Below are 138,051 nucleotides of genomic sequence, written 5' to 3' on the forward strand. Positions count from 1 at the left end.
AGCGGGGACGCGGTTAAGGGAGGCTCTGGGGGAGGCGCCCCGAACCCTGGAGGCCTTGTCAGCAGAGGGACGTGGGGCAGAGCGGGGGGGCCTGTGCGCGGACGCGGGAGACGGGCCGTTGGTGGGGCTGGTGTGCTGTGTGCGGCGGGGGCCGGAGGACCACGTCCGGGACGGCGGGGCCGGGCCACAGCGCGGAGGGCACGGCAGAAAACAGACAGGGAGGCTTGGAGCAAGGCGATCACTGGGTTTATTTTTGGCGTTTCAGTCATTGCTTCCCAAACCCGGTGGATCTTTAAAGTCGCCCTGGGGGGCTTATTTCAGACACAAGTGCACAGGCTGCACTCCTGGAGGGCCTGATTGTTCATCCTGGTTGTGTGCGGGGGGGGGGGGGCAGCAGCAGATCCCCCAGGGCCCCCCCCCACCCCGTGGCAGAGCCTGGGCCCACGCCCAGTGCATTCAGAGGGGACGGAGAGGCCCCACCCAAGCCGGCGTGACCTCGGCAGTGGGCCCGGCTGCTCGACCGCCTTGGTTCACACCCCTCTTCTGAGCCCGGTTGGTTCTTCAGGTTTCCTGGTGATGAATTTCTACCCCGCTTCATCACCCCAAATCTTTACTGTTTGCAACCACGTCTTCTGACCAGCCCAGAAGCCAGGAGGAGTTTTCGGGGATGTGCAGCCCCTGCTCGTGTCCCCGATCCGCCTCTCACAGAGAGGAGGACACTCGCGTTGTCCCTTTGTCCCCTGAGAGCCCACCCTGGCCGCGAGCGTGCTGCCAGGCCTTTGGGGTGGGAGTGGCAGCCACCACAGGCACCGTCGCCCTGGTGACACGTGTATTCGCTGTGCATCACTCACCTTGTCATCAAAATTCCTCTCGACACCCTAATGCTTTGGTGAGCCCCCTCTGCAGCCCTCTCCTTCCCCTCTTGAATTTAATTCCTCAGATTTCAAAAATGGTGCGCCTGTGCGGGCGGCCAAGCTACTTCGGGAGGCAGGCAGCTGTCTGCTACAGGTGTGAGTTCTGTTCGGCACTGGAGGTAGCTCGTGTGTCTCCCTAAAACTCCCTGTTTGCCTTACATAGACTTTGGGAAGAAATGGCATCCCTCAGCTTAGCTTTGCGCCTTCACGCCCGGAGAGGGAGGGGTGATGATGTGGAGGCCAGAGCTGGCTCTGACAGGGACTTTCTTCCTGTCCTTTGCCATCTGCAGGATCAGGCCCTGTAAGGGCGTACGTTTTATTTTAAAATCAGCTCACTTGTGCTTTTCAAAAGATGCTCATTTTGACCCTAAGACTCTGAAAGCCATGCTTGTATGTCCAGATGGAACTAAGTGGGTCGCCAGCCTGGAGAGGCGGCACCCCGGGGAGGCAGGGGGCTGGGGTCCGCTCCCAGGGCAGGCGTGACCTGTGAGACAGGGCGTTTAACTTGCCAGATGCGTGTGCAGCAAAGCTCAAGGACCTCTCTGTCCTACCATTGACACCGACGGTCACGGACAGGTGACCTTGGAACATTAATGTGGAATGACGGGGAATGAATGATACCAAGTTTCACCTAAACTAGGGGCTGAGTGCATTTCAGAATTACGTGATGTTAGAAATACGGGTTTCGGGCAGGGCAGCAGACCTGCAGACGCGGAGTGTTGAATTCTAGGTAAATGTGCACATGTGTTCTCGTGTGTGGGGGGGCCATGGGCTTGGATATTTTTTTAATTAGCAAAATGAATTTAAAAAGGGTGTCACAGGTTAGTGAAAATAATGAATGATCATATTGGTAAATTATATTAATATTGAACAGTTGTGAAATACCAACATTTTATTTATTGAACTAAACTTCTGATTTTGCAATAACTATACATAATTCATTTTTTCAGACTTATTGAATGTGTCTAAGTGTTTTATTGGTTTCCTAAAAATTCCAAGTGGTATTAGATTTTTCCATTTGAGTGTCTATATGTTTATTGCTCGACACAGAAATACTATTGATCTTTGTCTGGATTTCGTACAACCTGAGACCGTGATGGACTCGCTCACGTTCGTTCCAGAAGATCTTCGCGTCCATTCCTCGGGGTTTCCATGTGGACAAGCAAGCCATGGGGGCAGATCTCTCTGGACGCCGGCTGGAACTTTCAGCCCTGTGCTGGATGGGAGCTGACAGCGCACCCTCCGCCCCGACCGCCCCCCACGAGCTTAGGGACAGCGCGCTCCGCCTGTCACCCCCAAGTCCCGGGCAGCTGCAGGATTTCCTGCGGAATCTTCGGCTCTGGGACTGGGGGCACCAGAGCGCCCCTAGAGGCCGGCACTGGTAGTGCCGGCAGCTCTCCCGCCGGCCTGCGCAGCCGAAACCGCCCGCAGGTGCGCGCTGAGCGGGGCTGGCCGGCCTTCCCGCGGGGAGATGCACGCCCCGAGGGCAGAGCAGAGCCCGCTGGCAACCAGAACAGCCCGCCGATGAGTCTGGCAAGGGATGCCAGGGGGCAGACAAGTCTTCTGCCCCAGCTCCGCCCGTGAGAACCCAGATGAACCCAGGCGCAGGGTTCAGACCAAAAATGAAAGCGAAAAGGAAGATGAAAGGGGTCTGTAGTCGTCCAGGTGCAGCAGAGAGAGCCCTGCCGAACCCGCGGCTAGGAGTCAGCAGCAACCACACCCCTGCGTTCCCTCTAACTCGGGAATAGTGCCGGTGCTCCAAGCCCTCGCTGAGTGCGGGGGAGGGGGGGAGGGGTGGGGGTGGACAGGGTGGGTGGCGGGTGCAGGGGAGCTGCCTGTGTGCTCCGCTGCTAGTTTCTGTGTGACAGGAAGCATGCGTCGTACACCCGTGCATTTTTGCCCGGGCGGGCCCCTGGGGTCAGGTCCATTCCAGAGCCACCCGGCACACAGACAGGTCCGTCCAGGGCGGCTGGCAGGCGGGCACACCTCCGTCGAGGGCTCGGCCCTGCAGCCCCGCCCCAGCGAACAAGGAGGCTGGAACGAGGAGGGGGCGGGGAACAGCTGAAATCCACACCTTCTGTCTCCAGGAGACTCGGAGGGAAAGACGGAGCTTCCTTCTCCTTGCTCCTCAGGGCCGACACTTGGGACAGGCTGACGAACGGCCAGTGGCCGTCAGGAATGCCCAAGGACCCAAAGAGTGCAGCAGGCCTGGTGACCCCTCCCCTGGGCCTGTTCCTGGGCTGGGCTCTTCCACCTGCCTGGGCAAGGAGGGGGTGCAGGAGGAGCCAGGACAGTCTCATCCTCTCCCCTCTGGTGGCCCCTTGGGGCCTCTTCCCGGCCAAATACGGTGGACGCGGGCAAGCCACTGAGCCTCAGGAGGAGTCTACAGGAGTCCACCCCGGGGCAGAGAGCTGGGCGGAGGAGACAAAGGAGACAGGTGGGGCGCCTGCCCACCTCCGTCACCTCTCCGCACAGTCCTCCTATCACACTCTCTCTCTCTCTCACACACTCTCACACACACACACACACACACACACACACACCCAGGTAAGACTGGCAGATCTAACTACTTAGCTCATCGACCCGCACAGGCCAGGGGCCCTGAGTCAGTTTCTCAGAACAGCCGGGCGAGAAGGGTCTGTTGCCCGGCCTTTGCTTTGCTCCCATCAGATGCTCGCGCTGTAGAGGCTGCGCTTTAGTGCCTCGGATCTGGCCGCGGAGCTGCGACGCGACAGAATTTATTGCCCTGGCGGCTCCGGGGAGTGCATGTGTCCGCATGATGAAGGGTCCGACCGTCCGATTTCTGCAGAAACCATTACTGGTATCCACTTCAGCAATTATATTTATCACTCCCCACCTGGGGATTCGAGCTCACTCCTCCGCTCGCTTGGAAGTGCAGCAACTTATGGATCTGCTGTGCCTGACGCCGCGGCTCCTGCAGAAACCATTAGCGGCGTCGGCCTCGGCAGCGAGGCCCCTTCTCGGGCTCCGGGAGGAAGTCGGAGGAGAGAGGAGCGGGCGGGGGGGATGATCTCATGTCAGGAAGGAGCCGTCTCTGGAGGAAGGGAGAGGAGGTGTCTCGCACTTGGTTGGAGGAAGCGCTAGACCGAGACACGGCCGAGGTGCAGGGGATCGACAGGCAGGCGTTCGAGGGGGCGGCTCCCACAGCCCAGGCACCGAGTTCAGCCCAACGGTCCACGAGGCATCGCAGCCGCCCAGAGAGCTACTCCCAGTGTACGGGTCAGGAAGCTGACGGTCAGAGAGGTTACGCACTGCTCCCCGGTTATCCAGAAAGGGGCCGAGCCGGGGCCCAGAGCCTGCGGTCTTTCTGCGGCCAGCAGCCCTTACGGCACGTGGCCCTTCCACGTCTAGGGCAGGTGCGAAGCATCACCCACGTGCTCCTCACTCATTCACACACACGAGTGTCCACGGAGCGTCCGCCTCGTGCCCAGCGCCGTGCTGAGTGCCGGGGCTGTCAGAGCGAAGGAGGCAGGTCCGCGGCCCCAGGGTCACACGAGTCATTGGGGTCCTACAACGTCAGAATTTCCGGGAGGGGCCTCCAGGCCTGTGTCTTTGAGGAGCTCCGTCTGGACCCGGGGCCCGCCAGGGCTGGGCTCGCTGACGCCTGCTGGTGCTGGGCCTCCTTCAGGGAACCTGCTTCCGGGAGTGAGGACGACGGGGGGGGCCCCCCCGAGTCCTGCACGGGGCACACCCCCTGCTCGCCACACGGCCACTTCTCAGGCTGCTCCGGCTCCTGATGGGGCCTTTCTCAGTTAGAGCTGCCTGGCGGCCTGAGACCCTTCCCATGCCACCTCCTTCCCTTCCCTTCCCCTCTCCTGCCAGGGTCCGATGACGTCGTGACCTGGCTGTGTCCCCACCTACCTCTGCTCCCGCCCTTTGTCTGTCACTGAGGTCCCCCCTGATAAATCTCCTGCACATCAAGTCCCATCTTGGTGGGCGCAGCTACACTGTGGACAGTCACTACAGCCACAGAGGTGGCGGAGACTGTGCGGGGAGAAGAGAGGGGGCCCCACCGGAGCCCTGGGGGTCCCCTACCCCCACAGGGCGGGCGGAGCGAAAGGTGCCTGGAGAAGAAGACTGAGGAGGAACGGCCGAGGCGGCAGGTGGAGACAAGAAGGACGTGACCTCCCAGGAGCCCGGGAAGGCGGCTTCCAGAGGAAGCACCTGGTTGGGTGGCTGGACCAGGGCCCGAAGGGGCCTCTGGACTCAGCGACGCGCATGGAGAGCCCATGGGAGACCCTCGGGGGGCCGGGAAGGCAAGGCTGCAGGAGTGAGGCCCTAAGGAGGGGGAGGAGGAGGAGGAGGAAGAGCTGCTCGGTGCACACACCTCGCCCTGAGCCCTGCCCGTGGGAGGGGCGTGGAGCTGAGAGTGCAGTTACTTTTCGGGTGGGGACCCCTAGGGCCTGGGGGAGACTTCAGGAAGGAGGCACCCTGAGGGCAGCAGGGCAGATGCGACACGGAGCAATGGCAGAACCCGAAGGGCTGGGCCCCAAGGGGAGAGACTGGACGCAGACCAGGGGCCGCCGTCCTCCCCGGGTGCACAGTGGAGGGAAGACGCAGGCGGGGTGTCGGGGGGAAACCTGGGCAGCGGCAGTGCCAGGCTGCGGGGGTTCCCAGGGGACGGCTCCTGCTCCCCTGGAGGGGATGCCCCCTGCAGAGAGTGAGGATTGCAGGTGAGGACAGCCGGCTGGGGGGGGTGGTGGTCGCACGTGACTTCTGCGGAGAGTGGGAGTGATGCTGCCCGGACAGCGGAAGGGTGTCCAGGCAGCCACTGGGGACCCGGTCAGGGCCCAGGCGTCCCGGGAGTCCGAGTCGTGGGCTTTGTCTCACTGCAGCCCCGCAGACGGCACAGGGAGGGGGCCTGGAGGCAGGCTCCTCCGAGCCCGGAGCTCTGCCGGGTGCGTGGGGGGAGGGGCACGGAGACGGTGCACAGTGGTGGGGACTGGGCCCAGCGAGCGCGAAGCCAGGGCCACGGGGTCTGCCCGAGGTAGAATCGGGGGTGCAGAGAGGGCAAAGAAGGAGTCGAGGACAGACCGTGGGGAGTTCGGGAACAAGAAACACGGGCAGGAGCCTGGGGCCCAGCTCGTGGGGTGTTTGGAGGTTTTAGAGGTGGACTCATCCCAGGTGCTGCTGTGAGGCCCAAGGAGTGCTTGTGGGAGCAGGGGGCACTGGCAATGGTGTTCGGGGCTGGGTGGGTGCAGGAACAAGACCCCGGGTGCTCGGGGGTCTTCTGGAAGGTCGCTGAAGCAGCCGAGAGCCCTGGTCCCGGTCGGAGCCCACCGCGCGTGTGAGCACCCAGGGACTCAGCGAGCAAGGTGTCGAGAGAGAGCCACCGGGGCGGAGTCGGGGAGAGCAGGTGGGCGTCCCGTGGGGGGAGGTCAGCAAGGGCTTCCTGACACAGACCCCGCCCACGAGGCTCCTCTGCCTTACCCACGACACCGGGCCGATGCAAAATCTCCGTGTCCCCTCTTGAGGGACGGACTCCACAGCAGAGTGGATTTTCATTCTTTTGAAGTACATGTCCTGGCCGTGGGCCAGAATCTTGATAATCTCTCAGCTTCTCTCCCAAAGTGACTGCTTGCCGTGTTTCTTCTGTAATGACTGGTTTTGTCTTTGTCCAGCCAGGGTAGGCCCTGGCTCGTGCCTCGGGGGGCAAAGCTCCGCGTGAATGGGGCTCCGTTCACTCTTCCTCCGGCACCTCCTTCTCAAACCCTGAAAGGAGAAGCTGGCCCGGGACACTGCCTGAGTTTCCCTCCACCCTGTTCGCGCACTGAAATGAGCCCTCCCGCTGGAGAGACTTGTGCGCTGGGAGCAAGCCCAGCCCCCACTTGGTTAGTTCACTCAAATGCCCAACTCCGGGAGAGACGGGCTCTCCGTACACCTCGATTCAAATAACCGCTTCGGTTCTCGAAAGCTCTTTATGAAATTACCATGTGCAGCCCAAATTGCTGCAGCTGAATTAAGTAAATATCAGCGCTAACGTGCTTAATCGCAAACCTTCAATTTAACCAGCCATTTATTATCATCAAAAAGCAATCAATATGTTGATTGTGGTGACATGCGGAATGGAGGTGGAATTATTGGTAATTACGCTGCGTTTGCGGTCCGACGCGGCGAGGAGAGAACTGGAGGGGAACTCTCGAGCACGCCGCAGTCCCCGGGCCGGCGGCGGCGGCGTCTCGGAGTCGCAGGCGGCGCTGATTGTAGTCTTTAAGGAAATTGGCCGACACGGGCTGCTGTCAAACGTGTGAATTATTCACGAGGCCGAGTGCAGGGGGGAACTGTGAGCCCCTGTTTATGAATATTCAGACGGGCGAGTGCGTCGGCCAGCGTCCCGGACACGGCGTGGGAGTAGACGCTCTCCTGCGAACCGCGGGCCGGCCGGGGGGAGGGACGCAGGGTGGGGCCTGAGCCCCACATCAGAGGGGCCTCCATGCCAGGAAGGAGGGGTGGCCGAGGGCCCCAAGTCTTTCCTGCAGGCTCCAGGGAGCTCGGAGCCTTGGCGACGTCTCAGGCGCGGCCCTCGGACCCCTTCTGACCAGTGCTGGGAGCCAGGTGCCGACACGCTCTGGGCCTCCTCGTTCGGTTTAGTTATGGAAGGAGGCGACGGAGCATCCCGTTTTTGAACGATCCTGGCGATGTTCTTTTCTCTAAAGCATGCCCCACCGTGGCCAGTAATATTTATGAGCCTCCATTAGAAACAAAATCCTTATGTCCTGAAAACTCTGGACATCACTGAGTCTGGGAATGACAGAGCTTAGTTAAGAGTGAAACAGAGGGTTCGTCCGAGGCTGCCACGCAGAGCTCGCCCTGAGGAGGCAGCCCTCCGTGGCCAGCGAGGGCACCCGGCCAACACAGACAGCGTGTCTGGGGCTCCCAGGGTGTGGGACCTTCCATTTTAAAGCATGGGACAGGCTCAGGAACCCCGGGGGAGTCGGTCACCCTACCGATGACACCGGTTTGAAAAGAGGCATCTTCCAGGATGGGACACTTTCACTGGTCGTGTTACAGCGCAGACCCAGTGCAGGGGGACAATTAGCGAATAGACCCACCCTTGTGCTCCAGGGGTCCCCCACCCCGTACTAGGTTCACCTTGCCCGCCACCAGGGAAAGACATCTCTCAATGCCAGAGATTGGTGAGAAGAAAAGGGATTATTTAAAGAGTTACACAAACTTAAGAGTAATGACTTAATGTCTTCATTGAGAATCCAAAGTCCTATAGAATACCCACAAATGCACAGTCCTTCCTTCCCCCTCTGCCTAGTCCGTGGTACTGTATCTCAGGAAAAGAAATAGAAGTCCGTGGTTCTTCTCTGCCCAAGCTGCATGGTCCCAAAAAGACACTGCATGGCTGCGCGCCTGGGTTTAAATCCCAGCACCAATCCTCCTCTGCAGCCCCATTTCCGACTCCTCCCACAATCAGTTACACCTGCCAGCACCCCCGTATTCTTCCAGCTTCCCTGGGCTGCCCCCGTGAGTCCAGGCAGGTGTGGCCCATGGTGTGAAGCCAGTCATCTCCAAGGCCTCACGCAGGCGCCCTAAGTAGGGGGAGTTGCCTCCCAGTTGCATCATGAGTTGAAGTCACTCCCATCCCCTCTGGCTCAAAGCAGGGCCACAGCTGTTTAGCATATCCATGAAACCAGTTAAAGGTTATAGATGTGTTAAATGACCGTCCTAGAGGTTAGCTGCAAAACCGTTTCTATTCAAAACAGCTCTCAATGGCCCTGCTCCATGCGTCCCATCCCCCAGCTCAGACTGGTGGGGGTGAGGACATCCTATATATATATATTTTTCCTAATGTTTCCTGAACACCTAGTTCTGGACCCCATTACAAATCCCCATTTGGGCCCCCCCCTTGACTGCACCTTGTTACAGTTGGAGCAGAGAGGCCCTGGGCCAGCCAGGCCTGGTGGTCGCCCCACGCAAACCCAGGGGCAATGAGCAGGCTGGCGAGGGGGGCGGTGATCCACTCGTGTTGATCAACTCTCTGCAAGACTAACCTACGGACCTGAGAGCTAGCCCTTCCGCTCACACAGGTGCACACATTTCCTGTGAGTGGAATCACATGCGTGTCGGCCACCCTGTGTCCCACCATCAAGGTGGCTGAGTCTGTAACCAGAACCTTGTCGTGTGCAAGTCAGAGCCCGGAAGGGGCGTCTGGGGCAGGAATTCCCAGACGTCGCTGTGCATCAGCACCGCCGAAGCAGCTCTGCAGAGACGGGCCCTCAAACACCCTGTGCTGGAGGAGAGACGACTGTTCGCCGGGGCCCGGGGGATGGCACCGGCCAAGGGGAGGGACGGTCGGCTGGGGAAGCACTTCACCCCGGCCACGGTGGGGCACGATGCGCGGGCCCTGCCCTGCCACAGGCTCCGGTGGCTCCGGTGTCCTGTCGCACGTGACGTGTGTGTGGCGGGGGGGTGCACACCGAGTCTCAGCTGATGGTGTCGGACCCCTGGAGCATCCCTGGCTCGGACACCTACAGACCCAAACGGGAGCAGGTCCCGCACGCTCCCTGACCACCTGCTTCCTCCTCCGACGGACGACGGAGCAACAAGCTCTCCCAGAGCCGTCATGGAATTAGGTGACGCGAGGCCGGTGGAATGTTGAGAAGCCCGAGAGCCACGGAGTGTGATGAATATTCACTGAGACTGTGATTTAATGCCTCTCCCCGAACGGCGATGCATAAACTGTCAAATTCCTATTCTTAGCTCCTCCTTTTACTGACTTTTTCTGAACATCACCTTTCCCTACGGACGCACCCTTTCTTCCCGCCGTGAGGCTTCCTCTGACCTCACTCGTGTTTGACCCCGTTCCGCCTCCGCTAGCCCAACCCTGGCCCCGAGTCAGCCAGCGCACGCTGGCGCTGTGTGAGCTGCGGGCGTCGGCACCCAACCCCCGGTCGGGTCGAGGCGTGGGTAGCTCGGAGCCACGTGCTATCCACGTTCCTGCCACGTGCCATTGAGTTGGCTGGCTGAAAAAAGCCAGACCTGGAGTATAGGGCCCAGGTGAGCACGCCCTCCCTTGCAACATCCACCTAGTTCTCTCCCTCGCACTGCGCAGGTGGGCGGGAGTCGGCACCTTGCACGCGTTTGGGTGCAGGCCAGCTGGGTTAGTTTGCGTTTCCTCGTTTCCTGGCTCTGGTGAAGATGCCCCGCCCCCTCCCGGGCTCCAGGCGGGGTCACCACGTGGGAGTGGTCCTCGCATTGCTTGTGTCAGTGTGGCTGCACCTGGCTGGCTGGCTACCAAACGAATTACTTCCCCTTCCCTCCTGGCCCCCTGAGTAGATGTTTCTCAGTCTCCCTTGCAGTTAGTCATGGTAATACGACGGGCTCTGGTCCATGGAACGGGGCGATACTGTGAGTCACGCCTGCATTTGTCTGAGGAAACTTCCTTGAGGAGTTTTGGGAGATGACACGGAGCCTGTCTGGGGCGGGGAGGCGCCTCGCCGGTCGGGCGTAGGGGCCCATGGAGACGCACACTGAGCTAAGCGCCACATGAAGCGTTCTGTAGACATCCTTCTGATACAGACGCTTTTTACTCCCAAAGCTCCACGAGTAATTGCTTGGTTAAAATAACTTCCTTAAAGTTTATCTCAGGATGGCCCTGACTGGTGTGGCTCAGGGGCTGGGGAGTCGTCCCACAAAGTGTGCCAGGTCGCCAGTTCGATTCCCAGTCAGGGCACCTGCCTGGGTTGCCGGTTCAGTTCCCGACTGGAGTCCTATTTTCTGCCTTTCTTTCTCCCTCCCTTCCCCTCTAAAAATAAATGAGTTAATTTTTAAAAATTTACCAAAAAGATTTGTCTCAGGGTTAACGCACAGAATACCGTACGCACTGGAGGGCTTGCTGCCTGCCGGTTCGCAGTCTCAGTCGGCCGACGGGCTCGGCCCATCGTCCTGCTGGGGCGCAGGAGGCCATGACGTGCTTTTTCACTTTCGGAAACACGCCCCTCCTCTCCTGGAGACACCTCTGGTCTCAGGGATGTGGTGCGGCCACGCAGGCCACACGCAGCTCCGGAGACTTCCCTCCTGCGTGACTCCCGTGCTGTCGTCTGGCGGCCCTCTGCGGAGGCCTCTGCAGGTGGCTCCGAAGACGGGGGGCTGACAGCAGACCACACCGGCCGTGGGCGCGGTGGTGGTGGCGGCGGTGGCCTCGCGCAAGAGTTTTGGAAACACAGTGGCTGAGAACCTGCTGCCTTAAGCATTTTTATCAAGATTACAGACCTATTTTTAAGACGTTGTATATGGAAACACTTGATTTTCACTTAAGTCGTTCGGGTGGGTGGAGGGAGTCTGAAGACAGATGATGATGTAAGTTCTCCGCGGAGCCCCGATTCCCGGGAGGACGCCCTTCCTGCCGAAACGGCGACAGTGCGTCTGGGCCGCTCGCTCGTCCAGGGTGCGCCGTCAGTCACCCAGCCCGGTTACCGTGCCCCCTCGTGTCTCCGGGAGGTGCCTTAGGGGCACACGGGAAGTGTCGCTCTGGGTGGGGTGTTGTGTTTGCTTAAAATAACAACCTGCTTTCTAGCAACTGGGAGCCACACAGCTCTCAGCGTGGATCCTTGGCGTGCGCAGCCTCGGGAAGGACCGCGTCCAAGCCGCGGCCGTGGTTCCCACTCGGCCCCGGGCCAGGGCGCGAGCAGGGGCCGTGTGTGAGTGTTGAATGAGCTCCTGGCTCCCGACAGCGGGAACGAGGGGCCTGAGCCGGCAGCAACGCTCCAGACGCTTGGCTGTCGCTTCGGGCCCAGGTCTGCCCAACAGAGAGCATGTGTCTTGAGGTGGGGTGTCACTCAATTGTTCCTGGTCAATGAACGCCGCTCCCAGAATCCTCACCGGAGCCGAGAATTGGCGTTCGGTTCTGGTGCCTTTCCTGCGGCTACAGTGCGGCCAGCGCGGGGTCCCTGGTGAGCCGGCCCCTCCTGCACTTGGCCGGCTGGCGTGAAGCGAAGGCCTTGTTGGCAGCAGGCTTTTCAGACTGGGTGGGGGGCAGGTCCGTGGGCTGGACACCCCGCATCGAGCTCCCGGAGTGACTTTTCTTTCTCTCCATCACAGCATCTGACCGGTTCTCTGAAACTGGCGCCTGGCCGTTAGCAGAAAGCCACGATGTCAACCGATTCATTTAAAACTGGTGTTCTGCCCTTTGCAAAAAAACAATTATGTTTACTGATTAATTTACATCATTATACTGACCACTCTGAATTCTCCTACAATTTTAACAGCCGTGCTGAGCCATTAGATGTGTGATATTGGACAAATCACTTCACCACTCTGGGCCCAAATAATTTCTGTCCTTAAATAATTGGTTGAGCTCTAAGGTTCCTTTGAGCTCCAAATTGTATGATTATAAAGACACCTAAGTTTGCCCTGGCTGGTGTGGCTCAGTGGACTGAGCGCCGGCCTGCGAACCAAAGGGTTGCTGGTTTAATTCCCAGCGAGGGCACGTGCCTGGGCTGGGAGCCAGGTCTCTCGTAGGGTGCGCATGAGAGGCAATCACATATTCATGTTTCTCTCCTCTTTCTCCTTCCCTTCCTCTCTGTCAAAAAGTAAAAATAAATGATATCTAAAAAAAATCTAAATTCATTTATTCATCCATTTATTCAGGAAATGCCTGCTCAGACCGAGCTCCTCGGTAGGTGCCAAGTGGGGTGTCAGACACGCAGGCAGCTCCGGCTCCAGCTCCGGCGTCTCGGGCAGGGGCACCAGACCCGCTGGGACCCCGGGGCACCGGCATCTGACGAGGTGCCCGGAGGCCTGCGAGCTCACCCCCTCCATCCGTATGGAGCCCGACATTCCCTCTGCGAAGGTCAGGCACAGCAGGCCATTAGGGCACGGAGTCCCCCGCTGCGGACTGGAGGTGAGCCCGGGCTGGAGGCCGCCCCGCTCCCACAGTCCTCCCCCCGCCCGCCCCCGGCACGTGGGAAGCTCCTGTCCAGCCGTCCAGCCGTCCAGCCGGGCGGGGGGAGCTCGGGGCTGGGTTTGTGCTGAGGCCTCAGCTGCTCGGGCTGTGAGCGCCTCTGCCTCCGGGCACCGCCAGTGGGTGCACACGGGGCGGTCGGAGGGGCTGCGGGAGCCCTTCGCCGGGGCCCTCTCCATCCAACGGCCTCGGCTTGTCGGGGGGGAGGGGGAGGGGGCAGGAACATGACAGCTGCCGGCTCCGTGGGCGCAGCTGCCGCCCAGGGGTGGTGGCTTCTGGGGCGCTTCAGGGCCTGGGCCCCCCTTCAGTCTGTCACCAGCCACGGCCTCTGCGCACCCGGCACGCCCGTCCCCACGTCGACCCCATTCCTCCCTCTCACACCCGCCCGACGTGGCTGCCTGTGGCACTATCCCCGTCACCCATTCATCCCTCCATCTGCTGACGCGTCGGCTCCCTCCCCGGCCAGGGCATTCGGCCCTCCCTCCGCTGGTTTCCTCCTCCCCGCTCAGCTGTGAAGGGGTCCTCGCTCGGCGCGGCTCCGCCCCACGGAAACGCTTCGGGGAGACGCCGCCCGCGGTCCCCAGCCCTCCCTCTCTCTGCTCTGCCACCCACACCGCAGCCAGAGCGGGCACCCTCCTCTCGCATGTAGGCACCTCCGAGGGGCCTCACGTTGTCTCAGTGACGGTCGGCGGACGATAGTACATTAACTTAGGTGCAGAGCTCCGTAACCGGACGCCGTGTCACTTACACATTCCGCGGCCCCCAGCACCCTCCCTCGCTCTCACACCACTGGCTCCGAACCCTCGGGCGCTGAGCTCCACACCCCGCAACTGCTCTGTGACTGCCGGTCTGCACCTCCGCATCCCTCCCCCTTTCCCGCCAGCCCCCCAACCTCTCCCCTCTAGCAACTGAGCCTCGGAATGCCCCGCCAGGCTGTGGCCACCGAGGGGACTCACAGGGTCGCGGCGGGCTGGCCACTGCGAGAGAGGGCTGTGGCTAGGGCGGCCGCACGCTGGCCCCAGAGAGCCGTGGGCATCCGCGGACCATCAGTTGCAGAAACTACTGTAAATGTTCAACACCTGAACCCAGGGAGTGGCCACGTTCTCCTTTGTCTCTTTAACAATAGCGAACTGTGAGGCCCCCCGGGGGGCAGCGAGGGGACGGCAAGGCCCCAGGCTGAGTGCAGAGTCCCCAGTGTGCCTGGGCGTGTGCCCACTCGGGGCAGCAGCCCGGGTCCTGGGGCCCCGCCCCTGCCCCCACCTGACAGTGTGACCTGTGTGGTGTTGGTCCGGCCCAAACCGGCCCCTCTCTCCTCCTGCCACAGAGCAGCCTTGCTGCCCCAGCTCAGCGACGACAACGGACTCACACCGAGGCCCCCGAGCGGCCCCTGCTTTGTTCTGGAACGCTCCATCCCCCTCACAGGCCCTGCCTTGGATCCCAGCTGCTGTCTCAGCCCGCTCTCTGCAGCAGGGCTGGTGACCCCTGTCGGCTCCAGGACAGGAGCCGCTCCCGGGGACCCAAGTCACCCATCTCCCCAGTGCCGGCAGACTCCTGGCTCAGAGCCCTGGACGTTAAGGGGGTCCCACCCTGGATGACCCCTTCCCGTGTGGCCCCGCCCCGGCTGGGGTCCTCTCCCCTCTCCACCGCTGGCTCAGACTGTCTGCGTTTGTGCCCCACCCCCACCCCGGGGCCGTGCTCGCTGCTGGGCCCTCGACTGGCCCTGGCTGACCCCTTGGGACACAGGTGCATCCAAGCCCTGCTGCCTCCCCCCATCTCCGTCCACCTCTGTCCTTTGTCCGTCGTGAGTGCTGCAGGCCCGGCCGCCTCCCACAGCGGCGCGACCGAAGCCACATGTGAGGGGAAGTGTCTCCATCAGCTGCTCCTCGGACCCAGGCCGGGGAAGCGGAGCCCAGAGCAGACCAGGCCCAAAGCGGAGCGAGCAGAGGGGTTTAGGGCCTCGCGGAAAAAAGTCTCTCAGAGAGCCCCGGCTGGTGTGGCTCAGTGGACTGAGTGCCGGCCTGCAAACCAAAGGGTGGCCGGTTCGATTCCCAGTCAGGGCACAGGCCTGGGCTGTGGGCCAGGTCCCCAGTGGGGGCGTGCCAGAGGCAACCACACATTGGTGTGTCTCTCCTTCTCTTCTCTCTCCCTTCCCTCTGAAGATAAATAAATAAAATCTTTAAAAAATCTCTCAGAGTCGAGTGAAAGCATGCACATGCATGCACACGCACAGCACATGCATGCATACACATGCATACACACATGCATGCGCGCACACATGCCTATGTACACACAGCACACACATGCATACACACATATGTACACACAGCACGTGCACACACATGCATATGTGCATACACCGCACATGCACACGCACACAGCACGTGCATGCACACATGCATACACACATGCATATGCACACACACGCACAGAAGCAGCAGGCTGTGGAGGGTGGCTGCTTCGCTGGGTCACACTCAGGAGAACGACTATGACGTGTCCTCGGAGCGGCCTCTCCTGCCAGCGGCCTTGGAGTGCGAGGACTTACTGTCAATCAATTCACCAAAATCACTTCCGGCGCCCCCACGGGGCCTGCCACGCAGCAGGCTCCCCGGCTGAAAGAGCAGTGGGCTGCGTGTGTCCTGGGCCCCCCTCTCCGGAACGCTGGGGCTGCGCGACCTGGGATTCAGCTGCAGGGACAGGGACGCCGGGGTGGCCACTGCGGGCACTAGGCGGGGGCAGACGTCACTTGCCCTGTCTCCTCGTCTTGGCGAAGGCGAAGACCGGGGGGAAGGGCCTTGGCCGCAGCGATAGTAAAAGCCGCTGCTCCTCGAGCAGCTACACAACCGACGATGCCAGCCGTTCCTCCCACGGCCGACCGCTCCCTCCCGGCCTCGGCTTCTTCAGAAACAATCATCGGCGTTTGCAGCGTTTCCACTTGTTGCGGGCGGAGGAGCCCCGTGCGCGCGGGAGAGTCTGGTGGGAGGTTATCGCGGCCGAGGGACAAAGGCTGCCACAGCGGGAGGAGATAACCCCGTTGTTCCCAGGCCGGGCTCACCCCCCTCCCCCGCAGGCCCCCTCCCCCGCAGAACTGGCCGGGACTCGGGTTTCCCAGCGACTTGGGCTTCCACCGGGACCGACCCGAGGCTCCGTGCGCGCGCACGTGCGTTCCCGCAGCCGCCCTTGTGCGCCCGCCGTCCAGCGGGTGTGCTTTAGGACCTGGGTTCCCAACCTAACCCAGTTTTGCAGAGGTCGGGTACAAACTTCTAAATTGTGACTCTCTTGCGGTGAAGTTCACCTACATTTAAGGGCACCTGTTCCACGGTGGTGACCAAGGAGAGGAGCCTCCTGTTCCACCAGGGTCGGGGGGACACGGGACGCTCGCGCCCCCTCTCCCCGGCCCCACCCACGTTCCCAGCCCCGCCCCCCTTTCCCGCAAAGCGCCGGTTCACTTTCTGGCGCTGGATTAGATTCCGTGAACGTAATATAAATGGAATCAAAGCGTTTTTGAGGTGTATCCGTGTCGTGGCATGTACTGCAGTTCATCCCTTCTCCTGCTCAACGACAGCCCCGTCGCACGGAGTTAGCGCAGCGACGACGCTGTTCCCAGGAAGGAAAGGCGGGTCAGACGCTGGAAGTCACCACAGCCCCAGAATGAAGGTGAGCAACCACGTGGTCACTCATCTCAGTAAAGGAGGGAAAGGGGCCTGACAGAACTCGACAGGCGTCCGCGGTGACGCTCTCCGCAAGCTGGTGACAGGGGGAAGTCCCCACGACGGAGCCACATGCCCAGGACCCCCGGCCGCCCGGGCCATCTGTGCCCCATCTCTGCAGGGTGAGAGTCACCCCAGACGTCTGCAGCTTAAGTCAGAAGCACTTCTCGTCTCGCTGCCCCGGAGCCCAGCTGCGGGCCCCCCGGGGCGAGACCCTCTGGTGAGGCCGCTGGGAGACGCCGGCTGAGGCTCAGTCGTGTGCGGCCGAGACCCGGGCTGAGTACGAGCGCCCAGGAGGGTGGGTGCACCAGCCGCTGGCGAGGCTTCGGGCCCGGCCCGCACCCCGTGGCCCTCCCCCTGAGGCTTCTCGGGTGTTCCCGAGGCTTGGCCAGCACCTGCCCCCAGAGCGGGGGTCCCTGAGGAGGAGGAAGCGCAAGGCCGCTGTGGCCCGGGCCTGGGGGTCACATGCGGTAGCTCCCACCAGAGCCCGCCTCGGGAGCTCGTCACTGACTCCCGGCTCCTTCCCGGGCAGGGCAGTGGGAGCAGCTTCCTCCAGGGGGGCTGTGAGTGTGGGCAACTCTGAGCCACCACAGGGAAGGGAGACGGGTGCGCTCCCAGGAACCTCAGCAGCGAGGGGGGCGAGTGCTCCCCATGCTTGTGCCCGGAGGTGCGGCAGCGAGAAAACGGCAGGCACAGGGGCCTGTGCCTGCAGACAGCGTCTGTGAGCAGGAAAGTCCCACGGACTCGACAGAGAGCTCCTGAAACAGTAAAGGTCAGCGGAGTTCTAGGATGCAAGGTCAATGCCCAAAATTTAATGGCATTTCTACGTACTATTCTATATACGAGCAACGGTCCACTGTGAATTTTAAAAAGTACACGCTATTTAAAGCAGTATCAGAAATACATGAAATACTTACGGATGAATTTAACAACAGGTGTGCAAGACCGGTACCTGCAGACTGCGAAACGTCACTGAAATAAATAAGATCTAAACACACGGAGAAATATGCCGTGTCCACGGACCAGCAGGCTCACCGTGGTTCCCGTGTCAGTTTTCTCCAGTTTGACCTACAGATTCAGCACCATCTCCACCACAATATTAGCAGGCGCTTGGAGTGTTCGTGGCAATATCAAAGCATGCAGAAGAGCCGGAATAATTTTGAAAACATTCCTTCTGGACAGACCCCTGTGGTCCGTACGATGGGCACACACCTCGGCTGACTCGGCCGAGCGTCTGTGCAGAGGGTGCACGCACACACGCACTCGGGTGGCCGTCAGCCGAGCCGGTGCGGGGGAGCTTCCGAGCACGCAGTGCGGGGACGACGGGAGATCCGGACGGGAAGTAACGAGCCTTGACCCTCAAGTCACACTGTACAGAAAAGTTCGCTCAAAACAGATCGTAGACCTAAAGATTAAGGCTATCACTATAACCTATTTTTTTTAAAAAAAGGATATCAGAGAAAAGCTTTGACAGCTTGGAAAAGGAAAGTATCATATACAAAGGCTACAAAAACCACCAGCCATAAAAAACATTGAGACTCTGGACTAAATTCATCAAAACTAAAATCCTGTCTTCAAGAATGAACGTCACCAAGAGTGTGGCAGGCTGTGTGGGGGCCAGGCGGCGGTCCGCTGGCCGGGAGGTGGCAACGGCAGGCAGCGAGGGCCGGACACAGGAGCGCCAGGGGTCTCAGAGGGCGGAGCATCCTGGCACTCAGCCGCCACGACCCTCTGGGGACGCAGGGGGTGGGCAGGTGTCCACTGGGGCAGCTGGTGCAGGGGACGCCAGGGGAGAGCCTCCGGGTGGGAGGCATGTGGTGACAGAGGGTGACCTCGGGGGCTCGGTGGGGACTCTGGGCAGGAGCAGAGGATGAGAGAGACTTATGCTGGGCCACGGCGGGGCGGGCAAGGACAGGCCACCGGGAGGGCCCGGTCCTCTGTCTGCGACTGCCGCGTCTTTGCGCTTTTCGCTGCGATGCTCTCACACAAGAATTTTGAAAAAACCTCTTGCCTAGATTTTGCTTTTTAAAAAAGATAACTTCTAAAAGGCCCAGTAAGTGCGTCGCTCAGTGAGCTTGTACACACTCCCACCCCGACCGCCCAGACCACCCCCCAGGTGGGGCGTCTCGGCCCAGCGGGCTCCCTCCTGGTGGACGCCGGCCTCGCTGCCCACGGGCCGCCCCTCCTGTCTCAGTCAGCAGGCGGGTTTTTCGATCATCAGGCCAAACGACAGCAAAGGTGTCCCCGCGGGGCTGAGTGTCTGACACAGACTCGCACTGGCCAGCCTCTCCCCGCGGCCCGCCGGGCAGCCAGGCCGGGGTTTCCGGCCAGGAAAAGCCTGGCCTGGGGCGGCGGCTCCCACCGACGTGCCTCGGGGCCTCCCCGTGCCCCGAATGCCCGTCTTCCGGACTCTGGCTCGAAGACGCGGCGGGCGCTCGGAGCTCGGAGCCGGCCAGCGCTCTGCCACCTGCCCCGGCAGAGGCTCTGCACCCGCACATCTTGCTGGAACGCTTGCCCGTGCTCACAGACGCCCCACGCTCCTCGCAGGAGGGAGCCGCCCCCTGCCGCCTGCCGGGGCCGGGGCAGCCTTCGCCCCGGGGACGGGGACAGGAGTTTGGGGCTGGGAGCCGGGCCCCTGGAGCCAGAGGCGGGAAGGAGAACCCGCAGACGGAGGTGGAGGCTCTCCCGGGGCTGGCCTACAGCCCCGCACTGCTGACTGCGGGCAGCCACTCACTCACGTGTCGAGGGCTGTCCCCCGCACGCAGGACAGCTAGCGGCACCCTTGACCTCTGCCTCCTGGAGGCCAGTAACGAGCCCCAACCACAGTGACGACCCAATGCCTCCAGACTCCGCCAAAGGTCCCCGAGGGGGTGAAGCCGCTGGTGGAGAACCAGCACCCCAGGGCTCTCCAGTCCGGCACTGCTGCTGGGGGCAGGGGCACAGCTGCTCCGCAGAGCTGCCCGGCAACCTGCGGAGGGGCCAGCGTGCCCCCCCGTGCGGCCGTCTTCCTCCTCCGCTCCGTGTGAAGGAGCGGGCACGGCCTCAGGTCCCAACCTCGGGGTGGCAGCCGAGGGAGGGGCAGGCGGGGGGGGGCAGAGGCGGGGGCTTCCTTCACCCTGGCTCCTGGCCTCCAGCCCTGAGGACAGACGGGGTGAGGGCTGGCTGTCCACGTGGGCTGACGGCGTCATCAGAGACGTCCCTCAGAGCCCCCACGGGAGGCCTCGGGAGACATGGGAGGGCTGGGGATCTTTGCGCGCAGAGAAGAGCAAGTGCTAAGAACATTCCTTTACATTGTCAACATGAGCCTCCTTTTCAAGTGTGGGGTAGGGCGGTACTCGCTCTGAGTGTGAGTACTCACGATCGTCCCTGGTCCCCGCCTAGACGGGAAGCTTGTGCCTGAAGGCCACCCAGCGCACTGCGCCCTCCGTCGAGGACACCTCGGTGTGAAGACGCGCTGGCCGAGTCCAGCGCTGGGCCTGGGCGCACGGTGACAGTTCACTCGCCCCCGGCTGCAGGCCCGGCACTGGGCACAGCACGGCCAGCACATGGGCAGCAAGCGAGGGCCGGACATCCGGCACCCAGACCCGGGCCTGGGAGCAGATACGGTTCCTCTGTTACTTTTCCGCAGCCTGGGGCACCCTGACGCGGCAGCCCCAGCGCACGAACGCAGCACCTGCTTCTGACGCAACCCCTTCCGAAAGCCCCTCCCCACCGAGAGTTCTCCCGGGGGACAGGCCGGCTCCCGGGCCACGTCCGCAAGGTGACCGGGGAGGCCGGTCCGCTGAGCGGCGGGCACACTCCTGTGTGTGTGAACACCAGCGTAGGGGTGTGCTTCAGGACCTGAAATGCACGCGCGAGGGCGCGAGGCCCCTTTTCACCGTCTCTCCCCCAGGAAGCGGCGGCCGCTGCGTGCAGTCCCGAGTCACTCATTCAGAGCACACTCACCGAGGACGCGAGGGCCAGGGGTCAGCGGGCGCGCGGCCGGCACGCGCCCAGAAACCCAGCCAGTCCGGGCTTCCCGAGGTCACGTGCTGAGGGCCTCAACCACCTTTCTGGACGTGTTTTCGTGGCGGTAAGTTGATCTGAGGCCTCTGTTTTCTTCTACCCAGTTTCACGGGCTACTCCAGAGGCTGGTCCTCTGGGTTAGCACATTCCCCCCCAAGAGGCTCTGGTTGGTGTCGCTCACAATGATCAGCGTCTCACTGGAACCATTTCTCTGTTACTCAGCGGGTCTCGGTTTGCGCGTCAACACCTTAATGCGCCAGGACCCCGGGCTTCAAGGTGAGGGGGACCTCGCGGGGGCCGGCAGCGTCACATTAAGTAACGTGCGTGTCCCAGACGCTCAGTGAACGCTTCCGGCGCGCGGTCACACTGCGTCCACCTTCCGTTGTGCAAACCCGGGGACAAGGCAGAAGCAGCTGAAGAGGCATGCTCTCTGATGTCCCTGGACATTTCACAGTAACAGTGATTCTAAAAGAAGGTGGGGTGACAGTGGACGCCCAGCCTCTCAGAAAGTCCCCTGGGCCGTGGCCGGGTGGCTCAGTTGGTCGGGCATCGCCCCGGGCACCGCAGGGGCGCAGGTTCAATCCCCAGTCGCGGCGGGTACAGGAGACGGCTACTCAATGTTTCTCTCTCTCTCTTTCTCCTCCCCTTCCCCTCTAAAACTGAATGAATGAATGAATGAATGAATGAAATCCCTTTAAAAAAATTGAAAATGGAACTGCCTTATGACTGAGTGATCCTACTTCTGGGAATATATCCAGAGAAACCTGAAACGCTAATTCGGAAGAGCACATGCACCACTCTGTTCGTCGCAGCGTTATTGACAATCTCCAGGATTAGCAAGCAGCCCAAGCGCCCATCCGTAGGTGAGTGGCTGGGAAGCTGAGCTGGGGGACTTGTACGCAGTGGAATACCACGCAGCCATAAAAAGAAGGAACTCTTACCTCTTGGGACAGCGTGGGTGGACCTGGAGAACATTCAGCTGAGTGAAATGAGCCGGTCAGAGAAAGACAAGCACCACGTGATCTCACTCACGTGTGGAGTCCAGGGAACAACCTGAACTGGCCGAGTGGAGACGGACTCAGGGATCCGGAGGACAGACCGACAGCTGCCAGGAACGGGGAAGGGACCATGCAAAGAGAAAGGACGACTGGTCAACACGGAGGGCTCGCGGGGACCGCCAGGGGCCACGGGGCGGGAGGAGGTCGGAGAGGGGAAAGGGGGTGCGTGGTGAGGAAAGGGGGTGCGTGGTGAGGAAAGGGGGTGCGTGGTGAGGACGGAGGCGCGGCTCGGGTGGGGAGCACACAAGACAGTGTACAGATGCCGGGTTGTGCCGCTGTACACCCGCAACCTATATAATTGTATTAACCAACGCCACCCTAATAAATGCAGTGAAAATACTATGTTGGCAAGAAGGTATTGAAATGAAGAATGCTTTCATTCCCCTCCCTTTCCCGAGTGTGTTGGAGTAAACAGGTGCTTGTCAGTAAAAAATAATAACTGGTACGGTTAGCAGTCATATTGTAAGTCTTGTCAAAGACTCTTTTTGGTGTTTTTCATAAAAATGTAAGTGATTATAATGAAAGGCGGTAAGGGCTGGATAACAAATCCTTTTGCCAGTCAGCTAGCTTTTAATTCGTTGCTTACAACGAAATGGGAGGCAGTCAAAGTGCCAACGCAGGAACATTGAAAACAGCACTCGATGGCAGACCACAGCATGACCCCCTGCTGGGCTGAGAGAACGGAGTGATGGCTGGACAGTAAAACCTTCCGCTCCCGGAAACGCAGCGGAGCGTCCACTGGGCCGGGGGGGCCTGCCGAGGCCGAGGGCCGGACAGTGGTGCGCTGCCGTGGCCTGTGCACGCTGCCTCCGGGAGGCCTCCCGTTCCTGGATGGCCACGGACACACTTGCCGGGGTCGGGGGGGTGGAGGTCCTGGGGGAGGACTTGCCCTCTGCGGTTTGGTTCCTGGGGCGCTCAGGTGACACGGGTCTTTTTAAGTGTCCCGGAAAGCTTTGCTTCCACTGCAGAACCCACTGAAACATCCACTGATGTTTCTCCCCACAGAGCAGGAGAACCAAGCAACTGATAGTGGCGACCGTCTTGTTTGTGCTCCAAACAGCTCAAAGCCAAGTGCAGGGCCACCTCTCGTCTTGTCCCCGGTCGTGACCTGCATGTCCTCGTTCCAGCGTTCTCTGTGGCACTGCCCTCCGAGCCTCATTAGTTCCGCTGGTCCTCACTTTCCACCTGTACACGTCCCTGTTTTATTGTACGTGTTTGTTGTAAGGCATCTCAAATCACGTATCCATCCTCCTTTCTGGATTCGCTTCATTTCCAAGGGCGGCTGGAGGATCTGCCACGTTTTGGTTCTCCCGGGGCGCTACCACAGCTCCCCCTGCTCGTGAGTTCCTCCCGTCAACCAGGAGAGAGGTTGCTCAACTACACAGGGAGCCCTTAGGGGCCAGGACTTTCACGGTGAGTCCACGGCACTCAGTGTCCAGCACGGGGCCTGCTCTCTACAGAGTGTCCCCTGCCCTGTAGGGACGGGACAGTAACACCCGCGGTGAAAGTGGTTTGTTACTTCAACTCCCTGGGATAGGGATGGGGGTAGGGATAGGAGCTGCTTCTTTCTCTCTGCTGCACAGGATTCCATCGTGTGAATGTACCACAGTGTTTTGATCCACTCAGTTACTGATGGGCACCGAGGTTGCTTCCAGCACCTGGATGGAGCTGGAGAGCATTATGCTAAGCAAAACAAGCCAGGTGGTGAAAGACAAACACCATATGATCTCACCTTTAACAGGAACCTAAACAACAAAACAAACAAACAAGCAAAATATAACCAAAGACACTGAAATAGAGGACAGGCTGACAGTGACCAGAGGGGAGAGAAGGGGGAATTTCAGGAGAAAAGGGGAAGGGTTTACAGGAACAATGGTAAAGGACACATGGACAGAAACTAGGGGGAGGGTGGTGATGGGAGGGAAGTGGGGAGGGTTGGGTGGGTGGGCTGGAATGGGAGTAAAAGGGAGAAAACTGTACTTGAACAATGATTAAAATAAAATAAAATAAAATAGAGGAATAGGAACAGGGGGCTTTGTATCCGCACCAGTTCCTGGAACTCTCGTCACCCAGGAGAACGAAAGACCCACGCACGAACAGAAGACGTCACGCACGTCACAGAAGAGAGCATGCTGGGTGGCACTGCGTGCTGAGGGAGTTCTCTGGTGACCAGGGCTGGGGAGGTGGCTCTGCTCCACACACTGTGGGTTACCTCAGCGTCACCTGTCTTTCCGTGAACCCTGATTTAATGCCCCGGACACAGACCTCGCACGCTGTGCACTGTGATGGAGAGCCTAGAAGCCGTCAAAATTACAAATGTCTACGCAAAATCTTTAGTTTACTAAAAGGGGCGTCCGTAGAAACTGCACCATCTCATGCAGGTGCGTGAGTCTGTCTGTGTATTTCTCAAGCGCAGCGGAGAGGGACCTCAGGCCGGGGCATCGTTTGGACTGGCCATACTGCGAGGTAAGGACCGGGCGGGGGTCGGACACGCTCTGTCTGCGGCGCAGGCGCTGTGGTCAAGCCCCAGGCACTGTCGTTGGCTCGGTCCACGGGGTGAGCTCACAGCCACGTTTCTCGGGCTCATCGCTTGCACTTAGTTTCAAGCCACTTTTTTCACTCTGAAAACTCTAAATGCCTCACTGAGGACAGCACGTACAACCCTCCTGGCCATGTACAACACCAAGCCTCTGGCTCCAAAGTTCAGCTGTTTTTGAGTTATTTGGACAAAAGGTCGAAAGATATCTTTCTCAGCAGGAAAAGTGTAATTTTCCATGTCTCTCTGATGTTCGGAAACGGTTGAAGTGATTTCCCCCTAAAATTTCCACAAACAAATAACTTGTACCCGTGGAGTAACTAATCATGAGATAGACGCCTTGGCAGAAATGTGGATAGTGACCCTCTCCCCTCCTGTCCGTAACCCTGTCTGCCTGAGCATCCTGAGGGTGCACCCTTGGGGGGAGCCAGAGATCACCCCCAGTTAAAACTCAGACCTTTCAAGTTGGTACTTCGGGCATGGAAAGCACTTCTAAAAAGGCTCTGGACCTGGGGGGCTACAGCAAAGCCCTCCCGTCTGTCAGGTGCTCGTCTGGGATTCAGCTACAGCTGGGAGGAGAGCCCTGGTATCTGAGACCACCCAGCACCCCGTCTGGGCAGGCGGGGCCCCGCCTCGCTGTCTGCCTGTGCGGCACCATCTCGCTCGTCCACGGGCTTCCCAGCGCACTTGTCTTTCCGTGTGGAGCTCGCTCTGGCCTCCCGTGCCAAGGTGACTCGGCTCTCCGAGCTGGACTTGCAGGATTCACCTCTGGGGGCCCCAGGCGTTTTCAGTATTTTTGTGTACTTTGCTCGACGTTGCTCAGTATGAGGTTGAACCTGCCAGGAGTTAGACTTGGGGCTCCCAAGACAGGGCCACGGGCCACCGGCACGCGTAGGAGCAGGTCCGCGTGGGGAGCCTCTCTCCCCCGTCCGCCCACTGTCCCCTCGCCTGCAGGGCTGGCTTCCATTTCGACCAGCCGACCGTAAACAAGTGTTTGGCCTTTGGGGAGGGAGGTGGGCGGTGGAGTTTCTGAGGCTCAGTCCGGGCCTTTGAGGGGCCTCCCATGCCTGCCCCCACCAGGTGTCTCGGGTGTGCCCCTCTGAGTCACCCCTGGGCTGCCCGGTGACCGACAGCCCCCAGGATTATCCTAGCTCCTCTCCTTCGCGCACCGCTCGCATCTCGCGAGTGTCTTCCTCCGGCTGCGCGAGTCCGGCCGTCGCCCGGTCTTTGCCCCGTCGATGTCGCGGTCCTCCGGAGCCCCCGCGCCGCCGCGCGCCGAGGTCGGGCGGGCGGGCCCGGGGAAGGTCCAGGTGCCAGGACGCTCCGTCGTCGCGGGCCGAGCCTGGGTCCCCGCGCCCGGGCCGGGTCTCCCGCCAGTCCACGGCGCGAGTCCGTCTCCCGGGCTGGAAGACGTCGGCGCCGCGGCCCCTGCACGCGCCCCGCCCGCGCCCCGCGCCCGCCGCGACGTCGGGGGTCCCGGCCGTGCCCCTCTGGACGCGTGTCCGTCGGGCGCGCGAGCGTCCGTGCGCGCCCCGCGCGCCCCCGGCCGGGCTGGAACTTTTCTGCCGCGGGCGGGGGGGGCGGGGGGCGCCGGGGCGGGGGGCGGGGGGCGCGCGGGGCGGGGGGCGCGGGGGGCGGGGCGGGGGGCGGGGCGGGGGCGCGGCGCGGGCGGGGGGCGCGGGGCGGGCGGCGGCGGCGGCGGCGGCGATTGGCTGGGGCGCCATCCGGGGCCTGCTCGGCGCCGCTCGCTCGCTCGCCCTGAAGGCAGCAACATGGCGGAGGTGAGCGCGGCCCGGCGGGAGGCGGCCGAGCGGCCCGGCGTCCCCGCGTCCCGGCCGGCCTGGCTGTCCCGGGCCTCCCACGTTCCCCGGCGGCGGCGGCGGCGGCGGGCGGGCGCGGGCTGCCGGGGGGCTAGGCCGCGGCGGGCGGGCGGGCGGAGGCGGCGGGCGGCGGGCGGCGAGCCCCGGGCCGGGGACGGCGCCGAGTCGGGGCCGCGGGCGGACGCGGAGCCGGGGCGCTGCCTGCGGGCGGACTGCGGGGCGGCGGCGGCGGGGCGGCGACAGCGCCGGCGGGAGGAGCGGCTCCCCGCCGCGGGGTCCCGGCTGCGGGCGCGCAGGGCAGCGGAGGGCGGGATGCGGGGTCCGAGGTGCGGGGCCGGCGGACACCCTGCGCGATGCACTCCGGGGCCCTCGGCGGCCCTGTCCCCGGCCGGCTGCCGGCCGCGTCCCCCGGGGCCGGTGAGCCGAGGTTGGGGGGTGGGTGGCGGGGAGGCCGGGGGACAGGACCCCCGGGAGGGATCGGCGTCTCCGCGCTCTGCACGGAGGATGCAGTCGCGCTCCTCTCTGGGGAGGCTGTCTGGTTGCGCTCCGATCTGCGCCCGGCCCGGACGGGGGTCGCGGGCGCGGGGTGCGCAGGTGCGGGGGGACGAGGACGGGCCCGGGAGCCGGGGGTTTCGGGGACCTGAGATGCGGGCCGGCGCGGGGCTGCGGACCCGTGCTCTGCTGGTAACTCGCCGAGCGCCCAGGCGGGCAGCACCCGCCTGTTACTCCGGAGTCGGCGCCCGGGGCTCGGGAGGGGCCGGGGGGGCCCGGGGCGAGCGCGGCCGGAGCGGCGGGTGGGTCTTTTTCGCGCTGGGGCGGGCCGCCTCCTGGGCAGCTGTCCGGGCCGCCCCGGCTGCCCGCCTAACCGTAAGCTCTCTCTTCTCTCCTAGGCTTCTTTCGGGAGTTCCAGCCCAGGTGCGTCCTATTTTCTCACCTCTCCTGTGGGTCCCCGGCGTGATGATGGGGCTCAGAGATCAGCCGCTGAAGGTTCTCCCACAAAAGATTGTCCGCCAGGCCTTTTTTCGTGGTTTGTTTTCAAGAGTTTCGGTGCCCATGTTGGTAATTAAGTTGTGATCAGCCCAGGATAACAGAACTTTTTGGCAACACTATTGAATCATAATAACCATCTTTTCCGATTTCATGCCTCTGTACTATTCTCTTTCTCTTTTGTTGCCTGTTGAGAAAATACCGTGTTGCAAAACCGATAACAGACAACTGCTCTAACTCGAACACGTCGTGTTCTTTTTTCCAAGCCGGAGACGGTTAACGTGACGCCAGCTTCCCACACCTTCGGAGATTTGGGGTCGGTGTTACTTTTGACTCTGTTGGTCAGGGCGCCGGGGGTGCTGTTGGTCGTTAAGCACGACGCCCACCCTCCCTGATTGTGTCTTGCACATTTTCCATAGTTGAGAAGTGTCTGCGGATTGTGTTGAAGTTGGAATTTGAGAGTTAGGTAAAGCTGCCTCCATCCAAAGAAACGCCGGATGTCGGAGTCTGGCGTGAGAAGCAGTGGCAGGCCTGAGGTGAGCCCGCTGGGCAGCACTGCCCAGCACTGTGCTTCTTAGCCTTTTGTGGCCGCAAAGCCCTGCGAGGATGTGAGGAGGCCCGGGGACTCGCCCAGAGCTCCCCACGTTGGCACCTCGCCACCCTTCGGAGCCTGGGGGACCCCTGCAGCCGTCCCCAGTGAGGCCCTGGCCTGTGCTGCCCAGAACCTGGGGGTAACGTCCCTCACCCTCCCAGCCCCTTGGGGCTGCCGCCTCCCACTCTGGGTCTGCAGGCCACCTGCCTCTGACCCCTCGCAGCTCCCTGGTTGACACTGGAGGACGTGGCCGGCTGTGCAGAGGCACCTGGTTTGCAGGGGCCCAGGGTGTCCAGGCCCATCGCGCAGCGGCCCCCCCCCCAGCCCCCCGCCGCAGGTGGCTGCACGTTGGGTCCACTTTTGAGGTCTCCCTTAATTCCCACTTAGGGTATTGTGAAGTAGTTGACACTGTGGACAAGGAACGTGCGGTCATTTAAGAATAGCTGCACACGTCTTCGTGTTTAAAAACCACTTTAGGATGTTTCTGTACTTTGGAGACAGACGTTTCTTTGTTGTAACTGGTTTTAGGAAAAGAACATTTACATGCAGGGTGCCAAACATCTGGATGACAATGGGGTTTTCCCGTCTCGAACCACCGCTGTTCAGACGCCGCAGTCTGAACAGCAAGCGAAATGATGTGTGGTTTCGGGGTCTAAACAAATTGATACTCTGTTTTCAATCGATTAGTCAATTTTAAAGAGAATTTCAGAGCTAGAAGAGACTCTCGAGGCCCCGTAAACCAGCCCTGCGTGTTTTACAAAGGAAGAGCTGGACCGAGGCCCGGAGAGTTGGAATGGCTTGCCTCAGGTTCCAGAGACCCAGGGACAGAGCCAAGAGGAGACCCTGAGGCCCCTCGCCGCTGGCCGTCATCGAACACCTCCCACTTTAACGGGGAGCCTGCTGGGGGCACCCAGTGGTATGGGGGCCGCCGAGAGGGCGGGGCTCTGCTGAGAGGGCGGGGCTCTGCCTGGAGCCGTGCTGACGGACACGTCCAGGAATGCCTCAGAGAAATTGTGTAAGGCTAGATGTTCTGCTTTTCAGCTCTGTAATATTTTTTGTTTAAAGTTAAACTGATCCTATACTTCCCCAGGTTTTAAAGTAAGCAGGTAATATTTTCAACATTGAAAAAGGAAGGTGGTGGTGCAAACCTAAAGAATAACGTCCCATAGAAAGTCTGTGTATGTATTTTTTGGAGCAAATGATCAGAGTTATCCAAACTGAGAGTCAAGAACATTGAATTATGTCTGGTTTTTTTTTTTCCATCGTGAAAAATCTTAGGTCTAGATCAGCATTTTATTAATGATCTCACGCCGTCCTTAAGTGTTTCAAATTTCAGAATATTACGTAGCTTGGCTACAAAGAGATCAAACTCTTTATGTCGAATGTGCGTCTGCCCTTCACCTCGGGGTTCCGACGCTCGTTTCCTCCCCGGCCCTGAGAGGCACTGGTCCGACCGGCTTAGACTCCGGAGCAAACACGTGGAGAGAGTCCCCCTTTCCATCGTTTGATTTTATTCCCTTGGGATTATGGGTCTTTCTTACTTTTCCACTTTGTTTTCAGAGTATCTTGTAACTTGGTATTTGTCACTGAAATGTGTTACAATCGCACGAGCAGCTCACGATGGGCCATGTCCTCCCAAACCCACGGTTCTCTGCTCCCTCTCCCTTCGTGTGAGCTTCGGACGGTCTGAGTCACCCAGGGAGAGCACGCTCATGCGGTGTGACGCCGCCGGGCTCGCGCCGGGAGCCCGCAAGGCTGCCAAGGCCCAGGTCGCCGGGCAGCGGCCTCACGGAGACTCACGCTGGTTCAGAAACCAGGTTTCTGCTGTATTTTGTGCGCCTTTAGTTGGGGTTTGGAATTTGGGTAACATACTCTCTTCTCCCAAAGTGTTTAGCCTTAGTGCATAACAGATTCTCCCGGGATCTTTGATCCATTGGTTTCGTATAAACGTATTTAACTAACTTCACAAGCAAGTTTGACTTCTCTCTGAGAACGTTTAGTTAGGACCGCTGCGCCTAGAACTCACCTTGCTGCTGTTGTCAGTCTCATTCTTATGGACTGGAGTCCTGAGGAAAGTGTCATTGAATTTCCCCCGGCGGCGGCGGCGGCGGCTGCTGCTGCTGCTGCTGGGGTCGAGGTCTTGGCAGACCGGGTGGTCGTGCCCTGCAGCCCCCAATGTGCAGGGCAGACATGTCTGCGAGTGCGTAGGCGCTGGCGGAGGAGCTGTGCAGGCTTGCCACACCGCTGAGCCCCTCTCGTCCCGCAGGGTCCCTGTCTTCCGAGGACCACGACTTTGACCCCGCCGCGGAGACGCTGGCGCAGGGCTACGATGAGGACCGGGCCCTGGAGGAGGAGGAGGAGGTGATGGATGGCAGCAAGGACTTCAGCTCGGAGATCGAAGACCTGGAGAAGGTACAGGGTGTGGCTTTAACTTCCAGCGACGGGTTTTGGAATTCTGTTGTACGTTACCTTCCACTCTGCTGGTTTTGACCTTTTACGGAGTGTTGCTGATTTTGTCGTCATTTGGGAAGATAGCCTACTGAGTACACTTTTATTTAATCTTTAAGGCTTATTCTGTTACCCTGACTTATAAGCGTGCGCCGGCGCAGCAAAGGAGGCACACCTGACGACGGGTGGGGGCAGGCTGTGAGGGCATGGCCCCGGGCCGCCCTGGCCCTGAGCCCCTGCCCAGCGCCCCCGGCTGCCGCCCGCGGGCCGGGCCGGAGTTCACTGCAGGGGTGCAGGGAGGGGGGCGTTCGCACAGCTCACGAGCGGTCTGGTAGACAAGGCTCCTCTGAGAGCGCTGAAGAGACAAGGTTTCGCTCTGTTTTGAAATCTAAGTCAGTAACATCTAATTCCCCCCGACTCCTGACCCCTGTCATCTTCTTAAAAGTTGGCAGGAACAGGTGTGATGATTCGACTTTCCGGTCACAATCAGTATAAATTCAGGTGAGCTGGGCTGACACTCGCGTCTGCCCCAGCACCGCGAGGAGAGGCCTGCACGGGGGCTGTGCTTCCCTGCCCACACTGACCGAGTCCGCACGTTCGTGGGCAGCCCGGAACCACAGACACTCTCAGGAACACCACGGGGTGGTCATCGGCATCTTCCGAGTCCTCACGCCCCTTCCCTCAAACACGACGCAGCACATTCTCACAGCGGTGCTCTCCTCTGCCGGACCCGCCCGGCCGGTGGGCTGGGGGTCCCGCCGCCGCACACGGGACGGGGGGCGGAGGCTCCTGGGCTGGGCTTGCTCTGCTGGGACTGGCATTTTCCAGACAGAGTCGCTCTCTGGCAGATGAGTCCAGTGCAAGTGCAGTTAGATTCAGTCATTTAAGAAATACATACATCTCCTGTGAGAGCCAAACGTATGTGACAGAACAGAGATAAGATTGATAGGAAACACTCAGGAGGAAAAGTCGTGCTTGTTTCAGGGGTGACGGCAAAATACCAGCTGTGGGTGAGAAGGGTGCCCGAGTCTGGACCCCTGCCCCTGGAGCTCCTGGAGCCCAGAGCGCAGCTGGCAGCATCCCCGAGCCGGGGGTCGGGGGGCAGTGTGACCGTGCCCCTGAGACCCAGGAGCTTGCGCTGTGTGTGGGGGCAGGTGGGCACGCAGATTGTGGTGTGGTGCGCTGGGAAGCGTGAGAGCTGTCCGCAGTGCGAGCTCTGGGGGGTGGGGGGCAGGGGGCCTACGTAGCCGGGGCGGGGGGGGTCTGTGGATGTCTCCTTAGAGGGGGTGCTGCTCCTTGTGGTGCACAGGGCCGGGACACCGCCAGGGTGCGGGCACAGGGCCCAGGTGTGCCCGGGAGCCCACCTGCCTCCCCGGGTTTGTTGCTGAGGGCGGGAGGTGGCAGCCTCGTCACAGCGTGAGGTGGGAGGGGGAGAGACAGCAGCACGGGGGCCACACGGGCAGCTGTTTGTCACAGGCCGGCCGGGCCTGGACCCTTCTTGCCGAGTGTGAGCGACCGCTGGGGGGCGCGTGGTCTGGCAGGTTCCGCTGTGCTTCTCCCAGGGGGGAGGAGAGCTGCTTCGGTCTGTGTGTTTGGTGGGTGTTAGAGGAAATGGGGAAGACTTGGGGCAGTCACTAGGAGCCGAGCTCCTCGCTCACCTTCACAGGGGACACTGAGTCCGCACTCGGCGACTTGCGCTCCGTCTGGTGAGCGCTGGTGGTTAAAGCCTCCGGCTCCTTGCGGGCGGGGCGGTGTCGGTGACTCGGCCTCCAGCAGGCGGCGTAGGACGGCGATGGCAGGAGGGGCACCGTCTCTCGAACGCCGACAGTCAGTGGCGTTGGTGTCCGTGAGTGCTGGGCAGGGGTCCGTCTGACCAGGGGGCTCCTGGTCACCGTGCGGGGTAGACACGCCGAGCAGCGAGCTGTGCGTCGCGAGGAGGCGAGCTGCAGGTCACAGGAGGTCACTGAGTGCGGGGAAGCGCCTTCGAGGTGAACCTGGCAGAGGCAGCCCCGGGAGATGGGGCCCAGAGGCCGGCTGTGGGGCGGCCGCGCTCGTGTGAACGGCGGCTCCAGGGGCTCGAGCCTGGCGTCCGGCGGGGGCACGGAAAGGGCTCTGGAGCACGGCCCTGCCGTGACGCCCCCATGCTCCGCGCCGTGTGCTCACGTGTGCCCGGCCCCGCAGGAGGGAAGCATGCCGCTGGAGGACCTGCTGGCCTTCTATGGCTGCGAGCCGGCGCTGCCCGCCACCGCGGACTCCAGCGCGGACAGCTCCCCGAGTGGCCTTGCGGACGAGCTGCCGGACATGACCCTGGACAAGGTGAGCATGGGCGTGGGAAGGAGGGGTTTCGGGGCCACGGCCACTGGCTGGTCCGGGTGGCGTTTTCCTTCCGCGAGAGGGCGTGGCAGCTCTGAGACGTTAACTTCCTCCCGGTCCATCGCTCTTCCCGCTCCGGTGGCTGGTTTAAGTGTCGTCCGGCTCTCGTCGCACCGCGTTACCCACCGTGGCGGCTTCCTGACGTTTTGCATGTTTGCGGATTCTCCCACGATGCCCCATCCTCCCTGCGCAGACGTGGTTTCCCCGAACATAGACTTTGCTGTAACCCCTTTGACCCCGTGAACGCCCGGAGGCACGGGTCAGCGGACCCCCAGGAGCCTTGCACGGAGCCGGCTCCGGCGGGGGCGTTGGAGTCGGGTTCCGGGCCCGGGGCCCTGCAGGGGCCGCCGACAGGCCGCGCGTGGGGAAGGCCCGGTCGCTGCGGAGGAGCATTCACACCGCGCTGTCTCTGCTAACAGATCCCCGGGGAGCCTCCCTCGCCTTTCCACTCTCGGGCAGGGAGAGGAATCCACATCTTGGAACCTCTTCCTGTGAGTTTCCTTCCCGCTTCTCTGTCGAATGTCATGTGAATGTGCCGCCCAGGGCCCAGCTCCGGGCGGCCGCCGCCCGCACGGCCCCGAGTGCAGGCCTGTCTCCACTGAGGTGGCGTCGCCGCTGGTCAGGGTGCTCACTGGTGGGCTTTCCTCGCGGCCGGAGGGGGGCTTGCCAGGCGTCCCCCAGCGTCTGTGGAGGTGGGCGGGTCGGCCCCAGGACCCCCGGGAACCCCTGTGTCCGAGGGGATCAGGCCCCGGCCATGGGATGGCGAGCATGTGTGCCCGCGTGCAGAGGTCCCCCCCCACCCCCGGGTGGTTCCGGCCCCTGACACCGCAGTGCCTCGCAGGTGACACGCAGGGGGAGCCTGGGTGTCGGGGCCACGCCAGCGACGGGGGGCGCTCTCCCAGATGGTTCAGGTCCCCAGTGGGCTGACCGTGGGCAGGGAACCCTCAGAAGCTGGGGCTGGCGATATTCTGGTGGGAAGTGAGTTTAACTGTTACCCACTTGGTGGGGTTGCTTTTGCTCAGAAGTCACTGAAGGTCAGCCCACAGCCTCAGATCAGCTCTCTGCAGACCCACAAATGAGGCAAATTGCTGTAAACCTGTAATAGTGTAGTTATCAGATGCAGCTAAGTTTTGAGTGTTTGTAAATAGTTACATGACGTAAGTTGTAGAATCTCAGATTTTCTCAGAACTAAAGCAGCTTCAGCTAGTTCCTAGTCGCACCGCCACGAGCGCGTCTGTGGACAATGTCGCGCAAAGACGTCTGGGGAACCCGAGGAGGTGCTGGTGTCTGACCCCCACGCCCCCTGCCTGCCCCCACAGGAGGAGATAGCCAAGGACCTCCTGTCCGGGGACGACGACGAGGAGACGCAGTCCTCCGCCGACGACCTGACCCCGTCCGTGACCTCCCACGAGACGTCCGACTTCTTCCCTCGGCCTCTGCGATGTAAGGCGCGGCGCCGGCCCCGGCCGTGTCGCTGTTCTGGCTCCACCGCCTCGTCCCGCGTTCAGTAGGCGGTCGGGGTAGTCTCGGGTTTTTACGTAGCTGGGACGAAATGCCGTTGTGACCTGAGTAAGAACTCAAGCTTTTTCGCTGGGATCGAGGGCAGCTGGAGCCGTGTCCGGGGACCGGCAGCCCAGGCGGCTCTGCGTGGCTGCTGGTCTCGCTCTGCGTGGTTGCTGGCCTCCAGGACCGCCTGCCCCTGCGAGGGCCGGTCCTGTTCCAGCCGTGGGGCCGCGTAGACTTTTCCGGACCGATGGTGGAAGGCCCCTCCTCTCCTGTTTTGAAAACCATCCGTTGCTCAAAATATATTTTTTATTTTTAGTGATTTATTTAATCGTTTTTTCCTTTTTGTTCTTGGTGTCGTCCCTTAGTGCGTATCAGTAATACTTAGAAGGTCTCTGCACGGAAATAATTTCTCATGTGCCACTTATTTCGCAGGCGTTTTTGTGGTACAGCTGTTCAGCTCACTAGTGCAAATACACACACGTGTGCACAGAGGCTTAGCGTGCGGCCCAGGCTGACGAGCAGAACCGGGCCTCGGTGCCCGAGCTCCCCTGCCAGGCGACTCCCCAAACTCAGGGACGCAACCGAGTGATCGTGAGGACGCCCTCTGGGGGTGTCCAGCCTGCGGCCCAGCCCAGAACGTGAATCCACTCACTCCGAGCCCGAGGTTCTTGGTGGTTCCCTGTCACAGCGTGTGTTTAGCGTGGGGCCCGAGACAGCTCTTCCTCGTGTGGCGCAGAGACGCCGGAGGCGGGGCACGCCTGCACACTCTCTCTCCGTGGCTCCCCTGCCTCGCTCGGGGTCAGAGACGAGGGGACAGTGCGAGAGGGTCAGCATGTCCGCCCCGATCTCGTTGGGTCGGCCCATTTCAGTAGACGCCCGGTGCCAGGGGCTCCTCCGCGTGCCTCAAAGATGAGGCACCTGAGATTGAACCTCCTCCCCCCAGCGAACACGGCCTGCGACGGGGACAAGGAGCCCGAGGTGGAGGGCGTCGAGGCGGACGGCGGGGACTCGCCTGAAGACCTGAGGAAGGTAAGTGGGGCGGCCGCCGACCCGCGGTGACCGTTCGGACGGAAGCATCGAGGTGGCTTTGTAAACGATTTGAGAAACTCGGCCGCCACACGGTGCCACCTCTTTTGACCTGCGGTGGCTGACCTGGGAGCGGGAACCTCTCTGGTGCCTGTCCTCAGAGTGGTGAGTTGTCCCCGCGCTGCGTCCCCCTGCAGGAGATCATGATCGGCCTGCAGTACCAGGCGGAGATCCCCCCTTACCTCGGAGCCTACGCCGGGCAGGAGAGAGGTAAGGGGGCGTTGGTCTCCATGGAGACATCTCGGTGGGCAGGGCTGCCTCCTAAGACCGCTACCTCCGTGCCTTGACGGTGGGTGGGAGGGCCCGGGGCTCCGGGGGGCGCGGCGGGGCGTGGGGCGGCTCAGGAGCACGGCCTCTTCCTCGGGAGGGACGTGGAGCCCGCACTGCCTGCCCCTCGGCCTGCGTCCCGCTCCGGCAGGAGGGGTGGAGCCGTGCCCCCGGAGGGAACGGGGAACGGGAATGCTGGGACCGGTCCTCTTGGGGAGAAAACTCCTGAGCGACAGGGAGGCCGCGGGAAACCCCTGCCCGGCCGGCCCCCGAAGAGCGGGAGGTGGGGCGTGAGGGCTCGGCTCTCGCTCGCTCACGCCCCACCGACGTGTGGTTGGTCTCTCCTCGCGCGGCCGGCAGACCCCCGCTCTGGCTGGTTCTGAAAACGGGGCGGGGGCGGGAACCAGGGACACAGTTCTCCCTCCCAGGGTGAGCCTGGGCCGGCGGGGGCGGCCAAGCAGGTTTGGCCTCTTCCCTAACGAGGGGCTCGGTGGAGGCCGTGGCGGCAGCACAGCGGAGGCCGCTGGGCCTGGAGGGCAGGCGCCCTGTGATGGGGGGTGAGCCCAGCCGCCAGAGGAGCCCCCCGCTTCAGCCGCCGGAATGCCTGGCTCTTGATAAAGTCGAGAAACTGTTCCGAGCTCTGCCGAGGAGAGGCGCGCCGTGCCCGAGAGTCGGGCGGCCCCAGGGCTCACCGCGCCGTGTCCCCAGGGCCCGACCAGGAGGACCAGCTGCTGTGGCGGCCCGGCGCGGTGCTGGAGAGCAGAGTGACGGAGTACCTGGCGGAGGCCGCGCTGAGGACCGGCGGCGAGAAGGCGGCCGCCCGGGGCGCGGCGGGCGCGCTCACGCGGGACAACGAGCAGGTGGGCCCGCCCCCACGCGCGCGCGCGGCCGCAGGGGTCGCGTCTTCTCCGCCGTTTCCCTTCGGTCTGGGTGCTTCTGTCTCTGGTGCGTTGCCACGACCTGGAAAACGCCGGCCTGAAGAACAGCCGCGAGACTCTCTGCCACGTCTCTCCCTCCGGTCTCCCGTTCTCCGCGCACGCCCTGCTCCGGCCGGCTCCTGCCCTGTGCCCTCTCGTCACCGGGTCCTGTCCTCCTCCTCGTTTGCCACCGGGAGTTCTTGAACGCCTCGTCCTTGGTGACCGTGCGCGCCGCTGCGGGGCCGCGACGCCGCTCCTTCCGGCGCTCTCCCGGGGACTTCCGGGTCGTGGTGCAGGCCCTTCCGGGTGGCTCTCGCACTCCCCTCTCCCAGGCGTGGGGGGGGCGGGGGGGAGCGGCTTGTCGCCTGCGGGGCTTTCCGGGTACAGTAGCCCCCGTTCCGCCCCCAGTGGATGTCTCCGTGCCCCTCCGGCCCCGGGTGTCGCCGGCCCGGGTGGGTCCGGCTGACGGGACGGTGTGGCTCCGGCCTGCTCACGCGGAGGGGTCACGCTGCCGACCCGCAGGGGGCGTCACCGGCCGCCGGCAGGGTCCCGCGGCTCGGGGCTGCTGCCTCCGACCGCCGCGCGGCAGCTCTGGAAGGGCCGGCGCCCCCCGTGCGAGCCCTTGCCCGTCGGGGCCGCGGTCTCCGGCTCCCGGCTGTCCGCCTCAGGGTTCCCGGCGGGACGCGGCGCACGCCTGGCCGACGCAGCGCCCTCACGCCCCTGCAGCGTGTGCGTGTGCCCGCGCCCGTCCCGGACGGGGCCTCTGTCACGCCGGGTCCGGGTGTCGCGGGCCCAGGGGGTGTCGGCGGTGTCCACGCGGTTTCTCGAGCTGCGGAGACGCCGACGCAGCGACTTCCTGGTGCTTCTCCCCGGGTCCCAGCCCCGCAGTCCCTGCCAGGCCTCGCGTCTCCCGAGGGTGCTGCCTCCCTGCGGCAGGGCGCCAGCCCCGGGCCCGCGCAGCTGCTGGGGCCGTCGGGCGGGAACTGCCGGCCCGCGGCCACCGTGGTTCTGCTCTCTCAACCCCGGGAGTGGGGGCCGGCTTTGCAGATGCTGTGTTAGCGGCTGTCGAGGTGGTTCTTGAGCGAGGGACTGTTCATGCATCGATCGTCAGCTCACTGACACTAATACGTCGGCAGGCTAAGTTAATGTATTAAATTAGCCAAGGTTTGCCAGTACCGAGCCCTCCTCGCCTGTCTCGAAACTTAGTCGGGGAGGTGGGTCGTTACCTAGCTTTCCGCTGATTTCCGTCCACTTCCATTCAGTACACTCGTGACTTCAAACCGACTCCGTAGGAAGAAACCTGAAGTAAAAAAAACAGACCCTTCCTGGGGGTGGAGGGGACCGAGGCCACGGCCAACCGGTCACTGCGGCACCCGCACTTGCAGCCCAGCTGCCGCCGCCCTCGGTCACTAAACCCCGAGAGGCGGGCCCGGGCGGGGGGGTTCTGGAGAGAGCACTGCAGTTCCGAGTCCTCCCGGCTCGGAGAGGCAGCCGGGAGCGGGCGTCCCCCTGGGTCCGAGGACCCCGCGCTAAGACGTCAGGAACGACTCTGGGCTCCGTCCGAGCAGTGGGCGCTGGCTGGGCCCCGGAGCCCGTCCTCAGGGCGTCGTGCAGACCGCACGTCCCGGCACTCGTGTTCCCCCGGGGTCCGGGGGGTCCTGAGGTCAAGGGCATTTCAGCCAGTAGTCGCTGAGACACTCAGATACGCCGGGCTGGTGGGCTGGGGGGGTTTTAATGCCGTTGAGTAAGCACCGGTGGTTGGTTTTATCGGCTGGTTTCTTCCTCTCTCTCAGGCGTTGTATGAACTTCTCAAGTGTAACCACAACGTCAAGGAGGCCATCGAGAGGTACTGCTGCAACGGAAAGGCGTCTCAAGGTGAGGAGCGCCTGGACCGGGAGGGGGCCTGCTCCGGGTCAGACTGAGCAAGGGCAGCGAGGGCGGTGGGCCCTGCAGCACGGCTGGCCGCACGGTCTCGGCCCTTCTGCGGGTGCCCGGCCGCCTCTCCCCACCTTGCCCTCTGTCGGTGGGCGGCCCAGAGGTCGGTCCAGCAGAGTCGGCCGTGCCGCCTCCGCCTTCTGGAGGAACCAGGCGCAGAGCAGGGAGGAGCCCAGGGAGGACAGTGTGCCCAAAGTAATTGAACAACTTTACGGTATCATTGGGGGGAAAGTTGTTCTTTTTCTGGGAGGGGGATGGACAGGAAATGGAAGGACAATAAAGATTTAAAAAAGCAACCCGTAGTTAGTATGTGCTGTTGAACTTATTGCAAGAAGTGTATTTTTAGTAATTCTGTAACGGCGTTTTCCCGATGCTTGGGTTTTGTTTTGTGTGTGTCGAGGAGAAAGGTCCCCTTTAACTGCAGTGTTTCCGTCGTCGCGGAGACAGGTGCACGGCCCCGGGCGCTCACTGAGCGTGGTGTGGTGGGGGAGATAATGCCCAGGAGCACTGCCGACGCAGCCTGGAGAAACACAGGCCGAGAGCAGGACACTGAAGCCGTAGCTTGAGATAGTCTGTTGAAATGTTTCCTTGTAAAAGTTGCTGCTTTGAGAAAACATTGTTTTAAGCTCTCGTGAGTGTCAAAAACTGAGCTACCAGCTTCCTCCCTATTTCAGACTGCTCTTCCCCTATCTCGTGGGCTCCCATGCACGGCCTTGGGGGCCGCCCCCGCGTCCCTAAGCGCACCCTGTCCGCGCCCCCCCCCCCCCCACCGCCTGGGAGAAGGGGCTGGGGCTCCGGCGCCTGGGCTGCCGAGGGCACAGGCCCTTCCCGTTCCCTCCACGTCCCAGAGCGCAGCACTCCGGGCGCCGGCTTCAGATGGCAGGCACCAGCGGTTGCGGTCTCCATTTCCAGACTCGCGGTTTCGATGTAAAGCCAAAGTAACATGTCTTTTTGAGTAAAAAACTTGTTAATTTAAAAAATACACATATATGTGCTAATAGTATTAAAAAAACAGAACAGCAATGAGCATAAATTATAGAAAAACATTACATTCTTATCCCACCAGGCAGGAAAAAAATCCCAGTGTCTGTATTTTGGTGTTGTCGGCTCTTTGATAAGATTTCTAGTATTCGTCCTCTTGGCAGTTCTCACAGAAGCCTCCAGCACAGGGAACGTGTGTGTGAGTGTGTGTGTCTGTGTGTGTGTGTGTGAGTGTGAAAGAGAGAGAGTTAGTTCGTGGCCTTTTCCATGGCAGACACTCTTTGAGCGTAGACCACCAGCGTGTGTGGAAGCGTCCTGAGGCCGGTGAATTTTGTTTTGGAATCTCCGCAGACGGGATGACCGCGTGGACGGAAGAAGAATGCCGCAGCTTCGAGCACGCGCTCATGCTTTTTGGGAAGGACTTTTACCTGATACAGAAGAACAAGGTAAGCCAGGCAGGTCTGTACCGAGGGACCGCTGAGTGGTCACTGCGAACACCAGGAGCTACTTCCCAGGGCCCCCGGGTCGAGACGCGGGCGGCGGCTCCCGACCCGTGAGCGTGGCCGCCAGCGCTGGGGAGCCTGTCTGTTCCGCCTGTTCCCTTGGCTTCCACGTTGTCCTGACCTGTGTGGGGCCGTGCGGCCTCAGAAACGTTTTCCTTGCTGGACTTTCCAGCGTGATGTCAAATAGTTTCACGCTTTTTGTGTGAAAACTTAATGGTTTCTCAAAGATGAGATATGACCTGTGTAACTTGGTGAGTAATAGATAAGAGATTTTGAAGGAGTCTGGGTTGCCCCCAAAGACCAGATTTGCAATGACTTACGAAGCCTGCCCATCTCACAAATAACGGGGTCCTGTCGCTGACCGCGTGTCGGTGTCGCGCTCTCAGAAACGCACTGGTGGGTGAGACGGGGAGGGTCTCGCCCCCCAGGAGCCTGTGTTCTCTGCGGAGACTGGGGGTCAGCGAGGCTGCCCGGGAGCTGCGCTTCGTCTGTTGGTTCACGGGGCTCGTGCCCGTGCCGTTCCCTTCTGTCCGGTCACGCTCACCACCGGCCGGGGCGGAGCCACTGAGCCGCCGACCGGGGCCCGCGGAGCAGTGGAGGACATGGGTCTGGGCGCCCGGGCTCCCCGGGGTGGAGTGGGGGTGGACTCAGTGCAGCCGGGACGCCGAGGCCCCCGTGCTGTCGCGGTCGTCCTCTCCTCGCTCTGTGGGCGCCGGGCGCCGGCTGGCGGGGAAGCCAGCTTCCAGGTCGGGAGTCATCCTGCTTTCCCGGGGCAGGGGGGTGCTGGCCCCTTCCCCAGGGGATCCCGGCAGCCCCTCCTCCCCGGAAGGCGTGCCTGCGTCCGGCTTTAGGGGTTGGTGGGCTCCGTGGAGCCCGTCTGGGACAGAGCCCTCGGGGTCAGGAAGGGCTCTGCCACGGTCAGGGCCCCCGGGAGAGGCCAGTGTTGTAGGGTTCTCCATCAAGGTGTGAGGTAATGTCTAGATGCACGCTGATTTTGTGAACAGATACATTATGGCTCAAATAAATAAACATGGGGCTTTTGAGGGTAACTTCATAAAATGTTCAGAATTTCAAAATTCTGAAAATGGCCCACAGATTTAAGTTACAGCATTGTAAAGAAAAAAGAAAGTCAACCATTAAACACGTACAGGGTCTGTTTGTAAAAGCCCACTCGTCCCGTCAGGTGAAAACGCGGACGGTGGCCGAGTGCGTGGCCTTCTACTACATGTGGAAGAAGTCCGAGCGCTACGACTACTTCGCGCAGCAGACCAGGTTCGGGAAGAAGCGGTACAACCACCACCCGGGCGTCACGTAAGTGCTGCGGGCTGGGCCCTGGGGCTCCGCGCCGGCGCCGGGCGCGCGCGCGGCCCCAGAGTCACGGGTGTGTCTCCAGGGACTACATGGACCGCCTGGTGGACGAGACCGAAGCTCTGGGCGGGGCGGTCAACTCGCCGGCCTTGACCTCCAGCCGCGCGGAGCCGGTGCCCGAGGCGCCGCTGAACCTCCTCAGCTCCTTCACCGCGGGGGACCTGACAGGTAAGGCGGGCGCAGGGCGCGCGGTGGCCCGGGCGAGGCCCGCCCCCCGCCCCTCCCGCCGCAGCGCAGGCCGCGGGCTCAGAGCTCTTTCCGCCCCCTCCAGCTCTGGCGGGCGGCGCGGCGCCCGGCTGCGGCCCCGCCGACGGGAACTGCCTGGACGACGGCTTCCCGGCGCTGGGCAGCGCGCCCCGCGCGCAGGCGAACCACGTGCCGGTGGGCACCGAGGAGCTGCTCGCCCTGCCCAGCAGCGGCGAGGGCGACTGCTTCAACCTGTTCGAGACGGGCTTTTACCCGCCGGAGCTCAACCCCTTGAACCTGTGCGGCGAGGAGTCGGAGCGGCCTGCCAAGCGGTTGAAGGTGGGCATCGCCGTCCCCGAGCCCTTCCTCAACGAGGTGGCTGTCAGCAACCTGGGCGTGGACTTCGAAAACCACACGCACCACATCGCCAGCGCCAAGATGGCCGTGTCCGTGGCCGACTTCGGCAGCCTGGCCGCCGGCGAGACCAACGGCTTCATCAGCGCGCACGCCCTGCACCCGCACGCCGCCCTGCACTCGGAGTGAGCGGCGCGGGCCGGCGCGCGGACAGGCCGGGTGTGCGTAGTCTTTCACTGGAAGCGTGAGCGCCTTCTCTATGACATCAGTGATGTCAGTTTGCGTACGGACTATGTCTTGATTTGTCAAGAGTATTTCCCCGCTCCGGCCCGCGGATGGGGACGGGACGCACCGTGATGGGCGGAGTCGGAGGGGGGCCCCCCCAACTCCGTGGTGCGGCTCTAAGCTCCGCCCCTGCCTCCCCCGGCCCGTCTCCCCGCGCGGTGAGACCTGCGGGCGGGCCGCCGGCCCGGAACCAGCACCGGCGTCTGGACCGCGTGGAGCCGCGCCGGCGTGCCGGCGCCTTTGCCGTAGCGGATGCAGTGGGGTCACAGTGTTTACAGGGACCGGTCCTGAGCCCCGCTAAATGTAGCATTTTTTGGTTTTCTTAATTCAGCAAAAGCAGGGGTAGGTTTCTCTAAACTGCACAAACATGCAAGGACTTTTTAAACGGAAACTTCTCTCATGTTACTCAACTGGAGCGCTTCGGTTTACAGAGCAGCGGGGCCCTCGGGACGCCGCCCGGGCCCGGGGCCGGGGCTGGAGCCCTGGCCCGGCCGCCTCCGCGGAGCTGTCGCCGGGAGAGTGGGACGTGACTTTGTCGGCTGCACAGGTGGCGCTGGAAGGCGCGGTGTCTGAGTGGGGTTTTGTCCACCGGCGTCGAGACTGGAACTGTGGAAGCCGTGCCGGCCGCCGGCCGCCGGTAGTCGAGCCCCTCCGGAGGCCGACGGGCGCCCCTGACACCGCGGCGCGGAGCGTCACCGCCGGGAGGGGCCCCGGGTCTCACGTGTGACCCGGGAGGACCTCGGAGTGAGTTCTGGCGCTTCGTTTGCTGGAACAGTGCGCGAGAAAACGCGAGATCCTCTCGGAAGGAGGTGCGTCTCCAGCTCGCGTTCCCTCTCCTGCGAGAGCGCCGCCGCCCGAGCCCGGCCGCCCTGCCCGCCGCACGCGCGTCCTCCCGACCCGGGGGAAGTCGGGCCGCGCGTGGTGCAGTGTGGGGATGCAGTAAGCTTTGCTTTCCCGTTTCACTTCCAACAGAATCTTCCTTCTTTTAAATTTTCGCCACTTTAATTAAAGTTTTCAGTTTCTACTGGTGGTTTTGCTTTCCAGACAGCTTCCGTGCCTGGCTGCCCCGCCGGTCTCCGGCGGCGGCGGCGGCGGGCGGGTGTCTGTTCCAGACTCGGAGCCCAGCGCTGCCCTCCGTGGGGTGACGCGGGCGCGCGCGCTTCTCTGTGCAGCGTCTCAGCGGAGGTGGCTTCGCGGTGTTCACGCAGCCCGGCACGCGCACGGTCAAACGCAGTCAGCGCGGTGGACCCCGCCGGGAAGGAGTGACCCGGCGTCAGGCCGGCTGGTAACACACCCGTCCGCGCCCGCCGCCCGCTCCTCGGGGCTGTGGGCGGTGCGCGACGCGGGCCTCGCCGCCTCCGGTCGAAACCAGAGGGACCTCCGTCACTCAGCAGGCCACCGGCTGTCGCCGCCCACTGCCAGGCCCTTCACCGCCGCTCCGGGCTTGCGGCGGCTGCTCTGCGCCAAGTGGCACCCGCGCCCCCGCGCCCCGGAGCCGCCCCCGTGCCCCGGAGCCGCCGCCGGGTCGGCTCCGGGGCGTCTGCGTCGCTGGGGTCTGGGTACAAGATGGAAACAGTGTTTCTTACCTCCAGTTTTGATTGTCAGCAAGTTGAATGGACACTTTAGTTACTGTTTGAATAAAGGTTTTTGACCAAATCCAGAACATGATACGAGAGAGAGAAATTCCAGCTCCTTTCCTAGATCTTTAAATGCCGGTCTGGTTCGGCCTCTCAGAGAGTGCTGGCTGGCCGGCGACGTTTACCTTTGATTCCTTGTTAAAATAAGGCAATAATTTGCAAGGTTTTTGTACATACGTGTAAATTCTTCCTATCTTTTTAGATCTCACTATTTTCTGACTGCTTCTGCCGCGTACGAGGCCATGTCCGTGCATGCTCGATGTGACGTGTGTGAACTGCCACTATGACTTCACCCATGTAAAGTAGCTATTTATTGAGTTGCCTTTTGAAAGTTGGGTTTACTGTTTTTCCGCCTCTCCATTTAAGCGTCTTAACACAGAATTTGTTACTGTTTATTAGAAGAATTGCGTTTGAGAGCACGAAAACGACCGGTTTGTAGTCATGTGAAGAAATAATGATGCCTTTGTTATCAAGTGTTAAGCACAATTCTTATAACAAACTGTGATAAATTCTTTTTGGGTTTTGTTGTTTTTTGTTGTTGGTTTTTTTTTGTTTTGTTTTGTTTTTGCTGCATTATTTTCACACGAACAAACCAAAAATCCACGAAGAGCAGTTGCAGCGTCGGCCGGCGCGTCTTCAGTGCGCAGAGCCACGGAGGGGCCGCGGGCGCGGCCGGTGCTGGGACCGTAGCAATACTCCGCCCGCCCTGCGGGCGGCGCTGTCTCCCCAAGCGGGCTTCCCCCACGTCCGGGCTTCCTCTTGTCATGGTCAGCTGCTGGGTTTACTTGAAGGATGTACAATACTCTCTAAACAATACTAAAGTGGACACAATTAGGTCAAAGCATCGTGCAGTTGTTTCCTTTTAACTTGTGAAATTGAGGGGCGTAAATACTCGAGAACGTCCGCTCGGACGGAGCACGGTGATGCCATCAATTTAACCAAAGTCTCTAGCGAGTCTTTCAGCTTTGAATGTAAACTGATGAAGAAACCTGACCGACCACCAAGGAGACTGTTTGCCCAGAGTTTCAAAGCACATTGTCTGCAAGTGGGAATCGAGATAATTTACGAGAATATTGACATGACTATGTTTTTTAAAAAGTTCTTAATTTTTTTCACGGAAAGGAGGAAACTTAGTTTTACTGCTAAATGTGGTAGATACTAAAATTCTTAGATGAAAACAGTGATTCCAGTGGTCCCAGTGGGAACGAGCGCCCTGAGTGTGAGACTAATCAGCGACAATCAGAACAAGCTTCAGTGTCAGGTGTTCAAGAGGAAGCTGCTCTTGCCGCGTTGGTTTTAATATTTGTACATACACACCGATGTTTTTGAGCATTACTTTGTATTTGTTGTACTTTAATACCTGTACAGCGCCAGAAATAAAAACCTGGGGGTCTTTCTTTGCTTGGTTTGTGTGAGTGTTTGCCACAGATTGTGACCCAATGACGCGTCGGCTGCAGCACGTAGGTAGGTATTTACTGCTGAATCGGTTTTAGATGTAGTAAATAAGATACTTCTTTTTAAAGATTTTATTTATTTGTTTATTTTTAGCGAGGGGAAGGGAAGGAGAAAGGGAGAGAAACATCAGTGTGTGGTTGCCTCTCACATGGCCCCCCACTGGGGGCCTGGCCTGCAACCCAGGCACGTGCCCTGACTGGGAATTGAACCTGCGACCCTTTGGTTCGAAGCCTGTGCTCAATCCACTGAGCCACACCAGCCAGGGCAGATGTCGTAAATAAGATACTTGATAGGCAAGTAATAAAGCTGGTAGATACAGCGTTTCCTGTAAGTTTATTGTAACTTTCCACTCATGGAAACATTGTAGGAATCCCAGAGTGGGGACCATCTGTCGGTTTAATCCAGGAAGTGTTTAGCGAACGTCCCGTGTTTCCCACGCCGCTGTAGGCAACTGTGTCCTTCAGGAAGGCGTGACACCAAAATCGGGTCACATTATTTGACGACGTGTTTATGATAAATTAGTCGTCTCTATACTGTTCACAGTTCAGTAGACTCCGGAGGTATCTTCCCCAAGTCTCCGTCTTCCAGACTGAAGTTCCTCCAGCCTAAGCTCACGAGTCTGTGCCCGCAGTTCACTCGCTCGGACCAGAGCTTTCTCCGCAGCTCGCTCCTAATGGGATCTGGCCGGAGCGCGCATAACGTGCAGACTCTGTGTCGGACAGAGCAGGGGAGGAGGAACTCGAGACCCGACCCCTCTGTTTTCATTCCTTGTCTGAAACCACGTTCCTCCCCGGGCAGACCCCCCCAGGAGCCCGGGTGTGTGTGCAGGGCTCCGGGGGTGCCTTCGGCAGGGTGGGAGCGGGGGTGGGTTTCCGGAGGCGGCCGAGAGCCAGGGAGGGCTGCACAGGCCTTAGGCTTCCCCGGGAAGGCGCAGAGCGGCCTGGTGACGTCAGGACCTCACCCACTTGGGCCTGCTGCTGCTGCTGCGACAACGTCGCCAAGGCCGGGCGGCACTTGTGAGCGGGATGTTTTCATCACATACACTTTTCATTAAACTAGTCCCTCGGGCAGGGCACAGCTCACACTTAATACCATCCAAGCAAGTGCCCCCTGGGCCTCCCCCCATTTCTGTGTCTGTTGGGTCCTCAGGGCACTGAACTCATGGTCCTGGGCAGCAGTGCGTACGTTTTTCTGGGTGGGACTTGCGGGCCGACACTGGAGAGGCACGGCTGCCCCGCGCTGCTTGGCCTTGACGGGCCTGGCCGTGCGGACGGGGAGGAGCCAAGACGGCCTTGGGGGTCCCGGGTGCAGGAGTCCTCCACGAGCATTTCACAAGCACGTTGGCAGTGAGACTGGCCGTTTATCACCTAAAACATTGTTTTCGTGAAAAAAGATGTGGTTCTGCTTTTAAAAATAATTGTCTTAGCCCTCACCTGAGGATATGCTTGCTGATTTTAGGGAAAAGAAGACAGAAAAACGCTGATGTGAGAGCGAAACGTCACTCAGCTGCCTGCCATACACGCCCCAACGGGGGACGGAACCCGAAACTTCCTGGTGTACGGGACGGTGCTCCCCCCAAATGAGCCACCCACCCGGCCAGGGCAGGGCAAAGGGCTGATCTTCTTTAAGTGCCAGTAACGCCAAGCTCTCGGGCAGAGTCGCTGCCCTGCGTAAGCTTTTCACGCCCTGTGCCCTGTGCGCGTCTTCCGAGCAGGACCTGCATTTCAGTCTCAGCCTCCCCGGCGCCTCTCAGAGGGCGGGGACGTCTTCAGTGAGCGAGTGATGACACAGTGCTGCCCCTAAGTCCGTGGTGACTTTTCCCGGCTTCTTTCAAGTAAAACTTTTAAAAGTTAAGAGAACAGTATAAAGAGCCCAGACAGAAAATGAACATTTACCATCTTTGACCTCTGTGATATGCATGTTTTCTGGACCATAGCTAAAGTCGTCGGCATGGTAACGCTTCACTCCCACACACTAAGCCCGCCCACTCACGGTGCCCACGGGAGCCCGTGTCCGGGTTCTGGCCCAGATCCGGGTACGAAGCTCGGCTCCGCAAGGGGACGGGCTTTTTCACGGGGTGGGTGCCCCTGGTGTCACAGGGACTCGGTGGCACACGAGTCTGAGGAGGAGGAGGAGGAGGAGGAGGGCGTCTCGTGGCTGTGTGCATGCGTGTCAGCGCCCCGGGAGAAAGGAGGAGGCGGGACAGGGACGCTCCGGTGGGTGGCCGCCGGGAACTCGCGTCTCAGCAGGGGTGGCAGGCGAGGTGACGGGGGCATGAGCCCCATGGCGACCGGGAGAACGGCGGGCAAGGGGCTGTGCACGTGTGTCCTGGGGCAGTGGGGCTGGGTGGGGCACACCACGTGTGTGTGTGTGTGTGTGTGTGTGTGCGCACACACGTGGGAAGGGTGCAGCACCTACCCAGCACCGGAGGGGAAAGCAGGACCTCCAGCAGAGGCAGGGCAAGAGCGGACTTCGTGCCTCTGCGAGAACTGCACCTAGTGACCTGCTCTGGAGGGAGCAGGAGGTGACCAAAACCACAACAGGCTAAGGGGCGCTGCCGGGGGAGCAGGGGAGGGTGCGCGTCTGGCCACGCGGGCTCCGTGCTGGGTGTGAGGGCCCGGGAAGGAGCAGTGAGCCCGGCCTGGTCCGCGCTGGGGACAGAGTTGGATGCGGGGAGTCTGGCTGATGGAGAGCAAAGCAGTGATTACTGACAGAACCCTCTGGAAAAGGTGGCCTCGGGCCCAAGGGGGCTCACTCATCCTCTGTCACCGGTGGGCCTGGCCACAGATTGCCCCAGGACTTGCTGAGTCCACGGAGGAGGGCCTGGGGGAGGGGGCCTGGGGGGCCCCGTTCCCCAGGGACCACCACCGAAAGCCAGCCCTCCTCTGCGGGTGCAGAGAGGGTGCAGACATCCCCGACAGAGCCTCCCACGGGGTGGCACGGGGAAGGGGGCTGGGTGTCCCCGCCACTGCTGGCTGCGCATGACATCCCTGCCGAGCCACCTCCCACGTGCGGCTGTAAACTCGGGGTGTGTGACAAATGTCCGAGTGACGCAGAGAAAGGAGTGTGACGGCCCCTCCCCCAGTTCCTCCCTCAGCCAGCTCAAGCAGTCTTTAGTTTTCAGACACACGCCTACACAGGCAAACTCCAGCTAATTCATGGCAACACACACGTTTGGCTTTATTCTGTACAAATAAAGTTTTTATAGGAGTTCACGCACATCAACAGTAAAAGAATCGCTGGAGACATGGCTGAAATTTTATAAAGCGCCACAGATATATTAAATAAATGAGAGAAACATTGAAACTATAAGTTCGGGCAGTAGGCTTTCATTTAATAAGCTGTGGTGTATTTAGGTGAGAATGAGATAAAACTGGAATTGCACTGGAAATTTGACACCGTAATGCAGCAAACAGCTTTTATCGTGGACTTGAAACATAAACAAAATATCAATAGAAATAAAAAGTCCCCACTCCGATTGGCTCTCAGCACTGCGCTCTGCAGGTGGGGCTCAGGGAGAACTACCAAAAACGCCGACACCAACTCAGGGGCTGAGCGGGAGACCCACTCGGCCTCCCCTCCGGAGAGTCAGCCGACGACCGTGTAGTAGTTGGAGAGAAGCTCCTCTCCCTGTCCGATGTCCCTCAGCGCGACCAGCACCACACACCGCAGGGGGCTGCCGACAAGAGCACGCGAACGTTACCGGGATGAGCACGCACCAGCACGTGTGTTCACTCAGCCGCTGCGGGCTTCGTCCATGTCACGCTAGTCACGTCCCTCACTGCCCCCTTCGCTCCCGCACGACACGTCCCCACGAGGAAGTCGCTCTTGGCCCCGAGAGAGCATTCAGAAGTGGACCGTGTCACGTAGAAAGACCGCAGATGGGCAGGCGCACAGCCGACCACGTTCTGTGTGCGGGTCCTGAGGCTGGCGTCTCGGAAAGCACGTTAAAGCAACACCCACTGCAGTCCAGCACTCACAACTACCGGGTGTCTTGGAATTCTGCAGCATCGCTCAGAATTAACTGGGTCAGAAGGACTGTCCCTGGACACGACAAGACGTGGTGTTGTCCTCCACGTGCCCACTCACTCAGCATCTCCCGGGCCCGCGGGACGGCACTGCCACCGCGCCCCAGCGTCCACGGCAGAAAGCCTGGCCGTCGCGTGCACACACACAGAGAACAGCCACCCGGGCTCACTGCAGGGAGCAGCCTGTTTTAAACAGCCTGGCGTCTAAAGGACAGCTAACGAGGGCCCCCTCGCACCTCCCAACGGAGTCTGCTGGCAAGCGGCCGCTCGGTGAGACGGTGTAAAGAGGGTGCCCCCGACAGCACCGTGGACACAGAACTCCACGGACCACCCGTCAAAGGTTGTTAACTGAGTACTCTCGGCACGCTACACCGAAAATCAGCGTTACAGTAAAAACGTTAATCTCGAATATTTCTTTTTTCCCTGTTTTTTAAATTGCATCTTATTCCGTGATTTAAGTATGTCCGGCAGACTCTTGTTCCTCACGAGTCTCGGGCCTCACGGTGGAGCGGTGGCGGCGGCCACGTGGGGATCGGATGTGCTCGCATCGGGTGGGGTGCGTGGCCCGTGCAGTGACTGGGGGTGGGGGGTTCTGAAGAACTCGTAGGTAGGAAAGGCCAACATAGAAACCTAACTTGTAATTTCCCCCTAAAAAACCTCACCCCGAATCGTACCTAGCTTCTTTTAGACAGAAGCTTGTGTTTCAAGCGCACCCCGAGACGAGCCGGGCCGGGCTCTCCCAGGAGACACACCTTGGCTGGTCGCAGCCGTAGGCGACGTTCGGGAGGTACTGCTTCAGCTCCACCGGGAACGCCGTGGGCACGTCCAGCTCCTGGTAGCAGACGTTGGCGGGCCTTTCTGGGGACGAGCACAGCGCGTGTGGAAGCCGAGCACGCACTGTGCAGGCGCACGGAGAGCAGTGCCGAGTCGTGGCACTGGACACACGGATTTCCCCGAGATCAGAGCGTGCTCAGAGTAGGCTTTGCACATACAAAACATTACGTGTGTGTGTGTGTATGCTTTTTAAAAAAAGATTCACTCATTTTTAGATAGAGGGGAAGGGAAGGAGAAAGAGGGGGAGACACACATCAATATGTGGTTGCCTCTCAGAGGCCCCCAACTCGGGGCCTGGCCACAACCCAGGCACGTGCCCCAACCAGAAATGAACCAGCGACCCTTTTGGTTTGCAGGCCAGCGCTCAGTCCACTGAGCCACACCAGACAGGGCTATCTGTGCTTTTAAATCCACTTTTTGAAGATCAGGAAACAGGCTCAAAAGGTTAGAGGGTAAGTAGAAAAGTCAGGTGCTCGAGTTTCTGCCTCCCAAACGCCCAAGCCTGCACCACGCACAGCCAGACAGACGGTCGAACTCACACCCCCGGGGAGTGCAGCCCCAGGAAGGTAAGCGGCTCACAGGCTGAGTGGCAGGGAGGGGCAGCCGGCCCCGTGGCTCGGCTACGAGGCCATATTGAGGTACAGACCACAGCACGTGGGTTCTGAGGGAACCATGAAAACACGATGACATCAGAGATTGCAAGGGCAGTTACCAACTGCACGCATTTACTGCAAAACCAGACCAGTGAACTGAGTAACCCCAATGAGTGCTATCCGTTTCCCCCCTTTCTGTCTTTGCTTTTTGCCCCAAAGGGTTACAGTTCCAAACTGCTGAGATGTCCAACTCTGTATTCCAGACACGAGGCGCCCAGGACAGACAGATCTACAGAGCGGAAAGCAGATTAGTGGTTGCCTAAGACTGGGAGGTTCAGGAAGAAGTGGGAATCGGCTTCTATAACATAACGAGGATTGCGGTGATGGTTGAACAACTCTGTGAATTATACACTTTACATGGGTGAGGTGTCTGCTATGTGCATTATATCAATACAGCTGTAAAAAAGCAAAGTTAGGATCGAAGAGCTATGATTTGTAACAGGAGACGCAGATGGGAAAGGGAACAGAACAAAAACAAGCCGTGGAGGTGAAGGGTCAGATGGCGCCCCGTCACGCGGCCCCAGGAGGCGACTCACCGTTGGAACAGTTGTTGACGTACTGCCCCACCGCCAGCGGGTTCTGCGCGTCCGCCGTCAGCCAGGTGCAGTCGCTCGTCTGCAGCGGGCCGAGGCGGTCCCTTCCCGTGCAAGATCTGAAACAGGTGGAAGCACTGGCCAGGGGAGTCTTCCTCTGGGCCTTGAAGTTCAGCAACACAAAATCAGGCTACACCTGGAAGGGGGCTGTTTCTCCCGAAGAGACTTCAGTCTCATCCACGGGGCAGCTAGGGCCACGGTCACAGTCACCGTGCCGCGGGTGTGCCTCCTGTGATTAAACCTGAGCACGGGCACCGACTCACCTGTACACGACTCTTGATATTCCTCTGTTATTCCCATCAATGAGTATGCCATCCAAGCATCTGAAAATGAATGGGTTTCCAATAGACTGGAAGAAGATTGGCTCGTATTTCTGATACACTGTACCTATTATACAACAAGATAAAGACATAACAGCAGCACGTAAAAATCATAAACATTGTAAGGACCTTTCTCTGGAACGTAAACGCAACATGTACGAATTTAACTTCTCGGCTTTTTTTTAATCTCTTGCATCCAATCTAGACCATCACACTGTCTTTGGCTCTTTCCTTCCTTTAAAGGTGCCCAAGAGCAGACGGAGCCCAGGGCCCACGTGCCCGCACGGCCGAAGAAATCGACTTGGTTGGCAGAAATGCGAACACATTTCAGGCTTGGTTCTACAGAGTTATGGGGTGTGTGTCAGTGTGTTTGAGTGAAGTGTGACCTGGCATCCGTCAGAGTGTCACTCGGGACATGTTTGTGCGAGCGGCTGGTTGAACACTGCAGGCGTGTGTGGGAAGACAGGAGTCTGCACTCGGCCGTGGCCACTCTCATGGGCCGCAGCGGGAGGGGATGGCTACACACGCAGTGTGCCTCTTAGGTTCCAGGCGTGTTATCTGTCCTGTGCATTTTAATGTGAATTTTTTGCTGGCTTGTTCTATGTAGTCCTTACAGAGTTAACTGTACAGGAAGAAGCTGAGATGCCCTTGCTTAGGGATGAGAATTAGAAAATCTTGGAAGGACTTTTTGGAAACATAGTTCTATTTGACTTAAACATACACATATATTTTCCATTATACCAAATGATATGTTGGTTTAACAAGTGACATATTTGAGCATTCTAGTTAATGATTTTGTGCAAAGAAGCTGCTTTACTTTCCAAGTGCAGCAATGGCAGGAATGTCTTTACTCGGTGCCTCATGGGATAAAATTCTACCTCTCCTGTTTTAACCCATATCATTTTTAGCTTTAGCGATCAATTATCTAAGCCAAACTGATTTATTCTCTAGTGCTTTCTGAGTATTGAGTCTGATCCAAGAGGGCCGTACCTTGTTTTCCTAAATTTAAGCATCCACTAGAAACATTTCCTTAAAAGAAAAACATGCATTTATCCCAACAAATACTTATGAGTACTTTCTAACACATAAGATAATGTACAAACAGTTAGTGTCCAAATCAGGATTTAAAAATCCGTGGACGTCTGAGTTTCCAGTTCGACTCCTTACTCTGTGGATCACAAGGCCAGGTGTTTTGTTTTTGTTGTTTTGAACTTATATTTATATAACAAACTCTTGGCAAAGTACTAATTGGGCCATTACCAGGGTACATGGATACAACTGTGCCTTTTGGTGCTGATCCTCTGGAAACGAAGACCCCTCTTCCGGCAGAGACCAAGGAGCTGGTTGCGCAGGAAACACTGAAACCCAGTGTCTTGTACAGAATTTCTTCTGGTTTAACGATGTGACTCCCGTGATGTCTGTATTCAGGCGGGTTCCCCCTCGGATGCCGGACTGACAGCAGGTCGTGGTATTGTGATTGAACAGGCTCTGGCAGCACAGTCAAGACATCCGATTGTTTATAGAAATCATTGATGAACAGAGCCCGGAAGAGTCTCAGTAATGTTTCTAGGACGTGTTCATCTGAGACAATTTTGTCTTTCAGTTCCACTGGAACATATCGGAGGGTCCTAAAAATGGGAAAGATTTCTATTCACTACCCTTCAGTGTTAAAAAGCCAGCCTGTCTTGATGCCTTCTGGGCTACTGGCCTGCAGGAAGGTTATTCTCACGTGTCTGAAGGGCGGAAAACTTGCAGAGTAGTTTGGGGGCAGCGTTACCCAACTTCCAGTAATGCCTACCCACGTGTACAACGGCCAGGATTTAGGCAAAGGCCCAGTGTGTGCCAAACGTGGTTGGGGCCTTACGTTCCTTGTATCTCCCCTTTCCAGGCGGGAAACGGAAGCAGGAAGATGTTAGACACTTGCCCCAGGTCCTAACGTTAGTAAGGGGTGCGGGGGGGGGGGAGGGGCGGAGGCAGCAGCGCCCACGGACACCCGTGAGTGTCGCCGTGAGAACCCGCACATGCGCTGGGCTCTTTCTAGGCGTGTAGTTTCAAACACAGATGGATTTGAGGGAACGTCCTACAGGTTGTCACATTCTCCTCCGGGAGTACTTCCGTAATGACTGCATCAATTTCATTTCCGTGGAAGAAAGTTAACGGCGCGTCTGCACGCTCTTTGGTTGTCGACTGCTTTCGTGCACATCGCCTGGCGGTGCCCAGCACCAGCTCGTCCCTTGCGGCAGCCGGCGTCGCCAGGGCCCAGGCCACCGGCTCTCCAGGCGCCGACTCCGTACTCTGCATCCCGCACTCCCACCGTTTCACGGTCCTCTTCCTCCGAGCGGTTGCCCGCCCCGCCGGGCTGGGAGGCTTCCACCGTGAAGACCAAACCCGCTTCGGCTTTTCCAAGGAATTCCAGGCTCCTAACGCTGCGTCGGCGGAGAGATGGCTGCGCGCCCTCTGCTTTCTCCAACGTGGCTCTGGTTCACTCGGACAGGCAGCCTGCCAGCGCGGAGGGCCAAAGGGACCCCACGCGCGCTCCCCGCGGGCGACCCCGCAGGGGACTCCGGCCTGTCAGCGCGGGGTACGACGGGAAAAAGGCCCCAGGCCCCGCCCACCTAAAAGCTCCACGCCCCGGTCGGGCCCCCGACCCTCCTCCGACACCCGCAGCCTCCGCCGCGGCCCCGCCCACCTCCAGCCCCACCCACAACACGCGTGCGGCGCCGGGCCCTTCGGCCGCAGGAAGCCCCGCCCACTTCAGGCTGGGCCCGCGTTGCCCCGCCCACCCAGGCCCCGCCCGTCCAGGGCTCCACCCACCACGACCTTGCGGCGTCCGGCCCCTGGGCCGCCGGAAGCTCCGCCCGCACGAGGCTCCTGCCCCGCCGCGGGCCCGCCTGCGTCGTGTCCCGCGGCCGCAGTGGCGTTCCCCTTCGGCCGAAGGAAGGAGCCCGGAGCAGCCGCCTCGTCCCCTCACCTGGGGTTGCGGCTTAAGTTCAGCGCGATCCAAGGTACGAAGCGGTACTTGTAACGGCGCCACCACTTCCCCAGGCCCTGCAGCAGAGGGCCCGGCATGGCGGCCCGGCCGCGCCGGGAAGACGGCCCGCCCCGGCGGGGAGGGGCGGAGGCGCGTCCCGCCCCGCCCTCGGCTCTGCGCGCCACCCGCGCGGGGCCCCGGTGGCCGGCGCTGTGGCCACGACCAGCTCACCAGGGATGCGGAGCGGAAGGAGCCCGAGCCCGGTTCCCGCTCTCGTCTGGCCTCCCTACCCCGCCCCCCACCCGCCCACTCTCAGCCCCGTGGGAGCCGCGGGCCCGCCTGGCCTCCGCGCGGAGTCGGCCCCCCCGCAGCCAAGTCCAAGGGGGCCAGCCACACCCGGTGCCATGCAGGCAGGGCAGGTGGCCGTGGCGCGTGTATTCCGTTCCAGACTGGAAGGAAGGAAAACACGCCGCCGAAGTCCACTCATTGTGACGCCACGGAGCGTGCTGGCTGGCGCCAGGGGCCGGCAGCAGTTGCTGTGGGGCCCGGCTGCAGGCTACCTGGTTTCCCGGGTGGGGTCTTCAGTGCCCGCGGAAGAAGGGACTTTACGGTCTCTTCATCCAAGGGGAACCGGAAGGCACGAGTTGAAGCCTTACCATAGTTATATACTACCCCTAAAAATAAAAAAGCAATGTTTGTGTACACAGCAGTGCTGTTTTATTTTTAATATGTATCATGCAGTGTAATCCAGGACAAAGAACTTTTTGCCTAGACCATATTTCTTTATTTCCTGAGCTATAATTGACATGTGATATGATATTCTTTCAGATATAAAACATCGCATTCAAAATGACTGAGCGAGTGGAGCAACGAGTCTGCATCAAATTTTGCGTTAAGCTTGAACATTCGTCCGCGGAGACTGTTCGGATCATTCAGAAGGTTTTTGGGGACGACGCGATGAGCGCAGCGCAAATAAAAGTGTGGCACAAACGCTTCAAAGACGGTCGAGAATCTGTGGAGAGCGACCCGCGTTCTGGAAGGCCTGCCACAAGCAGAACCCCTGAGAACGTGGAGCGTGTGCGGGCTGCCGTCAGCCAAGGTCGGCGACGGACGGTGCGCGAACTGGAAGCTGACCTGGGGATCCCAAAAACTACCGTGTCCCAGATTTTGACACAGGATCTTGGCCTGAAACGTGTCACAGGGAAACTCATTCCACAGCTTCTGCTACCAGAGCAGAAAGAACACCGTGCCGCAGTTGCTAGTGACTTGATTCAAACCACTAGCAAGAAGGAGCCCGATTTCCTCAAGAAGGTCGTCACCGGAGGTGAACCCTCGGTCTGCACCTGTGACCCAGCAACAAAGACCCCGCCATCCCAATGGAAGTCCCCTGGTTCCCCACGCCCGAAGAAGGCGAGGCAAGGCCGCAAGATCAAGAGCATGTTAACTGTTTTTTGATTGGGAAGGTGTTGCCCATCACGACTGTGCCCCTCCAGGCCAAACAGTTGATAAGGAGCGCTACCTCAACGTTCTTCCTTGGTGGGGAGATGCAACATGGCGAAAACAGCCGCAGCTGTGGGCGACTGCTGATTGGCAGCTTCACCGTGACCACACGCCCACTCATGCATCACGTCTGGTGCAGAGGTTCTTGGGGAAACATCAAATCACCCAGGTGACTCAGGCCCCTACAGCCCAGATTTGGCGCCCTGAGACGTCTGGCTTTTCCCAAAATTTAAATGACTTTTGAAAAGGAAGAGACTTCAGACCATCGATGAGATTCAGGAAAATACAACAGGGCAGCTGATGGCGACTAGGAGAACTGTGGGAGGTCCCGAGGTGCCTGCTTGGAAGGGGACTGAGGTGTCATTGTCTTCTGCACAGCATTTCTCGTGTCTTGTATCTTCTTCAGGAAATTTAAGTCTAGTTACCACCTGTCATCACGTAGCTGCACGTTTCCTTGTCTTGAGGATGTTAAAAGATTGATTCTCTTTTAGCAACTTTAAAATGTGCAGTCCAGCATTGTTGACTACAGAGACTGGTGCAGACCTGTGGGTGATTTCCAGAATGGAGGCCCAGGGCGCGGTGGGCGCTGAGCCAGCCTGCCGGTGGGAGGCGGCCCATGGCAGGCGGGGTGCATCCAGCCGTGGCCTGGCGGGAGGACAGAGAACCCAGCCCCAGAAGAACGGGGGCTACATTCCTCAGCTTCTGGGTGTGAGACAGGTAGGATAAAGCGGTCCCCGAAATTGCTCCATCGGATTCAGCGTGTCAGGCCTACGGAACTATGGCGGCGTCCACAGGCAGCTAGGAAACCGCGGCCAGGAGCTGCCCCGACTTCTTTTCAGTTCAGTCTTCCGCTCTCAAGCCCGGCCGCCAACCGAGACGAGCCCGGGACCTGGTGGGGAAAGTCCCCTCCATCAGCCCATAATGAGCACCGCACGTCCCCAGACTGCTTTGCTCACCCGTCCATCCTGGAACAGCGGTGCACCAGCAAAGGAGAAGCCTGCTAACCGACCTCCCGATTGGCTAGCCCGGGCAGCTCCCAGGTTCCCGAGCCATAGAGCCCCTCAGCCCCACCCCCAGGGCACAGGCCCCGGGGCCCTCTCAGCGTTCCTGCCCTGTGCAGAGTCCCAGTATATCCGCCTGTACTTTCGCCGTCATCCCGGGTCCAAATTATTTTGTATCAGGAGACAAGAACCCAAACTCGTTGTGACAGCTTCTCAGTGATCTCCGAGGAGACTTTCATCTGAGCAGAGTTTGGGGGGAGTGGCGGGGGTTGGAGGAGGCAAGCTGTGCAACAGCCCGGAGTGCACCCCGGCCGGCAGCTCAGTTGCTTGGAGCATGGTCCCGAACACCAAAAAGTTGCGGGTTCAATCCCTGGTCGGGGTGTGTGTGGGGGGCAGCCAATCAATGTTTCTCTCAAATCAATAAACATGTTTGTTTTTTAGTAAATGAAACAGCCCCGAGTGGGTCAGCCACCTTGTAGGGAAAGTGGGGGCATTGCTGAGGAGTGAGGCCCAGTGTCTACCCGGGCTAGAAGAAGGGGTCCTCTTCCCGCCCGCCTGCGGGAGGAGAGGGCGAGGGGTGGGGTGGGTGCAGGGAGACTGGCTGCTGTGCGGACAGGCGATGGAACCCGGCCTCACGTGTGCCCCCGACGCGCCTTTATGGGGACAGTCAGTAGACGACGTGGAGCTTTGGCGCTCTCTGTCCAAGAGAGAAGTTCTTCCGACTGGAAGCGGGGGGACAGGCTCACTTTGCGTGGGTCAGGGATAGATTTGCAGCCCCTCTTCCGTGTTCCCAGAGAGGATTCACGTGTGTGTGCATGCCTGTAGGGGAGGGTCGGGTAGGAAGGAGGGGCATTTGAATAGTACATTGTCTAGTGTGGGCAAGATAACTGACAAATCTTCATTCACTGGTAACTGTACAGCTTCAAAAGATTCTAGTGGAGTTGAGAAAACAACTGAGGAACATTCAGTAGCAGTTACCCCAGAATTTCAGAGTGAGTTGCCGGAGCTAAGGAGCGGGTCGGAGGACCAGGAGGGAGAGAGGTGGAAGGAAGGGGCAGAGCATGGAGCCAGCAGTTCCACCCGGAGCCGGGACCCCAGAGGTCGGAGCTGGTTGCACGCCGGAGCCCAGGCGCCCTTTGTCTGCACCTGCTCCTGTTCCCTCTTGGGGTACAGTGGCGTTTCCTTGGGGTGCCACGGCCCGTGACGGAACAGCTGAACATGGCAGCAGAGAGGAAAATCCAGCTGTCTTGCATTAGCTGGAAATAAAATAGATTTGCAAAAATATTAAAAAATGCCGTTTTTCTCACTGTTGGGGAGACTTAGCTACTTTTCATAAGATATCCCTGCCAACGTGTACAAGACTTTTAAATTGTTATTTCAATACATTAATAAGCATGCACGTAAAGCCAATCTGTTTTACGACGACACGGTAGATGTCGGAGCCGTGCCCACAGACACACAAGGCCCCGGGGTGCTCAGATACCATCACAGGTGTCGCGAGTGCAGCGGCACGCCTGCTGAGCGAGGCACCCGTGCCGTGAGGCGCTGCTCTGAGAAGGACAGTGTGTGGCAAAGCCCCTGACCGGGCGTTGCGGTGAGTCCAGCTCCACGGACCAGTGGGAGGATGCTGAGGACGGCAGACACCACGTGTTTCGGGTGGTTTTGTGCTGCAGGGCAGACGGTGTTGCGTGGAAGGAAGCCAACGGTGGTTTCTGCTGGCCTCCCTCGGAAGGGGCCAAGGCCGTGTCCTCCAGCCACGTGACGTCTGTACTGTGGGAGACGTTTGCGGTGACCACGCAAGTCCGGCGGGACTGTGACGGGAACTGGGCCGTCCAGCTGCTGCGTGGTGGTACGTAGGCCCGTGGCGGCTGTGGGCGTCAGCCGGCAGTTCCCCTGCCATCGGCTCTCGGCTGCTTCTCCGACCGAACCCGGGCCCGGACGTCTGCAAGCCACTGGCGCCGGCCGAGGTGTGGGGGCCAGAGGACGGGCGGTCCGATCAGCGCGGACCCGGCGTTGGAGACCACGGGGACTCAAGTGCCTAGGCAGAGCAAGGCCGGGTCCCTGGGAAATGATGGAATTTGAGGGAAACTTGGGACAGGTAGTCACGGAATGTTCTTCAGCAGAGTGGGAGCGTGTAGAAATCGTTGGGCAAGCTCAGAGGAACAGCGGTTGGCAGGATGGGTGGAGGGGGGCGGGTGGGCGGGCAGGTGGGTGTGGTCTTGAGAGCAGGAGACAGGGAAGGAGCTGTCACCTGTGCTGACGCAGCCTGTCCTGGGCTGGGACCCTCGGAGGTGGGAGAACAGAAATGTCCCGTGTGAATGCACACGTCACGTCTAGGTTTTAACTTGGGAAAACAGAAGTCCCTGACTGCCCTGAGACTTGTCACTTTCCTGAGAGGGGCAGAGGTGACCACTTTGATTCTGAGAAGGGAGGAGGTCAAGTCTGCCTTTCAGGTGCTTGGCCGAGGGGACAGGCTGCCGAGACCCACCCTTAACGAGGGAACAGTCTCCCTCTGCTGCCCTCTGCTGGACGTTGTCACAGCCTCCGTCCCTGCCCGGCGAGGTCAGCGTCCAGACACACGCAGGCAGGGAAAGCAAAACAAAACAAAAAAGGAAATCAAGCTAAGATGCAAAGAGAAATTAAGCCAAACCAAAATAGATACAAACTTAGACATATTTTCCCAACTTTTTACTTGGAAAATTTCTGGCCAACAGAAAAATGCAGCGAACAACCATTCTCTTTCATGGAGGGCCACCGATTGTTACCATTTTCCGCGTGTGTCTTCTTCCCATTCCTTCGGACAAGTGCCCAGGAGTGCACTTGCGGGGTTGCACGGCAGTCCTGTTTCTGACCCCGAGGGCCCCCCAGACTGGTTCCCACGGCGGCTGCCTAGCCCGCACTCCCGCCGCCAGGGCGCGGGTCCCCTTCCTCGGCACCCTCGCCAGCACTGTGCCGTGTTGGCTTTGTGACGACGGCCGTTCTGAGGGGTGGGAGGTGGTGTCTCACTGGGGTTTCAGGTTGCATGTTCCTGATGATGAGTGAGTGACGTTGAGCATCGTTTCATGTGTTGTTTGGCCATCTGTTTATCGTTGTGGAAATGCCTATTCAAGTCTTCTGCCCATTTCTGAATAGGATTGTTTGGGGGTTGGGTTTTTTTTTTTTTTTGAGCATTTCTTATACATTTTAGATATTAACCTTTTATCAGTTATGTCTTCACCCATTCAGTTGGTTGTCTTTTTTATTTTATTGGTGGGTTGTGTTTTGTTTTGTGTTTTTTGCTATTCAGGAGCTTCTTAGTTTGATGTAGTCCCATTTGGTTATTTTTTCCTTTTGTTGCCCTTGCCTGAGGAGACATATCCAAAAAGGTATTGCTAAGACCAATCTCAAAGGTTTATGTCTACCAACAGATTGGACTATCTAGATGAAATGGATACATTCCTAGAAATGTACAATCTTCCCAAACTGAATCAGGACAAATAAGGAAATCTGAATAGACCGATTACACATAATGAAATTGAAGCAGTAATCAAAAAACTTCCAACAAGCAAAAGTCCTGGATTGGATGGCTTCACAGGTGAATTTTATCAAACATTCGAAGAACTAACACCTATGCTGCTCAAACTATTCCAAAAAATTCAAGAGAAGGGAAGACTCCCAAGTTCTTATGAGGCCAGCATTCTAATTCAAAACCAGATAAGGACAGTACAAAAAAGGAAATTATAGGCCAGTATCCCTGATGAACATAGATGCTAAAATCCTCAATGAAATATTGCGAAACCAAATCCAACAGTACATTGAAAAGATCATACGTAGCCCTGGCTGGTGTGGCTCAGTGGATTGAGTGCCAGCCTATAAACCAAGCGGTTGCATGTTCAATTCCCAGTCAGGGCGCATGCCTGGGTTGTGGGTCAGGTCCCCAGTTAGGGGCATACACATTGTGTTTCTCTCCCTCTCCCTTCCCCTTTCTCCAAAAGTAAATAAATACAATCCTTAAAAAAATTAAAAATAAAAAGATCATACACCATGATCAAGTGGGCATTATTCCGGGGGTGCAAGCTTGGTACACCATCTGCATATCAATGAAGGTAATATACCACATAAACAAAATGAAGGATAAAATCCACGTGAGCATATCAGAAGATGTAGAAAAAGCATTTGATAAGATCCAGCACCCATTTAAGATAAAAACTCTCATCAAAGTGGGAACAGAGGGAACATACGCAAACATAACAAAGGCCACATGTGACAGGCCCACAGTGAACATCAAACTCAATGGGCAAGAACTACAAGGTTCCCCTTAAGATCAGGAACAAGACAGGGATGTCACTTCCACCTCCCCCATTCATGTAGCGCTGGGGTCCTGGCCACAGCAATTAGACAAGAAGAAATAAAGGACATCCAAACTGGAAAGGAGGAAGTAAAACTGTCACTATTTGCAGATGAGAGCCCTAAAGATCTCACAAAAAACCCCTACTAGAACTGATAAATGAATTCAGTAAAGTCGCAAGATACAAAACAAAAATCCAGAAATCAGTTGCATTTTTATGTGCTAATAATGCACTAACAGAAAGCAAAACTAAGAAAAGGATCCCATTTACAGCTACATGAAAATAACTAACTAACCTACTGCGCCCTGACCGTTGTGGCGCAGCTGGCTGGGGCACGGTGTCACAAAGGGAAGGGTCGCTGATGTGATGCCCTGTCAGGGCACGCGTCTGGGTTCCAGGTTCCATCCTCGGTCAGGGCACATCCGAGAGGCAACGGATCAACATCTCTCTCTCACACTGATGTTTCTTCCCCTCTCTTCCTCCCACCCTTCTCCTCTCTCTATAAATAAATCTCTTAAAAGTTAAAATAGGAATACATTTAATTAAGAAGGTAAAAAAGGCCTGTACTCAGAAAATTGTAAGACACTAAAGAAACTGAAAATACAAATAAGTGGAAGTATATTCCACATTCATGGGAGAATTAACACCATTAAAGTGTCCATACTACCCTAAGCAATCCATAGAATGACACAATTCCTGCCAGGATACCAATGGTGTATTTCACAGAACTAGAATGTCCAAAAATTTATATGGAACCACAAAAGACCACAAATATCCACAGCAATCTTGAGAAAGAACAAAGTTGGAGGAATCACACTACCTGATATCAAAAAACAATAAGGCCATAGTAGTAAAAACAAACAAACAAACAAACAAAAAACCCCAGTACAATACTGGCATAAAAACAGACATTTGTATCAATGGGACAGAATAGAGAGCCCAGAAATAAACCCACAACTTTATGGCCAACTACTGTTTTACGGAGGAGACGTGAACATAACACAGGGTGAAGGAGTCTCATCGATACATGGTGTTGGGAAAACTGGACAGATACATGCAAAAAGGTGAAACTAGACACGTCCTTACACCACACACAAGAATAAACTCAAAACACATTAAAGACTTAACTGTTAGACTCAAAAATGTAAAAATCTTGGAAGAAAACATAGGCAGTAAAAGCTCAGATGTCTCTCATGTCCATATTTTTCCTGGTGTGTCTCCTTGGGCCAGGGAAATAGAAGAAAAAATAAACAACTGGGACCATAACAAACAAACAAGTCTTTCATACAGCAAAGGAAACCATCAACAAAATAAAAAGTCAATCCAGTGTATGAGAAAACATATTTGCCAATGATACATCTGATAAGGGATTAACATCCAAAATTTATAAAACACACCACTCAACACCAAAAAAAACCCCCCCAAAAATTAACTGAATAATGGACAAAGGATCTGAATAGACACTTCTCCAAAAAGGACATACAGACAGCAAATGGACATATGAAAAGATGCTCAACGTCACTAACCATCAGAGAAATGCAATTAAAACCACAATGAGATACCACCTCACACCTGTCAGAATGGCCGCCATCAACAAATGAACAAACAGCAGCTGGGGAGGCTGTGGGGAAAGGGGACCCTCGTGCACTGGTGGTGGGAACGCAGACTGGTGCAGCCGCTGTGGAAAGCAGCATGGAGGGTCCTCAGAAAATTAAAATGGACCTGCCTTTCGACCAGCGATTGCTCTGCTGGGGACCTGTCTGAGGGAACCTGACACGCTGATTCTAAGGGACACAGGCAGCCCTGTGTTCAGAGCCACCTGCCCAGGGCCAATCCCTCCCCTGCACCTGGCGCGGCCCGGGCGGCCTCCGGGACCACCTGCTCAACTCACACTTCGCGCCGCCGCCGGGGGCTTCCACTCTGTCCCCAGCCTCAGTGTTTCTCCTCCGTCCCGCGTCACCCTGGTTACAACCCGCACCCTCCCGGTGGGTCTACGCAGGTGCTGAGAAACCTCATTAAGCAAGTTGACTTTGAGGGAAAATACTACTTGTCATCTCAGAAACAGACGCAAGTGGGAATTTCCGGCCTGTGTGGACTGACCTTGGGTCACCAGGGCTTTGCTGCCTCTCACCGCCTGCCTGGCCTGGTTTTCTCGCTCCAGGTCGGGCAGGGCCACGGACCGAGGCCGCGGGGCGCGGGCCTTGGGGCCGGCTTGGCTGGGAGCCTGGCAATGGGCGAGGACGGAGGCCGTGCGGCCGAGGGTCTCGCAGCGTCAGCTGGCCCGCCGTGACGCCGAGTGGTCCCCTGGGCGCAGGCCGCATCAACTCTGTCTCCGCGGCTGGCTCCCTGGCACCTGCCAGCCGCGGCTCCACCGTCCCTCCCTCCGCCTCACGTCCCCGGGCCCCGGCCTCCCCAGGCTGGCACTCCCTTCCTGCGACTGTCTGTCTTCTACTTGCGTTTGACAAGTGGGGACCCAGGCCAGAGGGCCGAGAGCAGCCCCGTGCGGCGTTTGGGTTTTGCTTAGCGCCATAGTTCCTGATGAAAAGTTTGAGTATGTTTACATGTCAGGAAAAAGCACATAAAATCTACATTTCCAGCTCGTTTTGAAAATTTAGAGGCTTTGGCAACACCGGGCTTTTCCCCCTTTCATCCCCATGTGGCGGCCACTTGCCCCCCTCATACACGAATCTGGCCCCGGGGCTCAGGTCGGCCCCAGCTTTGCTGGGGACACTCCTGGCTGCAGAGGCGTTGGGGTCTGTGGCCTCTGGATCCCTCGTCCGTCCCACGAACACAGACTGCACCCCGAGGGCTGCGGGCACAGGCGCTCCTACTTCTCACAGTGCTGCCGCTCTCACTCGGTGGGAGCGGAGACGGGGCCACACCTCGGGCTCTGGGTCACAGTCCACCATCACCTCCCTTGCGTCAGCTCATCGCTCACGACAACTCAACCAGCCCCCCGAACGGTCAGGACGCAGGACGCAGGGAGGTGGTGATGTTCGGGGGTGCCTGTCGTCCGGCCACGGTTCTCCCCGAGGATGGCAGTTCCGTGTGTTCAAGTTTGGAATTCGTGAATCACAACGTCCGCTCACAGATGCGCACGTCGGCGTTTTCGTGTGAGCGTGAACGGAAGTGTATATTCGCACGGACACTTCACACAAAATGGTTTTCGACCCAGCGCTACTGAGGGAGGGGCCCTTCCTGTCCCCCCGGGCCGGACGGCACGTTCCTGACAGAGTCCGACCGCGTGAGGAGCACCTGCGGAGCGGGACGCGCGGGGGGAACGCGGAAAACCGATCCCGCCGCAGGTCCCACCTGGGACGGAGCCACCGGGCACTGTGGGCAGGCGGGGCGGGGGGGGGGGGGCTCCGGGGCCGCAGGGTCAGGTGGGCCACAGCCAGGATGCCCCCGGGGTGCCCGGCAGAGAGCAGGGAGCAGACCCCCACCCTCCTCCCCACGAGCGTGGCAGACATAACAGGATGACGGCCTTCGTGCTTGCCGAAAGCACCCCGTCGCAGCAAAGGAGCCGCGTGAGCAGAACCTGCTGAACTTGGCCGTGGCCCAGGGTATGTTTGTGTGCGAGGGGATGGCACGGTCGGTCAGAAGGGCTGAGGGACGGCTCGGGACTGACCGGGGCCGGCACACAGGACGTGACAGGCAGCAGCGCAGGACCTCGGCTTGGGTCCTTTTGCTGAGGGACCCGCCTGGGTGGCGGGCGGACCCCCGGGGGAGCCCTGGGTGGAGGGTCGAGGGAGCGCGTGGTGGGGTTCGGACAGCCTTTGGTGAGTACGGCGGTATTTCAAAGTACGTGAAAGGGGCAGCCTTTGTTCAAAAACTTTTATTTACTATAAAGACAAAACACCAAAATAGGTACAAATACTATAAAATTCGTTCAATGGGGTAAAAATTTTAATTAAAATATCTTGATATATTTAAAATAACAAAGGATACACTTAAGCCAAATTTTCTTAACCCAGAGATTTTTTTTTTTGTAACATTTGCTTACATAGTAAGGTGCTAGTAGAAGTCAGCCCTTAAGCCCTGGAAGTCTTAGGAATCATAGTCACACGGCAAATAGGGTTCAGTGAGAGAGTGAGCTTTGGTAGAAGAGAACTCTATAGGTACACCTGAGGTAGCAGAGACTGGGACACACAGCAGTAGACGTGATTTACAACTCGAGTACCAAATAACATTAAGAACGCAAAAATAATTACACAATATAATTTTCAGTCCAGCTTTGATCCAAAGAAAATAAGAATATTACATCACACTTGCATTGAAAATAAAACGAACGAACGAACGAACAAACAAACGCCACCATTACCAGCCAGCTGAGGGAACCGCAAACCGACCGCAGCCCCGGACACCGACCCCCAGTGCCCGGTCTGGATGGCGGAGGGCACGGAGCCCTGCAGCGAACACTGACGGCCGAGCTTGCTCCGTCGGCGAGCTCTGCGCCTCCCCCTCCCCCTCCCCAGGGCCCACCTGCCCGGAGACCCTCCAGGACGTACAATGGCAAGAATGTATCCGGGAAGCCTGCACAGGAGAGACTTGGAAACGATCGTAATTAGAGCCGTGAAAATTCTAAGCAGCCCAAAAGAGGAGAGAAAATTATAAAGTCAAGTACAACACGTTTAGACCTACCAAACTTCACATTTCAGCACAATTTTTAACTCTTCAAATATTGCCAATCTTCCAAAACCAAGGAATGTAAAATTTCACTAAGAAACACATTCACATTTAAAAACTGCCTTTTAAAAATCATATGCAACGCATCCCTGTAAACTCATCTGGTAACTTGTTTTACTTCCAATTTGTGTCGTGCATTGTACATGCACTCTATGTAGCTTATTTAGTTTATCCTGAGTCTTTGAGAACAACCAATTCTGTTTCATCCTGCCACGACGCAACTGGCTTCTGAAGAGTTAAAACTTAACATCTCAAAAAGGTGTATTAAATACTTAATCAGTACTTGATTTAAAGAGTCACACACACAAAAAAACCCCAACAGGAAAGGACACAAGAGCTGCCATTTTCCTTCCGGATTCCACGTGTCCGAACTCAGCAGCACGGGAACCGTCAGGTGTCCGTCTAAAATCCAGTGAATCGGCATGTAAATGAGATTCAATTTCACTTTTCTTTATGCACACGTTTTCCGAGTTCAAAGCAAACCCTTCGTTTGAAAACATCACTACCCGCTGGTGGCTGAGCAGTGAGGTTCGTTTTCTGTCGTGACCTATCGGCGGCCTCCCGGCCAGAAGGAGAGCAGCAGCCCCACGACCCCCCGCCCCGTGCCCCCCGGCGCCCACGGGCTGGGACCCGGGGAGACTAACTGCTGGGGCGCGGCCTACAAGCCAGACCAGCGCACCCCAGACACCCCCAGGCTTCACGGTGACCTTGATCTCGGCTGTGAGCTGCATCGAGAGAACAGTCGCTTTTCACTTACATGTAACCTGCATGAGGAGAGCAGTGACGGACTCAAATGAAGGTAGTGGAAATCCCAATTTTAAAAGCAAATGAAATTCCGTATTAAAAAACTCTTGCCACAGCAAGATATTCAGTAAATGCTAGTTCACACCTAGTTCTATTTTTTTCTGGCTTGAAAAGATCACCTTTCCCTGAATATTAAACAAAAATGAAGGTGAAGTGAAAATACAGAACCATAACTTCCAAAAGTGAAATAACTGGGCCAACAGTAAAATGCACAAGAACCACAACTACCCAGGCTTTAAAAAAAAATAAAGGTCAACTGTGGCTCATGAAGAAGTTACAACTTTAAAAAATGTGGCTTTTCACGGCTACTCACAGCATATGCTGACCTAAGAGAGGCAGACACCGATTGGTTTCGCCGGGGACGGGAACGGGAACGGAGCGGGCGTCAGAACCCCGCGGCGGCACCGCGGGGCACGGGAGAGAAACGGAAACCGGAGGACGGACCCCGAGACCCCCCTCGGCCAGCGCTGCGGGAAAGCGCTCCGACACGTGGCGGGACGACGGCGTCCACCAGGCACGCGCACGGCCGCGCGCTCCCGTCCGCCCGGGGCCGGTTCTCCCGGAAAGGCACAGTTCGCGGTCCTGCGCAGGCGCAGGGTGTGGGCGCTGCGGGCGGAGCGCAGGCGCAGACCATGATTTGTCGATCACGTGCTTAGGTACGGGCACCCCGCCAGGCCGCTCGCAGCAGTTCAGCGGCCGCGAGGCCAGCAGGCTGCCCACGTGGCTGCCCGCGTGGCTGCCCACGGAGGTTGTCTCGTCGAGCGTCCCGACTCCATCGCAGCTCTCGGCCGGCTACCAGGCCGTGCGGAAGACCGGGTGCTTCAGCAGCTCCCTCGACGGAGGTCTGTCCTGAGGCTGGAGCTCTAGACAGCGCAGAGCCACGTCCCGCAGCCCGGGAGACAGGTGGGGCGGGATGGAGGGCGCCGTGGTCGCGCTCGCGATCTGCGGGAGGAAGAGCAGAGCTGCACGAGGCTGCGTGAGGCTGCGCGAGGCCGCCGCGCCCGGGGCCGGGCGGGCTGCCGCCCGGTGGGGGCCGCGGGGCGAACAGGGGGCCGCGAGGCGGGTTTCCGCTCAGAAGCCCGCGGAGTTCAGGCTGTCAGAACTTGGTCGGACACACCCTGACCGCTGGACCCGCGCGGGCCCTCCTGCCTCCAGTGAGCCGAGCTGCGTGCACCCCAACGCCAGAGCAGTTCGGTTGCCCCGCGGGTGACCTCTGCGCCCTCCCGCCCCCTCCCCAGCACGCGCGGCCCCGCGGCTGCTCCGCACCTTCCGGCTCTGCAGCACAGAGGCAGCGGGAGAAAGGCTGGCCCCTGCCGGTCGGCTGAGCGGCCGGGAAGCAAAGCGCGCGGCCCTGGGGGCCTGAATGGGCTCCCTGGGCGGGAAGGACCGGCAGAGGCGGGGCGGGGGCTGGCCCAGAGCTCCCGACTGTCCTCAGAGCCAGCCCGGGAAGTGGGTGCTGTGTGACGGCCGCTTTGCAGACGGGGCTAGTGCCTTTCCGGGTCACGCGGCCGCGAGAGGGCGGGCCCGGCGCACCCCGGTCTGCCCGACCCCGGCCCTCACCCAGCACGTCTCGCAGCCCGAGCACCGCCTCAGGCGGGAGGGAGAGAACGCGACCGGCGTTGTCAGGGAGAGCAACCAGAACCCGGCAGCTCACGGGGGCGCGCTTTTAAAATACAGAAGATAGTAAACTAGACTTTAAAAACGAGCTTCGGTGTTTAAATTCGGGAGTTTGCTGTGTGTATTTATGTACACATTTCAGCCAGGAGCAGGGCTTCGGCGCTTGCTAATTGCATGGTCACAGCAGCTGGACGGAGCCGGTGCTGGGAAGAACGGACCTACTGCACCCGCCGGCCCCGCCCTGCCACACGGCGTCCCGGCAGCGTGTCTGCGCGCACGCGTGTGCACTCGTTTATTTCCAGAGCACACGCCTCCCTGTGAGATCGGCAGTCACGGAGGCCCCCTGCCGGCCGCCCCTCCGTTACCTTGAAGATCAGCGCCAGGTGGTTGGAGTGCTTCTCCGCGTTCCACGGGGGCTTGGCGCAGGCCATCTCGATGATGGCGCAGCCCACGCTCCACACGTCGCAGCTCCGCCCGTACTGCTGGCCTCGCAGCACCTGGGGGAAGCAGGTGTCAACGGGAGGAGGGGCCCTGGGAAAGGTGGCGCGCTGCTCTGTGGCACAAAGGTGCGACCACGATCCCGTGGACTGCCAGTGTCTTGTTCACTTCATGGACGAGCTTAACCCACACGCGGCACAAAACTGTCTGGGCGAGTGGTGAGGTGCTGCAGAGTCGCCTGAAACCACAGAGCTTCACAGCCGCCCCAGAGCACTCCACCAGCGATGGGGGAGGAAGAAGCGGGAATCGCGGTGTTGCAGCAAGGAGCTCAGACCAGCAACACCTGACCTTCGACCCTGACCCCAAGAGACCTGCTTCTGTTTTGTGTGTTGTGGGTTCACTGCAACACGACCACTGCCAATAGCCGGACAGCACTTTGCTGAAACAGCCTGTGAGCACCTCCACTGAGACCCGTCTTTAAGAATCGTGTTAAGATGCAGAGGGAAAAGCAGGGCACACTGGGCAGCGCTGCTAGTGACCTGGGTGCGACACTGTCCCCGGAACTCCCGGCACACGCAAAGCCGCTCCTCACCTCTGGTGCCATGAAGGCAATGGTCCCCAGCAGCTGCCCCTGGAACTCCCCCGCGCCAGTCCCCTTCGACGCCAGCCTGGCCGCAGCCCCGAAATCGGCGATCCTCAGCCTCTGACCCGTGCTGTCGATCAGCAAGTTGGCACCTGCCGGCAAGCACATGGGACGGATCACAGACTGGGCAGGACGCTCCGAGTGACACAGAACAAGGACCAACGAAGGAAGAGGACCACGAGGTCCAGAGAATTCACTCTCTCAGGTCCCTGCGCCGCTGCTGCAGGCGCCGGGGCTCTGCAGTGCGACGTGAACGCAGCCCAGAGCCCCTGGGGGAGACCTGGCCACGGGTCCGGCACGAGAAGATCCAGGCGGAGATTCAGGGGAACGCTGAGTAAGTGTTAAAATCCTTTAACAGAGTGATTCCCAGCGAAAATCTTCCTTCAAAATCCAAATTTTAGTGTGGTTTACGTTTTAAGTTCAAGTTCTGTTGAAACGTACTGACATAGACCAAGTCAAATTACTGTAATTTCACAATTATAGCTTAATAAAAAATTAACAGTTTTAAAAAAGATTTTATTTAGTCAGTTTTTAGAGAGGGGGAAAGGGAGAGACAAAGAGTGGGAGAGAAACATGAATTGGTGGCCTCTTGCACATGCCCGACCTGGGAGTGGGACCATAACCCAGGCAGGTGCCCTGACCGGGAATAGAACCAGGGACCTTCAGCTTTGTGGCACAACACTCAACCCACTGAGCAACACTGCTCAAGCGAAAACCAAATCAAAACCAAAAGTTGTTAAAGTACTTGAACCTATTATGCCAAATACTAGATAAAGACACTCGTCAGAAAATCGAAGCTGTGATCTATGGAGACTCCCAGCCGAGATGGAGGCGTAGGCAGAAACACTGCTTCCCCGTACAACCAAAGGAGGACAACAACCAACTAAAAAACAAGAAATAACCGGAACTGCCAAAAAAATCAAACTGCATGGAACTCAGACAACTCGGGAGTTAAAGAAGCGTTCGTCCAGACCAGCAGGAGGGGTGGAGACGGGCAGCCGGGCAGGCAGAGAGGACCTGCAGCTGGCAAGGCGGGCTGGCAGGCCGGCAAACTAAAGACTCGAAGCCTCTGGCTGTGAAACACGGTGGGGTGCGGAAAGGGGAGAAACGCCCAGTCTCACAGGAGAGTTCAGTCGGAAGTGGGGCTCCAGGGGAGCGAGCCACACTGTTCCTGCCCTGACCCCTTCCCCACAGATGGGGGCGGGGGGCGAGAGAGGCCACCCATCGATGTTTCTCTCTCTTTCTTTCTTCTTCCTTTCCCCTCTCTCTAAAAATGAATAAATAGAATCTTAGAAAAGAACTCCTACCTTTAACATCTCTGTGAATGATCTGGTTTTCGTGGAGATACGAGAGGCCACGGAGTAACTGTTCAGTGTAGTTAATCACTACTGACTCCTTGAAGGCTCCGTATTTACTGAGCAAATGAGCCACAGACCCCCCTGCAAGACAAACACAGAACAGGAGTAATCATCATACACTGAAGCCAGAACGGGAATTATGTATCACACTTGAACGACACCAAGCTGCACTTGTGAGCTCACATCCACACCTGCATTTGAGATGTGCACTCACACTCTGCGTCAGAAGGGAAACTGAGCTAGAAACTAGCACAGCTGAGTCATCTCGAAACCTATCAATTAGGAGACTTTCATGGAACCCTCATGGACTAGTTTTTTGGAAGGTCAAGATTTCAGAAAGTTTCAAAAGTTAACAATTTTGCATGGAACTATTTCTTACATGCACAATTCGCTTGTCTTTTCGACCGAGATGCACCGAGCGCCTGTGTCAAGGCCGTGAGCAGACGGTGCTGGCCTGTCACGCGGCAGAGGAGGGAGCGGGCAGAGCCGCAGACCCAGCGGAGGCTTGGCAGCCAACTGCTCCCCAGCCGTGACCTGGAGGAGCCTCAGGAACACGTGTCCGTACTCACCGACCCCCACGGCACCACCGACCCAGCCACGGCCCACACCGAGCATGCACTCAGGGACGGACGGCGGACGGCGGAGGTCGAGGTGGGCACCCCGGGCCTGCCCTGCCACAGACACACCAGGCTACAACCAGGTGGGGCGACCGAAGACCAGCCGAACAGTGTTTCCGGCCCCACGGATGCAGAGAAGCCACGTGGAAACACGAAGGAGGGGCAGAGACAGGTCTGATCAGGACTCTGCCACAAGCATGGTGACTCCTGAGTGGGAGAGGAGCCACTGCCCAGTGGTCCCCCCGCCCCAGGGGCACTGCACCAGGAGGAAGACCCCTGACCACCCCCCGCCCACATGAAGGGAAACTGCCGGCGGGACCCCAGCAATCCCGGCCCCGCTTTCCCAGGAAGGGGCATTTTATCTGCACAGGAGACCCTGAAGCACCTGCCCCGGGGACCAGGGGACTGGGCCACTGGGCCCCACGAGACACCTTCCACCTAGGACCATGCATACAGGACTGGGAGGTGTGGCTGATCTACCGAACACGCAGAAGGGATACAGAGGGAGGCAAAACTAGGAAATGGAGGAGCATCTTCCGAATGAAAACACCGCAAAGCCTGAGAGACAGCGCCCAGTGAAACAGGTGAGCAGTCCGCCGGGCGGCACACTGGAGAGGACAGCCAGCAGGACGCGGGGGAAGCACGGCGGCGCCCTCAGGACGGAGCGGAGGTGAGGCTGCGCCCCAGGGAGCCACCCAGCGGGTCAGAGGACGCAGGAGAGGCGGCCCGCGGCCGGCAGGACAGAGGAGTGAGTGCGCGGCACCGCGTCTGAGCAGCAGCAGGAGCACGGCCTCTAGCGGGGGCCGCCGAAGCGACCCCGGGGACAAGGTCAGGGTCCCAGCAGTCACGTCATGGGGGGAGGGTGGCAGAGGGAGAAAAGGGACAGGAAACCTGTCTGGAGAAATGACGACTAAAATCTGCTCCTCCCTGGGGAAGGGCACAGACAGCCAGGTCCAGGGAGCAGAGGCCCACCCAGGACGCGCCCTCATTAGAGCGAGGAGGGAGCCTGGAGGGCAGCTGGTTTCCCGCACGGCCGCACCCGAAGCAAGGGGGGGGGGCGGTGCACAAAGCGTTCAAGGTGATGAAGGGAAACACCTCCAGCCCAGAGCAGGCGGCCTGGTGCGGCTCGTGCTCAGACACGAAGGAGAGAAAGAGCCAAGCCGGCGGAAGCCGAGGCAGGCCGCCGCCACCGACCCGCACGGAAACGCCCGCCCGGGGGCTGCAGTCGGCAGCACAGGGGAGGCCGGAAGCGAACACGAGAAAGTGCAGGGACAGCTCCCCGCCGGAGGACGGAGGCGGACGCTGAGCGAGACGAGGGACCGGCTGACCCGACGACAGGGCTGGTGCGAGGGCGGCGGGAGGGACAAAGGCAGAGAAGCCACGGGCGTGCACGACAACTAACGCGGGAAACGACTTCGACCACACAGAGCGCGGGGGCGCTTAGAACGCGCTCCGCCCTCGGCGACCGCCGAGTCACAGGGCTCCCGGCTGTCCCGCCCCGGGACCTCGTCCCGCACGGGGACCCCGGGGCAGACAGGCAGCGAGGACGGGGAGCCCACCGAGCGCGACTCCGGCGGAGACCGCCGGTCCCTGGAAGAGAGCGGAGGAGCGGTCGGAGGGCAACGAAAACTACGAGGAGACAGTGAACAACGGGACGGCCGTCAACACAGCCCGTCGACCTCCACGTGACCTTAAGTGGGGTAAGTGCTCCAGTCAGAAGGCCCGGGTGGCTGAATGGGCGGGAAAAAAACAAACGCCCCTCTGCGGGCGCCTGCAAGGGACGCACGCACGTCGGGCGCGAAGGCCGGCGGACCGGAAGGGAAGGGCGGAGGCGGTTGGCAGGCCGGGGGACTACTGGCGCGACTGCGCGGAGGGACACAGGAGGGCGCGCGCAGGCTGGCACAGGGCGGCGCGGAGGGACACAGGAAGGCGCGCGGGGGCGGCCCAGGGGCGGTCTAAGGGGGCGGAGGGACAGACCGGCGGCGGTGAGGTCCCGGGCCCCGCTGGGGGCTGAGTGGGCAGGAGCGTTCTCTCGCGTTCCGAACGGTTGTGGGGTCAACCCCTGGTCGGGGCGCGGACGGGAGGCCACCGGCGGACATTTCTCCTTCGCGTCACACCGAGGCCCCCCATCACCTTCCTGTCTCTGGAGTCCACAGACGCTCCCTCAGGCGAGGTGAGCGGTGAGTAACAAAGCCGCCGCAGGGACGCGGGCGAGCCCTCTGGACAGGACACCGAGGGAGGAAGCCCGGCCTTCAGGCCGCGGGGCCGGGCCGGCGGCACCGGCGGAGCGCGCCGCCCGGAAGAGGCGGGAGACCCCCTTCCCCGGTGCGCACGGGCCGCTCCGCGACAGGCCGTGCGCTGGGCCGCGGGGCACGTCGCAGCAAACGTAAGACGCCCGGGATCTCACAGCACGCGTGTCCTCCGACCACGGAAACGCGGAACTGAAACCAGTTAGGAGGAGGAAACCAGAAAAACACAAACACGTGGAGACGAAACAACAACATTCTCCTGGACCTGCCGCAGGATAACAAAGAAATCAAAGAGGAAGTAAAAAACGCCTCAAGACACCACGCGAACAATCCCACGTACAGCCGCATCTCAAGAATAAGGAAATAAGTTCGACCAGAGAGGCGCGAGGCCTGCTCTCTGGACGTCTGAGACCGGAGGAGACTGCAGGGGACACACGGGTGGAAGGGCGTCCCGTGCTCACGGGCTGGGACAGTCAAGGTCTTTCAGATGTCCAGACTGCCCGAAGCAATACACAGATTCGGTGCAACCCTATCAGAACACCAACGGTATTCTTCTCAGAGCTGGAAGGAATGATCTCACAGTTTACATGGAACCACGCAAGACCCTGAGTAGCCAAAGCAATCTTGAGAAAGACGAAGAGGGCATTCTTGAGAAGGATGGTCCCTGATTTCAGAACTATACTCTACAGCTATAATAATCAAAGTAGGACGGTACTGTCACAGAACAGACACACAAATCAACAGAACAGACTAGGAAGACCAGAAATTAACTGACACTTATATGGTCTATTAATCCACAACAAAGGAGGCAGGCACGCCCAAGAAGGACAAGATGGTCTCTCTGATACATGGTGTAAGGAAAACCGAACCACTTTCTATACCACACGCAAAAAGAAACTCCAGATGGATTAAAGACGGACACGTAGGACCTGGAACTATGAAACTCCTGCAAGAAAACACAGGCACAAACTCTTTGACATCAGTCTTAGTAATATGTGTTTGGGATGCGTGTCCTCAGGAAAGGACAACAAGAGGGGAAAAACAAACAAATGGGACTACATCAAACAAAAGCTTTTGCACATTAAAGGAAACCATCAACAGAACAAAAAGTCAACTGCTCAGTCGCCGGAAAACATTCACATTGATATGTCTGATAAGAGGTCAAGGTCCGAAATACACAAAGAACCCGTACAGCTCAGTATCAAAAAACCAAACAACCTAAAAAAGAAGAGAACAGGAAAAGGAAAAACACCCCTAACAAACCTTTTAAAAATGGGCAGAAAACCTGAATAGACACTTCTCCAAAGAGGATATGCAGATGACCAATGGACATAAGGTGCTCAACAGCAATAATCAGAAAGATGCAAATCTAGATCACAGTGAGCTATCACCTCATGCCTGTCAAGATGGCCATCAATAAGTCCACAAACGACAAGTGTTGGTGAGGACGTTGAGAAAAGGGAACCTTGATGCACTGCTAGTGGGCATGCGGAGTGGTGCACCCGCTGTGGAAAGCAGTATGGAGATATCACAAAAAAAATTAAAATAAAGCTACATGTGACCCAGCAAGTCCACTCCTGGGTATTCCTCTGAAGACAGAGAAAGCAGCGATTGGAAAAGGTGTGTGCGCACCCCTACGTTCATCGCTGTGCCATTTACAGCACATGAGAAATGGGGGCAGTCTAGGTGTCTGATGGCAGCTGCGTGGGTAAAGAAGGAAGAGCGCTGCTCGGTCACTAGGAAAGATGAAACCTTGCCATTTGTGAGACCCGGGCCGGACCTGGAGGGGTGTGGTGTACAGTGACGTGAGTCAGGAAAAGACAAACCTCAGGATCCCCGCCACAGGCGGCAGCTGAAGGACATGCAAACGAACAAGTGGGACGGGACGGAGACATGAGCGCCGTCGTTGGGGAGAGGGCGCGGGGGGGGAGCCAAGAGGCATGAGCACAGTGAGTCAGCCGCGGGGTTGCAGCGTGTAGGACAGGGACAGGAGTGTACGGCGTTGCCCTGACTCTGGTGACGGGTGGTCAGAGACTTCGAGTGCTGGCCCCTCATAAGGCACGTACGTGTGGAATCACCATGTCGTGCGCCCGTGCACACACTGTGTGCCACTGCGCCTCCACCAGGAAGGACTGATTTGTAAGTGGGCACATGCCCTTCAAACACAAAATGCAGTGCCATCTTCCCTGGCTGGCGTGGCAGACAAGGTTCAACGTCACACACCAGTGCCAGCTGCCTAAGGTGAATCGTCACGTCACCTCTTAATCAGTGTTAAGACATTTCTTGTACCTGTCCAATTAATGAAAGCCACCTAGAAAAATATGGATCTTATACCTAGAGGATAAAAAAAACAGTTCCTATAAAACAGTGTTACATAATCATTTTAAAAGAAACGCCGAAAAAGCGTAAGAGGTAGAAGTGATGGATGCTTTACTTGTGTCTCCGTGAAGGGCAACACAGTGTCCACCGTTCACCCCACTGCATCGGGGACAGCCCGCTTTCAGAGGCTGGGCTGTCAACAGAAAGGTTGCGTGTTCGCTAGCAGAGCACTGAGCCCGCGAGCTGCGCCCCCTCTGCAGCGTGGAAGGCACCCACCTGCCATCCACTCGATGAAGAGGTTGTAGTTGCTCTTCTCGCACGTCGCCCCCAGCATCCTGATGACGTTGGGGTGGCTCAGGTGGCTCATCATCCGTATCTCTTCCCTCAGCGCCTCCACCACCTCCTCCTGCTCTGACGATGTGTTTCTGACGTACGTCACCTGTGCCAAGAAACCCCACGCTCACAGAGCCTGGCGTGGCCACGGTCCCCGTCCCCATCCCCGTCAGCAGTCTGACCCGGACAGGTCTGCACGAGCTCCTCTGTTACTAGCCGACGGCGTTCATACTCGTGGGTGTGACGTAGACCCTTTACAGAAAACCTGGCCCAACTCTCTGAGAGAGTAAGAATCTTGCTTTAGAACCAGTGAAACGATCAGGAAAATGACCAAGAAGAAAACGGGCCTGGCCAGTCCTCCGGAACCCCCCGAGGACGACGCTGAGTGGGGACACTCGGTCCCAGGGGAGGGGCTGGCGTGAGGTGGGAGTGCGAGCACTCGAATCTCCCTGGCTCGGCGAGCGTCCGCACTCTGGAAGGCGGACCACAGAGCCCTGGGGGCACGTGCGCGGGTCCCCTCGCTGGAGGGAGGAGGGAAGCCCAGCTCTGCCAAGAATACAACACAGACGAGGCCCCAGACAGCCTGCACCCAGAGCCGTGCCCGACAACCTCGCGCTCACTTCCCCAGAGCGCGTGAGGCCTCGGCACCGTCCCTGTTGAAACGGAGGTTTCCGGAAACCTGCAGGCCCGAAGCCTGAACACGCAGGGCCGCTCGCTCTCAGGCCCGTGGTCTCAGCCGCTTCTGTCCGCACTGCACACGCACCTGTTTCACAGCCATCAGGGTGCCGGTCCCCACGTCCTGGGCCTGGTAGCAAGACGAAAAGGCCCCCAGGCCTATCTGCTGGCCCTTCAACCACTCCACGTCTTCCCGGTAGGGCAGCTTCGCCGTGGTGTGCCCCGGCAGGGTCTCTGGCGTCTGCACAGGGAATGAGAGCATCTCTTGACCGTCACGTCAGAAAAGGGAGAGGCTGTGGGGCTGGCCTGGCCAGACCCTGTGCTCGCTGTCTGGCTTCCCCAGCCACCTAGGGACTGTGCTGGTGACAAACGCCCAGGGCAGAGGGGCCACCATGGCGAGGCCAGACCAGAAGCGCCCCTGAAACAGGCAGGAGCAGTTCTGTCCCAACGGTGACACAAACACTACAACTAATTCTACGAGGAGAACCCCCTTTCTAACGAGGAGCTCATGTTCAAGCGACGCTTCTGCGCAGAGCGCACGCCGGTCCGCCCCGGGAAGCCCGCACTCACGTCCTGCTGGATGATGATGACGTCCTCCCCGCCCCCCACCTGCAGCTGCGGCACGGTGGGGAGCGCGTCCTGCGACGCCGACATGGCCATGGCCATGGCCAAGGCCTCCTCCTCCTCAGCCTCCAGCTTCTCCTTGCACTTCTGGTTGTGGGTCATGTCGTCTTTGTAGGTGTTGTCGCTCTCGTCCTTTTCAGGGGAGAGGACGGCCACCTCCGACTTGAAAGTGACTGTGGTGTCACTCGAGGGCATGGACGCCTCCAGGAGGTCCTCGATGCTGGAGTTGAGCTCCGCGTTGACATCCAGCCTGCCCTTGTCCTCCACAGGGGTGAACACTGTCTGGTCGCTGGGGATGACGGCGTGACTGCCACTGCCGAAGCTGCCGTCACCCCCGCACGGGCCGTCCAGATCGAGGGCCAGGCTGTGCTGGGCGGCATCGCCCTGTTTCCCAGAACTGCCGGGGGGCGGCCGAGATGGCTTTGGCCTGTGGATGGAGCTGGAGGGTGGGGGCCCGCACTGAGTGAAGACTGGGGAGAGCTTGTCTGAGTCTCTGTCTTCAGAGCAGTTTCTCTGGAGCTGCAGGGAAAACTTGCGCTGCGTCTGGGGGGATGCAGAAGGAGCTTTGCAGGGAGCGAACCCCTGAGGTCTGGGCCTGGAGCCGTCGGGCACAGCTGGGGCGGAGGAGGACGGGGCTGACAGGGCTGGGGGGGCGAAGGGGGAGTGGAGGGAGAGGGGGGACGAGCTTAGACACTGGCTGAGGGGTCTGCCCTTGGTCTGCATGGCGGGCTTTGGCTGCTCTGTCGTGGCCGAGCCCGAAAGCCCCACGGAAAGGCCGGCCAGCCTGTCGGAAACGTCCTCGGAGCTGGCGCTCAGCCTCGAAGCCCGCAGGCCCCTCCCAGTTCTCCCCGTGGGGTCCGTGCGCTCGGCGGGGCTGTGCTCCACGGCTCCCGGGGGGCTGTCACGGCCCGACACCCGCAGGAGGCCGCCCTGCCGACTGTCCAAAGCATCCTCGCTGCCCAGCTGCAGGGCCTCGGCAATGTCCACCTCCTCCGCGATGGCCATCAGCCGGCGGCGCATCCTGGCGAAGTGGGCGGAGCTGGACGCACTCAGCATCTCCAGCAGCCTGGAGAACACCCGGGGCACGGCGGCGACCATCCGCGCAGAGCTCAGGTAGACCCTCCGGGAGAGCTTGCCCACCATGGCGTGGGGGTTGTCGATGGACTGCAGCGCGAAGCTCAGGAGCGACAGCAGCTTCTTGTACCTGTGAGGGAGATGTGCCGGGTTACCACACAAGTCACCATTGCCGCAAAACACATGCAGGCGGCAGGAAGGTGGGGTCAGCCACAGCGGTGTGCCAAAAAACCCCGAAGTGACCCACCCAGACTTCAGGTCTTGATGTGAGTCAGAGCAGTAGCCACACACACAACCTGCAATTTCTGCGTCTTTCATGAACCTAAAACATAGTGTCAGTGGGGGCTGGGGTGCGCGCTGGGGCAGGGGGGCAGACAAAAACCCACCTGACTTCAACAGGCTCAGCTTGGGAAGCGTCAGAGCTAACGATGTGGGGGTAGAACTCAGCAGGAAACTCCAGCAGCAGTCTGTCGATCAGGCAGAGGCGGCCCAGGAGCTCTTGCCAGCTGTTTAGTTCCGTTTGGTTCCCAAGAATACAACTCACGACAAAGTCAACACCGCCGACGCCAATGGACCCTGTAGAGAGGAAGCAGGGAGTGACCAACACGGGACGATGCTGAGGTCTCACATGAAACGAGCTGATGGCAGCGGGCGACCCAGCACCGGGGCTGTGCTGGGTCAGGGTCCACTCTCGTGGGTTCTCGTGCCATTTCTGACGCCCGCTGACGGAATCAGCTTACACGTCACCCTGAAATCCCGTAACTGTGGCACCAGAAGTTACGAGATTGGACAGTCTACTAAGGACAACAGTAAACCACGCTATATCAATGTTAAGTAAAAAGTCATTACCAGCTTTGAGTATTTCTCTGCCAACCGCCAACTCCCCTGCTTGGCCCTTGCAGAGCTCCAGCAGCGTCGAGATGGACAGCTGGCTGGTGCGGCTGGAAAGGAAAGGATGCAGCGTCAGACTGGGCGCTGGGCGGGTGCGCACCGGCGGGGCCGTGAGGCGGGGCCGGGGAGAGAGGTGTTCCCCAGACTGCCCGCCTTTCCACCGCCGAAGCTGCGTTTATCATGGTGCCACTATGAATAATCATCAGTGGGTCTGTTCCCTGAACGCTGCCTCGCCCTCCACAGCGAGCACAGAGTCTTCACTCCCGGCTCTCAGATGGCAAGCACTGACTTCAGTGTCAAACCAGGCAAGAGAAAGTCTTGCTTCATTAGCATAGCTTGTTAAAATGAAAAAGACTCAAGACATTTTGGTTTCTTAATTTTCAGTAGACTTTCCTGAAGTGAAAAGAAAATCTTCCTAATCCAATCCTTTGTATTCTCTTATATAGCAGAATGAGTTCCAAATACAAAAATCTCTTCACGGTATTTCTTGCAGCATTCATTGAAGCAACCCAGTAAACAACCTGAGCTTAACATTTTAGAAAGCAGACGACGAAACAAATGCAGCAAGAGCACCGAAGGTCTCCGAAAAAGACTCACTCTAGCACTGGAAGTGCCGTGAGTTTTCTGTGCGTCTCACAACCGCTAACCTGCCTCGCGGTTCTCAGGGTCACAGCACTGTCGCTGAGCCACGAGAAAGCCCGAGGCTGCCAGCCTGTGGGCTCGTGCGCCAGAGTGGGTGGGAGGCAGGCTGTGCGAGCCAGGCGCCAGGCTGGAGCTGAGCAACCGGCGCTGAGCCCGGCACACTGCGCCCCATGACTGAAGGGGGTGGGGCGCTGCGAGCAGGGACGACCCGGGACCCCTGACGCTCCTCACCGCTGAGGCCTGGCACACGCCCATCTGTGTGGCTGTGCGCTCAGCGACAAGGAACCTTCCCGCCGGTGGGGCAGGGCGGGGTGGGGCAGGCGGGAAGAGGAGCCGGGAGTCTTGGGGGACGCGTGGCCGTGCTCCTCGCTCCCGTCCTCGGAACTCACGCTCCCCCCTAGTCCTTACCCTCTAACGAGGGTCACTCTGGTCCCTTGTCGATGTTTGAGGAGGATGCAGGGGTGCATGGAGTTGGGGGATGGCTATTATTTGACATCAACTGTCCTAATTAGAGTGAAATTCCACCGCACAGAAAATAAGGACATTGCTTCTTTCTCTGGGAGGGGTCCCAATGACCAGTCGGGCAGGAAGACCCCACTGGACCCTGCCCTGTGTCACCCAGGCTCTGAAGGGGAGTGACGCTGACAGTCATGCATGCCGGCTACCGTCCCGCTGGCCGGCCAGGAGACGAGGCTGTCCCTGGACGGCGAAGGGCTCCCACGCGGAGAGCTCGGGCAGGTCCTGGCCTCGTCCTCCCCAGGCCCGGGGCCTCCCTGAACACACACGCACCCGGCACGCGGTCTCGCCTGCCGCCACCAGGGGCACGAGGCGGCGGGGCTGCAGGGCTCACCTGTTGGAATCTGCGCACTTGACCAGGATGGTGTCCACCACGGGCCGCAGGAGCCGCTGCAGCCGGAGCCGCTCCGCCAGGCTGTGGCATGGCGTGTACACCAGCATGGCCCGAAGCGTTTTCTGGGGGCGAGACCGGGCTCAGGTCAGCCGCCCCAAGGGCGTCCGAGAGCGGGAGCCGCCCTGGGGCAGTCTGACGGGGGGGGGGGGGCGCAGAGACGACAGCGTGGCCATACACAACTAGAGACTCCGTGATGCACGGGTGCGATCGGACAGACAGACAGATGGGGTAGGGAAGAGCTCTGTGAACTCTTCCTGCAACTTTCTACAGTCTGAGTTAATATTAAGTCAGGAAAACTACTTTAAGAAGAAAACGAGAGCAGGAGCCCACCTGACAGAGCCCCCAAAGGCCAAGGCAGGGATGGCAAGCAACACAGTCCTGGGGGGCACTGAGTTGGGGGGCTGTCGGGGGTGGGGGGCAGGCGCAGGTGGACGGGATGCTGGCCTGAGCGCCGGACGGCGCACGGGGGCCGCACGAGGCTGCATTTTGTGTGCAATGCATTCTAAACCGTTAGAGGGGAGTGTCGGATGCTCACAAGAGCTCTCAAAGGGTTCCGCAAAAACTATGCAGGGCAGGGGGAGGGAAGGGGAGGAGTTCTAAGGCCAGGGGCAGTCTCTGCCGCCACGGGCTGGACACCCACCACAACTGTGGAGGCGGCGGGCCACAGTGAGACCTGGAGTCCCTGCACTGGTTGGGGGGGGGGGCTCGCAGGCTACTGGGGTGGTCCCTGCACTTCAGAAGAGACAGCCAGACCGCAGGCCGTGTGTGGGGCGTGCCGGCCCCAGGGCTGTGCGGAGAACAGACCATGGGGAGACAGACTCGGGAAGTGATGCGCCCGCCCCGTGGTGCCCAGTGCACTAGCTCACCGAAGGTCTGCCAGCAAACTGACCCAGACCGCCCAGGGACACAGTGCTTGCGACTCCGGAGCACACTGAGCCTCGTCCTCACCGCCCCGCCCCCCCACGCCCTGCCCTGCGGGCAAACGCTGCTGGCCCCAGAGCTGCTCGCAGCTTCGGAGCCAGGCAGAGGCCCGGCAGCGGTGGAGGGGTTTCCATTTTAGACCCAAGCAGAAAACGCTTCCGTTATCTTATGGTGAGAAAGCGTGAGTCTCAGAGTCCTGAGGTCACGCTGCCAGCAGACGGGAGACCCTGACCTTGAGTCAGGGGCCCTGTGCCTGGACCCTGTATGCTCCTGGTCGTCCCGCCCCCTCCAGAGACAACTTCCGGCGGGTGAAGCTGGAGGGGCCACTGGGGAGTGATCTGCCGTGGAGCCCGTCTCCCTGGGCGCATTCCCGCCTTCCCACACGGGGACGGTCACTGAGAATCAGCTCCCGTCCACGACCACCAGCAGCAGGTCGAAGAGACTAGAGTAACCGACCGCCCTGCTCTCCCCGGGTCGAGGGCTTTGATTTGGTCGTGTGGGAGGGAGACGTGGAGATGTGAGCAGCACAGCACGGCTGCAGCACGCAGCACACGGGTGCAGCACACGGGCGCAGAGGGAAACAAGTGAGACCCAATGGATGAAGAGATCAAATGGGAAACTGCAATTTCCTGGGACCATGAGAGGAAAACCCAGTGACGTTTTCCTGGACGCCGGCAACGCTAAGCAAGGACCCAAGGAGGCCCGGCCGCCCGCCCTGAAATGCTGTGGTTACGGAGTGAAGCTACTTACTAAAGCCGCAACGTACACTTTGTACACGGGGTCCGCACACACCATGGACAGGACGCTGCAGCAGGCCCCCACCACGTCCGCTGGGGCACTGGGCGCGGGGGGCCCCGGGGCGGCCCCGGCACTGGGGCTGCCCCCGCCCCCGGAGTGACCGGCACTCTCCCCGTGGGCCAGCAGCAGCGCCCCGCTGACGTCGTGGGAGAGGCGCCGGAGGGCCATCTCCCGGATGCTCCAGTTCCTGGAGAACAGGCAGCCGACGAGTTCCGTCCCGAACACCTGCAATCACACACACGGAGCTCAGCGCGCGGACACGGAGCACACCTGAAGCACCCAAGGGCAGCCTGATCTCTGCGGCTGGAGGGAAGCTGGGCTGGGCTTGGACCTTCACCGTGCACTCGGTCCTGAGGACATCCAGCCACCTCGACGGCGTCGAACAGGAAGGTACGCCCAAGGCTGGGTGGCCATGACAAACAGTCCTCGACACCTACTAGTCCAGGTGAAGTGAGGACTGAACTCCAGGGACTGGACGGACAGACCCCCACGCCCACCCCAGGACAAGACGCGTCCCCAAGGAGCCCCGGCGTCGTGCTCGCAGTCAGGCAGCCCACGGGGGAGCGCCGAGGCAAGACCAAGAAACGCCAAATCGAGAACGGCCTGGACGCAGGGCGCCTCTCCCAAGGAGTGGCGGGCAGCAGAGCTTTTACTTGGGCTTTGTCGTGCACGGAAAGGCTAAGAAAACTGGACGGAAGAGGTGGGACCGCAGCTGACAGGGTGGGAAAACCGAGACAACAAAGGAGAAAACGCTCGTGCTCCCATCAGCGGGGGCGTGCCCCACCTGCGGCGGACCTGTGCCACGTGCCCACGGCACAGCGGGCAGCCCCTGGCCACAGAGCCGCAGCCCGGCCGGGAGACAGCGTGCGGGCTGGACCCCCCGGGCCACCTCGCTGGGAAGGAGGGAGCTCACTGCCTGCGTCGCCTCACACGAAGGAGGTTCCTAAGGACTGGGGATGAGGACACGCTTTTGGGAAAACAATCGTGGCATTCGCACACGTGTGCGTGACGGAAGTGACAGCGGAGGAGAAGGACCCCCCCCGGGATACAGTGCTGGCGCAGGGTCTGTGCTGGCGCTGGCAGGCAGCAGCCGCTCTCTGGGGCTCAGCGCCCACCGACGGGACAGTGCTCACGAAACACCGGGCGTGTGCAGCCCGGCGCAGCCTGAAGCGTGAGCAAAGCACGTGAGGCCGCAGCCCCGGCAGCCAGCACCTTGGGGTCGACCTGAGAGTCCTCTGGGGGCCACCAAGGGGCGGGGGGCCTGTGCCAAGTGCTGCTAACGAACTGGGCAAGGAAGGGTAGGTGGTTCGGTTTGCAGGCTCCACTGGACTCGCCACAAGCGCCGACCCGAGGAGTGGACGCTGCAGGACACACACGGGAGAGGGGGCCACCCCGGGGTCCCAGGTGGGCACCGCCATGCCCGTTCTGGCCATGAGGGCACTAGACGGGGCCGGCTGGGCCGCCGATGCGTCGTGCTCCCTGGGGCCCCTGAGGACACTGTCCGGTTTGGATCCTAGCTGACACGGGTGGCACTGAACAGCCCGGCCCCCGAAACGCCGGTCCCCTGGGGGGACAGACAAGAGCTCCCAGCGGGAGAGGAGGCGAAGGAGGGGACTGTCCTCAGAACGGGAACTGCCTCAGCTCAGGGGGCGCTGTGTCTCTGCTCCTGTTCCCGCGCCCCAGCCACGAGAACATGGGGTGCAGCGGCTGCGTCCACACGGCCGCAGGTGAGGACAACAGCCGCGCTCTGGGGGGTGGCGGAGGCCTGGCAGGCGGCTCTGCCCCGGAGGCCGCAGTGGTTTACGTTGGCTGTTCAGAGAGGTGCTTCCGGAGGCTGAGCCCTGAGCTCTGGGACAAGCAGCCCAGCGCGAACACCGGCGGCGGCGAGATGGACGTCGTGTTGGTTAAGAGCCCGACTGGAGCGACGCGAGCACCTTCTCAGCGCAGAAGCTATGGGAGGACACGGCCTCCACCGCCTGCAGCCCTCTCCTCGAGGGGGGGAGCGAGGTCGCTTACCTGGACCCAGGGCTCGGCCAGGTCCTTGTGCGCCGGAGGGACCTGCTGGGCCCCAAAGTGGGTCAGGTGGAAGCCGCTCTCTGGAGTCCGGCGCGGCGGCTGGGCGCTGGGCGGCTGAGCGGCCCGCAGGGAGGACGGGGCGTCTGCAGGGCTGGACAGCTCGTGACTGGACAGGAAACCAGCAGGGGCTATCACACCCGCCAGGGCCGTGCAGCCCCGCGGGGACGCCGTCACCCCCCCAGCGCGCCCAAGCCGCCCCTGCAGAGCCCTTACCTGTAGAAGTCGTGGGACCTCCACTTGGACCTGCAGAGCGGGCAGATCAGAGGCTCCCGGTTCCTCCTGCACTCCTCCGCCCCTGGGAGGGGGAGACCGCGCGTCGTCACGTGTCCGCACGGCACGGCGGGCAGGGCTCGCGTGTGGGCAGGGCCCCCGCGGACACCGCCGCCTGGCACTGGCCTGAGCGCGGGTGCCCAGGTGTGCCGCCGCCGCCGCAGCCGCGTCACTAGCCGCCGTGGGCACCGCGCCGCATGCACGCCCACCGCCGCGCTGGCTGCCCGTCTCTGCGGCGCCCAGGCCACCCCCAGGGGGGTCACAGTCACGCCCCAGCTCCCCGCACCGCTCCGCCCGCGACCCGACCCCACGTCTCGGCCAAGGCGGCTCCTCGGACCCCAGACCCCGAACCGCCCTCCGCGGCGCCCACACGGCGCTGCAGCGCAGGCGGCAGTCCGTGGGGAGGTGCGGCAGCGCTGCACGAGCGGCAGCCCAGGAGCCGGCTCTGGGTCCCTGGGCGCACGGCCGCGGCCCTGCCTGGGCCCCACTGTGCACACGCCTCTCCTTCCCTGACTGGTCTCCTCGAAGGCTGAGTTCAAATCCCAAAGGAGGTCCAGGCGACCCTTGCACGACAGGGTGTCAGGGGTGCTGGTGCCCCGCACCGGCAGCGAAAGCTCGAGGAGCTGCTGACACCCCCCACCTTGACTACGGGGGGCTCCTGCCAACGGAGCCCCAGGGCCCGTGGGCAGGCAGGCAGCACCCAGTCCAGGTTCCACGGACAACCCGCTGCGTCCTCAAGGGGGGCGCGCTGCCGGGGAAGGGGGGCACACCCACGGCAGGCGGGACCGCCCCTCGCCCCGCCCCGCCCCGCCCCGGGGAGGGGCCCGGGCACCTACAGATGGACATGCAGTGGTGGTGCAGCTTGTTCCGGCAGCCGTCCTCGCACACGGTCAGGCTCTCCTCGTCCAGCATGCCCAGCAGGCAGATCGGGCACAGCTGCTCCTCCTCGTCCCTCCCGCTGCAGGTGCGCAGACGGCGGCCGTCAGCGCGGGCCCGGCGGCGGCGCCACGCCACGCAGTGGCGGCGGGGGCACGGCGGCTGCTCACCGCTCTCCACTGGCCACACCCCTCCTGTGACACGGACACCGACGCACCCCTGGTGCCCCACGTGCCACTCGCAATGCTGCGGTTCTCGGGACCGAGCGTCTCTGTATGTGCGTGCACACACACCGTGTCCACGCACACGCACTCACGTGGCTTTGAGCGTTTCCCACCCCGGCCTCTGACTCGGAAGCCAGGACCTGGGGGGGGGTCCCAGAGCCCCTTAGCGAGGAGGGTGACACCGCCGGACCCTGAACCACGCGGCGCCCGCCCCCACCCCTGGGCGGGGGGGTACCCACCTGTTCTCCGAGCTCGACGCGGACGTGCTCGGGGAGGACGCCGGGTGCGAGTGCGACATGCGGGACACGAACTTCTGGATGGTGCTGCGGGACGGGGCTTTGATGCGCGAGCTGCGCCGGCTGTGGTACTTCTGGAACAGGCTCTCCACCTGACGCGGGGCAGGGGGTGGGGGGGAGGGGGCGGCGCTGTTCGTGTGTGGTTGGACACGAACGGCCCTCCGGGTTCAACCACGCATCTTCTCCTTCAGGAGGTTTTCACAAAGCCAACCTAAGAGCTTCAAAACTAAGCCCTGGCTGGTGCGGCTCAGTGGACTGAGTGCCAGCCTGCGAACCAGAGGGTCACTGGTTCGACTCCCAGTCAGGGCACATGCCTGGGTTGTGGGCCAGGTCCCCAGTGGGGGGCCATGTGAGAGGCATCCACACACTGATGTGTTTCTCCCTCTTGTTTTCACCCCCTCCCTTCTGTCTAAAAATAAGGAAACAAAACCTTAAAAAAAAAAAAGAACTTCAAAACTGGGAATGCAGGCAGCTCACTAAGGGCAGTATTTTTACAGTCGATCAGTGTTCACTTGCTTTTCGGTCTAGAAGGAAACACCAACTCTTCAATGGACCGTAGGAGAACTGTTCACACCCCCGAACCTTCGAAACGACCAACGTGCGTGTACACTTAGAGCTCAGGGACAGTTTAGGACACACCCCCTAACAACTGCGGACAGTTTCACACTAAAGCATTCGCGTCAAATCACCTCAAAGTTCTTCAGGGTCTTCCTCCACAGCAGGGGGTCCGAGGGCTCCAGCTGGAACACCCGGAGCATCACGAAGAGCAGGTGGATGCAGAAGGCCCCGCGCCCGCAGCTGCAGTTCTGTGGGTGAAGCAGCGACTGCTGAGGCCCCCGCGGTTCCATCGGGGCTCCCCAGCCGACCGCGTCTCAAAGAGCGTTTCCGAGTCGGTCACACTCAAGTTTCTAGTGCACAGCGTGCAAGAAAAATCTGCAGCTATCTCCAAAAACCAATCTTAGTCTGGTGAATTTACTGGTCACGTTTGTATTCCAGTGTACGTTGAGTCGCAGTGAAAACCTTCGTACACACGCTATAAACATTCAGCCCAGAAGCTACTTTGGACTCTCTGCGGCTCACTGAGCGCGCCCCAGGCCCCAGGCCCCAGACCCCAGGCCCCAGACCCCAGCCCGCACGCGCGGCCGCGGCCGGCCCTACCTGCGGCCCGATGAACACCCGGTACTTGTTGTCGGGGCTGTCCCCGCCCACCAGGAAGGAGTTGGGCCCGATCTGCTGCAGCAGGTAGAGCCGGGCCCGCATCACCTTGTTGACCCGGCGGCTGGTCTCCTCGGGGCTGTACGGGGAGAAGCCGTCCGGGGAAGGGGCTCTCCGCGGGGGCGTGGTCCTCCCACTCTGGAACTGCAGGACGGGGCAGCGTTAGCCGACCGCGCCCTCCTCCGGCAGAGGCGCGCACCCGGAAAGGCCTGCATCAGGCAGCGCCCGGCCTCCGAATCTGCAGACGACCTGGACACTCAGTGGAACGGGACGAAGCGTGTCCTGCAGACGCTTCCACCGGACTCGGTCACTGTGCGGGACCCTGGGGACCCTCGGCCGCCCCACGGGGCCAAGGACAGCTCTCCGGCCGAGAGACAGCCCCGTGGCAATGGTACGGATTACAAAGACCCGAGGTCTCTGACAAGCACCATGTGAACCCGAGTCAAAAGCACACGACGTTCACCTGGTAAGCTGGCAAAACAACTTCTTTCTACGGAACCTGAACACCAGCTGCTCCCACCAAAGGTGCAGCTGGCACCTCACCCACAGCTCCTGGCGGGCGGCTCTTCCGACCAGGTCCCCTCCCCGCAGGGGCGGGCACTCGCAGGGCCAGGCTGACTCGTGCCACTCCAGGGCTCCCCAGGGCTCGGTCTTCCCGTCAGGGGCCCAGGGAAAGCCCGGTTAGCCCCCCCGGCCCCAAGGCCTCCGGGAAGGGTGAGGGAGAAGTGCTGGTGGGACAGGGACGCACAGGGCTCCGGAGACGAACCCAGGGTTAGCGGAGCGACACGACCGCAGCAGTGCCCACGGCAGCACAGTGCACAGGTGGCAGCGTGTGGAAACGGCCCCAGTGTGCGGCCCCCGCGGAGAACGAGGGAGCCTCTGCCTCGCGTCCACCCCAGCCTGGGGGGGCGACCCCGCGCACCCGCGGTGCACGTCCCCTGTGGTGCGCCGACTCTAGCCCCAGGCGTGCGGCCAGCTTCAGGCGTCAGGCACCTGGCACCCACACACGGGATGCCCGTGCCGGCTCGGTAGGAGCCTCTGGGTTGGGACACGCCCTCTCGAAACACTTCTGCTTGGGTTTTGGCTCAACAGGAAGCTACTGTCTCACAGTCCCCGAGACAACAAGGCACGGTCGCGGTGCTGGGAGGGCCGGGCCCCCGAGAGGGAGGGCCCCGCCCGCCCGGTGTGTGGGCTGCTGAGCTAGTAACCAGCTGACCCGGTTTCAGGCAGAAGCAGCTAACTCGCCGTGTGTCCGTGTAGAGCTAATAAACACTGTTGGTGCCTCTGGCTTTACCGTCAAGGTTTCCACCCGCAGCTCAGTTCTGCAAGGGTCTACGTGCTTGAACCACGCAGACCCGAGCGCGGCCACGCCCTCTTGCCTTGTGGGCATGTCGCCGTCATCTTCCCGCTCTCCCATCCACTCTCCGAGGTCGGAGAGTCAGGGTCCCAGCGGCCCCCACCGTTCCGCACGCCGCTGTGATGTCTGGCTCCGCACAGACGACGGCTGGTTCGCACGACACGTCTGCGCCCGGGCAGCGGTGGCACGAAGCGCCGTTGAAACACGCAACCGTTCCCCTTTGATGCCGCCCCAGAGGCGCAGCGGCTGGGTGGCGGCTGGACTGGGACCGGCGGCCAGGCCGGCCAGTGTGCCTGCCGTCCTGGTCAGGTCCGGGGGGGCAGGGCTCCCACGCTCTGAGAGGACGGCGGGCCCGGGGTGGCCCGTGTCGCCCTGTCCTGCTCCTCCAGAGATGCCGGTCCCCGGCGTGGGGCAGCCCCTGCCAGGGCCCCCACGGCTCGCTGTGCAGCAGGCAGAGCGCAGCTGGACGGCTCAGGGTCTGGGCGCAAGTGTCCGTCCGGGGAGGCCGTCGGGCTCCCTTCCAGTGGTGCAGTGGGTTTCCCAAAGTCCTGTTTGCGCTAGAAACCTCACACTTCACCGCTGGCGGAAACACCCTTGCACTGTTTTCCCTGGAGTGACTCCATCATCCGAAACAGGCCGCTCGCCGCCCGGAGGCTGCGACGGCTGTTGTCCCAGCGGTGCCTATCAGTGTGTGGGCAGCGGTGTCCCCCCCCCCACTCGCCAAACGTCCACGCGGCCAGAGGGCACAGGGCATCTCAGCCCCCCACACAACGACCTCTGACCTAATGGAGCCCCAGCCGGGGTCTCGGGACCTGCCCGCTGCCAGCCTGGGGCGTGTGGGCCGCGCCGTGAGGGCCGCTGCTCCGATGGGCGGCCAGCGGACCTTCGAACGTGGCAGAACCTCCCCCGCCCGCCCGCACGCCCACTCACCGGCACCGGGGAGGCCCTCTTCCTCCGCACGCCTGGGGACTCCGGCTTCGCCGCGCGCCCTGAGGGCGAGCCGCCGGGGGACGGGCTGCGGCGGCCTTTGGGAGCCGGGGATGCGGGGCTGGTCGGACCCTCTCCTTGTGACTCGGCCGCGCAGGCGCCGACCTCGGGGCCGTCTCCCTTGACAGGGACGGGCTTCACCACCTGAAGGAAACACCGACGCATGGGTCACTGGGAGACGTGGAAAACGGCGTGTGAGCCCGAGCCCAGAGCCCAGCGCGCTCTGCCGTGCGACAGCAGGCAGGGCTGACAGATAGCCAGCAGCCTGCACCCAGCGTCACGGAGCCGTGAGTGCCGGCCTGTTCCGCCCGCACCGGGGTCAGCCCCGGGGTCAGCCCCGGAGGGCCCTCCCGGGGCTGCAGTGCTGCCACCCACGCTCGGGGACCTCGGCGCCACCTGCTGCCCGTCACCGGGAGGGCGGCGCACCGTGGGCCAGGCCGGCGCTCACAGAGCCTGCGGGTTGTTTGCTCGGCCCCACGGGGGCTCAACTGGCCGAGGCGGGACTCGCGAGCAGGACTGGCCGACGTGGAACCACCTGCGCCTGCTCTGGGGCGGCGTCCCATCACAACAGCCGGTGCGGGCAGGTGCTTCAGAAGCCGCAAGCGCGGCCGGAAGCTCTGAAGCACGGGCACCGCTCCCAGGGCCCGCGCTCCCCGCCCTCCCCGGCTCCAGGAGCGGCTCCGGGTGCCGGGCGGCTCTGCCCGCTCCACCCCTTCCTCACGCGGAGCGGGCAGGAAGCTGCCGCCCTCCATGAAACGCTGCAGCGGGACTCTCTCCACCCTGAGACGAGCCCCGGTGTGTCCGCCCCGCCCGCCGCACCGGCAGGACCGTGAGGACCCACCGGGGCCCACGTGCAGACTCCGCCCAGAGGGGAGCCCGACCCTCCGCAGGCAAAGGGGTCCAGCTGGCTCACCACGGCGTCTCCGAGGGCCACCCGGACGTGACCGGGGAAGACCCCGGCCGAGGGTGCAGCGAGCCCGCCCGTCCTCCCCTGGGGCCCGGGAGCCCCCCCCAAGCCCCGGGCGGCCTGTCAGCCTCTCTCGGCCCCATGAGGCCGGTTCATCTTCTCTGACTTCCTGACAGGCTCCTGAGGTTACGATCCTGGGAACCTACCTTTGAGATAAAACATCACGATGAAACCTGAAACACCGCTTTTGTGCTCCAGGTTTTCAATCCAGCCCAGCGCTCCCAGGAGAGGCCTCCAGACGCCGCCAGCAGAGGGCAGCGTGGCCTCACGCCCCGGCCCGTCCCCCGACCAGGCTGGAGGCTCAGGGAGCCGGGGCAGGCGGATCTGTTCCCAGGGCCACGCCCACCCTGCGATGTCAGCTGAGGAGCCCCCCCACCCGCACCCACCCCCCAGACCCCCACGCACCACTGGGCCCCGGCGGCCCCTCCTCTCCAGCCACTCGTGCCGCCAGGCGGGCATGCAGGTAGCCTTGAGCTTCTCGCGGATCAGCCGCTCCTCGGGCCGGTCGTCCATCCGGGGCAGGCCCCGCAGCGTCTCCCTGCTCTCCATCTCGAGGCTGCGGCGGGCGGGGCGGGGAGAGGGTCACAGGCGGGAAGGAGCCGGCCGGGCCAGGACCGAGGAAACACACTGCTGCTGCGCGGCGCGTCCAGGGGGCAGGGCACGGCGGAGGAGACCGCCCCCGGGAGCCACGGGCCGCGCTCCGGGCGAGCTCACCCCGCGGGCAGGGCCGGCTGGCGGCCGAGAACAGGCGTTTAACACCTTTACACACGCAGGTCCTAAGGGGCGGGGGGGTTGGGGGAGGCGGCAGCCACTGGACACAGAAACCAGAACTGCGGGCAGGCCGTCAACCCGCACCCTCGTTCCTGAGGTCAGCACCGCGCTCGAGGGGTCACGGACGCACGTCTGTCCGGGGTCCCAGCAACTCCGGCCGACGCAGAGAGAACCAGGCACATGTGCTCGGACCGCACTGGACACACACCCAGGGGGCCGGGAGAAGCCTGGGGCGCCTTCTACAACCACGGAAGGCTCTCCAACCGCAGAAACGAACCCCGTCCTCAGAGCGCCGCTCGAAACGCAGAGTGTTGGGAAGGGGGGGGGGGCCGCTCTACACCCAGCGCAGGAGACGCAGCGCGGCTTCTAGAACCTGGTCCCGACGAGGCCGGTGAGGCGAGGCCGGCCCAGGAGAGGCCACTGTGTCCAAGCAGGCAGCCGACCCCAGTGACCCTCAGGGACGCTCCGCAGAGCTGAGGACAGTGGCCGTCCCACACGGAAGGGAGGGGAGATCCTGAGGGGGCAGCAAGGCGGAGCTCCCAGAGCAGCCCCCACGCTCCTCCAGGCCCGTCCAGGCCCGTCCCCGGGGCAGAGCAGCGGCACTCAGCGAGACAGACGTCACGTGTGCTCCTGGGCCAATGAATGGCCAGTGGTCCGCCAGAGGCCGCCCGGCAACTCCAGAGGCGCTAACCTGCCCACACTCACCTGGCTGATGTCCAGCCCTCTGGCTTTGCTTCGACTCCCTGGAGACCACCCTTGATCAGGGACCCCGAGTCCCATCTTGCACCGTCCCTTAAAGCAGCAGTCCCCACCTTTTCGGCACCAGGGACTGGTTTTGTGGAAGAGGATTTTCCCATGGACCAGGGCCTGGGGGCCCCTGCCTTCAGGTGCGCTCTGCCATCCTCAAGCCCCTCCCCCGACCCACAGCCCAGGACGAGGAGCCAGTGGCTCACCCCCCCAGACCCCCCCAGACGACCCCATCAGGCAGACGCCACGGCGCTAACACGCTGGCCGCCCGGGGACCGCCCTGGCTCCAGAGGTGACGTGTGCTCGTGCCATCTCATCTCCGTGCGGTCCTGCGTTCAACCGAGGCGACACCTGCAGTTTAGATGCTGTTCAGGGGGCAGTTCCCTCTGCTCCCGGGCCGGCACGCAGACGGGCACCAGCGTTCCACTGTCTTCACGAGCAACAGCCACGTGCAGTCGGCGCCACAACCTGCGCCCCCCCACTTCCATCTCCAAGCCAGAACGCCTGTCACAGGCAGGCGTGCGACTCGCCGTGTGGGGCTCCCTTCCTGTCCTCACGGCGTGCACAGCGCAGTCTCGCTCGCAACTGGCGGGGCCCTGGGTCCGTAAAACACACCGTGTGCACCGCCTGCCCCGCCTGCCGGGGAACCACCGCGGCTGCTCGGCCCCGCCGGTCTCTGAGGCGGGAAGCGAACCGGGAACGAAGACTCCTTCCGACACGCTCCCAGTGTCTCCCCAACGCCCTGCCGTGCGGTCTGCACGGGCCAGGCACACGAAGCGCTGCTCTTCTATCAGGTGTGCGTGCGACCACGCACGGCGGTGACCTGTCCTCCTACCCGACCGACGCCACGCCTGCAGCAGGAAACGGCTTTCACGACGACGAGGAAAAGCACACGGGCTCATCAAAACTGAGAGCCGTACCCCACCGAGGTCGGAGGGCCTCCAGCCTACTGTCCAGAACCACACCTGTCCTCTTAACCAAAACCACACCTGGCCCGTGTGACCTGTCGGCAGAGGAACACGCATATTCTGGGAGTACTGGGAAGAATGAAAAACACTAGGCTTTTAGCCAGATAAACGTGAGCAGCTCAAACCCTGTTGCAGATTGAACTCTGGCTTCCTCTCCTGCTGACCCTGCTTCCGAACCTCCCTCGGAACCGGCCCTCTCTCTCCCCGCCGGCCGCCAGGTGTCCGGTTCTGTCCGCTCCTGGGTGACGGGACTCGCCTGGCACCAAGGGGGGTCCCCACGGCCCTCCCCAGGGAAGCAGTGCGGCTGCCCCTCCCACCCCCGCCCCAGCACCAAACACCCCTCTCCAGCGCTAGGTGCGTCCCACCTGCACGGCAGGCGTTTTCCCGCCGGCACCTCGCAGCCCCACGTGGCGACGGTGGTTCTCACAGCCGATGACGGGGGTATGCTCAGTACCCGCCTCCGCCCCCAAGTTCAGGCGCTGCTCCCGGCGTTGGCGAGACCGGCCCAGACCGGCCAGAACAGCGCCCGCACCGGGCCTGCACACCACCTCCCCCCACGGGGCCCAACGCCCAGGGCCCCGCAGAGCCCGCCCTTTGGTCCGCACGGCCGCACCGCGCCCTGACCACAGACGTTCTGTCCCGGGTGGTCTGCGGGGTCTGAGCAAGGTGCCAGGGGGCGGGGAGGGGGGACCCTTCAGGGACAGGGGAGACAGAGCAGAAACCGGGAGCGGGGAGGCAGGACTGAGGGAGGGGAGCGGAGGAGTCAGGGAGGGAGGGGCTTGAGGCTGCGTCCCCCCAGGGCTGGAGGGTCCGCCCCCCTCCCCCCGCCCGTCCAGCTCACTGGCCCGGCTCGAAGACGGACGCCCCCACGACGAATAGTGCTCACGTTGTTAACTGGAGAAGAAGATTCCAGCTTTTCTTCTACAAATCGCACTTTTGTTGGATTCTACTCAAGACCATTTTATAATTACAGGCAACTTTCTAGATCAGGAACACTCACGGGAGTGATGAATCCCATACAACCGCCTCGCGGTACAAGCGCGCTCTGCAAACCTGACATACAAGCCCCCGGATGGGCCCCCGCCGCCTCCAGGGCTGTTGGCGCCGAGGTGGACGGCAAGGCGAGACTCTGGGGGACGCGGGCGGACGCGCTCACGCCGGAGTCACTCTCGTCAAGGTAGAGGGGCTGCTGCCCGCGGCCGAGACCCGGGGGAACCGAGAGAAAGACACAGCGCCAGCGGGCTGCCGCCCCCTCCGCCCGCCCGCCGGGCCCCGAGGAAGGCACAGCAGCAACCCCGGACCCCCGCCGCGCGGGGCGCAGCCAGGTCCCTCCGGAAGGGAGCCGGTGGGTTCTGACCAAGGCCACAGGTCCATGACTGTCGACACGGATCAGGTGTCAGCAAGGAGGAGGCTGCTACTTCCACAGTGTTTGCCTGCAGGCGCGTCTCCTCTCCAGGAGTCCCCCGCGTGCTCCTGGACGAGCGAGGGGGGAGTGTCTAGGAGGCCCCATCCGCCCTCCGCCCCACCCGCCAGCGCCCCACCCGTCAGCTGCGCCTCCGGGGCAGGACCCTGCCACCCCCACGGGGGCGGGGCCTCGCATCCGCCCCACCCAGGGGCGGGGCCCACAGTCCTTGCAAAGAGCAGCCCCGGGAGGCGTGGCTGCTCCCCGGCCCTGAGGCTCCCGTCAGAAAGATCCCAAGTCGGTGCCAGATGGAGGCTCCTCTGGTGTCCGTTCTCTCTGGAACCTTCTCCAGTGGGTGTGTGATGACATTTTTACTAAGTCAGTTGTCTCCAAAGGCACGTGACAGCCCCCACCCCCGACTATCCTGCCGGGAGACGGAGCGCACAGGCGCAGACCTGGCACGGTGGCCGGCCGCGTGTCCGCCCCCAACAGCGTCTGGAACGTGGGGGGAGTGAGAAGGGTGACGTTCTTCTGCCTGTCTTCGGGGTCAGTGAAAGCCCTCGGATGGACGGAGAGGAGGGGGCGGCGCTGGCGCGGGGGTCGAGCACAGAGCCCCCTCCCCGCCTCCGCCGGGATGTGCTCCTGCAGGCCCCGCAGGGCAGCGGGCGCCGTTTCTGCGCGCTTCCTCCCAGCGGGCGGCCCTTCGTGTTACTGGGACGCCCAGCGAGGAAGGCAGACTTCCTGACCACTGGGGCTCTCCTCTCCGTGCGCCCCGTGCTGGAGAGTCCCTCCACCGGCGAGCGCCGCGTGGTGGCAGGGCACCCACTCTGCCCGGGGGGACAGCGGCCCACGTGAAGCGGGATGGAGACAGGAAGACACAGGAGGCCGGACCTGCGTCCCTCCGGGCGCGCGGCCAGCACTCTGGGAAAGCACCGAGCCTCTCGGCCGAAACGGGGTCACCCGAACACATCGTGAACAGTGTCCAGGACGGGGTGGGTCTTCCTCCTCGACTTTACTGGGGACCCTGGAAAGACCCACAGAGGAGGTGACGCCCGGATAATTTTAGAGGGACGCACAGGACCAGCAGGCAGCTGATGGAGGCTGGAAGGACATTTTCTGGACAAAAGAACCAATCTGTTTTGGAGAACATGACGTTCTGTGAAATGCTGAACAGCGCACGGTCCTGTTCAGGAATCTCCGGGTAAAACACTTGCGCTGCTTCACCTGGAAGCCTCCGTGCTTCCCGGTTCTCTGCGAGGGAGGGAGGCCCACCCACAGCACTCCTCACAGCCGCTCGGCCCGCGAGTGCTCCTACGAGGGGCCCTGGACACGGGCGGTCAGAGGTCAGAGGGCGCCGGGCCATCTCTCCAGTCCCTTCCGGCTCCAGGGGTCAACACGCAGGAGACGAAAAACCCAGAGAGGCGGCGGCACCGGCTGTCCTGTCTCAGCACGAGGCCTCTCCGACCACCCCAGCACGGGGCGCGTGGGCAGTGCAGCTGAGGCCCCAGCACTCGGCCCCGGGGGAGACTGGCCTCCGGCCAGACAGACGGACAGAGTTGGCCGGTGCAAGCCCAGCCCGAGAGACGTGGGGTCAGACCCTCCTCCCTGGCCGGGTCGGACCACCAGCAGAGGCCCTCAGCCTGGTGTGTCACTTCGATTTGTCCCTGGCCAGTCCACTCCCTTGCCCAGGACTTGGGTCAGCGGCGGAGACGAAGATGACGTGAGCCAGAGCACCCCGGCGAGCCACCTCCTCACGGGAGGCCCCAGGGAGGCAGACAGACACGGCCGAGGGGCACAGACGCCCTCGGAGCGCGCCGGCCGCCTGCGTCGCCCACTGGGAGAGGAGCCCGGGGCGACCCTCACGCTGAGGCCGCCCTTGGAGACACTGAGAGTTCAGGTGGAGCACCCAGGCCGGCCCGCGGGGCAGGCGGCACCCCGCCCTGCACGCCGACGCTCGGGCGCTCCTCCCGCCCCGGCTGCCCCCGCCCGCCACTCCCTGAGAGAGAGGGCCCGTCGGCCGACAACCCACTCCAACCTCGGCCTGGCCCGCCCGGCTGTCCATCCACCCGAGCGCCGCCTTCCTCGCTCCGGCGGGGCCCTGCCGGCGTGCATAAACGCGTCGTCAGGTTCTCGTCGCCGCACCAAAAGCTACAATTTAGAACCAAATTGCATTTATTTTAAACTGGCAGGTTTTGACTTATGGCTTAGCCTGGCAAACAGTTCAAAAGCTATTCATCGTAACTGTGTTCTAATTTTAATGAATTCACTTATAAAAGAATAATGGAAATGGAAATGAGGCAAGTGACATATTTCAGTATATAAATCATATTATCGTGTTACTTCTGTTCCAAAACATGACAGCCATCCTCTCCGTAATCTGGCGTGCGAACACTCCGTTTCCCCAGAACAACTCTGACTCAGGCCGTCACCCTCCGGCTGACGCCGACCCGCAACCTCTGACGCGGAAAGGGGAGACGGGTGAGCCCACCCAGCGCACAGCAGGGGCAACGCAGTGAGAGCAGCGGAACAGCACGACCTGCCCAGTGCCCCGGGGCCTGTCTCTGGTCCCAGCACAGCGGGGGCCCCCGCCGCCCCACTCAGGCCCCGGTGTCGCCCCCTTTCTGGGAGCAGCTGTCGGAGACGCTGCCCTCAGCCACCCCGCCCCACCCAGCACGCGGCTCTAAGAGCCTGGTGCTCTGCCGGGACGTCCTGTGCCCGTCCTGGGGGAGCCCGGGGGGCACGTGCGGAGCAGGGCAGAGGGGCAGCGCCGTGTCGCCCGGCCCCGGCCCTGACGGCAGGCCCGCACTCGCGCACTGGGGGCTGCGAGCTGGCCCGGGACAGGAGGGCCTCGGAGACGTCCGTGGGCTTCCCTGAGGCTCCACCTCCAGTTCCAGGGAAACCGAGGCAGGAGTGGAGGGCTGGGGACAGCCTCGCAGGGGCTCTGTCTCCGGCACCTCGGGCCCAGCGAGCACCGGTCAGCCAGCCGAGCCCGACTTCGGCGGGGACAGCCCTTCCCGCGGCCCTGGCTCGTGCCCGCACCCCCACCTCTGCCCGAGCGCCGGTCACTCTTCCCGAGGCCGACGGCAGGAGTGGTGGGGGAACCCTGGGGGGGGACAGGCAGGAGCCAGGAGGCCAACCCCACGGCAGGGAGACCCGGGGCCAGGAGCCCAGGCCTGGGCCACGTCCCTCGGACCCGGCCCCACCCAGTGGGGGGCTCAGCGGGCAGGCACCGTGGGAGCCGCAGCGTCCCCTCCAGGATGCCGCGTTCCCTCCGAGATCCGGGAGCGGGCGCAGCGACAGATCCGGGCTGGAAACACCAATGGGACTACAGTGCAAAGTTCCCCCGAGCTAAGTGAGGTCGGCCGTGAGACCGGGGACTTGCGTCGACATGGGTGGCTGTCCCGAGGGCGGCCTGGACCCTCCTCTGCACCAGGAGCGTGAGAGCAGGGGGCCCGAGTGGCACCAGGGAGCGAAGGCCGTGGCTCCCGACGACCCTCCCGTCACAGCCAGACACCCACATGCAGAGCGGAACTTCAGAGACGGTTGGGGACCTGCGCCCCCAAGGGCACAGCTGGCCGCGTGCGAGCCCCCAGGCCCCGTGCCTGTGGCCGAGAGCAGCCAGGCCGAGAGGCCACCAGCGCCCCCGCCCCCGCCCTCACACGAGCACGTCAGCCACGCAGGAAGGACCCTGAACACCACTTGCAGGGGATTTCCAGACAGGCCCCGAGTTAGGGTCCAGAAACCAACCACTTAAAACACGGGCGTTTCACCGGCACCAAGAACATGCTCACGGACCACCTGCCGGGGCCCGGCGCACAGGCCGGTCGAGGGGGAGTGCGGCCGGGACAGTGTGGCCACGAGGACAGTCCTCCCACCGGTGACAACCAGGAGGAGGGCGGAGGAGTCAGAGCCACCGAGGGAGTGGACAGAACGCCGTCCTCTGACCCCCCGAGATGGCCCCCGAGACAAGGTCCGTGTCCTCCTGTGACAAGCCCACGGGGCGTGAGCGCCACCCAGCGGGGCCCACACACACGGTGGTCCGGGCACACCCAGCACACGTCTCGGTCAGAACACGCGGCCACTCCCGGGGCTCCCGGGGGCCCCCGGGGCCCGGCACCCATGCCCCCTGCGCCAGTCTGTCCCGTGGATGCTCTGTGGCAGCGTGAGGGCGACGGCCGGGTTGTGGGGGGAATGGCGGCCTCCCTGCCGGGGAGCCGCGGGGACTGGCGTCCGCGCACCCTCAGCGGAGCCTCCTCCGGGGGGAGCTCAACGTTTGGAAGGGCAGCCTCCCCCTCAACGACACCCCCCCCCCACCCGTGCACTTCCACCCCCTCCTGGCCTCGAAACAAGCAGCCCAACCACCCGACAGCCGTGTCCTCGCCCCGCCCATCCTGGGCCCCCCTCCCCCATGCCGTGCCCCGGGGTGCAGACGGGCCGCCGCCTGGCACCCCAGCCCCGTGGCCCTGCTGCCGGCCACCTCCTTCTTGGACACAGTCCCCCCGCAGCGCCCCCGTGCAGCCCGGCTCTCCCGAGGAAACCCCACCCCTCCCAGGAGGGGCGGCCGGCATCTCCCCACCAGCCTGGCAGGGGCGCGGGGAGGGGCCCGGCCTGCGGGTCAGGGAGTTCAGTGCCCACAGGCCTTCCCGTGCGGTCACAGCTCAGTCCCGGCAGCCGGGGCCACTCGGAGCAGCCCAGGCTGCCCCCAGCGAGGGCGGACTTCCGTCGAGCTGAGTGGTGGAGAGAGCACTCAGCGCGTGGACCTTCCCACGGGCTGTTTTCTGAACACCTGCCCGCAGCGGAAGCACGCCGGCGCCGCGTCGTCCCGGACTCGGGGGGTGGGGTGGGGTGGGGCGGGGGTGTCAGGTCCCCTTTCCAGGAGGTGCTTCTCTCTCCGTCTTCCTTCCCGCCGCCCACCCCGGCTGGGACCCTCCTCGCAGCCAGGCCGGGGGCACCGCCAGCCCCCGGCAGAACCTACGGCCCCTCGGTCTCCGGCGGGGGCTTCCCGTGAGCCGAGCCACCGGCCGTCCACAGCCAGCAGGAGACCCGGAGCCAAAGGCCCGGCGGCCCCCAGCGCCCTGTCCAGGGACGCGGTGGCGACAGGCGCCCCCACAGTCCCCCGCACGTCCCCGAGGGGCACACCCGTGCTGCGCAGGGCAGCAGGGCGGCACACACGTCCCCGTCACCATCGGGGGAAGCAGAACGGTGGTCACGCCACAAGGGGCAACGACCCTCCTCTGCCCAGGAAGACTGTGGTGTCACCTGCGTGACCCCTCTCTCTGCTGAGCCCCCAGCGACCGCCCGCGTTTGCCGGGCAGACGCGGGGTCGGGAGACGGCTGAACTCTCAGGGCCACGGGGCTCCCAGAGCCACAGAGGGGACTAGCGGGGCTCCGCGGGGGCCGGGGAGAGCACGGGCGGGTGCGAGAGTGGACGGCCCGGGGGCCCGGCCAGCACCCGGAGCACGCGCATGGAGGCCACGCTCACGTCTGGACGAGCTTTAACCCGGGCCCCCAGGAACCCGGACCGAGCCGGTGGCCGTCCAGCTGTCCCCGGGAGGCGGCCGGGGGACACGGGGCGAGCCGGGAGGTGAGCGGAGAGCAGAGGGCCCAGGCCCCGTGCGGCTCGCTGCCCTCCGCCCGGCGGGGGGGTGCCTTGCGTCCTGGGCAGGCTCCCACGCCTCCCGCCTGCGCCCAGGAGGGGTGTCCAGGGGAGCCGGGCCCCAGCCTGGAGCCCGCCCGTCCTCGGGCCCAGTGGGCACACTGGCTGTTGTGACCGACCGGCTGTGGCCAGCTTGAGGGGCAGCCCCCGGGCTGCACACGCCCAGGAAGTGGCCTCCTGTGGGCACAGGCAGCTCCGCGGCACGAGGAAGAGGGGCAGCCTGGGAGGGAAGGCAGGAGCCTGGCCACCCCCCACCCCGCCCCCACCCCGCGCCAGCGCCAACCCTGTCAGCGCTCAGGGGGAGCTCGGGGCCGGGGGTGGGCGCACCGGCAGCGGCAGCGCAGGGCCCTGGCTCACACGGCACGGACCCCCGTGGGAGCGACTCAACGCCCTGCAATGGCGGCCAGAGGGCGAAGACAGCAGGTCAGCAAGGTGTGTGTGAGTGGGTGTGTGTGAGTGTGTGTGTGTGAGTGGGTGTGTGTGACTGCACAACTGGCTGAGTGCATGTGGCATGTGTGAGTGCATGAGTGGTGCGTGTGATTATACACGTGAGTGCATGACTGTGTGGCTGTGAGCATGTATGGCATGTGTGAGCATGCGTGTGTGTGACTGTGTGTGAGTGCACAACTGTGGCTGTGTGAGAGTGTGACTGTTGTGTATGTGAGTGCCTGACTGGGAGGCCGTGTGTGAGTCTGAGTGTGACTGTGTGAGTGTGTAACTGGGTGTGCCTGTGTGTGTGCTGGGGTTGGTGAGAAAGACAGCAAAACAATTCCATTTGGCTCAGGGTATGGCCAACCATATGCTCTGCGCAGATAAGAGAGTTCCAACTGGCTTTCAGAAACTAAAATCTGTGACATTCAGCATCTGGGGGACCTTCCACAAGGGAGCGTGGCACGACACAGTGTAACTCTGAACACGTTTCTCCAGCAAGTTGCTGCATTCGGAGATAAGCCGACTTCAGACACTAAAGGTTTCTTATCTCACCACCAGAACCCGGCCCAGGAAGGAAGAGGCAGAAGAGAGAGCAAGAAATCCCCTGCGTAAACCTCTTCTCCGCGACGCCCAACTGCCCTTCCAGGCCCGAGCCCTCCAAGGGGGGCCCTGCCCCCTGCGTCCTCACTCCATCCAGAACGCGCCAGGCCCACCCTCCGCAGGCAGAGGGGGGTCCTGCCGGCCACCGGAAAACCGCGGGTGACTCCAGCTTGCATGGCGCGAGCGACAGGCTAGCTGCCGCGTTGTGTGGAGCCGGCAGCCAGTCAGGACAGCCACAGCAGGCTGGCTGGCGCCCGGCAACCCAGACGCAGAGGGACTTTGCTCCGTTTCTTATCGGCCTCCCTGGAAACTGAGGACGCGGGTCCCAGCCGTCAGAGCGAGGCCGTACCTGGTGTGCGCCTGGGGCCGGGGTCGGCCGCGGGGAGGGGCCAGGCCGCCCACCACCAGGAACCTGCGGCGGGCAGCCCGCACGGCTGGGAGCCCTCGCGGGCAGCAAGGGGTCGCGGGCAGCGTCGGCTGGGTGCGCGAGGAGGGGCCAGCCACAGAGTTCGGTGCAAATACGCTCCGTGGCGCCCAATTCCATGTGAGTCTGCTCAAAAGTCTCGTTCCCACTCCACTTCAAAGTCAAAACTTTCTAGGGCTTGAGCCCCAAGTTACTACATTAAAAAGGATAGCGAAATTCACACTTTCCAGTAAACGCTAACTCCGTCCAAATTATGTGAAAAAAAGCGCCCCCCCCCAATATAAGTAAGCCTGAAGTTTCACGACCAGGAAACAATGTAACCGAGAGTCTGCATCACGCGTCACACAGTGAACAGGTCACGGGCACTCACGCACGGAAAGGCCGTTCTCGACGACAGGACAGGTCGAAGGGCCAGAGAGCGGCCACCCCGGGAATGTCCCCTCCTCACAAGGCCACGGTGAGGAAGGAAGGGCAGTTTTTAATGGTACGGTGACCAGAAATCACAGTTAGTCATTTCCAAAACTGCTCTCTGAGTACGTTTCCTAAACACAGACAGGCTCACCGCTTTGCCCTGATTTATTTCCTCCACTTTGCGAAACACTCTTCTGCCAGCAAGCGACGTGTCTTCTGAAAGATAAAATACTCGCTCATCCTCGAATGTCAGTTAACAGACGTGGTTCCTCTCTCTTCCAAGCCTTCACTGCCCTTCACTTGTGCCTTCCTTGGGGCTGGCACCCAGATTTAAAACACCACGAGTTCGCAGGTTCAAACAACCAAACAGACTTTATCTGCGCTCAGTGACGACAACCAGGCAGCACCGTTCAGGCGAAGTCTGGGCAGTAGCCGGGGCGTGAAGGGAACAGAGACGCCGCCAGACGCCTCTGCTTCTCCCAGGGGCGGCGGGGGGCCCTCGCGGGGCGGCGGGGACCCTGGTCTGCGCACCGCTGTCGGGGACACCCTCTGCCCCGCGTGGCGCGGCCCCACGGGTGCCGCCCTCCACTGCTGTGGCGGCGGTTTCAAAATGGCGGGAACCACGCTGCTCTCGCAACGAGGACACGGGCCCTGCACAACCGCCTCTGCCGGCCCGACGGGAGCCAGGGCGGCGACTGCTCACGGGTGCGTCGCGGGCCGAGAGCCGCGCCTCACCGTCTCCTCTCGTCCCCCGCGCCCCTCCCCCCGCACCCCGTTTTCCAGACCAGAAACGTGCCGGCCGGCAGGCCGGAGAGGGGAAGGAAGCGCCTGGCAGCTCTGACGCAGGGGGCCCAGGCCCCCCACGGCACCACCACGCAGTCCCGGGCGCAGCCGGGCGGCACCGGGGCGGCAGCCGGGGCTGGGCACCGAGGCCTCTCCCGGGCCGCGCCCCCCGCCCACGCCGGCTGGGCGGGGCTGCTGCACCCGCAGGAGCCCGGCCCCCGGCCCCCCGCCCGAGGCCCGAGGCCCAGGCCGACGCCAGCCCTGACGCGGCTCCCGCCCTGGGCCTCCTGACCCACTTCCCAGCGCCCGGCGGTTACCGGGCAGGCGACAGAGGCCCTCACGCCGCCTGCAGTCGGAGACCCGGGGGTCGGCCAGGGGGAGCACGGGGAGGCAGGAAGCGCGGCAGGCTCTGCCACCGGAGCCAGGCGCCTCGGCCCCCCGGCGGCTCAGGCCCCGGCCTGTCTGCACCCTGCCCCCCTCGGAGGGAGATCCCTGAGCCGCGCCTGCCCTGCTCCAGATCGCGCCGGCTGCCCGCCCGCCCTGCGCTCCCTCCCGGCCCGCGAGCTCCCACACAGCCCTGGCCCCGGGGCCACGAAACCTGCGGCGTCCCTTTCACCTGTCTCCTCCCGCATTCCTGGGACCTGGCAGACCGCTGCTTCCCAGGAAACTGCCCCCGTCCCGGCCGGCCGAGGCCAGCACCGCCCTGTCCTGCCGTGGGTGGACTATCGCCTCCTCCCCCTCCCAGCCCTCCTCCCTGCCGGGCCCCCCGGGGGCGGGGGGTACAGGTCCTGGAGGCAGTGGCAACAGCCCTGAGGCAGGCGTCCCCACACGGACGGGACGGAGACTGGAAAGGGCATCGCGGCTGCAGTGCCCGGACCGGCCACCTCCCTGGGGCCCTGCCCGCGGGGACCAGGCAGCTGATGCAAACCGATGGGCAGGCCCGGGCCACCGCCAAACTCTGGGCCTGCAGCCGGAGCACACCTCTCTCCGAGCGGAGAAGGCCCTGGGCTACCCTAGACGACATCCGCGCGGTGGTGCCTGGTGTCTGAGGACTCCCCTAAGACTGCACCCCTGACGTGCTAACGCAGACGAAAGGGGAACCTGGTTCAGCTCATCGTGAGGTGCGCCCCCCAGCAAGCCCCGGGGCCACACCAGAGCCCGGGGCCGCGCCGACACTTCGGATGCGCCCCAGACGGGAGTTCCGTTCTGGAACCGACGGAAGCACCACAGGAAACACTGTGGCCGCCTGTAACGCTGCTGCCGCGGAAGCAACGGCAGCCGCCGCTCACTCGGTGGGGTCTCCCCGCTCCCCCGCCCGGCACCAGCCCGGGGGCGGCGCCCGCACGCAGTCCCCACGACCCGGAAGCAGAGCCTCCGTCTCGCGGCCGAGGAGACGGGGTCGTCCCAGTCGCTCTGCCGGTGGCGGGAGAGGCCGGGAGGCGGGCTCCGCACCCTCGACCTTCTCACGGGCCCGACCTGACGCGGAAGAAGACCGCGGCTGACACCCCGGGGGGCAGCGCAGCGGCGGAGGAAACCAACCGCAGCGGCAGTCGGGGGGGGGGCGCGCACAGGCGGGCAGGAGGACAAGAGCCCCCCCCCCACGTGCGGGAGGGAACGCACAACGGAAGTCGGGCTGCCGGCACGCAGGCCGCACAGCGACCCGAAAAGCTAAGAAGCACGAGGACAGAACCACCCTTCGCGCACCCGCCAGGATGGTGCAGGGTGGTGGACGCTGTCCGGGGGGCAGGAGTGGGGCCCCGAGAACCGGCTGTGGGACCCGGTTTCTGCACACGCACGTCCCCCGACTCAGCAGTCCTGCCTGCGCACCCTCACTCCGGAGCCAAATGCACGGATGTGTGACGCTGTGTGACGGTGGCCGTGCCTGCCCGAGAAGCCACAGTGGAGGGGACTGGAGCCAGGAACCCGGTCGACGAGACACCCCTGTTCTGGAGCGTACCGCAGCCACCGACGGGGCAGCTGTCATCCTGAGGGCAGCCACCCAAACGCTGCTCGGAGGCCAGCAGGCTGCACAGTGGGCTGCGCAGGGCAGCCCTTCTGGCTGGACGACAGGGGCACCGACTTTACAACAGCTGCTCTGCGGCGTCCAGAAGGGCTGGCCGACCACCGACCCTGCTGTGCGAACCCCGAACCCCAGACACACCCGGGGCTGTGTGTAACCGCACGGAGGGACCACTGCACCGGAACAGTCGGACTCCATCTTCAAAATTCAAAGTGAATTCAGACTAAAACCATAAAGCGTGTTCGGAAATACTGACATCCACACTGATCTGTCACAGCTTTCAAAACCCAAGGCTCCGTGAAATAGTGAGGGTTCTTGCCCAAGGGCAGTTTCAGAACCGCAGTGGAAGTCCAGAAAACAAATGACAGATGCAGCCCAGAACCGTGAAATGCCCTTCAAAACAGTTACCACCTTAGACCACGAAGACACCGAGACGCTCTCACAAAGGGCACCTCACGGAACCGGAAGCCCCGCGGAACCCACAGACCTGGGCCGCGCTGCAAAGCTGACCTCGACCGCAGGACCCCCGCAGGCTAGCGGGGAGAAAAGCCAGCGCACTGGTGGCCGTTCACGATGACGTGTTTTGAAGAATCGCAGCACACGAAATGGCCAGTGAGCAGAGCAGAGCACACTCCCCAACACGCAGTCTGCGCGTTTCCAGCCAGCACGCCCTGTCCTGCACACCCAGTCGCACGCGAGCCTGCGGACACCCGCTCGCTCCGCGCTAGAGGAGAATGCGGGGCAGACCCCTCCAGGTGATGCAGACCCCCCAGCCCCGCGGGGGATCACACTCTCCCTGCAGCTGCGTCGGACGGAAGTCCCCCGGAACGCCCCGCTCTCGGACTGCCATCCCACGAGGGAGCGCAGGACGACGGGGCACTAAGGAGACGCCGTTGCCACCGTAAAAGAAACCGTCAGTCAACTCACGTCCCAAGCAAGGAAACCGATGCCCAAAAGGCAACGTCGGAAAGTGCCGCGAAGGGACCAACTGTAGCCTTGGAGGCCATGCAGGTTTGCGACCCAGGTGCCGGCCCCAGGCCCCCACGCATGCCTGCACGCACGCACGCACGCACGCACGCGCGCGCCCCGAGGCCCCGCCCCCTCCTGGCTCCCCGCAGGAGCAGGAGCGGTCTCCGCTCCCACCGCCGGCCCTTCTCATTGGCTGCCGTAACCGCGGCCTGTCCCGGAGGCCTGTCCCGGAGGCCTGTCCCGGAGGCCTGTCCCGGAGGCCTGTCCCGGAGGCCACGGGTTCCGGCTGCCTGCGGGAACGGCATCTCCAGTGAGCGCCGGCGGATGCGCAGCGCGCGCCCTCGGAGCTCTTCTGCGCGCCAGGCCAAAGCGCTTTGTTCGAAGCGCAGATTCGGTTGCAGCCCCTTTGGCGGCTGCGCGCCGTCTTCCCTTACGTCTGAGGCAGAAGCGCGTCCAGATAAGGGAGGCCGCGGGTTCAGTTACCACCGGCAGACCCGGGCACGGGTCCGGTTCCCTGGGTTGGCTCCTCGAGGTTCCTGCAATCTCATGAAGTACTCGCCTGGGAAACCTTTCCTTTGACGCGAGTGCGCACTACTCCTGACCCCAGGTCGGACTGCTGTCGACAACCAGTAAACGTCAGGCGAAGGACAGCGGTTCGCGCGACGAGAACCCCAAAGGTGGCGTCTCGAGCTCACACAGCGCTCGGAGAAGGTGAGAAAGGAACCATCACCTCGTGCTGGAGCAGAGCGTCTTTCTGCGAGCACGCACTCACACACGCGCGCACACACGTGAGCACGCGCGCACACGCACACTCCCGACTCCCCAGCAGCGCGGCACTGCACACAGGCGCCGCCCTCTCCTCCGCGCAGGCCACCGCGCAGGGTGGCGGTGTCCTCCCGGCCAGCAGGGCGGCGCCCTCCCCTTCAGCACCGGGCGAGTCTGAGGGCCGACACCTCCCAGCGATCTACCTGGAGCAGCAACCTGGGAACACCGACCGCCCAGGCTTCTGCCCGTCAGCCTCGTCTCAGCCGCGTCCTCGCCTGCGTCTGGCCGCAGGGGACCGACAGGCGACCCCCCAGTCTGGACGTGCCGTGCCACCAGTGCCCGCACCCGTCCGTCCCACGAGCGTTGCCGAGTGCTGCGCTGTGCCAGGCCTTCTGCTGGACACCGGGCCCCTCCCCGGCCACAGACTCCGCCCAGGCCCTCGTCTTCCGGGAGAGGCGTGGACGAGATAACAAACCACACAATGAAATCACGTCCGTCATCCGAGAGCTAAGACCTGAACGATGACCCCGCTGACTGGGGTGTTCCGGGCAGAGGGGGCAGGGCGTGCAAAGGCCCTGCGGCAGGCGGCGCCGGGCTGAGTCTCGGAGGTGAAAGGAAGCAGCTCCGCAGGGCACAGGGCGGTGGGGTCAGCGAGGACAGGTGCGGGGCAGGCGGGCCAGACCGTGCACGGACTCCCCGGGGCCTGGCACCACCTCTCCGGTCCTGACCCACAGGGAGAGCAGCTAGGAATTTCTAAATTAAATTAAACTATTTAAGTTCATTAATTTTTAAAAAGTAAATTAAATTTCTTGTTCCAGAGGGAAATGGCTGTAATCAGGTTTGCATCTTTAAACACTCACTCCGGCCACACGATACAGAGAACAGGCTGGAAGGGGCAAAGCGAGGGGCCCAGAGGGAGGGGGTCGGCAGACTGCACGGCGGCCCGCGGGGGCTGCCCACGGCCAGGACACCAGCCCCCGAGGCGGCACTGGATGCACGGGGGTCTCAAGGTGACTCACAGTCCTGGCTTGGCCACTTCCTGAGTGAGGGGCGTCCTGGTGGGACACGGTGGAGGGGACCCCGGCCCTGGGCTCGGGAGTCAGACCTCGGGCCTGTCATGTAGATGGGGGGCAGGGGGGGCCTGCAGTTCAGGGAAGGTCATGGCCAGAAAAGTGAGCTCTGCAATCACTTGTGAGTGGTCAGGTACGGATGTAAAGGCACGGATGAGACTGGCGTGGGGGTGGAGGAGACAGGAAGGAGCCCGGGGACCCCGAGGAGAGGTGGCGTGGTGAGCCGGCCAGGACCAGCCGTCCTGGCAGCGAAGCCGGGGGCACTCACCCATCAGCCCCAACGACCAGGTGCTTCCAAACGCAGCCACCCGATACGCCGTGCTCGGTATCTGACCGTGCGGGCGCGGCTCCAGTTACTGTGTCACAGTCTTGGCTACTAGACTAATTAAGTTTTATACGATGTAAAACTAAGCAAAATTACCAGCCCATTTGTTAAATACCAACTACTACTACTGAATATCACACAACGTACAAAACCTCAGAAGAAACGGTTCTTGCCTTCACACCTTACCTTAAGCTGGACCATGATTAAAATCACATCGCAGGAGGTTATTGCAATCTTCTGATACACTGATTTTAAAATAACCACCTTGAGAAACATTAACCCACACTAGCATCCGCGGGCACCGGTGACACTCCCGAGTGCCAGACACCAGACTGGGCGGTAACAGACCGAGACAGACTTCCGCGTCTGTCAGCAGCCGGCAGTTATTACTCAGAAAGCTGTGAGGCCAGCCGAGATCACTCGATAATGCAACGGTCAAATGGCTGTCTGGGCTCCAAGGAAAGGTGGTGGTCACGTGTCCGCAGGGCGGAGTCAGGCCCCCACCGACCGCCTGCCCCGCATGTGGCCACCGAGCCACAGGCACATTCTTCACACTGCCCTGCGGTCAGCGGGGTCACTGCCCAACTCCAGCCCCTCGGGAGCCCCGGGGCGGCCGGCGGGCTCAGTGACGGTCTTCAGGTGACAGGCTGACTCTCAGGAAAGCGCATTTGCTGGGCCTTAAGAGCTCAGCAATCCTGGACACGTGGCGACATCTCAACCCGGTGAACCAAACCGACCAGCCGGGTGCCCTAAAGGCCCCGACGGGGAACAGCACGGGACCTGCTCCCCCACCAACGCAGCGGACCCCCGGGAGGGCCACAGAGCACGCGAGGACGCGGCCGTCCTCCCTCCGCACCATCCCCCGCCCCGGAGCGTGCCCTGCGCTTCCTCACGGGGCCTGCTGGCCGGACAGCTGCCGCTTCCAGCGGGGAGGGCCGCACTCCAAACCCCGCCGGGAACGGGGCTCCTCGCGCCCCCTGCCCCCGTTCCTCCTTTCTCGCTCAAGGAAGGAAGTTTCACACCTGAGCTTGCAGCATCACGTGCTCCTGCTAACGTAAGAGGACAGGCACAAGCACTCTGAAAATAACCTGTGCCAAGATTCCATTTCCCCTACCGTGGGGACGGGAACCCTGAGCCACGCACCTGCCCAAGGAAAAGGAAAGGGGCCGGGACAAAGGCGGACGGGAGCAGACCGCGCGACGGGCAGATGCACGCCCCCAGGGGAGGACGGGCCCCTCCTTCCGCAGTCGGACAGATGCCCGCCTCACCGCACACCAGCCTGCGCCGGGGGGGGGGGGACACCCAGGCCCGCCTGGAGCCCCCCCCCACCCCCGTAACAGCCCTGCCTCCCTCTGCATCACTGCACTTCCTGGCCCTGGGACGCAGGCGCCCAGACTTGGGCGGGCGCCCAGGGCCACCCGGGGGAGGGTCCCGGTGCCAGGGGCAAGATCTGGAGCAGGGACCAAGGGGCAGAGCCGGCTCCCGGACCGTGCTCCCCCCGCGTGATGAGTGAGGTCCACTTCTTCACTTTCCTCCGCTTGCGACTCAGTGCAGCACACGTGGAGAAATCTACACGACAGGCAGCACAAGGACCCCACTCCTCGCCTGACACGGGCACGGCGACCGCAGCCCCGTGCAGCAGGCCAGGGGGGAGGGGCTGGCAAGACCTGCACGGCCGGCGGGAGCTCCCTGGCAGGGCACCAGACGGAAACGCACTGGCCCAGCGCAGAGCCACTTCCTCCCCAGAACCCGCCCATCAGCGGGGAACGGGTCGGGCCGAGCCGAGCCGCCGGCGGACGTGAAGCTGACCCCCAGCTCTCTCCTGGTTGGGGGACAGCAGACTTCAGCACCGCCAGTGAGCGCCCACCTCCCACAGGCAGCAGGGACGGTGCCCTGGAGGGTGGCAGGGGTGGTGACGCGCGTGGAAGGCGAGGGGGATGATCATGCAGAAGGTCCCCAAACCCGTGTCAGCACGGCCAAGACCCTGGTTGGGCAGGGAGGACAGCAGGACGAGCCCCACCGCCCAACAACGCCCCACGTGCCTCCCGTGTGTTCCTGACGGCTCGCCCCAGTTTGAGACGGCCCTGCAGTGCCCTGAAAGACAGCCTGGGTCTGTTCCCCACAGTGCCCGGCCCGCCGCGGGGCAGCTGCCCCTTCTGACTCGGCGTAGGAGAGGTCAGGCAGGGGGAGACCACCGGGTCTCGGGATGGGCTCAGCCCTGCGGTGAGACTCCCCCCGAGCCACATTCTTCTGCTACTTTCCGCACAGAGAGCTGCCTTTTCACCCAGGAAAACGGGTTCCAAGACGCGAGGGCTGTGCTTTCTAACTTGGAGCGCTGTGAACACCCCCCCACCCCCGCCCCCGCCCAGGGGAGTCCGCCTGTGAACTGTGAGCTGCCTGGCCACCCCGCGCGGCCTCTGGAATGCTCAGGGCCAGCCCGGGGCTGGGCCGCTCCACAGCCCAGGCAGGCTGCAGCTGGCTCCTGCGCTCTTGCTGAAAGCAAAGAACACTCCTTTCTTTTCATATGTTGCAATCTTCAAGTCAACAAGCCAGTGGCCGTTTCTGAAACACAACACACCTCTGAGGTGCCAGAGAAGACTCGGCGACGACCACAGAGGGGCCGCTTCCTGCCCCTCGCCGAACGGGGCGGCCGCGGTGCACTGGAAGCCGTCCGGTCAGGAATGCTGGGCGACCAGTCACCCTCGCCAGAATCAGATACGAAAGGAAAACAAAAGCTGGCAACGATTCCAGCTCTCATGTTTCTCTTCCAGAATTATATTTAATAAGGTTAATCTTTGAAGAATGCATTAACTCTCTTACCTGGTTTAAAACAGAACTGGGAGACAACTCCTCGCTACAAGGCCTGTAAATTCAGGTAAGACTAACGTATGGAACTATCTCCAATGGTTTTGTAAAATCACCAACTTAACTTTTTGGAAACGTATTTTTAGGTAATAACATTCCTATACCTCTAGTTTAAAAAACAATCACTACACATTATTTTTAGCCTCGCAGCTTCCAACGGGAAGTGAGAGCTGCCTGCGGCGGGACGAGTAAGAGCGGCCTCCAGAGCGGCCTCGGCCTCGCACGAGAACCGGCACTGACCAGGACGGGTACCTCGCTCCTTCACGAGGCCAGCAAATTGACAGTTAGGGTTTTTCTAGGCTACAAAAATAGGATGGAGTAATTATATCTGCCACACTCACAAGAGCCTGTCCAATGGAGAGCGACACTGGAATTCCTCTCCAAACACAGAAAATAGGAAGAGAAAGCCCCCAACTCTGTGACACAGGGAAAAGCCCCAAACCCTCGGGCACCGCTCCCAGGGCGAGCTCTTGCTGGCGGCAGGCGTGACCCTGAAGCTGAGGGACAACCTCAGCGTCTCCTACTTTTAATGAGCTTTATTTCTGCCACTTGCACTTTAAAAGTGTAGTGCCTACACTTTCAATCTCTACGTCTAGAGATTACAACCTGAAGGCGAGTCTGAAATAAAATACCACAGGACTCTTTAGACAGGAGTCCCAGGCCCCTGCTACTACTGAAAAACAGTTCAAAATCTGTTCAGTTTTCCTCCCACAAGTATGAAGTAACCATCCTCAAAAAACTAAAATGTAGAGTTCAACTGAGATTTTATTGAACAGCTTATAATACAAGTGTTTACACCAACAGATTCAAGTAAATTTCAACCCTACCGACAACAAAATGGGGGGGGGGGGGAATTCACTTTGCTTCAAAAGATGGCGAACACACCGTTTACCATCAACACAGTCTCTAGGTGTGTGACATTCCGGGTGAGCAAACTAGCATTCTGGCTAGTGAAACTCACTCGATAGCGCACCCCCCGAACAGAGCGGGGGAGAGGACCCGGGTCATCAGCTGCAAACACGGAACGCGGGCGCCCGGCCCAGGCCCCGGGTTCATCCGCCTCTGCGCCAGACCTCCACCCGCGCGGAGCAGCCGACTTCCCCACTGGCATTTACTTACTCGCCCTGTTTTACGGCGGCTGCCGCCGTGCAGCCGCAGCCCGTCCGGGCGCCCGGGTGCGGACACTTGCTGGGTCACTGCCCTGCACCCACAGCGGTGGTCCCGTGAGAACAGGTAAAGTTAACCTTCCAAATCTGGAGTTTCCCGTTTCTCTCTGGAGCTTACTTTACTCCCCGGAGCAGGAAGGCGCACAGACACACCCGGGAGCCCACGGCACGGCAAGCGCACGCGGAACTGCCGGTCGCGAACGTCCTTCGCCGCAGGGTGCCTGGGCGCGGTGGGAACCCTGTTTTTTTAGGATTTTTTTGTTGTCGGGGAAGCAACCTCCAAGTAATGCACTGCGGTTTTAAACAAATAAACAATCAAGTTCCAAAAAAAGTGCCGAGTCACTCGAAAAATCCACCAACACCGAAGACGCGTCCCGCGGCCAGTGTTCGGATCAAGGTCAGCAGCGGCTGCGGCCGCGCTAACCGCCCCGCGGGCGGGGCCTCGAGCACTCGCCCGGCTTCTCGGCCCCGCGGCCGCCCCGTCGCGGCGGGAAGGGCTTCCTTCCCCGAGAAAGCGCGCGGTCGCCTCCAGGGCGTCCGGCCAGACCCGCGGGGGCCGCTCCGGCGCTCCGCGGCCGCGCCGTCCCAACGGCCGCGCCGGGACCGGGGCCGCGAAGCGGCTCGGAGTGGGACAGCAGGCCGCCGGGGCGGCTGCGGGACGGTCGCCGACGCCGAGACGCCCTGGACGCCCCACGCACCCTGCGGTCCCCGGGGGCCCCGCGGTACGGCCCCGCAGCCGTGACAGGCGCCCCCGCGCCGCACCTGCCCGGGGCTCGCCTGTCACCGCAGGGGCCTCGCCCCCCGTCCCCGCGCCCCGCAGCGGCCCCCGGCCCCGAGCACGCCCGTCACTCGGCTGTGAACAATCGCGAGTCCCGGTCCCCGCGCCCGCGTCCCCCGTCCCGCCCGCTGCTTACCCGGCGGCTGCAGGAGGCGGCTCCGCGGGCTCCGTCCCTGCACGGCTCGGGTCGCCGCGGTCCCCCGGCTCGGGGGCGTGGGCGCCGGCGCGGCTCGCGGCTCCGGGGGGCGGCGGTTCCAGCACCGGCTGCGCGGCGCTGCCGCCCGCGGGCTCGGGCGACGGGGACGGGGACCGGGACGCGGACGGCGGCGCGGGCGGCGGGTCCAGCTCCACGCTCCGCACTTTGCGCAGCTGCCGCCGCCGCCAGTCCGCCCGCTCGCGGCCCCCGCCCGACTGCAGGGACCCTCCGCTCGTCTCTGCGCCCGCGAGTCCCGACGACGACGCGCGACTCCCCGCCGCCGCCGCCATTTTCTGTCGCGGCCGCGTCCGCCGGGCGGAGGGCGGGGCGGGGGCGGGGCGCTGGCGGGGGGCGGGGCGCGTAGGCCGCCTGCGCAAGGACGGGAGCGCGCCCGCCTGGGCCTGCACGCGCGCGCGGGCGCGCCGGGGTGGGACCCTGGGGTCGCGGGAATCCCGGGGTCCCGGAAACTGGAACACTGGAGTTCGGGGCGCCGAGATTGGGGAGACGGGGACGCCGGGAACGGGGGGACGGGGTCACCGAAATCGGGGGCGCGGACACCGGGATCTGGAGGACGGGCCTCGGGTGCAGGGGACGCACGCGCGCGGGAGGGACGGGACACCGCGGGCTGGGGGACGGGCCGCAGGTGGAGGTCCGCGGTGCGCGTCGCCGCCAGGTGGTCCCGCCGCGCCTGCGACTGGAGGGGCCGCTGCTGCCGCGCTCCTCAGCGGGGCTGCCACTCGGACTCCGGTGTGCGGTGCGTGGAGGGGACGCTGGCGGCAGTGTTCACATTTGTCATCGGCCCCGTGCGCTGGGGAACCGGCGCAGACCAACCCTACACCCGCCCCGCCGGAAGCGGCCCAGCGTCCTGCAGGAGCGCGGCCGCGGGCCGGAGAAAGAGGGCTTTTTTTTTTCCTTTTTTCCAAAGCGTTCCGAGTCCGCTGTTTCCTGACTCGCGCTGTGTTCAGAACTTCCCAGTGTCCGCGTCTGCGGTCCCCAAGCCGAAGTTCCTGACTTGGGACCCGACCCCGCGCCCGGCTGGAGAGACACACACCTGCGCGCGGGGCGGAGGGGCGCCCGAAGCACGTTTGGGGCGGGACGGCACGGAGCCAGCAGGTGCCCCGGGGCCCCTCGGCCAGGTCTGGCCCCCACCCCCAGCCGACGCCGGGAACCGCACGTCCCTGCGCCCCGCCCCGCCGCGCGGGCGGATCCTCCAGCCCCTGGGGCGGGGCCACGAGGTGCTTCGCAGTGAAAACGAACATTTCCGTGTTGTTCACGGTTTTCGACCTTCTCTGGGCGCGCGGAGCCGCCAACGCAGCAGCGACCCCGGACTTACTGCGGAGGCGGGGGCCCTCCGGAGCAGAGAGGGTCGCGCTGTCCTGCCCCTCGTCATGTGCTCAGACAAGAGTCCGAACTGACCGCAGAAGCACCCTCTGACTTCTTGGAATCGGTCAAATGGCAGCTCCTCGCCAGGGGAGGCCGGGGGTGCCCGAGGGAGTTTTAGAACTGCCCCAGTTTCATACTAGCTTCCTGTTTTGAGTATTCTACATCTGCCAGAAGATGCTTTTAGGTAGTTACATCCAACGGGACAAATTTTGAAAGGTGAATCTGTTAAAATTGCAAGTGCATATGTAGGCTGTAATCACGCGCTTTTCTCCTGGTAGCCGAGCGCTTTCCTGGGTCTTCCCGGATGGCCACACCCAGCAATCCTGAGGTTGAAAATGATACTCTTCTCTTTCCTGTTTAAATCGAAAACGCCTTACACTTGCGTCCACACTAAGGCACCTGTAACCAAGAACAGGAGGTGGACTCCATTAGCTTTTCAAAATTCTGAAGTTTGGCCAGAGTAGCAAAGCAGAAGCGGTTCCAGCAAGACATTTCCTTTTGCCGTTTTATTTATCCGTAGCGATGAAAACGGGACCAAGTGAGGGGGGTTCCCAAGGCCATACTTCCTAGCAGCCAGGTTCTCTGGCTTCCCGGCCCACCAGTCCCACCCTGGACACGCCTCTGTGCTGGGCTTTCGCTTGATATTTAGTGCTTTGAGTCATTTTCTCCATAATCTTTTGGGTAAATATTTGGGTTGTTATTATGCATCTATATACACTGGAAAACTGATTTTTTTTTAAAAGAGAAACATAATCAAAGGCTGTGCTTGACTGAAGAGTGCTCTTCCTCTGCAGTGTGTTAACACAGTCTTCCTGGGAGACTCACTCAAGGGGCTGCTGCCACAGTCGGTCTTGCCCCCCCGCCCCACCCCGGGTGGGGTTCCAGCTCTGGCTTTGGAGCCCTTGGCTCCCGCTTCCTATGCCTGCAGAGAGCCACATGTCCAACTACCTTCGTTTGATCTCCTTAGTGACAGAGGCGGCGGGTGTCCCTTCAAAGGCTGCTTGTCCGCTGAAAACGCCAGGCGTCACCTCCGAGCCCTTTACTTCCATCCTCTCTGACACAAACGCTGCGGCGGCTGCATCGCTGCCGTGACAAGTCCGGAGCCATCACGCCAGGGTTTTCCAGATGGCTGCTTCCCCAGAGCGCTTCTGGGAACTGCCGCCACACTCCAGTTCCTGTGCACATTTGTCCGGAGGATCCCGTTTAACGCGGGTGCATTTCCTCACCGCGCACGAATGCCCCCGACGCCGGCATGAGCAGGTGTAACAGGCCCTGGCAGAAATTTTAGCCGGTGCCTCGACATAGATTCACTAAGCACCTGCTTAGCACATGCAAGGAGTTTGCTGCTTCTCGGAAGATATTTTTCATTGTTTTCCATCCTTCCAGAATCAAACAAATAAAAGGTTCCCGCCTGCCGATGTGTTTATTAGTGGGTATTTATCGAGACCCATCCGTGTGCGTGTGTTCATGCCTCAGGGAGACCCATGTCGTAGGGAAGCGTGAAGAGTGAGCACGCAGCCCCCAAAAGCTGGTGTTCTGTCAGGCGTGCACGTGCAGGGCAGCTGGGGCTGGGACTTGGTTTCCCCGGGCTCTTGCCAGATGCCCAGCTCCCCAGATATTCGAAGTCAGGAATTCTTGTCACCTATAGGACAGGTGGCCCTGACAAGGGCACTGGTGGGCGACATCACAGTAGAGTTTCTGAAGCAGCTCCTACCCAGCTGGCTCATCCGGGAGCTGACACCTGCCATTCCTGGTGTGGCTCAGGCCAGCAGAGGGATGAAGGCTCATGGCCCCCCCCAACACCTGTCCTCCCAGCAGGTGAGTTAGGGCCCCAGGAGGCTCCGCCATAGTGGTTCCCAAAGCTGGTTACAACGATTACACTGACCTAAGGGAATTTAACTGAATTGTATTAAATGGATTACTCAACTAGTAAGACGTGAGCACGTGAGTGCGAAAAGCAAGTCGTCCCAATGCAAACGGAGTTGAATGCTGAGAGGGAATGGGCACGAGACACTGAGAAAAGTCTGTCAAGTTGGTTGTGGGAATGTGGAGTGTTAAAAATGAGGAAAAAAGCATTTAAGTCTATAAGGAGTTACTTTGCAGATATTTTACCGCTTTTCACTTTGCTTTAAAAAAACTAGATGTGGAAATTGTAGACAAGATTTGTGAGAAAGGTACATGGGACTCTTCACAGTAAACTCACATTCAAAAGACCAAGCCCCTCAGCCAAATACTGGGTAAAAATCCCCAAACCCCCACCCCAAACCTTGTCGTTTATGTTTTAAGCTGAAATAAAACATTTAAGACACACAGGGTGGGGGCAGAAGTAGATCTGTGGTCGTGAGAACACAAAACACAGGCTTCGCTCTCGGGTCGTCGTTGTTGTATTATTTCTGATAGGAACCCCTGTAAACCTGCCTTTGCCACACCCTGTATATATAAATACATACATTATTCCCTTTTATTAACCAGCCACCTGAGCATTTTGCATGTTTCTGTGTGAACTTAAAAGCAGAAAGTAAACTTCACCTGGCTGGCGTGGCTCTGTGGATTGAGCGCAGGCCTGCAAACCAAGGCATCGTGGTTCGATTCCCAGTCAGGGCACAGGCCTGGGTTGTGGGCCAGGTCCCCAGTAGGGGGCGTGTGAAAGGCAACCACACATTCTTGTTTCCCCCTTTCTCTTTCTCCTTCCCTTCCCCCTCTCTGAAAACAAATAAAATCTTCATAAAAGCCTTAAAAAAAAGAAGGTAAACTTCATAGTAAATTAAAAAAACAGTTGAATTGGGATTTTACCTTTAAGAGTAAAACCACGACATGGAAATCTGACAGATCTGACATCCATACGATTCTGCTCACCGGTTCCACCTGCACTGATTCTCCAGGGTCTCCGGGGTCGCTGTGTCGACGGCTGTTTGTTGATGTGTGATGAGATATTCTTTTTCTGTTTGACTCTGGGGCTTAGTCACGACTGTGGTTTTTGCAAAAAGTATTAGAAACTCCCGACCTTTTCCCAAGGTCCTCTAGTAACCACTGAATTTCCTTGAACTGGCGTCCTTGTTGGTTCCCCCCACAATCTGCTGGCCCGATGCGCCGAGTGCCAGCTGACGAGGCTTTGAGTGATCCGAGAAGCTCAGTGCCACACCCAGGGCACACGCAGGCAACCGCGGCCACGTGTGCAACATTCGCTCCTTCACTTTGCAATTGATGGGCATTGTCTGGGGGTCAAAGGTGCTAACAGGGCCCACCAAGGGGCACCGCTGGTGCAGCGGAATCCAGGACAGTGCAGTGCAGGGCCCACAGGTAACGCACAATGTCCCAGTAGCCACGTTAAAAAAAAAAAAAACTAAAAAAAAACAAAAAAACAACAGATGGTTAATTTCAATAATAGATGTCACTTTACATAACACATCCAAAAGGTGACTATTTCCATGTGTAATCAATTTATAAGACATCACTAATGAGATCTTTCACCACTTGCGTGGCACCAGCCCTTTGAGCTCGGGCGCGCGTGCCATGGTGCGGAACACCTTGACTGTCGCTCTGGGCTGGCCGCACCTCGAGGGGTCGAACGAGACACGCAGCTGGTGGCCGCTGTCCACAACAGCCCACCCCGAGCCATCGCGCCTGAGGTCTATGAGGTCAGTGGACCGCCCCCAGCAGCTTGGGCCAGATTAGTGCCTAACAAACACGCTCAGAGAGTAAGGACCCTGACAGACACCAATCGGCGAACCGCCCCTAAGAGGATCAGCCTCTCTGCCTCCTTCCGGCAGCTGATCTCTGACACGAATCTCAGGGCCCGCTGTCAGAGCTTCTCTCTCAGCGGCAGTCTGGCGGGCGCTGTCTCCGCTTTCCCAACTCTCCCCGTGACCCAGAGCGCAGACCCCCCACTCCCTCTGCCATTCGGCACACACAGAGGGTGTCAGCTCCTCTGCACAGGGTGCCCTGGAGGCTCTGGAGCCCCACAGAGGCCCAGGTGGGGCTCCCCGCCCACCGCCTCCCCCAGCTCCCCACCCCCGACTGTTCCACTGTCACCCCGAGGCCCTGTCCTCAGGCCTGGGCTCCACCCCGGTGCCTGCTTCCTTCAGACCTCCACCTCTCCCGACAACACTTCCGCAAACCCCACCCCTGACCCCTGACCCCTGACCCCCAGCCCAGGCCCAGGCCCATCTCCAACAGCCGGAGGGCCAGGGCGACGACCGATGGGGCCCCCCGCAGCATCTTTAATTTGAAAGTTGAAACGTCAGCCATCAGTAGCGTAAAAATGTGCCCTGGGCCCCTCCCTTGATAGGTGTATCGTTACAAAGACAACATCAAACACTCTGTGTAAAGCTGCCGTTTGTAAATCGCTGACGTGACGACATCGCCGGTAATGGTCTCTCATTGCACACTTCTGGGGGCTCTGCGGGTGGGGGGCACCGTTGGGGTGGGTCTGTCCTAGGACGGCCCGTGTGCCCTTGGGAGGAACGGGCCTTCTGCGGCTCCGGGGTGAACGCGTCCACGATTTTTAAGGGGGGGAGGGCACCAGGTGACCCAGGGAACTGTGTGTTTTGTTGGAAAGACTAAAATTAGGGACCGATTCGTTCATGAGAAGGAGTGACTTCAGATTTGACTCAGCCGCTGCACTGATGTCGCATTTTCGACAAATGGAAGGCAGGAGCCTCCACCGGCAGAAAGCCTAGGACTCGCTTCACCGCGGTGCCGGGGACCGAACCATGTGCCCAGGGTTTGCCTTGCGACAGGAAGAGACGCCCTGGGGAAGCCATAGCGATGGGAAGTCTCTCTGGAAGAATCGTGTTACCGAGAGCTACAGGCGCCACTCCCTGGTTCCCGGAGGACCCGGTCTACGACCCGGGTGAGCGGGACACTTCTGACGCCGCCACAGGAAAAGGGAGCAATGTACAGAGAAAGAGAAACTAGGCAAAAAAATGGGCTTCATGGGAAGCACGGGGCGGCATGTGTACAGGACGTTTCTGCATTTAGGGAGCGAAGTCACCGCACAGACAGGCCATCGTCACCTCCCCGGTGAGGACAACTCTCAGGGTGTCGCCCAGACCCGCTCCGGGACGGGGCTTTCGGGAGCGGCCACGGCTCGTCACCTTTCCGGAGTCACGCTGGAGCCAGCACTCGGGCCCCTGCCCCGAAGCCCGACGCCGGTGCTCACAGAGGAAGGACCCCAGGGGACACTCCCGAATGTCGGGAGTGGACAGGGCCCCGCGGGTCTCTGCTGTCATGGACACGGCCCGACTGCAGCTGCCGGGGCTTCAGCTGCCTGATCTGAAGTCACTTCTGCCCTTCCCTTGGGACTGAGGAGTGGGAGCTGGGGAGTCGGCTCCCCAGGGAACTGGCCCCTCCTTCTCCTCTCCGATCTGATGTATTCGCACTCCACGCCGGCACGTGCGGCGGCCATCTGCCACCCTCGGGAGAGGCGCCGGACTCAAGGCGGCAGCTGGTGAGACAGAGGAGCCTGTGGCCTCAACCAGTTCCTTGATCTTCGGGGCCCACCCACGCACGAGACAACCCCAGCCCAGCATTTCGATTTGGACATGACACGACGCCCTGTCTGGAGAGTCACTTTCCCGCAGGTGTTTGGACCTGCAGCCGAGAGCACTCCGACTGGGGGCGCTGCTTCGGGGGTGCTGTTGCACAGATAAAGGAAGTGAGGCTCTGAGTGGTGACTCGCTGGACACCCACCGTGATGGAGCGGCAGGCTCACCACCCAAACACCGGTGTCCTGGTTCTTTCTACCAGTCCTCAGAGAACTTTCTAGCTGGAATCAGAGGAAGCCAGGAGCGCAGTCTCAGGCACGTCTGCTGGTGAGCTCGGGCCGCCAGGACAGGACTCCTGCCAGCTGAGAGGGACACTCCTGCCTTGTTCCTGACCTCTCGGCCCACCCCTGGGTCGCCGAAGCCAATTGAAAACAAGCACTGACCAGTCACTGTCCTAGATACATAAAAATAACATTACTGTACATGACCGAAAGTGAGCCAGATTCTCTGCATTTCTTTCCAACTTCCAAAAATAGTTAGGGCTCTCTGCCAGCAAGAGTGGGGCTTGAATTCCCATGAAAAAAAAAAAATCAAGTCCATGGCATTTGCTCCAGTGCAGAAACAATTCAGTGCACACTGGAGACTGGACATCTCAGTGCTCTCTCACCCCGCCAGCCCGCTTTCTGAAAGGAAGGAAGGCTGGACTCTGGAAAACTGGGTTCTTGTCTGTAGAAAACGTTTGCCCTGCTTTTCCGTCACCCGCGATCTGACCCTTTCTTTGTGGGTTTGCAGAATCTCTCGTCGTAAGACCAAACCCACCTTTCGGTGTAGAGGCTTACAAGACCAGAGACTTGTTTTCCCAGCCTCCCTTGCAGCTAGAAACCGGGTACTTGGCTTAAGGGCCGCCGTGATGACTACTTTTACGTGTCAATTTACTGGGCCACAGGGTGCCAAGATATTTGGTTAAAGAATATTCTGGGCGTGTCTGAGGGTGTGTCTGGGAGGGTGTTCCTGGACGAGAGGAACGTTTGTGTCCGTAGGCTGGGTGAAGCATTTGCCTTCCTGCGTGGACCTGGCCCTACCCGCCCCGCGGAAGGTCTCGACGGGACGGAAGGGCAGAGTAAGAGATCATTTGTTTTTCCTGCCTGGCTGCCTCAGTCTCGGACAACTGTCTCCGGCCTTTGGGCTGGGAGTCCCACTGTGTCCTTGCCCACCGCAGCCCCTGGGGTTTCTCCGCCTCCGTAGCCACGGGGGCCAGTCCCTTATAACCAAACCCTATCAACGCTCATTCCTTATCGTGTAATTCCGTGTGATACGTCATACTAAATCATCCTGTTCGTCCGAGGAATCCAGGCGAATCCATCCATCCAGAAAAAAACAGAAAACCGTCCCCCAGATTGGGGTGGGGGGAGGGGCAGGGAAAGCCGGAGGGGCAGGAAAAGGTCCGGAGAAGGGACCAATGAGGGGACAGGAGGGCCCCCAACCAGACAGGCCTCGGGCCAACGGGCCCTGGGGTCGCATGGGTTAGAACCAGAGCAGGGGGTGGGGCTTTTGTTTGTCTCCCGGGGTCCAGGAGGCAAGCACCCCACATGGCTCTCAGAGGCGTCTGTCAGTGTGAAACCTTTGCTGCTCTTCACGGACAAACTCCCGGCGAGAGCTGTGTGTCCGAGGTGAGGTCACCGTCCTCTCCCGTCCCTGGCAGTCCCGCACCCGTGTGCCCCCGAGAGGCTCTGCACAGCTCGGAGGACGGCCGGTGGCCGGCCCGAGAGCCGGAGCCCACGGCAGCCTCGCCAGCAGGTCCGTGGCCTGCATCTCGGGACCTGCGACCGGAGGCCGATGGAGGGACCGAGCCCGAGACACGGCTGCGCCGGCTTCCGCTAGAAAGGGCGGTGGCTGCATCCGTCCGCGGCCCCTGGTGCATCCGGCCCCTGGTGCACTCACCGTTCGCTGCGACAGAGGCCGGAAGGAAAACGCCCAAGGGCCAGCTCTCACAGAGGCCGCCCGGAGCGAAATGGGCCGGCCGCGCCCCCTTCCTGGAGCTTGGCCCCAAACTCCCACACACCCCGACGCTGCTTCTCCCCCCGAGCGGCCTCCAAAGTGCAGGGCAGGCCAAGCACAGGGTCAGTTCCCGTGCTGTTCTCCAGACGAGCTGCTGCGAGCCCCCCTCTGCCCCACCTGGTGCACAGAGCACTGATGGTTAGGGAGCCTCAGACGAGGACTGCACTGAACTGACTGGAGAAACAGAGTGGGAATCCTGGGATCCTGGTCACAGACGATGTCACTGGCGGTGAACAGCCACGTGAAAACCACGGCTACTGTAGCCACCAGCATCTTCTGGGGAAGACGCAACAAAACAAAGGACGTGGGCAGTTCCACGGACGCCGAGGAAGACCCGGAACCCCGGGCCGGCGGGCCTGATCGTTAGATTTCAGGGTGCGGCCCCTCCCCCACCCAGAGGTGACACACCGCAGGGTGTGGGCGCCCGGGCACACCCTGTGCTCCGGACCCGGGGGCGTGAACCGCGGCGGGGCTGTCCTGTGACGCCAGGTGCGGAGCCCTTCGCTGGAGCCCCCGCCCACTTCCTGGGGTCGCTTTTGTTTCCTCTTTTTCAACAGAGCGAGCGCTACCTGGGCAGTGAGGACACGGCCCATTTAATGGTGATTCGTTCTTTCATGTTGATTAGTTCTTAGTATCACTGTTAATATTAGTTTTCCTTAATATTTAAAGACCTAGTCACAGTCTCTAAGAGTTAAATACCATTGCCCGTTCTGTCACTCAGAAAACGGGGGGAGGAGGGAAGCCGCCACATTAGGGGCACAGCAGGCAGGAGAACATCACGCGAGAGAGTCTCCAGGAACCGGGACAGCCTTTCCCCACCGGCGTGATGACGCTACTGCCCACTCATGGCCACTGGATTTCAGCGTGGCCAGCAACTGTGTTCTAGTTTTTCTAGAAATGCTGAAATTGAAAACAAGCACTTCAAGATGCACCAGAGGAAGGAGATGCTGCATGCTGACCAGTTACCGGGTTTGCGTCAAGCTGCTGCAGATTTCGGCTGTGGGAGGCCCCTCCCCGGGGCCACGGGCACCTCTGCACGCCCTTGCTCCCCACCGAGTGTGGCGGCTTCCTGTGTTCCACGGCCCAGCCTCGCGGGACCTTGAGCGGCACGCCGGCCCCCTGTGCCGGTCTGCGTTCAGCCTCAGCACCTGGGTATGCACCCCAGTAACCTCCAGCCTCCCCGCACGGAGACACAGGGGCAATGTTTGCAGAGTCCGGCGGCCACCCCGCCCTGCCACCGAAGAAATGCCCCCATTGTCTCGGGAGCGAAAATCGCCGTGATTCCCCATAATCGAGCAGTTGTCCGCTGACGGTTATACATAGACTTTAGCGCACAGCCCGCTGTCTGAGAGAGTGTGTAACTGTTGACCGAGGGCCCAGTGAGGAAGGGACATGGGGCACGTCCGCACGGCAGGAGAATGGCCTGTCTGCAGCGAGCGAGGCGGCGCCGGGGACCCCCCCCCCAGCAGGGGTGTCCAGCTTTTTGGCATTTCTGGGCCGCACCGGAGGAAGAAGAGTTGACTTGGGCCACACATTAAATGCGTTGTGACACGTAATCACAAAAAATCTCATCACATTTTAAGTATATTTACCATTTCGTGTTGGGGCTGCACGCACAGCCGTCTGGGGCCGCGGGCGGGCCAGCCCGCCTGGATTCTGCAGAGCGGAACTGGGGGCAGCACCGCACTTGGCCTCCACGGGGCGTCTGCGAGTCAGAGACGAGGGCGCCCCCCCCCCCCCCCAGGGCAGCCTTGAGCTCAGGACCGAGGAGACCCGAGGCAGGGCCGGCGGGCGTCCTGCAAAGTCCCAGGCAGAGGCCTCATTTCAGCTGCACGGAGCGAGGTGCGCCCGCGGCGCCGTGATAGGAATCCCCGCCCCGTCTCCCCATTTCATGCTCTGCTTTCCCTCACCTTTCCCCAGGTGACCCCGCTCCCCCAGAGAACCACTCTGTGTCCTGTGCTCTGAACAGAGTGTGTTCGGAGCCAGAACCCATCCCTGGGGCAAGTTGGTGTCTCAAAAACCCAATGGGGGGGGACGGTGACGGCAGCCCCGAGCAGCCAGCCAGGGGCGGGCACGCGCCCCTCTGACCTGCCCCAGGGTCCCACCCGCCGGCCGGAGGCAGCGGGGTGAGGCTGAGGAGCTCGGTGACGCTGAGCAGGGAAGGACGGATGTGCCGGGCAGAAGGAAAGACAGGCGCAGAGGGGCCAGCACAGAGGACGGGCCCAGGGAAGGGCGGCGTGTTTCTGTCCCCTGTCGTGTAGGTGGGGATGTAGAAAGAACAAAAAGGCCCCTTTGAAACAGAAAATAGTACATTGTATGCATTTTTTAATGTGCTTTTTCTCAAATATCGGTGAAATATGCTTTGGGACACTGAATTATTTTTTTCAGAGGAGTTCCTAGTATGACCTCTACCCCTTAAAAATGTACAAGGTTTTACAAATTCTTTTTAACAGCTTATCAGCTCTCAGAGGAGGGGCCGCCCCTACGCTGCCTGGAACGCCCTGTGCAGGGTGGGCCCCGTCTGGTCCTACCGCGGGGCCGATCCTGGATCCCGGGGAATCCAGTTCCGGGGAGAGAACCGCCCACCCCAGGGCGACTTCCTGCCTGCGGGTGGAGGGGCCGGAAGTGGTACTCCAGGGTTTTGACCCCAGACCTGGGAGAACTCGGGCAGTAATCAGTGGACAGACACACCAGTGCACGAGGTAGCACAGCGGCCGTCCTCGGGCCACGGGCCGGCGACGCGGGCTGATGTGGACACTTCTCCCGTCGCAGACCGCAGTCCGACTCCGGCCCCTCCGGGGCAGGGCTTCCGTGACGTCGGCGAGCTTCGGAGTCGCCGACACGGCTGGGGACGTCCTAGGTCACTGGCCCCGTTCCCAGAGGCCCTGGGTGAGGCCCGAGGCCTGGCCTTGCTCACAGGCTCCCGGGCCCTCGGACAGCCCACGGCCCCGGTGTCGGGGCCGGGAGACAGGAGGCGCTGGCCACGTTTTGCTGTCGAGTCACGGAGGTTAAGCTCTGCCTGCGCGTCCTCCAGCCCCAGAGTCCTTAACCAGACAAACCGCGACCGCCGCCGCCAGAGCCCTCTGGGGGGAAGGAGCAAGCTCCCTGACTCTGCCGGAGAGGACCACAGAGGTGTCCACGTGAGAAGAGTGACCAGCAGTTGGACTCGTGTTTCCCGCATTTTTTTGTTTTGTTCAAATAGAGGAAAATCCTGGATCCTCAAAAATTCCAAAAGAAAACCCTGGCTGGCGTAGCTCAGTGGACTGAGCGTGGGCTGCAAACCAAAGTGTCACAGGTTCAATTCCCAGTCAGGGTACATGCCTGGGTTGCAGGCCACGGCCCCCAGCAACTGCACATGGATGTTTCTCTCTCTTTCTCCCTCCCTTCCCTCTCTAAAAATAAATAAATAAAATCTGTTAAAAACCCCACAAAACCCTCATTTAAGCCTCTCATCTCTGTGCTGCTCCAGTACTTCCTTTAAAAAAAAATTCCAAAAGAACAAAGACGTAAGGATCTCATCTGTCCCCTCGTGGTTCCCAACACTCTGGGTGACGACGAATACCACAGGGGTCATCTGTCATTCAACACCCAGGGGTGGGCACACCTCGCTGACAAACGAACCAGCGGTTTTCAGTAGGTGCTTTTCTGAGAAGACATGTCTGTCGACACAACACAGTCGAGAGAAGAGAAACCCCAGGTTTACCAATTCTCATAAAAAAATTCTGAGTGTGTCCCCAGTTATGTAACTGAGTGTGGCAAAGTCAATCAATGCTAACAGCATCTTTAGAAATGTTTCGCCAGCATCAGCCAGTGGACGCCGGTAGGAAGCCGGAGGGGTAGGCGCCGTCCCCCTTGTTCTGTGGACAGGGAAGCTGAGGGCAGGGAGGGCGTGACTCGCCCCAGGGGGGCGCCGGTCTGCACGGATGCGGAGCGGACACCCTGCGAAGACGCTTGGATTTTTGTGTCTGAAGCATCAAGAAATGCAAGAGAAAAGCAAAGGAGCCAATACCCGAGTTTAGGAAAACCAGCCTGGGTGAAAGGGGCAGGCACTGTTTCAAGCTGAGAACGTAAGCCAACGATTCGCCTGCTCCCTCGGGGCGGCGGCTCTTGCCCCGCCTGCTGCGCGGGCTCACCGGCCAGCGGGAGCTGAACGCAACTCCGTTCCTCTTCCGAGAGACTCTGCTTTTCACTGAGCAGGTTCTGACGGGGTTTCTAGCAAACAGGGATTTCCTTCGTTTTTCTTGTTACAGATTTTATTTTTTTTTAGAGAGGGAAGGGAGGGGGAGAGAGAGAGAGAAACATCCATGTGCGGTTGCTGGGGGTCGTGGCCTGCAACCCAGGCATGTGCCCTGGCTGGGAATCGAACCTGCGATGCTTTGGTTCGCAGCCCGCGCTCCATCCACCGAGCCACGCCAGCCAGGGCTCAGGGATTTCCCTCTGGTTTACACAGATCAGCCCGCGAACGCTCAGCAAAGGAAACCCCCGAGGAATCCTTCAGAAGCTCTACTGAGTGTGAACGGGTGGGGTGAAACCCTCGTGAACGTGTGAATGCTGCAAACAGCTCCCTTCCTGCAGGGAGCTGGTTGTCGCGGAGCCGCGGCCGAGCAGCTGCTGTTTGGTGGCGCCTTCGGCTCCTTCTCCCGAGGAAACCTGGGAGCGCGTCAGCGGCGGGGAGGACCAGACGGCTGCGCACGGCACGGCGGCTGTTTCCAGGCGCTCGTCTGTCTGGCGGGAGCTTCGGCGCTGCAGGGACGCAAACACCGGAAAGGAGCATTCACTCGCCATCCCACGGAGACCGCGCCGGCCCGCGCCCAGTTTGCTCCGACGCCTCTCATCGGCACGGACGCGTCTCTGCCGCGCCGCAGCTGCGACGCGCGCGCGTGGGCTGGGGCAGCAGAGGTCGCTTCTCTGCGCCCTGCCTCGTCAGAGGCGTGAGGGCTGCCTTCCCTCCCAGGTCCTGGGCTCGGGGAGGCCGGTGCTCGCAGCGTCGGTTCCGCCCGCCTGCGCGGGGCGAGGCTCAGAAGCCGGTGGGCGGTGCGCGCTCAGCTCTGTGCGCGGTGTCTTCCCGGCGCGGAGGCCACGCATGCGGCGCATGCGCTGTAAGGCACGCCTCGTGCTCCCTTCTGTGGGCGGGGGACGCGGGCGCCGCTGAGCCTTTGGTGGCGGGCCGGGAGAGAGACATGAACGTTCACCCCGTATCTGTGCACGAGTTTATCCATTCGTTAATACAGCGTGTGCGTAGACTTTTCTACTGATGTGCAGGGTCTGCAGAAGTCAGGCCTGCTCGAGCGTGGTTGCTGGGGTACGTGAATGGCACGCACGCATGCACAACGCACGCACGCATGCACAACGCACGCACGCGCACGCACAACACACGCGCACAATGCACACGTATGTGATGCATGCGCATGTATGATATATACATGCATGATATATACGTACACGACACATTTGTAAATGTTATGTGGCATGCTTGACTGTGATATTGCTATATTACAGAGTTACATGCCTATGATTTTGTAATAAAAGATTTTATCGTAAAAAGGGGCGTTATTTATGTCAGGCCCCGTAGGTAAGGCACGCAGAAATAGGCAGTGGAAGGGAAAAGAAAAATAAATAAGATCGAGCATTTTCTTCCTGCTCCCGATGCACGCGCTAAGGGAATGGCACGTCTGTCCTGGAAACAAGGCGTGACAGCTGTAACTGCCGTGCGCGCAGCGTGTGTGAGTGCTCGTGCTCACAGAGGTCGCCTGGTTCACCCTGGGGTCAGCCTCTGGCGGGAGGTGTGATGATCATCTGCCCCGCCCCCTGACGGCACCGAGGCCCAGACCGGTCACCTGATTTGTCTGCGGCTGCCCAACCACAGAGGAGGAGGGACCCACCCACACACAACCGGCCGCCAGCTCCCCGGGGCCCTGAAGCTCTGGCTGGTTACCGTCCTACTCACCAGCGAGTGACAGGAGCCCCTGTGTGAGTTCCCGTGATGCCTGCATTAGGACATGCGTGCGTGTCACCACGTGTCAGCGCTGCTCTGAGGGCTGGCCTCGCCTGCTGGGACGAAGACCCGTGGGTCTGCGGACTGCGGGATTTTCATTGGCCGGTCGGCCTTGAGCACCGCCCCAGGTGTGTGAGCGGCGCCGAGCGGGCCCTGTTGGGGGGGCAGCTGGATGAAAGAAAACAGTGCTAACCTTGTGGGCAGGGGTGGCTGGGGTCCCCTAAGCTGCTCGACAGCCACTGAAACTAGAATGTCCTGGAACCTGGGACAGGACGCTCTCCTGCCCGCAGGGACGTTCTCCGACTTTCTTCTCGTGGGATGTCGCTCTGCTGCTGAACCCACACGGCAAAGCCCCCACCTGCGCTGTCACCCAAGCCCCCCAGGGAGAAGCGCTGCCCTGCCCCGGGCCTTCGGGGCCTTCTGGGGCGTCAGCTCAAGAGAAGCGGAAAGGGGGAAGTCGGAAGACCGGAAGACCGCAACCTTGCTTGTGGAAACAAGGTGTCTTTCAGGAGCCTTATTTGTGTTTTCTCTTGTAAAAGGAACAAACAAAAAGGATCTGCCCTCATGCCCTGGAGGCAATGGGAAAGGTACTTTCTGCAGACTTAGCCTGGATACTTGCAGGGTGAAAAAAAGGATGGTAAGAAACACAGATAAAAACTGGTGAATGTTGGCTTTGACTCCTGTGACAGGGACCCGACATCAGGTCTCGGTCCTGCAGGAGCCCTGTGTGTGGTCACCCCGCCACCAGCCACAGCTTCGTCCAGACGCAAGACTGACATTCACGCGAGACCGGGGGACTCGTGCCTCTCCTCCCCTCGTGTCGGGGGGCACAGCCCGGCACCAGGAGATGTTGGCGGGGCCTTGGAAAGCTCCCCCTGTGCTGGGAGCTGTGCAAAGTCCGGGGAACTGAGACCCCAGCACACGCGTCGGCAGCTTGTGTCCCTTCCACGCCAGACCCTTCCACGCGCAGTGGGAGGCGCAAGGAGCCTCCGGATCAGAACGACGCCCTCAGAACTGCTTCCACACACCGGGTGGCGAACTTGACGTGATGTGACCGGTTCACCGACACACCACTGAATGGGTCCCATACATTAGAAACATGTAATGTCGCCTGTTTTCCATTGCTTTGTTATTTCTCAAGTGAAAGAGGATTTTTTAAAAAGATTTTATTTATTTATTTTCAGAGAGGGAAGGGAGGGAGAAAGAGAGAGAGAGAGAAACATCAATGTGCGGTTGCGGGGGTCGTGGCCTGCAACCCAGGCATGTGCCCTGACTGGGAATCAAACCTGTGACACTTTGGTTTGCAGCCCGCGCTCCATCCACTGAGCTACGCCAGCCAGGGCAAAGAGGATTTTATAGACGTCGCAGTCTGCACTTTGACACAGTTCTGTGTGATGTCGCCACACGCACATATTAACCACACGCACACACCACGTGCACTGCGCGTGTTTCCACTGAGGCTGCGCGGGGCTGCTCTGTGGAGCTCTCTGAGCAATGAGAGGCCTCGGCCGCTGTCCGGGACTCGCTGCTGCTCTCTGGGAGCCGTGTCTGTCTGTCTGTCTGTCTGTCTGTCCTCATGTCCCTCGCCGGACAGTGTCGGTGAGTCCTTACTGAGCCGAGTCACTGCCTAGCTCCTTAGAGTTCGAGGTGAATCCACAGGCGGCGTTTTCCAGAGGTGCTGTCCCCGACAGAGCGGGGACGGGGGGAGCGGCGTCCTGCCGCTGAGTGGTCCCGCAGAGCAGCATCCCCACCGCCCGAGCGCCTCTCAGCAACGCAGGGTCTCGGAGACGTCGCTCCCGTGCGCGGTGGGACCCCCTGAGTAGTGCGGGACAGGGCAGGTTCTGACTCAGAAGGCCTAGGGTGGGGCCTGAGGACCGGCCGTTCTGGGGGCTCTCGCCGGTGCTGACTGACCTGGGAACCCCGGACAGGACAGTGATGGCGGCGGCGGCAAGGACAATACGGAGTCTCAGGGGTTGGGGTTGAAGAGTCACGTGGGGACAGAGGTGTGGCCTGGGCCCTCGGGGGTCAGGGACCCGAGACGGAGACCCCTCCCCAGCATGTGGGACCCCCTCAGGGGAAGGGGGTGAGAAGAGCTGTGTCCCAGGACACTGGCCTTTCCCTTAGGCCCTGAGTAGGAAGAGGAGGGGGTCGTGGGGCCCCTGGGGGACGCCCGGCACCCTGGGCCCAGCAGGAGCAAACAGGGACCGCCCCCAGGGGTGTTCCTGCCAGCCCACCCACCCGGCAGCAGACTCTCGCCAGAAGATGGAGAGAGAAAATGTAAGTGTGAAAGAAGGAGACTTTCGAACGAGGACAGCCTGCCGTTCCAAAGACCCATTAAAACTGGGCAGAGACTCAGCATCAGTTTCTTCAGGGGGAGAAACAGGTGACTGATGAGTGTGACGGAGACGCTCCGTGTCACTAGCCGCCAGAGAAACGCAGACCAAAGCCTCAGTGACGTGTCCCCTCGCACCCACCGGGCCGGCTGCAGCGTGAGGAGCCGGTCACCACGCCGACGTGCGGACGAGGACACGGGGGAACGAGAGCCCTCGTGCCTTCGGAGCAAGGACTCAGAGCGACGCCACCGTTTGGGGAAACCGTGTGGCAGTCCCTCCGCTTTTAAAGCGCGGAGCCGTCCCGTGTCCCCGGAATCCCGCTACGCACCCGTGAGGGTCCGTGTTCACACAGAAGACTGTGTGTGCGTGCGTGTCCACAGCAGCGAGTCTCAGACCAGCTAGAGGTGGGGCAGCATCAACGTCCACCGGCGGAGGGTGGGAGAGGAGAACGGGGTCCCTCTGCACAGGGAAGTGCCGTCAGCGCAAGGCTGCTTTCCCCGCGTCCCCGCGGGCGGAGACCGGCCAGGTGTCTACACCGTTTCTGCGGGACGGGTGCTGAGCTGCCGGCCTGCCTCGGGGAGGGGCGGGGTGTCCCCACAGGGGTCAGTGCAGGCCAGCCTCGGAAAAGCAACTTTTTATCTCCCCCCAGAGGACCTGGCCAAGGGTCAGTGTTCGCAGAGCCTTGGCGGGGGGGGCACGTCGACGGAGAGCAGGCGTCGCCGGGGCGGGTTCAGGGACAAGACCGACCAGAGCCCGTCGGATGGGGCTGTCCAGTGATGGCAGGTGCGTCGTGAGGCCTGGAGGACAAGGCGCCCGGCGGGTTCCCCGGTGGACAAGGGAGGCCGTGTGCAGATGCGGGCCGCCGGGGCGGGCTCAGCCTGGAAACGCGCCCAGTCGCCTCCTCTTCCGGAGAAGACGCAAGGCGACCGCCGTCCCCATTCGAAAGGGCCGGTTATGTCCTAACCTGGACGGATACACAGTGCCGGGAACAAATGTGCGGCGTGAGGGCGGAGGAGCGAACCCCGAGCCTCCAGGGGAGGATTTGATTGGACTTGGGGAGCAGAGCTGGGGGAGGACGTTTAGAGCCCAAAGCGCAGCAACAACGCCGATTTGGGGGAAAACAACGGTTTTCCACAGGTGAGCAGTGGGCAGTGGTCATGTTAGCGAGTACGCTAAATGTTCTCAGAAGACCCCAGTCGCCCTGCCACTGCGGGGAGGGTGGGGCTGTGGGAGGGGCCTGGAGGGGGAGGGGCTAAACCCTCTTCGTCCTGGGGGCGGTGTCAGAGAGGGCCTGCCCTGGGCCGCCGGGCAGCCACACGGTGCGCAGCCTCAGGAGGACAAGCGCAGCACAAGCAGGTAGGAGGGGGGACGGCGGCTCAGTGGGGGACCGTGGGGGACGGGCACGGAACCGCTGTTTTCACAACAAAACTTAGGGAACCGTGTGCGTCCTTAAACTGCTTTCATTGATCGAATTAGAGGAAGGGAGGAAGGGACAGAGGGAGGAAGGGAAAGAAAAAAAAAGTAAGAAAAGGAAAGAAAAGACATCTGGGAAAATGCCCCAGTGAACAACTGCAAAGATCCACGAACAGCTGAACTCTTCCAGGAAGGCTGGAAAGTGGGGAGCGCAGGAGAGAAGTGAGCAAATGTTCCGGGGAAACTGGGGACCGCCCAGGGCCTGGGTGTGGAGGGGGGACCCGCCGGGGCGGACACCTCAGGCCGGTGGGTCTGGGGGCTGGCGTGCACGGGGGGGGGGGGGGGTGGAGAAGGCGCTGACGGGACATCATTGCACGCACGGCCCGCCCGCCCCGTGGGCCGGCGCTCCCTCCCGCACCGTCTTCTGAGCACGCGGCCGGACGCGGCTGGACTCGGCCGGCTGCCGCGCTCCCACGGCCCCGTGTCCGCGCCGTGCCGACGAGCCCACACGCTCCTGCGCTCTGCGCCACGCTCGCTGCCCGGCCCCAGGGGCGGGGCTGCGAGCGAGAGTCTGTGAACCGGCGCGGGAAGCGGGTGACTTCCAGCAGGAACCGCGGGCCGCAGGCGTGCAGAGCGACCGGGAAAAACACATGCAGACCCGGGGCTCCGCAGCTGCTTCTGTGTAAGCGCCGGACTTGGGTTTCCCGCACCCCAGCGCAACGGCCGGCACGCAGCCCGCTCCGTGTTCCAGGCTCCACTGGAAGTGCTTCCCACATTTTAACCGGCTCGCTCTGCTCCCTGACCCCGAAAAGCAGCCCCCCCCCCGCCCACGGTGCCGCCGCGTGCAGAGGAGAGCAGGGCTCTCGGAGACCAAGGGCCTCGTCCAAGGCTGCTGGCCCCTGACAGGCAGAGTCGCGGCCCGACGCAGGCAGCCTTGCGCTGTGGGGGCGGAAGACACCGATGCCTTCCCACCTGCGGGCAGGCCCCCGGGGCGGGGCCAGTAGCCACCCCGGGAGAGGCAGGTGCACAGGAGAAAGTCAGGGCTGAACCCGTGTGCTCAGGGAGCTCACACAGGCACGGACGTGCCGGAGACACGAGACGACATCGGGCAGGTAGGACGTTTCTGGACGCAGGACAGCAGGCGGTGAGGGACGGGTCTCAGGTTTCGGGGTGCGAACGGGTGGTGTGCGGGTGGCTGAGAAGAGTGGAAACGAAGCACCTTTCGAGGTGCCGGAGGAGCCGTGGGGCCGGGTGCCCTCCCGTGCGCCATGCTCACCTCAAGAGAGGAAACATGTTTGTCTGTCTGAATCTCTTGGGCAGAGAAGGGGGGCGCTGTCAAAGGTTCTTTCCGAGTCTTGTTTCTCAGTAATCAGCTTAAAGTCGGTGTCCCCCAAACCAGCTTCGGGGTGGCTCATTTTGGTCCCTTCAGTTCCGAAGCTTGCACTCCGTGTGTTCCCGCCGTGTGTTCCCCCCACGAGCTCCGATGTCGTGTTGTGGTGCAGGCGGTCCGAGGAGACACGGCAAAGTCCCAGCTTCACACTGAGTGGCCCAGAAAGAGCAGGCGCAGGGGCCAGGGAGGGGGCCTTGTGCGTGGAAAGACTGGGAATGGTCTGGCCACAGGCCAGTTTGCTGCAGGTCTGTTCACCAAATGACTCCTTTGCCAAATGACAGATTTGCTGAAATGTAAAAAATTAACTTACTGGGGTACCAATTTGCTGAAATTTGTCAGGAAGTTCACGGTGACTGCGCTACCACAAGAGTGTCCCGCGTGGCCGGGGCAGACGGGACAGGCGTGTGTGCACTGTGTGCGAGGTGGGCAGCCGGAGCCGATGGTGGTCCGAACAGGTCTCCGGCCACAGGAAACGAGGATGTGGGGGCGTCCCCGTGAGGCCACGAACCGATGGGCCGGTGACGAGGTTACTGGGGGATGGCCTTTCGGTGAACTGGCTGCATGGAGGTTCTGTTCCAGCCTGCAGAACCGGAGCGGGACCGCGTGTGCTCACGCGAGACCAGAAGCCCGGGGCTGAGACTTCAGCCGGTGCGTTCTGGTGGCCTCGGTGCTTCCTGCTTTTACAGAAACGCACAGGTCACAGCCCCACAGCAGCACCGCCTCTTCCTGAGACTGCGACCTGTAGGTCGGAAAACCTGGTCAAGGACGGGCTGGTCTTGTGACGGAACCCAGCTGACATGTTCGGTACCTTTTGGGGAAAAATAACGGGTAGAATTCCAGCTCAGGCACAAGGATGCCATTTCCCCCCCTGGGGGGGGTGGAACGGGACACGCCCTCTACTCTGACCCTGCTGGGGGGCTGGAGTGACCCCGCAGCCCTCCCCCCCCCCCGCAGCGGGCAGGGTTGCCAGGGGCCAGTCCCCGCGTCCCTGCTGACGGGGACCTGCCCTCTGCCCTCCTCACCAGGCGCCTCACTCCAGGCCCCTCCCTCCCCTTCTGTCCCCACCTGCCACTTTGCGTCCACCGCTGGGGCCTGCCCTCTGCCGCCCACAAGTGGGCCCTTTCCTGGCTCCAGGGAGGCGGCGATGGCCACTGTCACGGTCTCCCTTCCTCTCCTCTCCTGGCACCAGGTCGCCAGGAGGTCATCAGGACGTGGGAGGTGGCCCGGGGCGGGGAGTGCTGGTTACCAGGAGGTGCTGGCCTGACCGAAGGGAAGGCGGCCCAGCGTGTGCCTCGGGCCTCCCCTGTCCCCACGGGCCCAGTGGGGAGAGACAGATCGCGCACAGGGCAAGTGGGGGGCGGGAGGGGGGGCCCTTCGAGGACAGCGATGCCGACGCGTCCTCACGTCTGGGAAAACCCGGGCTGGGCTGCGCTGTTCTGACGGGCTCCCGGGCCACGGGCTACAGCGGCCGCCTTATGGTGTTGTTTCTCGCTCTGTGGCAGAGGGAAGATGGTTAAAACCCCCATCCTGACCACGCGGTTAGATGATACAACGTCTCCTCGTTTAGCTCCGCGGAGAGACACATGAAACGCCGACCACACTTCGAGTGTGAAATGCTGAGGCCTCTTCCGCCCCCTGAGCCCAGTTAACACCTGATTACCCGGTGAAGGGGCGCGCCAGGGGGCAGAGGCGACCCCGCGCGGCGGCCTTTCCCGCAGACTCGAGGGACGACACCGCTGGCGCCGCCGCCCGCGGAGGGGACGCCCGCTCTTCTCCCGGCTCCTTCGGCGTACGCGCTCTCCCACGCGGCCGCGGGGGAGGGGCCGCCTCTGTTTCCCGCTGCCGCCGGGAGGGACCCGCGTCGGCCCGCCAGGTGCCAGCAGCAGAGACTCGCACTGAAAGGGGAGACCGGGGGCGCGGGCCCCCCCTGCGGCCCGGGTGACGCGGGGCGGAGCCGGGTGGCGCGGCGGCGCCTCTAGGCCGCCCGCGTGAACCTGCCGCGAGGCTGGACGTTCGCGCCCCCTGGGCACCTCCTCCCGCACCGCCCGGCACCCCCTTCCGTCCGTCCTCTTGTCCATGCGGCCGTTTTAGCGACTGTGTGGAGCTGACCGGCCTCGTTTCTGAGAGCAGGTTCGGGTTTGCGGCGGAGCTGGGCAGCCGCCCCGAGACGTGGGGTACCTTGCTCTCCGCCCCCGCCTCCTGCTGCAGAGCGCGCGCCCCACCCCCAGACCGGTCTGCAGGGACAGGGGGCGTCGTAGCAACGGCAGGTGCGGGGTGCCCCGCCCTCCTGTTCCGTTTCCCCGTCCTCAGTTTCCGGTGAGAGTTGGGTCTCTGCCCGCGTCACGTGGGCTCTCCACGTGCGGTTCTCGGACCCAACCACGGCGGACTGAGGCCGTGACCTTGGAAGAGCAGCCCGACAGCGTGGTGCGGGTGGTCCCGTTTCTCCTTGTGGCTGACGTTGAACCAGTTGTTTCAATGCAACATCCGGGAACTTGGAGATAGGGGCCGCGGGGAGCGTTCACCCTGTGAAGTTCAAAGGCACTTGGCTCCCAGCGGAGGGCCGGGCTCCCAGGACACCCAGTCTCCGTGATCCGCGGGTTGAGGCCAGGTCGTGACCCTGACAAACACACAAACGGTGACCACCCGGAAGTCACCCGTCAGACGAAGTAAACACAACGCTCTCTCCAGCGAGCAGCAGTAGGTGGCCGTCCTCCGAGGCCGGCTGAGGATGAAGCCCTCTCCTCGGGGGTCCCAGACGTGTGGCTGGTTTGGAGAAACAAAGGTGGCCAGCCACCCTCCCCCCGGCCCACCTGCAAGGCTGCATGATCCAGAGCAGGATTTCCTGCCGGCTGTGAGAGGAGTTTGTGACCCCCCCCCCCCCCCGTCCTGAAGTTCCCCCTCTGGGCCTTCCCACCTCCTGCCCGTATGTTTCAGAGCCCCAGTGTGGGGCGGCACAGGCTGGGCCTTGCCCACGGGCACCCACCGAGGTCCGAGGGAGGCCCCGCCGTCTCCCTTGAGTCTATGTCCCCTCCACTCTCCGTCTTCCCTTCCTGGGCTGCCTCACGCCCCCTGCCAGCCCCTTCTCCTTGTCAGACTGTCCCCCTGGTGCCTCTCCAGCTGTCCCACTGGCCCCCCAGCTCCCCTCCCCCCGAGTTCCCAAGGAGCCCCTTCCGACTGGAACACCTTCCTTGAGACGCTACTCAAAGCGCCAGAGGGAACAAGACAGCCTTTGCTGGTTCGCCGCACTGATTTTCTCGACCGTGGAAAGACCAACAGGACACAGGCTAGGTTGCTTGCGATGTGAAATTATCAAAAGCAAAACAGGAAACAAGTGTTTGCTCAGCCACTCGTGTCCTGCTGAGGCCCCGAGAGTAAGCAGAGCTCCGTGCCCGGCCTCGGACAGGGACAGAGCGAGACCCGCGGGGACGCCCCCAGGGCTGCGCGGGTGGAGGGAAGTCTCTGAGGGCGGCCGCTCACGGGATCAGTGTGGAGGCCCCCCGGGGGGGGGGGACAGAGCTGTCCCCGAGTGCCCCTGAGCGCTGCTTCCTGCCCGGCTCCGGCTGTGCTGACAGTTAGTTACTCTGGGCCCGCTGCGGCTTCAAAGACTTCCTCTTTTCTATTTCTGGGCGCAGACGAGGATTGAGACCTCGTCTCCCCTCGCTCTGTGAACCCCGGCCCCGCAGAGAGCAGGGCTGCAGCCGTCTGTCGCCGCCGGCACCTCCAGACGACGTTCGGCAGGGAGGGCACGGGGGGGGGGTGTGGGGGGCCACCCTGTGTTTCTCGGGGACTCGCAGGCTCCCAGCAGGCACGCCCCTTTCGGCCGCAGCGGGTGCCGGCGCCCGTCCCAGCCACGGAGCCGAGCTCTGGCCCCATGCGGAGTGGAAGCATCGCGGCTGGCAAACACACGACCACGGGGGGCTGGAAAGTAGGCGAGGACGATTCCCCTGGGAGAGCAGAGTGCGTCACGGACTCCACGCAGCTCCCTTTGGGAGAGAAGACACAGGCCCCCGTGATCTGAGGCCGGTGTCTTTCCTGTGAACTGCGGCAAAGCCTCAGGCGCGCTGCACCGGACTGGGATGCTGACGCCGACCCTGGCCGGTGGCCGGTGGAGAGGAACTCCCCCGCCCCCCCCACCCCCCCAGCAAGCCTTTTTAATTCTACGGGTGTTTAGTTTCATGTCCGCTAATTCTGTCTCTCCAGTCGCTTCTGTTCGCCGGGGCTCACCACCACCCAGTGTTGCTGGACCCCCAGCGATAATAGCCCCTTGCCTGGGGCGCCTTTATACCCAGACCGCTCAACATTCTTTTACAGGCCATATTAAGCCCCCAGCCCTCCAATAAAAACATGGGGCCTCCCGTTTGGCTGAGTGCAGAGCCAGGGGCTGGGAATGTCCTCCCCCACCCCTTGGGCCCAGCTGCCTCCTCCCCGTGGTCTCAATCAGGGTTTCCTTGGTGGTTTTAAAAGGGCGTCGGTCTTACGGCAGAGAAGGGTCACTGTGGGGAGGGCTGAAGCCTCAAGGGGCTGCCCGGCGTCCCCAAGGTCACCGTCCACTTCTGCCCGCCATGGCCCCTGGTCTGACCTCCTGGAAACCACGAGGCGCACTGCACGAATGTTCCGAATGCCCCGAGTGTGCCGTCGATTTTCGTCTGCTTGGCGAAGGACAAAGGGAGCAGAAGCAGATTGCAGTGGGGGAGGGGT

At 61.3% G+C, this 138,051-nt stretch overlaps 4 protein-coding genes across 15 annotated transcripts; 2 read left to right on the plus strand and 2 right to left on the minus strand.

The window, feature by feature from the left end:
* Positions 1-25,865: 25,865 nt before the first annotated feature.
* On the plus strand, positions 25,866-44,793 carry MIER3 (MIER family member 3). Of its 5 annotated transcripts, XM_045839931.1 has the most exons (14): positions 25,866-25,933; positions 26,863-26,887; positions 29,818-29,963; positions 32,181-32,315; positions 32,792-32,863; positions 33,692-33,815; positions 34,822-34,907; positions 35,102-35,174; positions 35,940-36,091; positions 37,942-38,023; positions 39,416-39,510; positions 40,751-40,878; positions 40,961-41,103; positions 41,207-44,793. In XM_045839931.1, the coding sequence occupies exons 1-14, from the start codon at positions 25,925-25,927 to the stop codon at positions 41,662-41,664; spliced, it is 1,728 nt and encodes a 575-aa protein (XP_045695887.1). In that variant the 5' UTR covers positions 25,866-25,924; the 3' UTR covers positions 41,665-44,793. The 5 variants fall into 5 exon arrangements, with proteins under 5 accessions (XP_045695887.1, XP_045695889.1, XP_045695886.1 ...); XM_045839933.1 differs by lacking the exon at positions 32,792-32,863; XM_045839930.1 differs by lacking the exon at positions 25,866-25,933 and having other exon boundaries at positions 26,868-26,999.
* Positions 44,794-45,134: 341 nt separating this feature from the next.
* SETD9 (SET domain containing 9) lies at positions 45,135-54,376 on the minus strand. Of its 8 annotated transcripts, none has more exons than XM_045839940.1 (6): positions 54,252-54,376; positions 52,541-52,908; positions 51,224-51,347; positions 50,904-51,019; positions 49,633-49,734; positions 48,166-48,528 (listed from the first exon to the last, which is right to left on the minus strand). In XM_045839940.1, the coding sequence occupies exons 1-5, from the start codon at positions 54,347-54,349 to the stop codon at positions 49,676-49,678; spliced, it is 765 nt and encodes a 254-aa protein (XP_045695896.1). In that variant the 5' UTR covers positions 54,350-54,376; the 3' UTR covers positions 48,166-48,528; positions 49,633-49,675. The 8 variants fall into 8 exon arrangements, with proteins under 8 accessions (XP_045695897.1, XP_045695896.1, XP_045695892.1 ...); XM_045839936.1 differs by having other exon boundaries at positions 49,633-49,738; XM_045839935.1 differs by having other exon boundaries at positions 49,633-49,777.
* LOC123819548 (protein GVQW3-like) lies at positions 54,147-55,951 on the plus strand. Its single transcript, XM_045839943.1, has 2 exons — positions 54,147-54,285; positions 55,080-55,951. The coding sequence occupies exon 2, from the start codon at positions 55,101-55,103 to the stop codon at positions 55,704-55,706; it is 606 nt and encodes a 201-aa protein (XP_045695899.1). The 5' UTR covers positions 54,147-54,285; positions 55,080-55,100; the 3' UTR covers positions 55,707-55,951.
* An 8,948-nt stretch (positions 55,952-64,899) lies between these two features.
* On the minus strand, positions 64,900-113,603 carry MAP3K1 (mitogen-activated protein kinase kinase kinase 1). Its single transcript, XM_045839878.1, has 20 exons — positions 113,236-113,603; positions 91,353-91,503; positions 89,924-90,124; positions 87,580-87,780; positions 87,111-87,227; positions 86,365-86,513; positions 85,862-85,983; positions 84,969-85,050; positions 84,696-84,861; positions 82,632-82,904; positions 80,901-81,022; positions 79,367-79,458; positions 78,904-79,093; positions 77,390-78,647; positions 76,908-77,060; positions 76,088-76,250; positions 70,576-70,707; positions 69,218-69,360; positions 68,553-68,684; positions 64,900-67,512 (listed from the first exon to the last, which is right to left on the minus strand). The coding sequence occupies exons 1-20, from the start codon at positions 113,583-113,585 to the stop codon at positions 67,363-67,365; spliced, it is 4,347 nt and encodes a 1,448-aa protein (XP_045695834.1). The 5' UTR covers positions 113,586-113,603; the 3' UTR covers positions 64,900-67,362.
* Positions 113,604-138,051: the final 24,448 nt, after the last annotated feature.

The sequence above is a fragment of the Phyllostomus hastatus genome, unplaced genomic scaffold, assembly GCF_019186645.2.
Source record: "Phyllostomus hastatus isolate PE091 unplaced genomic scaffold, TTU_PhHast_1.1 phas_contig_329, whole genome shotgun sequence".
NCBI classification, from domain to species: domain Eukaryota; kingdom Metazoa; phylum Chordata; class Mammalia; order Chiroptera; family Phyllostomidae; genus Phyllostomus; species Phyllostomus hastatus.

Coding starts and splice junctions, on each gene's coding strand:
- MIER3 (XM_045839930.1), top strand. CDS start 26,930: ATGATGGGGCTCAGAGATCAGCCGCTGAAGGTTCTCCCACAAAAGATT. Junction 33,816..34,821: donor CTTCCCTCGGCCTCTGCGAT/GTAAGGCGCGGC, acceptor TCCTCCCCCCAG/CGAACACGGCCTGCGACGGG. Junction 40,879..40,960: donor AACCACCACCCGGGCGTCAC/GTAAGTGCTGCG, acceptor GTGTGTCTCCAG/GGACTACATGGACCGCCTGG.
- MAP3K1 (XM_045839878.1), bottom strand. CDS start 113,585: ATGGCGGCGGCGGCGGGGAGTCGCGCGTCGTCGTCGGGACTCGCGGGC. Junction 87,781..89,923: donor AGAGGGCCTCCCCGGTGCCG/GTGAGTGGGCGT, acceptor CCCGTCCTGCAG/TTCCAGAGTGGGAGGACCAC. Junction 85,984..86,364: donor GCGTCGAGCTCGGAGAACAG/GTGGGTACCCCC, acceptor GCGCACCTGCAG/CGGGAGGGACGAGGAGGAGC.
- SETD9 (XM_045839935.1), bottom strand. CDS start 54,349: ATGCCGGGCCCTCTGCTGCAGGGCCTGGGGAAGTGGTGGCGCCGTTAC. Junction 52,909..54,251: donor AACTTAAGCCGCAACCCCAG/GTGAGGGGACGA, acceptor TCCCATTTTTAG/GACCCTCCGATATGTTCCAG. Junction 49,778..50,903: donor CGTCAACAACTGTTCCAACG/GTGAGTCGCCTC, acceptor GCGCCTGCACAG/TGCGTGCTCGGCTTCCACAC.
- LOC123819548 (XM_045839943.1), top strand. CDS start 55,101: ATGACTGAGCGAGTGGAGCAACGAGTCTGCATCAAATTTTGCGTTAAG.